This window comes from Canis lupus, chromosome 7 (assembly GCF_003254725.2).
Source record: "Canis lupus dingo isolate Sandy chromosome 7, ASM325472v2, whole genome shotgun sequence".
In the NCBI taxonomy this organism is placed as follows: Eukaryota; Metazoa; Chordata; class Mammalia; order Carnivora; family Canidae; genus Canis; species Canis lupus.
The window spans coordinates 56,663,171-56,807,349 of NC_064249.1; the positions used below are offsets into that span (position 1 = coordinate 56,663,171).

Genomic DNA, 144,179 nt, shown 5'->3' on the forward strand with positions numbered 1-144,179 from the left:
AATTCGGGCTCCTATGCCATGTGAAATCCATCCTGCTGAGTGCTCTTGACTAGTCACGTCCTTCCTGCCATTTTAAAAACAATAGTGGCAGAGATGCAAGCTGCTGATAGTGCTCAGCAGGACAGATCAAACACACAGATGCAATTTCTGTACGTTGAACAGTGAAGTAGGATAAAATTCAAATACTTACAATCGCTTAGTAGCTAGCATCTGATTGCTGCAAATTGAATCTTTCATAACGGGATTTATTGTAAATAGTGTCATATCATTTGTGAGTTCTGCAATAATTTCAGTCAAAGCCAGTGCAAGATATTGGAGGTGTGAGACTTACATGATATATATGCCAGTGCACACACAGATTATGAAGGGATGTTTTATCATCAATATTATTTTTAATTGCTTATGAAACAGCCATAATTGTAATTTTTTTTCTCTGAAATCTTAAACATTCTCAAATAGTGTACTTTAAAACCCAGAAGAAAGCAGCCTAGCCACTTCATTTCAACAGCTGTTTTAGAATTGCAAGACCACAGCCCTTCTCTTCCCCTTCCACTCTACTTGTTAAATAAGCATCAAAATTATAGATAGTTAAATTTTTGAAATGTGTCTTTCATATTGTTTGGGAGAAACAAAGATCCATGTCATCATAATTAGCAATCAATACATCCTATTAGTAAAAAAAAAAAAAGAAATAGAAATTCAAAATCAAGATATTTTGAGATCTCAAAACACGTCTTACTTCCTTTATGAGAACATGGAAAGATGGCAATAGTTTAAGTGATCGATACTCTTACTCATGTTTGGATTTATTTCCAAATACTTCATTGGAAGCTCATAAGAGCTGAACATCAAAAGCAGACAATACAAATTATACTTTCAATGTATGAGAATTTGGTGATACTGCACAGACATGATAGCTTTAATTGCTAATGCACAGAACCCCCCCAAAAGACACTGTATCACAATTACACAATCTTCCTGTCCAAGACCTAACTAAGGGAAATTCAAAAAAGGGAACATTCAAAACAAATAGTAGGGCCAGAAGATTTGAAGAATCTGTTCTCTTTCTTTTCCTTGCTCAAAACAAAACAAAAAATCCTTTTCTATTATTTTACCATATATTTGAGCTTTTTATTATAAATATGAAAGCTGAAATACAGCATCTCAACAAGATCTGAATAAAGTATCTTACTCTCAGATAACCTAGGACCTTGATAGAGAATTACCGTTGTGAGGAGTAAATGCTTCAGTTTGATCCTTCTTCATTTATTTAAGAGCAAATATCCCACATGCATGTTAATGTTTATTATTCTAAATGGGGAATTCCCTATTTCTAAACCAAAGAATTTTCAGTTTTCCCCCCTCTCTTAAGCAGGTGTCTTTCCATATCTCACAAATCAAAAGGGAAAGTGGGAAGACAGCCTTTTTCAGTGGTGCCCTGATGTGTATTTTAATAAGTTTACTAATCAGAGCATATATAAATTAGAATGAATCATATTCATATATTTGATAGCAAAGAAAACTCAGTTTAACTCATGTCCAGCTTTCTTTCATGCTCCTTCTATTCAAGGGCATGCCTTTTTTTTTTTTTTTTTTTTTTGCCTTTTTTTTTTTTTTTCTTTCTTCCTTTCTGGGACACCTCCAACCCCCATTGACAACCAAAATGCAGGGCTATAAATGTAAGGGCACAATATATCATGAGATAAGTCTAGAGAACATGTCCTCTACCAAAATGCACATGAATCTCTGGCACAGTGAAAATTCCAGAATCATTTTGGGGTTCATTTTGCATGTGAAGCAGGGCCAAAATGTGAGCTTTATGTGGTCATCCTTATGTATCAGATGAGGTCTAAAGTTTAAAGGTTACATCTGTGAAATTGCAGCTGGGTTTCCCAGCACTTGATTCTAGCTCCTGCAATTCAAAGACTCTTAACTGAAAGACAAATCTGACAATATGATAATCTTTCAATTAAAAACAAAATATGACTTCTGAACTCTTATCTGTTGAGGAGCTGACACAGAAGTTCAGAGATGGTTGTTTAACCAGACAAAATGATAGAGAAAATATGTTTTCCAACAAGATCATAAAGCTTGTATAGTGCAGGGAAACAAATAAAAAGCGAAGGGCTGTCTTCTATTCCATCTACCAGCTCTAATTCCCCCACCCCCAGTTTGTACACTCAGCCACTCACCTTTTAGGCAAGGACTAGTGTCTTCCAAATTAGACTCAAACCCCAGATACCGAGACACTAGAAAGTGGCATCTTGGCATACTTTGAGATCAGACGTTTTCTGCATTTCATGGGGGGGGGGGGGGAGCAGCATACCAGTGTAGTGAAATCTGGAAACAACAGCATATATACAGACACAAAAAAAAGTTTGCATATTGCACAGAGCGCTTGAAGATCATAAATCTATGCATGAGAAAGATGTAGTGGAAATTTTGGGGGGGATTAGAGTTTATTTTTGTCATCTCTGTGAGACAGCTACTCATTCATCCAGATCACAGCTAAGAAAAAAGCTGGTCACAGAAATTAGCAGTTTCAGCTCAGCAGCGAAGTCGCCAGCCTGTGAAGGCAGAGAGAAATTGACTAATTAGCAATGCGCACTAAAACTTGACGGTTCTTTATAGAGAGAGAGAAGAGAGAGGGAGAGAGAGGGAGAGGGAGGGAGGGGGGGCTCGCTTTTTCCCCTTCTTTCTTCCAAAGATGTTTGAAATCGCAGTCATTTACGCTCGACAATTTTTACAATAGCCTTGAGCCATAATTTTGCGAGTCTCTCCAGCATCCATCCCCCTGTATGGTCTCTCTCTACTGGCCAAGCACGACCGTTTCTCTCCCCAACCGTGGATTTCCTATTACTCTCGTTACGACTCACTGAGCCCCAGGCCCAAGGATAATGATGTGTTGTTTCTTGGTAGCATAATTTGTCACACGTACATTTTTTCTTCTTCTTCTCTTGCAGAAAGCTCTGCTCCCTCTCTCTCTCTCCCTCTCTCTCCCTCTCTCTCCCTCTCTCTTTCTCTCTTTTCTCCCTCTCCTACATTTTCTTGCTGTTGCTAATTCATGGTGATCAAATGATGTACGACAAAATAAATTGTAAAGAGTGACTGCCTGGAGTTGGGAACCAGAAGGTGTTTTCCCCCTCCCAAGGAGAGAGCAAACCTTTAAAAAGGAAGGACAATTGATTTTTGGGGGGGAGCTTAAGTGAGCCTTGACTTTGCAGCTGGTTGAAAGCAGGTAAGTTTCTGGCCTTGTGTCTGCCTTGTGTGTATTTTGTTCTGTCTTTTGGGTTGTTGGCGGGGGGAAGGGACAGGGAGGGAGTCTTTCCGTGGGGGGGGGGGGGCAGTTGTGTGGCAAACGCTCATAAAGAATAAAACTCCTATTGCAAGAAATAAGCAGATGAGGGGGAAAGGCAAAGGAGGAGAACAAGAAGGAAGGGGAACAGGAAAAGATGGGGGGGGGCGAGACAACGAAGCGGGGAGAGCAAGAGAGAGAGGTATGACCGGGTCCACTTAAAGGGAGAGACTCTGGGAGATGTTTCAGGAAAGGCAGAGCTTTGGGGGCCGCTGGGGGAGGGGGTCCTGCCGGGGGAGGGAGCTCGAGGGAGGTTAGGGTCCACCTGAAACGGGATGGTAAAGTGAGTCGAGAGGAGCCCAGTACGGTATAAATAGGAAGCCGGCGATCCAGGACCGGCGCCAGGCAGGGCAGAGTGAGCCGCAGTGGAAGGGGCAGGTCCGGCGGGATCCCTCGGAGCCGGGCGGCGGCGGCGGCGGCGGCGGCGGCGGCCCTCCCGGGCGGGCGGGCGGGCGGGCGCGCGGGCGGGATGTGGGCAGAGGGTCCCTTTCCGCTCGGCCCTGGAAGGTGCAATTACAGGTTAAGGACCTGGCGTATCGATTTCGCCTCGCCTCCCCCAACCTGCCGTCCTCCGCCTAGATGCGGGCGGTTCAGACTTTTTTTTTTTTTTTTTTTTAACAGAAGTAGTTCCAGGGCCAGGAGAGTGGGGGTGCCCGAGTGGGGGGCCGCTGGGGGCTGTACCGAGGGGCTCGGAAGGAAGCTGAGGCTTCGCGCGGCGACGCTGGGTGGGATGCGGAGACCCCGCACGGAACCCACCCCCCGGTTGGACAGCCCCCACCCCCTCCCCCAACACCTGCCAGTTAACTTGAACTTCTTACAGTTACTGGAGTTAAAGCCACTGTTCCTGGTGCCTGGGAGACACAACCTTTCACGTGAATCCCTCCGGGGCCTCCCGGTTCCTGCTCCAAATCCACCCCAGTACCCCCCACTTCCTCCGTCCCCGTCTTCCCCGGGGTCGCCCCGGGAGGGAAGGGGACATACACGTCTGAACTCCCGCGCTTTGAAATGCGGGGGGGGGGGGGGTAGGGGGCGGGAGAGAGGGGGCCACGGGTGGGGGTGGGGGTGGGGATGCGGTGGGGGGGCTGGAAGGCTTCTCCTGCCAGGTTTCAAGGCGTCTCTGGAAAATGAGGCAAACTGAGCGGTGACGGGGAAGCCAACAGTTTGCGAAGCAGGGAAGCAGGCAGGGCCGGGGTGAGAGAAACGAGCTAGAATTGATAAGGACGGCTCCCGCCTCTGCCGAGTCCCCGGAGCTGGTCCTCAGCGCGCTCCGCTGCACTTTCCCGGGAGAAGAAAGGGCTTTATCTGCGCCCTCGGACTATTAGCCTAGGAGTTTCTCGGGGCAGCACGGATAATCGAAGGGGTTCCCAGCTTTCGGAGGGCTAAGAATCGCCCACCCGCACGCTTGTCGGGTCCCCTGCCCACCCCACCCCACCCCACCCCACCCCACCCCCCTCCAAACTGGACCAACTGCGAAAAGCAAAGCTGCAGGCACAAGTTGACCTGGACCCTCCGCCGACGGCCGCCTCTGCGCTCTCCGGGGCCCCCGACTCCCCACTCCCCGGCCTTTCCCTCCCTCGGGCCCGGCATGGACACAAGCCCACGAGGTGTCTCGGCCTCCGCCGCCACTTTGCCGTCGCTGCTGCCACCACTGTCGCTGCCAAGAGCCGAGCCGGGGTGGTTTTAGGAAAGTGAGGGACGAAGTGTGTGGGCGGTGGCGAGAGGAGTAGCCGGGAGCTGAACCGGCGCCCCGACCCCAGACAGGGCCCTTCTGGTGGCGCTCACGGACTCGGCGCCTGCAGACCGTACTCCTGGGGTCGGGGTCCTGGGCGCGCCGGGCGGGAGCCAAGCTGAGCACTGATTGTTGTTCTTCGCCCTCCCCTCCCCTCCACACCCTTCCCCACCCCGACCACACCCCACCACCTCCACTACCCTGCTCCCCTCCCTCCCATCCCCCACCCCTGTCTGCCAGGTTGGAGGAGGGTTTAAAGCCAGGTGCGCCGAGTCAGCTCGCCATGTCCAGATCCGGGGACAGGACCTCCACCTTCGACCCCAGCCACAGCGACAACCTGCTGCACGGCCTCAACCTGCTGTGGAGGAAGCAGCTGTTTTGCGACGTGACCCTGACGGCCCAGGGCCAGCAGTTCCACTGCCACAAGGCCGTGCTGGCCTCCTGCTCGCAGTACTTCCGATCGCTCTTCTCCAGCCACCCCCCTCTCGGGGGAGGGGTCGGCGGCCAGGACGGCCTGGGGGCCCCCAAGGACCAGCAGCAGCAGCCGCCGCAGCAGCAGCCGCCACAGCAGCAGCAGCCACCGCCGCAGGAGGAGCCCGGGACTCCTTCCTCCTCCCCCGACGACAAGCTGCTGACCAGTCCGCGGGCCATCAACAACCTGGTGCTGCAGGGCTGCTCGTCCATCGGGCTGCGCCTGGTGCTCGAGTACCTCTACACGGCCAACGTGACCCTCTCCCTGGACACGGTGGAGGAGGTGCTGTCGGTCAGCAAGATCTTGCACATCCCCCAGGTCACCAAGCTCTGCGTGCAGTTCCTCAACGACCAGATCTCGGTACAGAACTACAAGCAGGTGTGCAAGATCGCCGCGCTGCACGGCCTGGAGGAGACCAAGAAGCTGGCCAACAAGTACCTGGTGGAGGATGTGCTGCTGCTCAACTTCGAGGAGATGCGCGCCCTGCTGGACTCGCTGCCGCCCCCCGTGGAGTCGGAGCTGGCGCTCTTCCAGATGTCCGTGCTGTGGCTGGAGCACGACCGCGAGACCCGCATGCAGTACGCGCCCGACCTCATGAAGCGCCTCCGTTTCGCGCTCATCCCGGCCCCGGAGCTGGTGGAGCGGGTCCAGTCAGTGGATTTCATGCGCACCGACCCGGTCTGCCAGAAGCTGCTGCTGGACGCCATGAACTACCACCTGATGCCCTTCAGGCAGCACTGCAGGCAGAGCCTGGCCAGCAGGTAGGAGACAACAAAGAGGAGGGCGGGCGGGGGGGGGGGGGGAGCAGGAAAGGCCGGAGGGAGGGGAGGGGGCAGAGAGGAGGGGGGAGAGGGGTGGGCTGCGCGGGAGGCTCTGGCGGGCTGAAAACACACGCAAACAAACAATTCAGACTGCGTGGGGAAAGTTGATTGCGGAGTCCCTGAAAGGTCATCGGGGAAGTGGCCTAACTGCATCCCCGAGCGCTAGAGAGCCCACGTTCTCACCGTCCCCAGGGCCAGAAATGTGGGACTTGTGGGCTGAAATTGACAGGCAGGTGGGGCCAAAGGCCAGGGCAGTTCGAAGCGCAGCTCTGGAACCCTCTCTAACCAGTCCTCCCTCCAAATCTCAAAATGAACTCGCTTAAGGAAAAGGATTCTGCAGTGACAAGTCCCCACCCCGCTCCACCTCTTTCCTGCCTTGGGCGGGCAGGAGCGCCCTGGCGATGCTCCATGAAGAGAGCTTTCATTCTTTCCGTCAGACACTCGAGGTTTTTGTTGTTGTTGTTGTTGTTGTTGTTGTCGTCGTTTTAGTGACTGGGGTCTGCTCCCTCTGGAAGTTAGAGCTCCCAAAGGTTTTTGTCTCTTAGGGTCACTATTGGAAATTCTGGCATCACATACCCAGGCAAACTTTTCTATCTTTTGTGGAAAACCTTTCTTTTGCACTTTTAAAGGAGAGCAAAGCAGGAGGTTTCAGGGTGTCAGAGGGAATCACGCCTAGTAGCTTTCATCTGTACCAGGAGCACCGAGAGCAGGGCTGAAAATTGGGAGGAGGGAAGTCATCTGGCTCCAGTTAGGTCCTTGTGCCTGCTCTGAAGTCACAAAGAAGTTGGGGACTTGTTGTTGCTCTTTGGAATGTGTCTCTGTGTGCTGCAAATAAGGTTTCATGTCAAAGGGGAGAGAGAAATGATGCCTTTTGAAAATGTTGCTGAGATTTGTTTTTAGCCGTAGGAATTGACAGTCGTGTTTTATTGGTTCCAATGTTAAGACCCCTTTTAATGAGTCCTAGCAGAGCGTTTCTTTCTTTCTTTTTTTTTTTTTCCCAAAAAAAGAGAAGCAGTGTCTTCTCAGTTTCTCATGATAAAACTATCATGATTTCAGATGCCAGGCTACCCACCCCAGCCTAATCCACCAAAGTGTTACATGGTTTAAGAATCCATCATGGTATTTTCCCATTCAGAAGGATATCTAAAGGTGGGCGGGGGGATGCATTTTGTGCAGCTTTATGGAATTAAATATTTAGTCGTGATGTTTCTACTAGACCCAACTAGAGATGTTTTAGAACAGGAAAATATTCTCTACAGCACTGGTATTCAGGTGAGGCCCACTGAGGTATGGGAAATCTGGGACTTAGCCACCTTCTAAGTTGCTTTTCTAATATTTGTGAGAGATGAATTAATGAATTGTGTCAAAAGAGGATATTAGGACAATAGCACAAGCAAGAATCCAAACCCTTAAAAAAAAAAAAAAAAAAAGAATCCAAACCCTTGTGTGCTTGAATAGTGAGCCCAGAAGTCCAGCTATGAATAAGAACATGGAGTGTACTTTTATTTTGTCAGAGCTTTTCATTTGTCTAAAGATTAAAACTTAGTGGGCAAATGTTAGCCCACTAATGGGCACTGGTGATTAATATTCTGTTATCTTAACTTGTATCACTTTTAAATGACCTACAAAGTATACTTCATTTAGTATATATTATACAGATTCAAGAATTCAAACAACACAGCTGTAGTCCTGACATCCATTTATTCATATTTTGAAAAACATGTAAAATCTAGTATAAACTCAGAAATCCAGAGGGATAATGAGATTAAGGCTTAACTTGTTTTAAGAGTGATTTCGGGATATTGGACATTACAAATTGGACCTTGTAAAGAATTTCTGAAGCCCTCAATGTACTTTTATCTAATAAGTATGTTCTAGGGCTCAGTGTTAGGACAGTTGACTCTCAAAATGCAAAGTCCATTTTCCACCTTAGTCTGGATTCAGCATAACAGCTGGGGCCTGCTGGTTCTGTCCTGGTGGATGGCTGAGATACCAGGCTGCCTGGCTCCGTGACGACACCTTCCAGCTTCACTGGGCCATATCATTTGAAGGATATGTAGTGGTGTCTGACCACTAAATGCTTACAAGTGTCATGGATGCTGCAAGAATCTGATACTTCTGCGGCAGGAAGAAAACTGTATTTTCCTTTAAAAGCAGAAGATACAGAGAAGAAAACAGTTCATGTGAACCTGTTGTTGCTCTCAAAGTACTATAATTCAGATTTGGTTCCATTATTGATAACGGTAGCATTTTAATTTGGGGGGACTAATTACATTATTCTAATTTTAATTTGCAAAAAAGATGTAAGACAAACCATCAAGATCTTAACTTTAATGTAGAGAAATGCTGTAAGTTGTAACCAATAGTATTATACTGGCCCATTTATTATAGCATCAGCGTAATATAAAAATGTTCTCTCAGATTTACATGTAGTTTAACAGAAGGATAAATGTGTTAAACAATTGCTTTTGCAAATGCATCACTTTTATTGAAGACAATTGAGTGGGGATGCATTATATTTATTACTTTTTATCCACCTATAGTTTTTAAAGTCTATGAAAGAATTCCTCAAATTTAGACAAGGAGTTGAAAAATTAAAATTGACTAATCTGTTGGAAAAAATACAAAATATGAGGAGCTAGAATCACTTCAAAAAGAATCTACTTGCTTAAGAATCACATTATCTATAGAAAGTAAGGCCATTAACATAATAACAATATTTTAAATATTTTTAAAGACTATTAAGTAATTTTGAATTTTTATTACATCTAGAAAAATAAAGCAACCCAAGCCTGAAGACTTTCTAAATACCCAAATTAATATTTAATTTTTGCTCTAGTGGCTTAGTCTTTCTGAGTATGCCATTTATGTTCAGATTCATGTTTTATTTTAGCAAATTAAGCATAGAATAATATGAAAAAGAATAATAAATTAAAAATAAAGGATTTATTATCTTATATTCAAATATATACATAACTAATTTAAGAGAAAAGGACTTGAGAAGACAAAAATTAAGACATTCAAAGTCTTATTTCTTATTCTCTTTGTTTTATTGCAAGAAATATAAACAAGAAATAAGTTCTGGAAAAAGTTTCTAGAAAAGACCTTTATAAAGGCTTCCAAAGTATGAAATTTAATTTAATAAGTGACATAACATGCAATGTTTATAGTACATTAGAAGGTAAATATCAGACAACATACAGTCTAAGTTTAGCTTAAGTAACCCCCAAAGTTTTTTTTTCATTTGTATTTTTTAAATTTTAGAGCATAATTTAGTAGTCATTCAAATAAGTCAATTTGGACTGGATTCAGGAACTTCTTTTTTACATTTTCATTGCATCTCACACAATGCAACAGTTAAATAAATGCTAACTGAAAGTTGAAAGAATTAAGATTATAAAATAAGAAAGCTTCAGTGTTGCACTTCACCAATATGCTCCCCAATCTATATTACTATTGCACATAAAAAGTCCATTGACCCTTCCACAGGAAAACACCTGTAAAGAAAATAATCATGTTTTTTTAAAACGTTTAACCACCAGCTACCACAGTCCCAAGTACAGTCCTATACTGAAGTGTAGTTTTCCAGAGATTCTATTTCACAGAAGACAGAGGGCCACCTTAGAAAGAGTCTCTAAAAAAGTCTATTTAAAGATTTCATATAAATTAATTTAAAAATCTACTTAAACTTGAAGGAGCACAATTATCTATTGGCTAAAATGACTTGTAATGATTAAAAAGCCATTAGATTTCCTAACATAGTTTTGTTTCCTGGCTTTGGTGCTTAAAGACTATTTCTTTAAATGTAGGACTATATTTTCTATCAGTTCTCTTTCTAAGGCCTGAATAACAACCTTAGCAAAGCGAACCAATCTCGTATCCATGTATTCTCTAAATTGTTACTTCCCTTTATATCAATTTGATACCCTCAGATTAGAAGTTGTTAGGTAGTTAGATTTTTGTATCAGAAGTTACTCAACCATTCAGAATACAATTTGTTTATTATGTGAAACAGGACCATTGATTACAAAATTATATCACAGGTATGGGAACCAAATAGTTATATCCTACAATCAAAAAGCAATTAGAGTAGATATTAATGTGTTGTATTGACTCAGAGGATTTACTGACAAAAGTGGACATGTTCACATTTTAAATTCATATCTTGTATTTTTTCCATATTTATGAAAATGGTGCACTTCACTCATTACCTTAGCCAATTTCCAAGATTCTCTATCTTCTTAACTTAAAAATACAGTAAAATACAGTAAAAAAAATATATCACGTTATTTACAACTACTTAATATCAGAAGATGTTCTAAGCATTTTACAGACATTAACTTATTTAATGCTCAAAACAGCACTAAGGTATGAGTACCACCATTAGCCTCATTCTATAGATGGAAAAACTGATACACAGAGAAGTTAAGTATTTTGCCCATTTTTGCACGGCTGGTAAGTCGTAGAACCAAAGTCTGGACCTGGCAGTGTGGCTTTTGGGTCTGTGTTCTCATCCACAGTGTTCTTTTTCATGCAAGGAACCTTTCCATTCTAGGATATGAGGCAGTGATTGGCCCTAGAGTTATATATAGACTTAACACTTTCCTTTTGGAAAACTTGTAAGGGTTAAATAATAATGTATCTGACCTGAAAAGAAGTTAAGGAAAAGTATTGTTCTAAACCTGGGGTTACAATTTTTTTTTTTTTCTGTAAAAGACCAAATACCAATTATTTTTGGCTTTGGGAGCCACACAATCTTTGTTAAAACTACTCCATTCTTCCCTTGTAGCACAAAAACAGCCCCACACAGTATGTAAATGAATGGGCATGGCTGTGTTATAATAGAACATCACTTATTGGGCACTGAAATTTTGTATAATTTTCACATGTTATGAAATATTCTTCTTCTTTTTGTTTTTTCCCCACCATTTAAAAATGTAAAATCCATTGGTCGGGGCATATATAAAAACAGGAGGCAGGCTGGATATGTTCTGTGAGTCATAGTTTGCTAACCCCTGTCCTAGGCACTTGGGATATATTAATCAACAAAATGGACGCAAAATTTTGTCCTCATTCTAGTGGAAAGAATCTCATTGATCATTCTCCCTCTGCTTGGAAAGAATACAAGTCTCAATAATTCTACTGATGCCAAATTAGAATTTCAACTTTCCATAATAAGGCTTAAGAATTTAAGTAGCAATCTCGGAAAGTAAAGACTAATTAATTTAAAAAATGAATGAGTTGCTCAATTTTTTCAAGCATACTATATAGAGAACCAGCTAACAGAAATTGGTCATTATTCAGAAGAGGTTTAAATATCATTTATATGATATTTTAATGATTTCCAGCAGGACATTAGTCAGGTACATTTAACACATTGCTAAGATTGACATGCAATATCCAGCAGACTAATCAAAACACATAAGTGAACATATGAACAATTATTTTTCTAAATACCATTCTATAACTCCAGCTGCTTTGATCAAAGGGTATGTGTTGTCAGGACTCCTGACTTCCAAGGGAATTAGCTAGATTGAGTACATCTATAATTTCCCCCTGCCTTCTCCAAAATGAGTAACCCCTGGAGGACACTCCTACTGTTGTAGGCTTGGTTTATGTGTCTATCTCCCTCAGTAGATCAAGTGCCTGACCTTGATCTACAAATGTGAGTTCAATTTGAATTGATATTGGTCTTAAGTATAATTGAGGTGGACACTTAGGTTAGTCAGTTAAGTGCGAATTGACAAAGCCAATGTTGAAATAAAAATGGAGGTTATTTGAAAGATGATCAACACACACACAATTTTGTCTACCAGGTGCAATAGTAACTATCACTGTTGAGTACCTACCATGAGTTTGCCATATTATTTGCTTACATTTTCTACTCCTTGTAACATTCTTCTCATCTTTTTAAATATTAGAAAATTGAGACTCAGAGAAGATGAATAATTTGTCTAATTATCTGTATACGATTGAATTGGGAGTCAGTCATCATCATCTGAAGAATACTCCCTTGTTGTGAGTGTATGTTATATATATATATATATATATATATATATATATATATATATATATGGCTTATACAGAAAACGAACTCTAATATACCTTCCATATCTTTGTTTTACTACATCACTGAAGAGATTAAAAGTTACAACTTCTCATGCTTCTTCAAATGACCCAAACAATGAAAAGGAGTGAGATAAATACTTTGGAAAACCAAAATTCTTTTCCATTGGTCTACCATATTTAATTATTAGTTCTGAGATTAAGGGGCCATGTAATAGGGTTGCTAAGATTTTTCACTCAGAAATTAACTTACTAAAAATACAATGAGCCAATATATTTTAAATAAATCAATAAAAATGAGAACATTCAATTTAACTATGAAAAATAATTGTGAAAATAAAACAAAACACAAAACAAAGCCTAGGAGCTTGAATTGAACCAAGAGGTTTTTCCCTAGATTTCTGTGCACTAGAGTATTAGAGGGGTATCAGCTTTGTTTCCGTGAGGACAATAGAAAGTTATTCATGTTGGTGATACTTACAGGTGATAAATACAACAGGTAGAAGCCAGAATTATAAAAATGTCTGTATACTCTAATAACACAAAATAAGATTACTCTAATTGGAAATTTATTGGGTTTATATCTTGTTTCAAGAAAATCATTTTAACAATTTTTATACCATAAATGTTTATACCTTCTGTCATTCACTTAGAAAATATATTCATTGTTATGTCCTTTCCATTAACTTCCAAGATAATTCATGATGCATGATGATTTCTTTAAAAACAACAACAACACAACACTATTATTATATTGGCAGGAGAATGAGTTAACCAGAGGAAGGACTCTCAGTTATAACATAGATGAAACAGTGAATATGTCTATTTCACTGTGAATATTAAAACGAGGCCTATCTAGCCACAAATAATATTAATGAAAATAGGGTTAGAACTGTTTGCAGCATTAGAATTAAAGCAGAAAGGCCTGGGCCCCGCGGGCCAGGCAGCTCCAGGCCTTGGCGGGGGGTGGGGGAGGGAAGAGGGAGAATAAAAAAAAAAAAGAATTAAAGCAGAAAGGTACTAGAGAAAGCCTACAATCCTGGGGAAATGAAAATAATTAATGTTTATGATGCAAAGAGAGAAAATAAATGATAAGGAAGTAAAAAAAAGAAGAAAAAGAAGCAGTAAGGGAAATACAAGGAAATATGGGAAATCGAAGAAATTATTAAAAGATAAACCATCTGAAAAAGAAAGAAAAAGAGGACTTAGTAGTACAAGAATATGGGCAAGGAAATTCTAGAGCCTGGAGAATAGTTGTTAAATATTTGTTGGACAAAGAAGTACAAATTTAGGAGCATTTAAGTCACTACATACCCAACTAATATAGTTTACAAGATCATTAATGGTCTTCCATTGAAAAGAGAAAAGTCAGTTCTTAAAGACACACACACAAAAAAATGTTTCCCCAAGGAACAGAGAAAGGTCAATCATGGTTATCTTCACTCCCATAATTCAATTCAGTTCAGTAATTATATATTTGCAATCTGAGTTAATCAAGATGTTTCACTAAAAACTGTTTCCTTCTTTTAGATAATGTGGTAATTTCAGAAGTGTCAGAGTTCAAAGGGGACAGTCTGTTATTCCAATAGGAGGATATGAAACTATAGGAGCATTCCTTGCAAAATCATCTTAATTTTCAGTGTAATTGGGACTGGCAGCAGACCTGAGATACAGGGGGACCTTCACAGCCCTGGATAGTTTTTCTAAACCCATGCCTATGACCATACCACCCCCACAGTGGGAACTTGGGATGATGTGTTGCAATTTACCACTAACAAGAAGTTCTGCTGTGAAAACTAGCCCCCAAGTTTGCATTGAATGTAAACACATCATGCACCAAGCTCTGAGCTAGATTCTGAGATTCAGAGTTAAACAAGACAGACTTTGTGCAGTTAACAGTGCTGACTTTGTGCAGTTACCAGTGTAAGGGGAAAAAAAAGAATTACCCAAATTAATCAGACCGGTAATACGTGCTGTAGATTAGGGATAACATATATATTATAGGATAGGGATAGATATATGTAGGGATAACATATCTACATATGTAGAGGTAACATATCTACATATGTAGACATGGGATAACATATAACAGAGTCCCACAACCTCACTGGAGAGACCAGGAGATTTAAGATGAGCCTTAAAAGATGAGATATCCAGAGTAATGGGTCTGGAGGAGGGCAAGGTGTGCACCCAGGGAAAACACAAGCTGGGAGAAGAGAATGCACATAAGCACCAGGCAGAGAAAAGTTTGGTACCTTCCAGGAACTGACAGAAAGTGTGTGTGGCTAGGCGCTTATGCAAGAAGGGTTGTCCAAATCATACAGGAAGTTGTAGGCTCTGCTAAGAACTATCCACTACTTGGCTGAATTCCATGGTGGAAAAATCGGCATTTAAAAAAAAATTTGAACTGATAAAATCAGCAATAATATGGTGGAAACACTGCCTTTGAAATCATCAATCTAAATAGATGTCCTAGCTGCACTTTAGCTGAGCCCCACGTCGGTAAAATGGGTTAGTAATTATAGTTCTACTTGCCAGGATTTTGGTAATGATATGCTGAAACCATGAAAAAAACATGTAAACAGAAAATGCTCTTTAAAATCAACTTATTAATTTTAAAAGATACAATAGACAAAATTTAACTGAATACATTTTTGCCCGTCAAGAAACGTCAGTGATTTCACTAGAGCCCCTCTGAATTAGTCAGAGACTTTTAAGACCAGAGTAATGAAGTTGAAGGAACCCAAAAGTGAACACAAGGGCATCAGAAGGAAGTGGGAAAATTAGACTTTCTGAGTGTTCACAGTAATTTATATATAATTCTTCAAAGGGAAAACGATGGCCTTTTTAGATGTAAAAGCCTTCCATTTCTTCCATTGATAGAGGAGCATTCCCTCTTCTTATTAATCTCCTAAACTCAAGCTTTGAGGCTTCGTTTTCTGCCATCCCCGAGCCCCTCACATGCATATGTCAGGTCCTGGGCTCCCGGTGCGCCTGTGAGCGGGTGGGTAAATTGCACCTGCACAGGGACCCTGAACTTCCTCAGAGCTCAGCTGGGCCACCGTATGGAGACTGGCTCACTGGAGGCTGCAGAGAAGTGAACTGAAGAATTACAGTCGGTTTCACTTCCCTGCCTTATGTGCCTTCAGGTGCCTCTGAAGACAGGCGAGGCCAGTGAAATGGAGAGGAGGAGGAAGAGAGACAGCACCAATGTTAGAGAAGAGACAGTTTTTGCAAATGGAGAGGCATTGTAGAAAATTGTGGATCGAAAGAAAAGAAAGAAGAAAGAAAGAAAGAAAGAAAGAAAGAAAGAAAGAAAGAAAGAAAGAAAGAAAGAAAGAAAGAAAATTGTGGATCGATGGATGTGTGTAGTGTCTGTGTGTGTATCCACTGACAAAATGCATATAGCTCGGTGCCAGCTTGAAGTTTTCTGTGCAATGATTTCTGACGTGTGTTTTTAGCACCTGCAGGTCTATCTTGTATGTGGGAAAGGGAGCGGGACAGTCAACAAATCACAGTCTGGCACTGAGTGAGGAATTATTGGGTTGGGAGGGTCAATTTTTCCCCCAAAAGAAAATAATGACATTTGTAAATCCCACTTACAACAGAGCAGCAGACCACTGCCTGGCTCTGATTTTTAGCCCCCCTTAAAACCAATCACACCAGAACATCCTGGGCAAATGGAAAAGATTAGAGGAGAGAATGAAAATCTGTGAGGCAGAGAGGGAAACTTTGAAGGAAAAACTTTAATGCTTTAATATGCACACTAGGATCTAGAACCTCATATGCATTAAACTGGGGTTCACTGATAACTCTGAAGGATCCCAGACAATATTGGTGTATTATATAGAGGCTGGAGCATGTGCCTTATAGCAAAGACCAATTGGGTGGATTGGTTACTATGACAACTGTACCTCTACTGTCAGTGGCAATCCCTGTAATCTCCCTGTTTTAAGGTTTTCACAAGTGTTCACTCCAAAATGACATTTGTAGGTAGGAAACAGTAAAGCTTGGAAACCTACATATATGGATAAGAGAAAGAATATGGCATAAGAGGATGTACAAATAAAATGGCCGTGTTACAATGCAAATATCTAAATAGTTCTATAGTGTAGTAATTAAGACCCAAAAGTCACACAGAGGTGGGTCAAATCCCACCTCGATGATTTACAAGCAGACTTTCTTTGAGTGACTTACTTAACTTCTTTTCAGCCTGCTTATCAATAAGGTGTACATAGTAATTAATACCCACTTCATTTGGGCAGTTCTGAATGTTGGAAGAATGTATATACAACACTTAATGTGGTGCCTGGCTATGAATACTTTATAATGGACAGCTTTTATTTTTATAAGAATACTTCTATTTATATCTAATTTGCTTTTCTGTTCATTTATTAGGATCCTTGATTCCATACAAGATGTTCTTTCTAGAGCTGGATTAACATAGCATAAATCTCAAGTGCTGCTCTGCTAGTGATAATATTTCTGCTGAAAGTGTCTATTTTTTACACCTTTGAATGAACAACAGAGCTTAGGCCAGCCTTGGAGTCTGTTCCATCCTCTTGATCTATCTATGTCAGCAATTGGAAAAATTAGAAAAATCATGGTGGATTCACATTAAATGGCTTTATTGGCATATAGTTTACATAGTATACAATTCCTTTTAAAGTGTAAAATCCAGTAACTTTAGTATATTCAGAGTTGTGCAGCCATCAGCACAATTAATTTTAGAATAATTTTATTAACCCCCCCCAAAGACCCTGTAATCTGGTAGCAATCAGCTCCTATTTTCCTCCATCATCCCCTCAGTCCCACTGAGGGCTGTCTCCAGAGACTCATAGTATTATTGTTCTGGACACTTCAGATAAAAGGAATCACATAATGTGTGGTGTTTTTTCTGACTCCTTTCATGTAGCATGATGTTTTCAAAGTTCATCTATGTTGAAGCATGTAATAGTACTTTATTCCTTTTCATGGCCAAAGAGTTTTCCATTGTATAGATATGCTGCATTTTCTTTATCCATCGAGTGATGGACATTTGAGTTATTTCCACTTTTTGCTATTATGGATAATGCTGCTATAAGCAATTTATATATAGGTTTGTGTTGGACTTGTGTTTATATTTCTTTGGGGGATATACCTGGGAGTGGAATTGCTGGGTCATATGATATTCAGTGAACAATGAACAAATGTTTCACTTTTTTGAGGAACTGTCAGATTGTTTTCCAAAGCAGCTGCACCACTTTGCATTCTCACCAGCAGTGTATGAAGGTTTCACTTTCTCCACATCCTCATCAACTCTCACTGTCCATCTTTCTGACCACAGTCATCATTATGGCTGTGAAGTGCTAGCTCATTGTGGTTTGATTTCCCTAATGATTAACAACATTGAGCATCTTTTCACGTGCTTATTGGTTATTTGTTTTGTTTTGAAAAATATCGATTCAGATCCTTTGGCCATTTCTTAGTTGGGCTATTTGTCTTTTTCTTATTGAGTTATGAGTCTTTAAAGGATTTTTAGTAGTGTTTCCTGTGACTCCTAGAGCACAGCCAGGGCCCATCTTCTGCAGGAATTGGTTGCTGTAGCTGACAAAGATGAAAAGAAAATGCATGCAGATATACAGTGGAGAACTCTCAAGATACTTTTGTATGACACATTATGTCTATTACTAAAAATACCAGTGCTGGGTGTGACAGAAGAAAATATCTGTGATCAATTTTGTTGTTTATCTTCTTCTCCATGTGATTATTCTGGCTTTACGTTGACTTAGGCATTATATTTCTCAACTAATAGTTTGGACTCACTTTAGCAAAACTTTTAATAAAAAAAAATCCATTACTTAATTTATTTAAATTTTCTTAGAGCTACATAGGAAATTTTAATTCAAAATATGTTTATACAATAATTATTTTAGGGAAATGAGGTGAAATTCTTTGGTTGCCAAGACAATAGAATGAGGTGAATTTTTTTGGTTGCCAAGACAATGATAACCCATAAGAGCCACTGCAGAAGAAATATGTAAAAAGAAAACAAACTGCAAAACAGATGCTCTCAATTGGAAAGGGATGCAAAAGTGTTCCTTATGGGGATCAGCAAGAAACAATACAGGCCAGGATTTTCGGTCGTGGCTATTTATGCTTCTGGATGGACAATTTGTATTTTGATTATGAATCTCTTTGAACAACCAAATAAGTTTTTGCTTTCCGTTAAGGTTTACATCTCTATTATATCACAAAGAAGGCTCCAGGCCACCATCAGAGTGCAAAGTGGTAGAATTTTAATGTGGATTTCTTTATCTAGATACTCAAGGAGACAAAGTATTATCAAAAGTATATGATAACTTTATAATTTCTAGTATGCACCACCAACAGATCCCAAAAAGCAGGTAACCTCTCTAAATTAGTCATTTGCGTAGTTTAAAAGGCAGGCATCTTCTTCCCTATGTGGAAGTCTTACATAAAGAAGGTACTACACAAAAAAAAAAAAAAAAAAAAAGAAAGTACTAATTCTAGGCAGTCACTTCAGTATCCCTAGAAGCTAACAAACTTCAGCTATCACTCAGACATTCTTATATTCAAAGTTCGGAAAGAGGGCAGCCCAGGTGGCTCAGCGGTTTAGTGCCACCTTCAGCTCCGGGCGTGATCCTGGAGACCCGGGATAGAGTCCCATGTCAGGCTCCCTGCATGGAGCCTGCGTCTCCCTCTGCCTGTGTCTCTGCCTCTCTCTCTCTGTGTGTGTGTGTCTCTCATGAATAAATAAATAAAATCTTAAAAAAAAAAAAACACAAAATTTGGAAAGAGAGAAAGCAGGCAAAGCTAAACTGAAATATGTAAACATCACTCTAATTCACTCAAAGAAATTCAAGGTTTGTGATTTCTCCAGACTTAGAAAGCAGCACACTAAACCAGCAGCAAGTAGTTTAAGTAAAACTGTCTTCCAAGGAAGGGGCACCCCCTGTACAGAAAGGAGCCCCTCCAGCCTTCCATCAGCCGAGTCAAACTGAGAGCCCAAGTTCCAGAAAACAACGGTCTCTCTGACCTAGAAAGAATAATTCTCAACTCAGAAAGATGTGTCTGGAAAATGCTTCACATTTTTTATGGCAAGGAAACTATAGAGTCTCAGAGCATAAAAAACATTTAAAATTTGTGAAAGCACAAAGAAATTCATGTCTATGGCTTTATAGACACTAATTAGTCTGCCACCAAAGCTGATGCGAATCACTTCTCTCCATTAGCTATATCTGTTATTATTCCTCCTAGTTGCCCTTCCTCCACTGGAACATTGTTATCCATTAACATTTACTACATATGTACAGCCCTTGAGCACAAGAGGAGTAGATAAGGAGCCTACCTCTCCGTATCCCAAATTCTCCATACAGAATGTAGATGGCAGGCTGTAACGAGGTATAGCTTTTGTGCGGTAAAATTAGGAAAACCCTTTCCCAAGGTATTTATGCAAGTTTGACTATAGAAAGTTCCTTCTTGAGCATCAGTTCCCAAAAGTGAGTGTGAGATTCATTGGTCTCTTTCTGCCCTGTGTTCCTGTTGGCTGGACAGTTAAAGGAAAGCTGTGTTAGTCTGCTTGAGCTGCCATAAGTAGAATAACACAGCCTGGATGGCTTAAATAACGGGAATTTGTTTCCTCACAGTTCTGCGAGGCTGGAAGTCCAAGGTCAAGTTGCCAGCAGGGTTGGTTTCTGTTGATGCCTCTTCCTGGCTTATAGAGAGCAGCCTTCTCTGTGTCCTCACATGGCCCTTCCTCTGTGTGCAGAGAGACAGAGATTTCTGGTGTCTCTTTCTCTTCTTATAAGGACACTGGTCCTATCAGATTACTGCCCCACCTGATGACCTCATTTAACCTTAATTACCTCCTAAAGGTAATCTTCAAGTACAGTCACACTGGATGTTAAGGCTTCAACATATGAATTTCGGGAAACATGATTCAGTTTACACCAAGAGCCAATAATAGGATACAGGAGTTAGAAAACAGGTTAGGGAAGCTAACTGAATTATTATTTTTCAACTAGGTCTATAGGGCAAAGTTATATAGGCAATTAAGCAATGATCCAAGTCAGCAATATATGAATAGCTTTTCCAGTAATACAAAGCTGGAAGAGAAAAATATCCTCTTTCCTCGGCCTCATAAAGTCTTGCCTAAATCAGTAGATCTCTTAAGAATCAACAATAGAGATTTTTTTTAATAAAATATGTCTTCCCTAGCCCTACCTCAGAGATTCTAAATAAATCTGGAATGTGGACCTAAGAACCTGCATATTTAGCAACATCCCAAGTGGTTTTGCTACTGGTGGTTTTTGGACCACGCTTTGAAAATCATTAAGACTAAAACAAAAAATTGCTTCTGCTTTCCAATTCACTTCAGATCTGCAGAAGATGGGAGAAAATGCTAAGAGTGATTTACTGAAAGATAAGGTTGAGGGGAAGGTGTTGCAGAATTAAAGGAAATCTGATAAACTGACATATGAAAGGGGGAAGTGAATCACAGAGTAAGTTATTGGAATTACCAGACTCCGAGGGATTTATTTCCTGATGGTGGAATTGAGGTACTTACTACACTCAAGTATTTTCAGAATAATGCAAGCCACATGTCAGAGTGTCCACAATTCAGCTTCAGAGAATGTGGTCAGCTTCCCCAGGATAATTTGCTTCCGCCTGGCAAAGAACTGATGATTGAAAAGGATACTGTTGTGGATTGGTTGTTTGGGAGGGTCTGGGACGCTTCCACACAGATGTCCTTTTCAGGGAGAATATCGGGAAGTCTCTTAGCCTCCCAAAGCCCTGGAGCTAGGGTTTACTTCAGCATTCGCCCCTCCAGGGTTGGTGAAGCAGCAAAGAACAGAAAGAACTGGCTCCCCACAGGGAGGGAGAGGAAAAGAGGAGAATAAGAGATTCCTATTTCACCCACAGCAGCAGGGTGTCCCTAAGCTGGATCCCACAAGCCACACCTCATTGTCTCCACAGCACACACACCCGGGGCCTGTCTCAGTCCCTTGCTGCTTATCTACCCAAAAGTAAGGGTAACCTTCTTCATTTATCTTAATCCCAGGATGATTTCACGGAATTATTCTGCCCCTAAAATCACATTCTGGGCCCATTTAGAAGGTATCAGCTGAAACTCTCTTTTCTTAAATTGAAGATGGACACATATTTATTGCCATGAATATTCCAAGAGAAGCCTAGAGTAATATATTCAGTTACTAACTAACTTTTCTCACTGTCTTCCTGCATGGCCACTCCTGCAGTGACTCTCCAACTGGAAACAGCCTGCTTGGTAGGAGGCTGGCTCCAGTTCCTCAGAACAAGCTTCCTAGCTTCCCCCACGAGAAATCTCTCCCTGGAGTTAGAGTAATGGATAAAATCAGGCTCTAGATCATGAGGTAGGATCTGGCCATGGTCTCCCTCAGCATCATCTGGAATGGCTGGACTTCCTTGTGAATGCTGATGTTGTTGATATACTCATTTTGACTGCTACATCCTAGATTCTCGGGGACAAGTAATTTTAGCCAGGTATATGATATCCTGAACTTGTGTTTTCAACATCATTCTGTGATCTTATGTCTTTCTGCACTTTTTCTTGTGCAGCAGATACCAGTTTCCTCAGGTCAGGAAGTCACTCTTATGTCTTCAAAAAGCCGGCCAGATGGGTGGGAGAGAGAAAGAGAGAGAGAGAAGTCTCAATAATGAGATTGTTCTCAGGGGGCAGCACAGTCTAATAATTGAGCTTTATTAGGAGTTTAAATGCAGGCATTACTTATGAGTCCATCACTAGCGTGAGAGTGATGCTTTATCTCCTTTTGTCACCAAGCTACACAGAGCTTGAATGGCTCCTTTGTGACAGGCTGCATGGAACCACTTCTCTCTTGAACGAGGAGGAGAGCTTTCTCCTATCACACAAACATTGGTTGTCCCTGCCAGCTCATTCGGCAGCAGGCATCTGTGCTAGTGAGCAGTGAGATCCCATGTCCCACTTGCAGGCATGGGGATTAGTCTAGGAGGTAATACTTGCCACTCAACTTCCTCACAGGGATGCGGGGAGGATTAATGAGATGCTATTTCCATTGCAATTTATGCTCTTCAGAAGAAAGGCACTAAGTACTAGGTATTAGAATTAGGGATTATATAGGTAATCAAGCAAAGAAGATATTCAACTGCTTCTAGTTACTAAAGGAAGCTTTAATCTGGGAGGTGTGGGAAGGAGGGGGGAAATACAGGAGTAAAAACTTGGCTGGAAGCCATGGTCCCTCATGAAGCAAAGGACCAAGGATGAAGTGTGAAGTGCTATGTACAATATAAACACGCACCTGTTCTGGCCCTTAAGGCTTATGATCTCAGGGAGGAGGCCTGCATTTCATGGAAGGCTTTTTTGTCACATCTACCTCTACCATCATTAGCCAGTCTACCAGTTTGGTCCCAGAAGAGAGTGGCAAAAGCATAAGCCAACTACCTCATCCATATACAGGAAGAATGGTCACATTCCTAATCCACCTGGAATTTATATGTGCCAGGGAGGAATTGTGGACAATGCCAGCATGCTACAGGGGCTCAGGCAAGGAATTGGGGGGTGGGGGTGGGAGTGGGGGGCAGGAAGACGGTTACTTACAATTGCAATGTGCAAAGCTAAAGTCCGTAAAGAGGTTGATCTTTTCACAGCCAAGTATATAAGCAGTGGCAGAGTTGGAATGTAACATGGTTTTCAGAGGTCCAGGCCTTAATGTCTTGGCTTCTTCCATTTATTATAGTGTACCCTCAACTATGTTTGCCTACGATCTGGTAGGATGCGAGATAACTTCAGATGGTACATGAAAAACCACTTTTAAATTTATTGTAATAATTAGGTTAGGTGTTACTACATTTGAGCATGTATAGAAATAAAGAACAATTAATCCATGAAGTCCATAATTCATAAATATGATTGCTTAGAGCCATAATTCTCAATATTGACTACACATTAGAATCACACAAAGAAAGCTTAAAACAAAACAGACAAAACAAAAACAAAAAAACAATGCTGAGTCCCACCCTCAGTCATTAAACCAGACTCTCTGAGAGCTTGCCCCCATCCTAGATACTTTGAGAAAGCTTTCCCCAGTGATTATCTAAAGAGTCACCAGCATTGGGAGCCACTAAATTAGAGTAGGATTAAATATTTTTTAAGTGAGCAGTTTTAAGTAAAATATTAAATAACATCATAGTGTGTGGATGTGGCAAATATCATGAAGTTTCTATATTGTGCTAATAACTGAAATGTGGTAAACTTTCTGTATCATGGGCAGCTCTCATTCTGTGAGACAATAATAATCCTAAAGAACAAAAAGAAAGACAGAGATAACCAAGAAAAACCATGAATGTGGTGGTGTGACAACAGCAAGACTGATTATTTAGACATGCTCAGGTAGGGATAAAAGACAAAGGGGTTTCAGGCAGTGCAGAGTAAAGGTGGCAAGTTAAATGTGGGTGTTTGTCAGTAAGACTGTTACCCAAAGTCTAACTCTTCCACCTTAGAGTTCAGAAATATGACTTTTCCTTTTCCCCTTTTGCCTTCTGACATCTTCACTATCACATTCCTGGACTGGACATTAAAAACAGATGAGAGGGAAGAAAAAGGATGAGATGATAATCAGTAATGATGTGTTTCTTGAAGGTGAGATTACCAGTGACTCTTTTCATCCATTCATTCTTTTATCATTTCTTCATTCATACAAGAAGCGTTTATTGACCACCTACTATACTGTAAGTCCTTTTTGCTTGTAAGTATGGTCAGAATTTTTCTCAGCGAGCATGAATTGTCTTTATGATATAATCAAACAAATTTTAAAGTTACTTCCATCTTAGAAAAAGTGAGTAATGTGTATGACTGACCATTCTCCAGTTACTACGCAGCCAGACTCGTGTGGTAGGAAGAAGGCAGCTCCAGGGTCAGAAGATGGGAAGCTAAAGCATTTTCAGTTATACCTGACCCTGAGAATCACAGAAGGGTGGTGTGAGAAAACGCTAGAGACATTTCCTCTGTGAGATAGAGGAAATAAAACCCATCCTGAGGCACTGGAAAAGATGCCCAAGCCCTTTTTCCTCTATTCTTTCATCTGTTAAATGGGGATAATGATACTTTGTGTTTACCTACCTCAGAGAGGCATTATCAGGTCTATTTAAAGGCTCTTCCGATGAAAGCTGCTGTGTAATTACCAAGAACAGCTATGATAAAGAAACCTAAATACAACAGCAAATCAGCTGGAACAAATTCTCAAGGGAGTTTACTTCTCTGGAAAAATTTAAGAAAAGGGTAGCAGCTCTCCTCTGGGGACTTTTGGGTACCATTCTAGATGGAAGTTTCGGGAAGTCTAGCTGATTTTCAAAGTCTCCTCCTGGCCAATCGCTCAGGATCTTCTTCGGCTTACTTTTCCCCATGGTCTAAGCAGTTTCCAACTGATATTCCTCTTTCAAGTTTTTTCAGACCTTAACTCAGAAACTCTTTTATCCCTAAAGAGAATCATAAACAAGGCATTCACCTGTGAGAGAGAAAGAGAGAGAGAAAGGGAAGTTATGATGTGGGGAAAATGCGCACCTTATAGATGATAGGTAATGGGGAATTCCTCAATAGTTTTTTTTTTTTTTTTAAAGGACTGAAGTCGTTGATGATCAACATCAGGCTTTGTTGAAATTCATTTGACAAAGTTATGACAGGTCAATTCAATGGGAGCAGGGACACCACTGCTCCATTGGCTCAGGAGAGAGCCAAACCCGGTTGATTCAGGCTAACTGCAGTTTGACTGGAATATGGAGATAGGCTGAAGAAACATCATGGCTCTAGAATCTCAGGACTTGGAAAATATAGAAAATAGCAAGAACATAGCAGAATAATCAAGACTATCAGAAAACTTGGTGACGTGGATATGGTTTGGTGAGATCGGTGACAGAGAGCAAGCTAGCAGACCAGAGAGTGAGCAAGTTGAATTTATTAGAGATCTGGGTCCACACCATTGTAGGAAACCCAATGGTTTTATATTTTTGTGAAACTCACTTATGCAGTAAAGATGCAGGCTATTTATAAATAGCGCAACCCATGATTTCTGAAAGGCTTCTAAGCAATATAAGAAAAAGCCAAATTCCAATGATTGATTTTTGCACGAGTGATTTATAAGGTTAATAATTATGCATCATAATAATAGTTATCATTTATCGATTGATTACTGTGAGAGCTACATATTTTCCATATGCAATCCAAATGTCAGTGGGTGGCTTCCCAGATCTGGTGAAACTGTTACAAACCCCACATATCTCATGGCCTATGGTAATCCCACACCCATCCTCACGTCTGTAAATCCCTGGGGGCTTGCATCTCCCTGCTTTTCCTGCCTCCCAGACCACCACTAGACATCCCCGCCAGACCACCAGATGTGAAATTGCCCATTCACTCACTGCGTGTTTGAAATACCAAGCCATCATAGGGTTAGTGAAGTCCATTAAAATTGCAAAGTAATGGGAATGAGTCATAACTTCCTCCAATCTTCTCCAGCCTCTCCCTACTGGATTGTGTCGGAGATAACAGTTTTTCTTTCCTTTCACGAGACAGAGACATTCATTTTCCAAGGCATCAGCAGCACAAAGTACTTCTCATTTGTTAAAGGGACTGGCTCTGAAAGGTGGTTTTATTCGCAAGTAGCAACCATTTATTTTCTCATTACCCTTAACCCTCGTGACAGTCCCACTTTACAGATGAAGCAACTAAGGCTCAGAGAGGTAGCATACCAGCCCAAGGATATAAATCTATGAAGTGGCAGAAAGAGAATTTAAATCCAGGTCTGGTTGACTCTGACATTAAAATTAACTTGGCCTTTAGAGGATGGGAAAATGATTACCTACTCCAGTTTACCATTTCAAAACTGCTTAGTTTTTCCATCAAATCACTATGTTTGAAAACAAAAAACAAAACAAAACCAAAACAAAAAAACAGCTACATACTCCTAAAAGACCGTAGATGAGAAAGTCTAGAGTAAAACCCCCAATGAGTTAGTATTGTTTCAAAGAGAACAGGTTAGGATAATTAAAATATCTAAACAATGGAAATACAGCACCACTATTTTTAAGTTCTAATACTAGGATGTAGGCCACTAGCTTGTCAAGCCTGCAAATTACAACAAAGAAATAGCTAACACTGATGATGGCAATGAGGAGGAGGAGGAACATGGTAATGATAGCATTTATCCAGTGCTATTATAAATGCTTTGCATGTATTATTTAATTTAATAAAAAAAACCCTATTCCTTAAGTCTGTTGTTATCCCTATTTCATAAATAAGGTTAAAAAGTGAGAAGAGTTTAGCCCAAGGTCATTCATCTCAAAAGAGCTAAAGCTGGGTGGCACCTGGGTGGCTCAGTCCGTTGAGTATTTGACTCTTGGTTTCAGCTCAGGTTGTGATCTCAGGGTCATGGGATTGAGCCCCACGTCAGACTCGACATTGAACGTGGAGCTTGCTTGGGATTCTCTCTCCCTCTCCCACTACCCCCTTTTACCCCCACTTACTCTTTCTTTCTCTAAAAAAATAATACAAATAAAAAAAGAACTAAAGCCAAGGATCTCACCCAAGTTGTAGGACTTATACCCCTTAACAACTTAACAAGCAGGATCCTTGCTTTGAGAATGTTTTCAATAGATGTCCGCACTAGGATGGAACTAAGTGCCATGAGAGAATTTAAAGAATTTATACCTCTTGTTCCCACCATTAGCTCTAGTGTTTAGAACAGTACCTGGAATATAGTAGGAACTCAATTAATAACTGCTAAATAATAAGTGAATTGAAACAAAACATCTAAATCAGTAGAGATTAAATAACATTTTAAAAATAGTCACACATTGATGTTTAAAATATTACCCAGAAGAAATATAGGACAGGAAAAACCTGGCTTGGAAACACTTGTTTTAAAAAAAAAAAAAATCTGTATTTGTAGTCCTCTGGAAGCTGAACAGGAACCCAACACAGCACTGGGACCTCTAAAAGACTACTGTAATTTTAGAAAGCCTTAAAATATAATATATAAAATATATTATAAAACTATAAAACACATCATGTCACATATCATATTGTTATATTGTATACAATTCTGACCACATCTTTAAAAAGGTACAGCAATAGTCTGGAGATACTCAAAAGAGGTGAATATGATGGGAGGAAACTTTCTCAGAAAGAATTGAGGATTTTCCACACAGAGAAGAGAAGACATATGGCAACTGTCTTGCAATATTTAAAGTGCTGCCATGACACAGGCACTTGCTCTTTTCCTTGTAGAAAACTTAGATTTTCAGATCAGAATAAGGAGAAAAAACATATTTAACAAAACTGTCCAACATCTTTCAACAATAAAGTGGATTTGAAAAACTAAGGTCCATTTTGTTATAAATTGCCAAATTGATAAGAATAATTACCTATGGAAAAAAACGATTAAAAAAGATTTCTATGTTATGGAGAGAAGGGGACAAGTCAGTGATCTCAAACCTGGCTGTATGTTAGTTGAAATCTACTGGAAGGCTGTGAAATATTATTGATTGCTAAGGCATCACCCCAATTGAATCATAATCTCTGGGAGTGAGGACCCGAGGATCAATATCAAGAATGTAAATTTTGTAACCCCTCAGATGAACCTGGTGCCTCCCAGGCTTGGGGATCACCAAACTAGATTACTTCAAAGTTCTCTTCTAACTCTTTGATGTAATGATTCTTAGAAGACTGCAGAATGTTTTCTTTAATAAATAAATGAGAAAGATTTGTAATCTGTAAAAGGAATTTAGTCTAAATGTACATAGGTAGCTCTAAAGTACCAGCAGACCACCTGATTTCTTCAACAGGTTAAAACTCTCCTTGCAATATAGTTAATGAAAACTTTTTCCATGTATCATGGAAAGGTAAACTTTATCTGGCCTGTTTCCCAATTATTTAAGTTCCAAATCACTGAAATATAAATAAATGAGACTTTACCGTACTTAGAACACCAGTATGATGAAAAATTTGTTTACACAAGGAGGTTTTAGGTCATCCTTCAATCATTCATCCCCAGAACCAGAATATGTGAGCGCGCAAGCACTCACGCATATGCACACACGCGCAAACACACACACACACACACACACACACACAAATATGACACATGGTAAATGTTGGGCAATTACTGAGATGGAACAAAGGAGACCTTCAAATTCCATCGCCTTTTTAACCTTATCTTTTTCTATGCAAGAATCTAGGAAGCCAAATCAAAGGCATCCAAATAATGTTATTAATCATGACATACTAAGCCCTTTATCTCTAATTCCTTGTCTTTTAAACACATTACTTTGGTCTAGGTGGTGCTAAGTCGAAGACTAAAAAGGGGTATTTTTAAAATATTAACAAATTTGAAGAGAAAATATTCATTTTGGCTAAATCGGTTCCCTATGTAAAGAGTTTCTAAAAAAGTGTACCAGGTGGCCATGTGAAGGAACTTTAATTATTGCAAAAGGCTACACCTGTAGATTTTTCCTAATCTAAAATTAAACCTGTAAGGCTCTGCTGGAATTATTTAGAAAAGAATAATTGAAACCCCCTTCAGCAAGTTAATTCAGGTTCTCCTAATTTTACTTTTCTGGTTCACAAGGTATCTTTTTTATCGTGGTGTTTTCAAATTGAAGTTCACACACATCAAATAAATAGCATGATAATCAGAGGTTTCAATATCCAATACACATTCATTATTATCTGTCATTATTGTCAGTGTCACTATTATAATTGCACACTGTAAAAAGAATGGAAGCTTTTCCACAGGAATTATTCACATGTATTACTTTCTAGGAGTAATTGAATAGTTGACATTGCATTTATATCAAAGTAAAATATGTGATGGTTTTTCTCATTTGTTTTATTCTTAAGAAACAAAAAAATGTAGAGTGATCTCTATTAGACCCCTTTATTTGGATCCAGAAAGATTCAGTTTCATGTAATGTTTAAATGTGTATTTTCTCATAATAAGGCTCAAAAGATATTCAATATGGTTAAAGTAATAATTTTCTAAGAACATATAACAACTAGGTAGTGAAGTCCTTTTAATTAGCTTGTATTTATATACATGAACTCAACAAGAAACTCAGTGACAAATGTTACTTTTCTTTTTTTAACTAATCAGGTTTGCTATGTTGAAATGAAGCCCACATTGTATTGCCGATATTTACAGATTAATAGTTTACCTTAGAGTTTACATAGAACTTTCACTTTATCATATTATATAATCCTCATGACAATCCCTGGAAGAGGTAAGTCAGATACTATTAATCTATTTAAAGATGAGAAAACAGAGACTCCAAAAAGCCAAGTAATTTACACAAAATTACTCTGTGGAATAGAAAATTTAGCCCTAAAGCATCTCCTGGGTGGCTCAGTCAGCTGAGCATCTGCCTTTGGCTCAGGTCGTGATCCTGGGTCCTGGGATTGAGCCCCACAGCAGGCTCTAATCAGTGGGGAGTTTCCTTCTCTTTCTGCCTCTGCTCCTCCTCCTGAGGGTATGCTCTCTCTCTTCCTCTCTCTCTCTCAAATAAATGAAATAATGAATGAATGAATGAATGAATGAATGAATGAATGAATAAATAAATAAATAAATAAATAAATAAAATCTTTTTTAAAAAAGGGAAAGAAAGAAAAGAAAATTAGCCCTAGAATCCTGGTCATCTGGGTCTTAATCAGAAGTTATGATAAGACAAAAATTTTAAAAATAAATTTGAAGTTTTCAAAGATCATAGGCCTGGGAACATTAGGAGGCCTGTGTTTAAACACTCTCCATGCCATTTAGTTTGACTATGAGAACTTTCTAACATCCCTGTAAATGGAGTTATTTCTGTAACATGAGGCTATTTCCATAGTCAATGGAGAAAATAGGTAGGAAACCATTCACATGAGTTCTGTGAGTCTCTGCATTTTTTCTTCTGCCTTCTGCTACTTCTCACATGCTTTTTCCTATTTTTGGCTTCTATTTAATTCACCTTCGCAAGGTAGAGCTTTAAACTTTATTTAGACTTAAATAATATTGATAGTGGGTTAGAAAATCAAGTGACACAAGCTTTAGAAACAAAATCATCTAAGTGAGATGCCGCAATAAGTCAAATGAATATATGAATATAGTAGTGCAAGTTTAAAATATGTCGTCACTCACTAAAAGGCCATACACAATGAACTTAAAACACTGGTCCTTCACAGGAAATGCACAACCAATGAGGGTCAGGTGGAATTGCCTTTCCTTCCATATAATCCTTCATCACATTCCATGAGAAGGCTGTATGGTTCTGAGACTTAGTTTATGTGGAAGTTTTCATTACTGCTATACTAGGTAGCCCTTTGAATCATGTCATTGTTGGCAGGGGTGAGGGTGGTTACCATTTTCCAATTGTTCAGTGGCTTAGGTATTGGTAATCTCAGGCCATTTCTTAGAGCACAGATGGCAGTGAGTGGCTCTTCGGGCAGAGAGAACAGAGACCCTAGATCCTCTCCTCACCTCCAGAGATGGTCCATCTAAATTGCTGTTGAAATCACTAATATGGATTTGCCCAGGGAAGCTGGCCTTACCAATCAATGAAACAACCCTGCAAACATAGTTAAGTCATTCATTTCTCACCATTTGTCATTCATGAAACACAAAGAAGTACCTTTATTTAAACATTAAAATAGAGATTTAGTTATATTGCTTTGGTCACACTACCACTTCACTGAGTCTTTCCTCTTCTGTCTGACCATAGATACTGGTCCTCCTGCCATCAGCCGTAGTCTGGCAGCAGGTAGATATATCATGTCATGACAGCCACAGAATGGTGCCTGCCAGTCGAACAGGAAATGTCTACACATAGTAACAGATGGCAGCAACCTAAAAAAGAGTATTTGCTCTCATCTTAACTTGTCTTACACTCACAGAGTGGTTGATTCTTTGGACTATAATGACAATAATCAAATAGTCTTATCTTAGTTCTATTAGCCATGCATTTAGGAGATTACATAGCACATCAGTTACACAGGTTCTCATTTCAGAATAAAAGAAAGCTACTTCCTTCACTGAGTTTTCCATCGCCCTCCCCTCCCACCCTAATCACTGAAATCCTCAAAGTTTGGAGCTCTCTGCTATGATATTCTGGTCTAACAGGCATATATGAGTACAGTCCCAAAGTACTGTAGAATTCAAAGAAGTGAGGGGACGTTTGGTTTGTGACAAAATTGATATTGCAAGCTGACATCACATTGGACATTCTTCTGCAAGTACGGCTCCCCCTATCCATGATTCCCTGATAGGAGTTTCTCCAGAAGGTATTATTCCTACCGAGGCATGTACAGCGCATTCAATGGCACCAGAGTTTCATTAAAGGAATTCTCCTGTTCCCTTCCTTCACATGGAAATGTCATTAACTGTATTAAGTTAACTCTCCGAATGTTAGGTTCTTAACCAACAAACAGTGCTTCTCCACAAGGGCATACTTTGCCAAGCGTCCTTGAATCAGAACGACAGGCTGAATATGTAATAACCGATTCAGAGCCACCACCGCGGGTTGTGATCATAGTTAAGAGGAACCCTTTTGTATTTATTGACTTTTTCCTTCAGTCATGGCTGTTCCGTTTCTTCCACCACCACCTTCAGCCTCTCAGGTAAATGAAAAGTTCAATTATATGTAAAGCGACCGTTAAATCAGCAGGCCCCTCGTGGGGGTCTGGGCCTCCCCTCCCTGCTCCAATCGCAAGTGTGCTCAATCCATTAGCCTTCCCAAGGATCGCACATCCATCAGGTCATGTGTGCTGGCCAGGATGCATCTTACAGCTTTTACTGCATATGAGACGTTGCAGGCCTGTTCTCAGGAACTGCCAGGCAGACTGGGAATCACAGTCACGGTTAATAGCAGCGAATTGCCAGCTCTTGATGGGTGGGTAGTCACTCCTTTCAGTGGTTGCCCCCTGGGGGAGAAGGTAGAAAAACAGAGGGAGGGAATTAGAGTGACTTTGCACAGTTGAGCAGGTTCATGCCGCTGGATCAGTGGCAAGCATTGGCAGGGCTCCACTCTGGGGAGGCTCAAAACAACCTCACAGTCTCATTTTTACCAATTGGTGCTGCTGTGTCGCCAGTGGTGCCCAGGGATGGGGCCCGGCGGAGGTGGGGGGGTGCATGGGAAGGGGAGGGGGAGCTGGGAAGGAGATGAAGGCAGAAGTCTCAGCTAAATTAAACAAAAAGTCTCCTTGATACTGGTTAACCTACCCCAGTTAGCCCTGTGCTACTAATTGTACCAAACTGGTACTCGAAGTTCCCTGGGTGATTAAAGAGTTGGCTCACAAACTCTCTGCATAACCTTAATTTTTTCAAGGTTCTTTGAGTGGAGAATGGCTTATAATAATGATTTTGACTAATACGATTTTTGACATGCAACTTTAATGCTTAACCTTAGTACAACTCCAGAGCATTTCATGTGTACTCAGCTGTAAAGAGTGATGATTTAAAGGGATAATATAAGAAAAAGGTCGTTCTAGAATGAACCTCTAACAAATTGCATAAAGGGAGCTTATTATTCCATGAGTATGGGGATATGCTGCTCTTCTGATCATTTTTCTGCTTGGTTCAAAAAAATTGTTGAGACATGAATGGGAGAAGAAACAGGAAAAAATGAAATAGAAATCTGCAAGCAAGGAACATTCTTTTGATGGTTATGATTTCGTCGCCACTAAAAAGGCTCTACAGTAATGTGGTTATTCATCTCCTCTTTTGTTTTGGGTGAAGAATTCGCTCTAACAAGAAAATGCTGTTATTGGTCGGAGGCTTGCCTCCTGGGCCGGACCGGCTCCCCAGCAACTTGGTTCAGTACTACGATGATGAAAAGAAGACGTGGAAAATACTCACAAGTGAGTGCCCTCCTTTATTTATTTACCCACCTATTTATTTCAGCTTAGAGCTGTCTCGATGAATTTGAAAACGTAGCTAATCAAATTAGACATTTTATTGATTTGTTAGCCTTTGGAGGTCTGTTTATGTATCACAGGGGATTTCGAGTAAAAGACTAAATTAACATTGCAGAGGTGGCCAATTTGGTAGCCGAATAGGCCTAAATTAATCTGGCCTAAAAGCACTGCATGAGTTTGTGTCTCTATGACAGAGAGAGGGTGGTCACAGAATGTCCCCAAAAAAATGCCTTGGTTCTTTTTTTTTTTTTTTTTTTGCATATCAAAAAGTAAAAGGTTGGTTAATAGACCTAGTGAATTTTCTCAAATCGTAAGGGGTGTTTGGTTCATTGTCTACACAACTAACATTCATTTTGCCTTTCAGGCATTTCTGCTCATTCACCTTTAGTCTGTGGAAGTGGGTCTTAGAGAAACATTCCCCTCTATTCTCTGCAGTCCTGATGGACAGATATCCATGGCCTATCCTGGCTGCATTAAATCGTGCTTGCAAACTTCGTCCCGAGATTCTCTTCCTCCCCTCCTTAAAGGGTGATTGTGTTTTACAGCAAACCTCTTGCCTTGGGCACTGAGATTTGGAACTTATTGTTATATCGGCTATGATTCCCAATCTGACTCAGTCATGGAATCAAAAATCATCATTTCTTGAGTGCAGCCGGCTGTGTGCCCCAGTCCCCTCGTGGGCACGGTGACTGCACTGGTCAATAAAACTAAATTTTAACTGTCAAAATTGCCCAGAGCTGTATAGATAAAATAATAAATGAGTAATTTTGATCCATAAATCAAAGCCATACATTTAAAACCGACAAAAGAGAAAGTTAGCTTTTCTTATAGCATGTGTCTTTTAAGCAGTTATGTATTTTATCGGATTTTTAAAAAATCATTTCCTTTCTTCTTACTAAGAGCCCTTTAAAATAATAGAAACGGGACAACAGTTTGCCCATAAGAGCAGAAGAGGAGCAAAGACATGTGAGGTGGTGCTTGAAATAATACATTTTGGAGCTGGCTTACCCCAGTGAAACCGCCAGTAGCATTGTCCAGGAACTGCAACGAGAAAGCTCCCTGGACACCTCTATACTACGGCTGTAGTAAAGAAGTGGGGGTGGGGGTGTCACAGCAGCAAGCCTAAGGAGAAGGAAGAAAGGAAAATATGTTAGAGACCCTTAAAGTGGTTTTCATTCTCTTTTTGACAAAAGTATTGTTAACAGTGATTTGAGCATTTAAATGAGTGATGAAGCCTAATTTTTAAAGTAACACCAAAGAATCAGTTATCTGACCCTGATCAATAGGGAATGCCTACACAGAGTAAGACACAGATACTAGGAGGAGGATAGAAGAAAAAGGAAAGACAAAGATTCTTGAAGAGAGATGACAGAGACGGAGGCCAAAGGAGTGACCCTCATTCACAAGTCCCTCTGCTTTCCCAGTTACACCAGGCAAAGTCTAATTGCTACTGGTTTAAAGTCCTTCGTTAAAGACAAAAAGATTAATTAAAGCATCATGAGTAATACCTAAGAAAAGTCTTATGTTCATTTTAAACCTTTTTTTGGAGACAGAGTGATCATCCAATTTATTCTCCAGACTGGGACACTTTCGAGCATGACATGTGGACCCATTGGTTATGCTAGGACAATAGTATAGCCTGAAACTTATGGTCAGCCTACTCAAATTTCTCACATTGCCTAATTTAACTCTTAGAAGGATGTAGTAAGAAGGCATGAATTTGAATCAGGCAGACCTGGGTTCAAATCCATGTCCATCACGTTGAGCAAGGCATATAAATGTCCCAAGTCATGGCTTCATTTTGTAAGCACCATTGGAGTATTTTTATTTTATTTATTTGTTTGAAAGAGAGAGAGAGTGAGAGAGCATAAGCAGAGGGAGTGGCAGAAGGAGAGGGAGAAGCAGGCTCGTGCTAAGCAAGGAACCTGATGTGGGGCTTGATCCCAGGACCCTGGGATCATGACCTGAGCCAAAGGCAGATGCTTATCTGACTGGGCCACCCAGGAGCCCCTGCCACTGAAATAATTTTTAAATAAAATTGTGTTTAGAAGTCATCCAGCACATAGCATGAGCTCAACAGATTGCAGGCGCTATGACCACTATTGTAACAATACTGCCAATATGAGCACAAGGACTGTGTAGACCTTTATACCTTCGAGGCATCAGTCAACTCAAGCTCTCTAGGCAGAGAGGAGACAAATTACACTGCAACAGATACAGCACTTTGACTCACTGTCCCAGAGCCAGGAACCTAATTTTCCTATGCTGGATGTGGTAATCTACAGTCTCAGAAGTAGAGATCAATTACTGTCAGTTGATTCCATTCACCAGGTTTGAAATGAAAGGAAATAAAGACATTAATGTGTAGAAAAGTTCTTATAGTGGGAGCATACTCGAAGATCTTGAACCTCTTTTCCATAGTCAGGCATGCTTAGAGCTTTGAAATAAATGTCTACTCCACTTATGCTCTTCATTTCACTGGGACTTGTACTTTAAAAAATAGAGTTTATTACCTGCTGGGCTGTGACTACATGGCCCCAAGTGAAGGCATATTTTTCAGGTTTGTTGGAGAGATATAGACAGTTTATCCGGATGATTTCTGCTGTTGGTTTGTATTTTTTAATTAAGACATCTTATTTGACTAATAAATAAGTCAGGCCACTGACAGATTTCCACACTATTTGGGCCACCAAAAGATAAAGGAAGACATGTAGATTATTCTCATTGGAATAGAAAAAAAAGTCCAAGTTCTCCCCAAATCCAACGAACCATTAGGGATTCCAGAGCTTCCCACTGCCATTCTTTTGACCCTGAAGGACTGTTGAACTTACTGGCAGAGAAATGAGGATGTGAGGATGCCAGTTAATGCTAGCAGACAGTGCCTGACTTGGGGTCTGCTGATCTATTAAACGACTGCCTCCAAACAGACTAACAAGCTAACTAGCAAAAAGCCAAAACCCGAGGTCAGCTAGGGCCTCTGAATCTTAGAATCTTTTGCCCACTTGGTTTGAGCAAACATTTCTCAGCCTGTCTCACAAACATGCTCCTTTCATTGGAGGATGCCTTCCACAGGAAGAGCACAGACACCCAGTGATGGGAGCCACATGGCTTACCCAAATCACAGACTAAAGAATAATGAAAAGAAAGACAGTCGTCACTTTCTTTAGATCTTACCTGATTAGGTTACATTTTAGAATCACAGCTGAAAGGCTGTGCAAATAATAAAGTGAAGGGAGGAGGGTGCGTAGAAGTGAGAAAGTGGATCCACATAACATAAAGAACACAAAATCCAACCACCAGCCAGCCAGCAGGCTGGTCTACCCACACAGCAAAGGGAACAATCATTTTCACGGAAAAGACCGTTTGGGTAACGTGCTGACACAGATTGCATTATTATCCGCCTCTTTGGAAAAATCATTTAATATAACATTATATAATTAATGTTGAGAATAGGGACAGAGCTCTGTGGTCTTTCTTAGGAAAAGTACTAAGAAATAACATGTAAAAATGACTGGAGAGTCTTCCTTTCCCTGTAAAACGTTAAGTAATAACAGTAAAATTGGCATTGTTTTTCTCTCGACTGTTAATAACAGAGGGGAAGTTGAGATGCACTTTCATTCATTTTTATTTTACAGTACTGCCTTTCCTGCACTTCTCACTCCTGCGCGCAGTCTCCCGTTTCATTCTTAACTTATTAGAAAGCAGTACAGGAGACATGAATACTAAAATGGCCAGTGCAAAAAAAACATGCCTCCTGCACTTTGCAGGCCCTAAATCCTTGGTGCAAAGATCAAGCGAAACAATTCCTGTGGCTGCTTTATACTTTTTTTTATAACCCCTCTCTGATATGTCAAAGTTTTTATGGGGTCCATTTGAAGAAGTCGTTTACCATCCCTGCCACTGGATAGCACTGAGGAGCCATCTCCTTTCTCCATGTTCTCCATTGGCCAAGTCCTTCCCTGGTGGGGAAAGGTGTTTCCTATGGGCAGACTTCCTTTCCCTGCATTTCAGATGAGACATTCTATTTCTTAGGTGCTGGTTATTGCTTTCTGTGAGCAATGAGAGGGAAAAGGATTTCAAAGTAAGAATCTGTCCTTCCATGTGCCCATGATGACTTCCCTTTAATAATATTAGGATGAAAACGAGAAGAACTAACATAGAAAGGCATGTTTCTTCTTCTGGCCACTTCAGTTCTCTTTGCCAGAAGTAGGGGGAGAAGCCTTTTTTTCCTTCTTCCTTTCAGTTGATTTGCAGCTCTGTCCTCTACCTGGTAGTGCAGGGATTTGGGGCCTGGTATTTTTCAGTCACAGGACATAAAAGAAACTATTGTGCAGAGGTTTCCTGGGCTATCTCCTCTGATCCCTGGGGAACGTTGAATTTGATCCCACCCATATGAGAGCAGTCCTAGGGCTGGGTGTCAGCAATTTCTTTTAGGATTCACAAAGATCAGAGGCTAGTGGACTCCTTCTTCTCCCTTCTTTTTAAGGGAGAGAGAGAATCACAAGCAAGTTTCATGCCCAGTGCAGAGCCCGATGTGGGGCTCAATCTCAAGACCCCAAGATCATTCCTGAGCTGAAATCAAGGGTCGGTCTCTGAACCAACTGAGCCACCCAGGCACCCTTTCATTCTTTTTTTTTTTTTTTTTTCAAATTTACTTTTCCATAAATGTTGAAGAATAGTACCAACAAAGCAAATCTTGTATAAGACAGTGTAACTTCAGTTCCAAAAGATGAATACAGATTTGATCATATATGATATCTAATAATTGCTGATCATTCAGGAAATATAAGCCTGCACACTGATACTGTCACCTAGACTTCTCTCCTTGACCCTTCTACATCTTGACTTCAGTTTATTTCTGTTGAGGATATGTTGGAGAGAAAGTCAAGTTAATCAAAAGCTAACAATCATTTCTTATGATTATTTATTTAGAAAGAAAGAAGTAGTCAACCCAATTGAAGGCTTTATACCTGCAGGTTTCCTTTATTTATATTATCTTTAGATTTAACTGCACTAATTATTTAATTTTATTTATTTTCATTTCATTTCTAGAAAGGAATGAAGAATCCATAGATAGTACATTTCTCATTGCTGGAGAACCTCAGAAAACAGTTAAATGCTTCCAGAATGACTCTGAAACTGCCTGGGAAGAATTTAGACTTATTTACAAACTTCATTCCTTCGTGTAACAAGCAATTATTGAATACGATGAGATTGTCTCTCCTCTTAAGAAGCTAAGAAGGCAATTACAACAGAGAGTGTAAGGAATAGAGAGAGAAGGCTTGGGGTATTATGGAAGCACAGAAAAAGGGCCCCTAATCTAAATATGAGAGGTTAGAGAAGCTTTCCTCAAAGTGACCTTCTATAAAGTTGAAAAAGTGGGTAGGAATTATCAAGGCAAGACAGAGTTGGTGCGTTCTAGAAACTGACATGAATTTGTGTATCTATAGGAGAATCTGAGTCTGGGAAAGTATGTGGTGGGGCTGGAGGATTAACTAAGAACCATATTATATGGGACTTTTTCAAGGAATTGTTAAGATCAGTTTAAGAAGAACTCTGTGGAGTGACTACATGACTCCATCGGTTAAGTGTCTGACTCTTGATTTTGGATCAAGTTATGATCTCAGGGTTGTGAGATCAAGCCCCATGTCTAGCCCCACATTGAGCCCTACACACTGGGCTCCACTGAGTGTGGAACCTGCTTAAGATTTTCTTTCTCCCTTTTCCTCTGCCTCTTCTCCCTTGCAAAAAAAAAAAAAAAAGTAAGAACTGAAATGTGTCTGTGAAAACATAGTGATCTAAAGACTTTATACTATAGCATGACAGTTGTTTTCTCTTGGCTTGTTGGAACTTTTTATTTCCATTTGTGGAGTGATTGTTTCCATGACTTTGGACAAAGAAAGAAAGAGAATTGTGTTTGGACTTTTTAAATATGTTAGCATCTAATTTTACCTTCAATGAGCTCAATTCTAATTTGAGATACATGGCTGCACATTGCTATATATCTTGAATTATTTGCTACTGTGTATTTATGCACCAGTGCATTAGTGGATTTTTCATAGATTTTTTTAAAAATATGTGTGGTGGTCACTTCCAAACTACTGTATTTCAAGGAAGTTGGGTACCTGGAAAAACTAGTTGACTTTGTTTCTGGTTTATACCTCCCTTGAATATAGCGATTGCTTTTTCTTCAGAGAACAGCACATGTACAAATAATGCTGACGCTTTCTTTACACACAAACTGTGGTACTTGCTACTGAGTCTGGTATAAAGAAGGTATGAGTCATATGAGATGTTTCATTCCTGTGTCATTCCTAGGCAAATTGCAAACTAAGTCTGGCAAGCCAGTGGATATGAATACTAAGAGATTAGATGATCTTTTTGCCCAGTCCTCTCATTTTACACATTAATTTCATTCAGTCAACAAATGTAATTGATATCTTCTATGCAGCCATTGTTCTCAATACAGAGAAAACAAGGCTGAGTCAAAGCAAATATTATCATGCCTTCACCAATCTTAGAGCCAGGAAGGGTGGGGAGAACCAACATTAATAAATAATCCCAGATAGCAATATATAATAACAAAATGTGATAGCGATCTGAAGGAGGAGCATAAAGGTATAAAAGGTATAGAAGATCTTGTAATGAAGAGACCTGATCTAGTTTAGCCTTCTTGGAGAATGTCACCAAAGAAAAGGCAGTTGCGCTGAGCTGAGAACCAAAGGATGAGCCAGAGTTAGCCAAGTAAAGATGTGAAAAGAAGAGTGCTCCAGGTTAGTTGATAGGAAGTATGAAGACCCTGTGGAAAGAAGATGCATGGCTGAAATCAAAGAGTGAGGGGGAGAAAGATGTGACATGTGGCTAAAGACATCAACAGAAACCAGACCATGTAGGCACTTCTACAACAGGTTCACAAATTTGGCTTTTACTTTAAGTGACTGAAAGAAAGAAAGTGTCATACCCAGAGTCACAGGATGATTCAGTGGCAGGATGAGGAATAGAACACTGGTCTCTGTTTTTCCATCGGAGAGTGCTGCCTCATGTAGCACACCAATCTGTCTCACCAACAATTGCCATTAGTCAAGAATCCAAGCAGATGAATGGGATTTAATCTCTGCTGACCCATTTCACTCTGGAAAATCTAAATGGATCCAAAGTACATGTCATAGTACCACATTCAGAGAATAAAACTAATATAGGTTAATTGAATGAATACCCTACTCCTAGAGATTAAGAATATTATCTTGGCTTATGGACTAAACTGCAAATTATGATATGTAAGTGATAAAACTTGCGTTTAATATTATTAACAAGCCATAGTTCAATGCAAATTTCCTGACATCTTAACTCTGCCTTTGAAGCAATGTCAAAAATGAAACAACAAAACACCCCTCCCCACACACAAACACACACACAACCACATCTTTCAGGATAGATAGGCTAAATTAAAATATACCCCTGGGCATTTGCTGACTGGGAGCCCTTTGTATGCTGCCTTCACTCTGATCCTTCTCATCTGCAAAGTGAATATTTTAATTCTACCTATCTCTTAGAGATATTGTGAGAATTAAATCAAATAATACAAATAAGGCTGTAGGCTCAGCATCTGGAAGATAGTTGTTCCTCAAAAAAAAAAATCTTATTCTATTTTAGTCTATTTTGCATACGGCCGAATAGAGAAAAGCAGAAGATTGAAAATTTCTTTCTGCTCTTGTCAGAAGGAGTTTGAGAGAGAAGACACACCTTCCATTTAGAGTGAAATTTCTATCTATTTCTAGCACGGAACCATGTGTATCAGTCAGGATGGGCTAGATTATGCTGTAGTAAGAAACAACTCCAAAATCTCAGAGGCTTAAGCCAACAAAAAATTTATTCCTCGCTCACACTAAGTGTCCAACACAGGTTGGCAGAGAGCATTTGCTCAACGGAGTCATTAGGAATCCAGGCACATGAGGCTGCATCTTAACAAGTATTTCTGTCATCCATGCAATGGAGGAAGAATGTGCTGTAGTGTCTTGAACTGGCAATTAAAAGCGACATTTAGCATTTATGCTCAGTCGCATTTTAAGGGGGCAGGGAAGCACAATCTTCCCCGGGTTCAGGAAGAAGAGAATCCAAGTATCTGGTGAAGAGTAACTGTGCCTACTGTAATCTGCCCTACTGGACATTAAATATTTCATGTATTCTCCTTGCCATGATCAAAGTCCACTTGCCCCTCCACATAAGGCAGATCACAAATCATCAAGCTTAGTGATGATCTCTGGGTGATGAACAACCCTCCCAGTATCAGGCTTATTTGTTCTTGATCTTGATCTGGAAACAAACTAAACAATCAAATTACCTGGTTTCCTCCCACATCGTGCACAGTGATAGATTAGGGACAGGATCAGCTCAATAAGCATTTTCATTTGGAAAAATCATAGCAATTCAGCAATCCCACCAAACAGGCATTTTGAAGGATGCCTATCCAAGGTTGTGTTTCTTGATTAGGGCCCTCCCTGGTTCTGCTCATTTTCCTTTGTTCTCCATGGCCCCTGGTTTCACCTTATGGGAGATTCTTCTTTTTCCATTATCTTCTTTGGACCTATCTGAAGTGAACCTGAGACTAGCTCTTCTCTTCCTGGAAGTGGAAGAGTTTTTAAGTACCTTTCATATCTGTAGACATTTAAGTCTCTAATTTTCACAGCCTCTTTTAATCCAGGCTGGTAGGTCTTTCGGCAATTAACTCCCTAGAAAACTTAGCTATCTTCTTATGTTTATATCCACTCCATGGCCAGTGACCATGTCCACAGTTCTTTTCTAATATACTTCGTAGATTGCTTTCTCCTTAGTTTTTTTTTTATTTACCATTTTCTCTCCTTTACGCACACATACACACACACGCACCCACCCACACACACATAAGCACATACACACACTCTAACACTCCATATATTTATCAGTCTTTAATGGGAAAGCTCCCTTTTTACTCTTTTTCCAGAGTTAGAAGAACACACTGGGTATCTCGTCCTTTATTGAAACTTTCTTCTAAGATACTCTAATGTGCTGAAATTACTGTGAAAACCATATCTTTAACTTTGTCTTTGCCAGCTGAGTTTTAATTTACCTTTATTGCTCAAAACATACTTAATTTCGGGTATGACACACAAAACCCAAATCTTCTACCAGATGAGATTTAAAAAAAAAAAAAAAAAACTCTTCCAATGCTGCACACTCCTAGATTTCTGGACCTCATTTCCTTTCACTCCTGCTTCTAAATGGGCCAGCTTTGTTTGTGAGATCATCTCTTTTCTGTAGATCTTGCCAAGTGCTACCAGCAGCAACCACTGCACATTGTCAACATTCTTTCTTCCAACCTTGGAGTGGAAGATTATTAAATAACCAATCCACTATCTATGTAAAAGCAAATAGTAGTTTTACCCAGTGGTGTTCCATGCCAAAACATGCATTTCCATCTTTCCACCCTCCAATCTGGGCTTCTTTGTCATCAGCCACTGTGGGCCTTCTTCATACCAAAGCCTCCATTAGTCAGATTAGGCGAGGTTAGGCTGAGGGGTCATAACAACAATTCCCAAATCTTATTGGCTTATTTCTTTTCGCGTCACCTGCCTAGGGTAGATTTGTTGTGATCTCTGTCCTACTTCTTCGTATTCTAGTTCTCAAGTTCATGACATCTCCACCATTTGACTTGTCACTGTTGCCTTGGCAAGGGAGAGGACAGTTTCAGTCTGACTCTTGAAGCTTCTGCTCTGAATTTAGCGCATCTTATTGGCAAAATAAGTCACTTGGCCACACCTGACTTCAAAGTGAGTGGAAAAGTGCAATCCTCCCAAGTTCTCAGAAGGATTATCAAAATATTTCTTTGATAAGCCTAATGATTACAAACCACATACCCTTAGATTCAACAAATAATTTGGTTCACTCTTCTGGTCACCTGCAAAATTATCCCTGCTTCTCCTATGAACAATTATGAGTTAGAAGAGATAGCTCACTTCTCCATGCATCTTCCTGTCCATTCTTGTCTCGATGTGACTTCCTTGTCAGGACTGATATTTATTCACAGAAGACTGGATGCCTCTATATTAAAGGAAATGTTTTAAAATACATTCCAAATATTATAATGCATTTGGGGAGGAACTTTTAAAATTTTGCATCCACTCAAACAGTTTAACTATGTCTGACTTTATTTGATTTTCACTATTTCTCCTGCTTATTATATATATGTAAACTAATACACGTCTACAATATAGATATACAAACATGCATATGGATAAAAAATTGGATAGATACACATAATTCCCATAGAACAGAATGGTTTTTATCATTTAAAGAAAACTCATTAAAAAAAGAATTGAAATGGCTTTCAAAATTACAACCCAAAAATGGAAAGATAATTGGGGTGAGTGATTATTATACGCAAATATCTCCATCAAAATAAAGGAGTAATTAAGGCAAAGTGCAAATAAGCAAACTGTTCCTTTTCAGATCCCAGAAATCATTTTGCACTGGAATTCAGAAGCAAATCTATATTTCATGACTATATGGCCAGATAGAAATTGGTTTTGTGTATCACACACAAAATGTTCTCACAGCTGGGGAATGATCACTCTCCTACCACACCTTGTATTTATTAATTACATTGTTTTTGATGGAGCAAGCAGTTGTATTTCATGGAGGATACCCTAAGACCCTGGCCACATTCAGCTGGCTTCAACAATGGTTTCATTGAAAGGGGATTGCTGAGCAGACACTTTCTTACCTCTGTGTCTGGATACTCCTTACAGCGTGTGCTAATTATTAATCCTACCGGCATGCCTTATTTGGTCATTAAGTCTTAATTTCTTTTCAAAAAAAAATTAAGACTGAACTCCAGTTATTTAGCTAGAACAATAATCATTGTGAATTTCAAAGACCAAAATCTCCCTACATTTTTATGTCGAGAACCGCAAAGTGCTTTCAGAAAACCCTACTGCTAAGGCAATGATGTATCGCTTTAGCTTTCATTATATGTTTTTAATCAGAGCATGACTTCACACTAGACAAAGCGATGCTTTATGCATGGTCTCACTTGTTTTTGCTAAAATCTTTTGACATGATTAATTTTACTTTAATGCTTTTGTCTTGTTGTAATGGTAAGGATGATGGGTATAAACCAAGCAAAAATACATGCTTTTCTATTATAATGCCTCTGAGCATTAAAAATATCTTAGATGAAAAGGGAAAAAAAAATCACAGGAGACTGGTCCGACTGGAATTAAATTTCTTGCTACCTGAACACAGAGTACATGAGATTAAAAAAAATGATTCAGTCATTGTTTTTAGTTTTATTTTTGCTATTTTTTATGGCAATTTATTCATCTGTATGATTAGATCTGAAGAGGAGGAAAGAGATTGTGGCTCACAGATTTTTTGATCTCATTTGTCGCCTTGTAGCACTTACTTCCTTCTCAGTATTAAGGGACCAAAATATTAACAAATTTTATACAAGATGTATCTCGACCAGATGAAGGCAAAGCAGGCCATACCTTTCCATGGTGATGCCTGCCATTGGATACAAACTAGTTTCAGCTATATTAATTTTCAGTCTAAAACAATTAATATAGTTTCCTTTGTCCAAATTATAGAAAAGCAGTGATAAAGATGATTTTATGAAGAAAACAGTAGACCATTCAGCACGTGAGACTTGCCTTGTGAGCAGCTGTCCAAGTATGGATTTTACCATCATATTAACTTTTTATTTTTTTTAACAAATTATGGAGTTGTTTATCCATATTACAAGAATATGACACTTTCCTTTTCTCAACACAACCTGTCTGCTTGTTTCACTTGCCCCCTAAATAAATCTTATTAACCACAAAAATATTGTTCAGCATTGTTCAATAGAATTTTACGCAATGATGGAAATGTTCTTTCAAACATCAAAGTCCAATACAGCAGCCACTAGGCACATGTGGCTATTGAGCACTTTAAATGTGGCTACAAGAGAGAAACAGAGCTTCCGATTTTATTTAATTTTAATAAATTTCCGCTTAAAATCACCTCCCGTGGTGAATGGCTTCTGTATCAGCAGCACAGCTCTAGATGACAGACAGCTTTGTGATGTTCATATTTACCCTGGAGAGCTGTCTGCCATTCAACCTTGCTGGCCCAAACCCAATCCCCTCTGTGCAAGGAAAAAAAAACCAAACAGGTGACCCTATGAAATGACCAAATTCAAAGAACACCCAAGTGAACCACATGCGAGCCCTCATCTAGGTCCTGAGCTTTCACCTTTTAATCTCTCATTCTCTTCCACAAGTCCCCACTTTCTCATCTTGGTTACTGGTATATTCATTTCTTGGAGCTGCCATAACAAAATCCCCAAAACTAGATGACTTAAAACAACAAAATGTATTGTCTCATGTTGCTGGAGGCTAGAAATCTAGTCAAAATGCCAGCGGAGCCCTGGGCCCTTCCAAAGCCTGGAGGGGACAATGCTTCTGTGCTTCTTCCTGGCTTCTCATGGCTCCTGGCCATCCTCAGTATTCCTGGGTTTGTAGCTTCATCACCTCCATCTCTGCCTGGTCTTCACATGGAATCCTTCCCTGTGACTCTTCTGGATCCAAATCTTTCTTTCCTCTGTTGTATAAAAACACCTGTCATTGGCTTTAGGGCCCACCCTAATCCACTCTGACCTCACCTTAACTTGATTACATTTGCAAAGACCCTACTTCCAAAGACGTTTATGTTCACAGGTCCTGGGGGGTTAGGACCTAAATATATGTTTTCGGGAGACACAGTTTACCTCACTACCCCTAGCAAATGACCCACATAAGGAAAAAAAAAAAAAACACAAAAAAACAGACACTATGTGGAAGGCACACATTCTAGTCACATCACTAGCATGTATTTACTTAATTCTTACAACACCGCTTTGGTATTAGGCACTACGATTATTTCTACTTGAGATGAAGAAATGGAAGCACAGAGATATCAAGTCATTTGCTCAAGGTCACACAGATGGTAAATGGCAGAACCAAATTGTGTACCCAAATAAAGTTCCAGAGCCTGCACTCTTCTGTTTCTCATTACTGGAGTGAAACGAGAGTGCATATTCTAAAAAGAGTTAAAGGTGAAGCAACACTGGACAGGCACTCCAGCATTTTATGCAGAATAAAATGGAATATTCTCTGCACAAACTGAATATGTTAATATCATAAATATACATATTTATTTGTTGAACTTTCCAGTATCCCCTTTTTTACTAATTAAAGAACAAAGGAAAAATATTGGATTGAGTTATTCCTGGGGAAAGTCATGCTAGAAAGAGATAGCCTTCCCTTCTTAGAGACTTGCAACTCCTGCCACGACTCTGTGTACCTCCCCACTTGCAGAAATAGTGATGGTAAGATCTGTGTGCCAGGATGTGATTTGCTAAAGAGGGAAAAGCTGCGCCGGTTCACTTTCTTGCTTGTCTTTTTCATTTTGTACTAATGACACAAAGGACCTCCTTCATCTGAAGTGTGTTGGTAAATCTCAGATCTTCGTTTCCTATCCAGTCATAAATTTGTTTGAAGTATTTCATGACTGTAATCACTAAGTTTACCAAATACCAGTAGCTGCTCTTGTGTGTTCATAAACATTTCGTAGGATTAGATTACTTCTTCCACTTTAGAGCTTTCATTTAAAAAAAAAAAAAAAGATAGAGCTTCCTTTTTTGTCTTTATCCTTGTCAAAAACCCAAGTCCTTTTGCCCACTCGAGTGATAATCAAAAGATCTATGTGCAGATGAATTAAGGAGAATTGCAATGGTTACGTGCCTTCAATCTTATTATTAAATTTGCAAGGTCTAATATCTTACATTGTGTTTGTCACAAATACAGATAAATGGATTTCTAGATCTAGTCAGAAATAACCCAGGATGGTCCCCCTATTCCATGTATGTGTCTCTCTAATGTCCAGTTCATTTGTTAATCTCACATTGGGCTTCCATTGCCATCTTGTCTCAGCCCTGAACTGAAAAGCTTAATAGCCATGAGTACATGGTGAAGCCAGAAGGGTAGCGCTAACCAAGCACTTTCACCGGACAGAACAACCTTTCATGACCTTTGGAAAATTGTTAAGTTTTCCATAAAATACACATCTTTTTAAGAAGCACCTTCTGTTCTTTTTACCAGGTTTAGTCACTTACAAATATGATGGCCAATGCCTGATTCTATCATGATCTGAGGAAACCCAAAGATCAGAGCTCAGTTCCCTTTACAGCTCTGCTGACTCCATATGGAGGGAATTCTTTTTCCAAGCCACAGGCTGCACCCTACAGCTTCATACAGGCACATGTGACCGTGGGTAATGCAAGCCCACTGAAAGAGAGGATGGAACGGCATGAATCCACTAATACTACTGGAAAATAACAGGACATTAATTCTGCTGAAAGTAGGTTCGTAGCATCATCCTCATGCACTTTGCTTCCTTGAGCAGAACTTATAGGGGCTGGGAGGGCACAAAGAAGTACCTTCTGAAGTCTTCTGAGTTTCACTTGTTTGCAGGGTCTAATATGTCACTTGACAGAATGCAAACACATGGATATAAACACATTTCCCAGAATAAATTATTTCTACAACAACTTTTCCTTTTGAGAAAAAATATGTTAGTAGTAGTTGTCTATCCAAGGGTCAGTGAGCTTTTTCAGTAAAGGGCCACATAGTAAATCTTTTGGAGTTTGCAGCCATAAGGTCTCTGTCACCACTACTCAACTCTGCCAGCATGAAAATAGCCATAGACAACAGGGAAACGAATATGCATGGCTCTGTTCCAGGAAAGCTTTATTTTATAAAAATAGGTGGAGAACTGGATTTGACCTACAACCTGTCATTTGCCAATCTTTGTACTCTAATCTAAGAACATAACTATGGTATTCATAAATCATGCCTCTTGGTAGTAAAACAATACTTACGGTCTCGTAACTAACATTTATTGGACTGACTAAGCCCTTTACCTGCATTAGCTCATTCAGTCCTCACAACAATCCATGGTGCAAGATCTCTTATTACTCCCATTTTATAGAGAAGGAACCAAGGCATTAAAAGGTAAAATAATTGTCCAGTGCCCTCCATAGGAAGCAAAGCCAAGGGAACCCTGGGTGGCACAGTCGGTTAGGCATCCAACTCTTGATTTTAGCTCAGGTCATGATCTCAGGGTCTTGAGATCAAACCCTGAGTTGGGCTCCACACTCCGTGTAGAGTCTGCTAAACTTTCTCCCTCTCTCTGCCCTTCCCCTCATTTGCTTCCCTTTCTCTCTCTCTAAAATAAATCTTTTATTAAAAAAAAAAAAAGAAGAAGAAGAAGAAGAAGAAGCAAAGCCAAGATTTAAACTCAGGTAGTCTCGCTCCAGAGATCACATTCTTAAATCACAAACCATACTGACTCCCAGGGAATATTTTGTGACCTTCATCTTTAACTTTGGAGATAGACTGTATTCTGAACATAAATGAAACACTTTCTCTGCCAGCACCATGAGAGCAGACATTATATCTACCTTGTTGACTCTCTCCACTTCCCTGCCTGGCTCACAGGACACAGCCCCCAGACAGTGGGCAAAGGTTGAATTGGGGGGATTAACTCTCACTCTTGCCAGCATCACAGGCCAGTTCCCAGAGTGGCTAAATATTGGCTCAACAGCCATGGGGTCCTCCAAGACGTCATCCACTGCTTGTGCTGAGACAATATCAATCTCTCAAAGATATGTATGTATGCAGTTGCATTTTTCTGCTTGTCTTAATTTGTCTTTGAATTTGCAAGTATCTGCTATGTAAACCAGCCTCTTTGCAGACTATATATGCAAAAGAGTAAAGGATAAAAAGATAAGGTAGGGAGTTTTAATTTCAGCAACACCAAAATGATAATGAACATTTTAATTGAGCATTTATTATGTGGCCAGCATTGTGTTGAACAGATTGTATGCATCTTATTTAGATTCTATATTAAGGTAGATGTAATCCTGATAAGGATTTAAAAACTAAGGTTTAGGAGGACTAAATAACTTGTTGAAAATTACAGTTAATATTCCAAGGCATAAATTTTTTCTTCCAAAACCTGGATGCTTAACCTCTGTATGACACTGTCTTCATTGAGATGCTCTCTCTCAACCTTTATGGCTTGAGGCTAAATAGATGGAGAACTTCTTTTGTAAGATATAGTGCTTCAAGCCTTACATGACTTATCTCATTAAATACTCAAAGTGACAATGTGAGGTCAAGATCATTATTTTCTCCATTTATTAATGAGGAAACCAAGGTTGAGGAGTATTTTCAAGATAGTTTCAGTGGAGCCAGAATATGAAATCAACCAGTTGTCTTCTGCATCTTAAACTCAACCTTGTACTGCTTTTATCTTGTCAGTATGCTTTTAAGAGTATACATGTAATGGGGGCTCTTCAGGATAACGAAACTTTACAAGTGTATTTATTGGATAAATTTTATCCTCATAACAACCCTGGGTAATAATGGTATCCAGTCCTCACATTTGGAAAGCACGTCCCAGTCTATCATTCATTGAGTCGCCCATAATAACCCTGTGAGATAAACAGGTCAGGCATTATTATCACTGTCTTGACATATGAGGAAACTAAAGTTCAAAGTGGCTAAGTGACTTGTCAAGGTCATGCAATAATTGATGAATTTGTGACTCAAACCCATGGCTTCTGACCTAATTTAGTTCAGCGTTCTTTCTATTAAGCCATGTTCTATGAAACCTTATTAGGAGTTCTTTGACCTGTAACTGACATCATTTGATCTCTTTCTAACATGAAATTTTTTTTCCAACTGGATTATTTAGAAAAGGATATATCCGAAGTGTTTAATTTACTTGAGCCATTTGGAATGGAAAATAATTAACTCCTGGAATGCCTGGGTGGCTCAGTGGTTGAGCATCTGCCTTTGGCTCAGGTCGTGATCCTGGAGTCCTGGGATCAAGTCCTGCATCCAAGTCCCCGCAGGGAGCCTGCTTCTTCTCCCTCTGCCTATGTCTCTGCCTCTCTCTATGTCTCTCATGAATAATTAAATAAAATATTTAAAAAAGAAAATAATTAACTCCTTAATGCAAATAATGCAGATATGAGAACTCACAAGGTGCCATATTAAAGCTGAAGCATACCTGATGAATAACATAGGATTCCAACAGGAAGCAGACATAGGGCTGCTTGGAGAGACATACTCAGAAGACGGAAACCAGGGATAATATATACCCTGACCTTTCCCTCTTCCTCCCCTCAGTCTTCTGAAACCGAATCCTGCCAGAAGCCAGAGGAAAGGGAGTCCCTAGATGTGGTTAGTGCCCTCAGCACCTGGAAGGAAGAATCAAGCAGGGAAAGACTGTCTACTGGAGATGGAGAGTGGATCTGCAGTGGTGATCAGAAGAGGCCTACCATTCAATATTCTTAAGCTGCCTTTTATTACAGACCAAACTCGATTGAAAATGTCAAAATACAGATACATTTTCAGTTCTTTGGAACTATAATATCTACTTTAGCTTCTCCAATCTCTTTAACACTTGAGCTAGCTGTTTTATATTTTTTACTGGGTCTAACTGGCTCTCTCACTACCAAATCAACAAATTGGGAGTGGAGGCAGGTAAGAAAGGGACAGTGACGTGATACCACCAAGCCTGTCCACCAGTAGCAGGTCAAGCCTATAGCCAGTATTATACCAGGGCCATCCCTCAAAGAAAGAATAACCAGAAATGTTTGTTTGACTTAAAAGATAAAATTACTTTTCTTCTTCTCTATGATTCTTGTTATGAATGGAAAACATTTTCCACCATACAGCATTGTTATCTGCATACCTTAATGTTACGAAGTAAAAATTAAAAAACACTATTGTTTGTAGTGAGAGTTGAGACCAATGTTGGGCTCTGTGAGCGTGGATCTCTGTTGGGCTCTCTGAGTTCCTTCTTCATAGAACACTGCTCTGCTCCTATCACTCCTCTCCATTTTCCCACGTTCCTCTTGGTTACATTTTTCTTTTTTGTCATTGTAGCTCCTATCATGTTAGACTTGAGGCTTTGTTTCTGATAAAGAAAAGGTACTATGTATCTGAGGGATGGCATAAGTTTGAGCTGGGACCTCCTTCCTGATTGTCACTAAATGTAGAAGGAAAAGCCACTACCCGGAGGGTCCTATGGGAGAATCATACTGTCTCTATTTCAAGGTCAGATGGGTAATTGCGGATTGAAATGGGTGAGTCAGGCAAGTGAGTTCACTGTGCTTGTGCTCTGAAAATGGAGACTATTAGAGGAGGCTTCTCCAAACTTGTGGGAGAATGAAGTGTTCCAACACTCTTCACCACATAAAGATTTTTAGATTGGTAACTGAGGAAGGCCAGCGATGTGAAAAAGAAGAGCTTGATTAATTAGCCATTTAAAACAAATATGTCAAGGTTGGGGGAGAGGAGGCCTTCCCTTGAGTGAACAAAAAAACAGGTAAAAATGTAAATTTTATGGGAATCAAGCCTGAACAAATGCTCAGTGAATGTAGATGTCAGTAACGAATCATTCTTAATGAGTATTATTAGCTTCAATAAAAATCTAGTTTGAAAGTCATTGTTTTCCTTTCTTTTATCCCTTAAATAGATGGTTCCCATTTGGAGGAGCTTACTTCTTACCCTTTACCTCTGCCCATTCTTGTGATGCATGGCACCAGGGCGTCAGAGTGGCAGACACCTGCTACACCCCCACGTCTCTCCAGGATTGCCCAGGGATGTGTGCCACTCTGCAGACTACCAAGGAATGCCCAAGTTTTCTGTCAGCAGGATTTTAAATATCTTCCACTTTTGTTGCCCCTGTCTACTAATGTTACCTAAGTGTCCAGAGGCATGGAATTCAGTGTATAACTGTTTGAGTGGCTTAAAAATCACCAGCTTCAGAGCCCTAGCACACTGGGCTAGGTGGGGGGAAAGAGCCTTCTCCTTAGAGAATGTACTTTGTTCTCTACAACTCTACTTTTCACCTTGCTACTGTGCCATCACCATCCTCCCACATTCCCATTTAATAAAACCAATGTGAAAATCATCTTAAAATATACATGTTTCCAAAGGAGAAGAAGAATACCTTGAGGAAGAGGAGAGAAATGACAATCTTTACACTGTTAATATGTAAGGAAGCCTGGTGGGCCTAGTAGTGAAATCATGAAGAACAAGGAGGGTTTTATTGGGCGATGAGTTCTGGTCCAGAGAGCATCCATTCTGCACTTCTAGCACTTCTAATATATCCTTCATCTCAATGAATGTCGTATCTATCTGGTTAAGTCATCTTCTTACTCTGAAAATGTGGCTTTGGGAAAAATGTACTTTCTCGGGTACCTTCTTGGATGCCTCTTTTCTAGTTACTGTTTACACACCGGTGTTTGGCAAAACATCATGCCAACCCTCTTCTCATCCCGAACACCCTTCCTGCATCTTACTATGAGGGCTGGGCCTCTCTCTTGAAACTGACTACTGTATTTCCAACTGCCTCCAGAACATCTCCACTTGGCCTTAGAATCTTTATCTTGCCTTCAAACCCATTGTCCTTGTTCTGTATTGCAGTAAATGACATCTTCAACTCCCCAACCTGAAAAGTTAAGTTTCATCCCCAACTTGTCATTCCACTCTGATTCCCTTCTTCATGCTACCAATAAGTGCCATCATTATTATCTTCTGTTTTAATTCATTTCTTCATCTCCACTCCCATTATCAGTCCCTAGTATAAAATCTTCCATGAATCGCCAGAGCATGCAAAATGAAATCCACCTGCTCAGCATGGCTTCTAAAGCCTGCCTCCCCAAATCCACTTGGGTTTTTTTCTCCCATACCACACTTTTTCCCCCAGCTTTTCCAGACAATATGCAGATCCCTAAAATGTCATCCTTCTAACCCCTAAGCCATTGCTCATGCCCTTTATTCTGTGTGGGCTGCTCTTCGTTTTTGTCTAATTCCACACATAGTTGTGCAACACTTGTTCTATTTCAAGCTTCATGCTCGGCTTTTGGGATACAAATAAGACATGGCCCACAGTATTAAGGTCTCCACAATTTTGACAAGTGAATCAGTCCTTTAAAATGGATGGATAGATAGATAGATAGATGATAAAATAAATACAAGTGAATCAGTTCTCTATAATATGATAGGTGAAGCTAAAGGTAGGTACAGGGTGTTAAGGGAGCACATAGAGTTGCAATACTTAGCCATGTACCTCCTGCCAGGGTCACTCCTGCCCCACCTCTAACAAATAGATGCTGCTTCCTCTGTTGTTGTGACAGAGCCCTTCCCAATTTACCTTAGAAAGCTTATTGTTTTGTCTGGTAGTTTTTTCAATCTCTGCCTTCCTAGACTGAAAGGAAGAATATTGTGCCTTATTTATTTTATAGCCACTGTGTCAAGCACGTGTAGTAATTATTGAAGAAATGGGTGAGTAGTGTCTGAACAACAATAGCAACTTAAGCAACCCTGGCAATCAATAAACTCACAGACATGAAAGCCACTTTGCCTTCACATCTTATTTATACAGTGACACGGAATGAGTGTTACATCAAATTGTTTGATGTATATATACACATGCAGATATATGTATATATATATACACAAATATACACATATACATGCATACATATGTATATAATGTTATACACAGACACATAATGTCATATAGTGAGGCCCAAAGTGCTTATACTTTTTAGTGATGAGAGAAATATCCAATTTATCAAGATATTTGAATAATGGGCTTAAGGGATATAGATATAGTTCAAATTCAAAAATTGTGGGCAAGCTTTGAAAATGTATTTTTTCCTATGGACTGTGTACTAAGTGCCTACCATAGTTGCACAAAACAAGTACTAGCTAAATATTTGTTGAAATAATGTGTTTCCATCAAATTGTGGCACAAAGTATTATAAAATTTGATGAAACCAGCAGGTGCTGTTTTTACGAAGTGTTCACGAAAGTAAACTGTAGCAATATTGTTGAGTATATCTATATCACTGTAAAAATACACAAAGATTAAAAATAGAGTGAAGCATGAGGCACTTGGATGGTTCAGTCAGTTAAGCGTCCAACTCTTGATTTCAGCTCAGGTCATGATCTGAGTCGTGAGATTAAGCCCCACATTGGGCTCTGTGCTGGACGTAGAGCATGCTTAAGATTCTCGCTCTCCCTTTCCTTCTGCCTATCCCTCATGTCTCTTTAAAAAAAAAAAAAGAGCTTATTACAGTGACTATAAAATACTGAATTTTTAAAACTCTAATTAGTGTAATAAATCCAATTTAAGAATTGGCTTTGTGTAAAAAAAAAAAAAAAAAAAGCTCTTGGATAAAATATATGACACCAAATACTGATGGGAACCTATATTCCAAGTTCATTTTATTCAATAAAAATGCTACACTTCAATCTAATCTGTTTTTTGGTGCTAGTGCCTACTGACATTTAGTATCTGGACTCTCTCGCTAATCGTAAGAGCCTCAATAAACCATTTATGTGTTCATAGCCTTGGTTCTTTCTGTTTTAAACTCTAGAAAATAATTCCTGCCACCTCACAGAAGATGCATGGGAAAGTCCCTTGTAAATTGGCAAATGACATGCAAACATGTTAAGTTCTTACTCCAGAGAGAGAGAACAACATGAACAAAAGCTGAATGTGACATTGCATTCTAAATTGAGGAAATTGCAAAAAGTTGGGAATTGCTGAAAGGTGGGTTGAGAACAAGTGTAAAGGGTCAAGTGAAAACCATTTAGATCTTATTCTACAGTCAGTGGGAAATCACCAAAAATCTTTGAGCAGGGAAATAACATAATTAAATTTGTATTTTAAAAGCCAATTTAGGATGAGTTGGAAAAGGAGAGATTGGTGACAAACTAACCTTTTATTGCATAACCAGGCAGGAGATAATAATAAGGGCCTGATTTACAGCAATGGCTATGAAAACAATGAAAGAATGGCAAAATTAGAACTCATTTTATAAATAGCATTAAACATCATTTGGTAATGCTGGGCAGTCGGAGATAAGAGACAGTATGGCTTGGTCAAATTGAGCTGATGCTTTTGCTTAGAAGAGGAAACCAAGAAGAAGAGGTAAGTTTAGAGGAGAATAGATTTAGTCTTAAACATCTGTGTTGCAGTGTCTCTATTCATCACATCCAGACTTGTGCATATTACATTGCAGGTGAATATTTGGTGAGCATAACAAGAAGAAAGGAAGAATTAAAGACTGGCAGATATTTAAGGGAAGGTATCCAGAGAGGACTGGAATTGGTCTATATGACAGAGGAGAAAATGCTAGAAATACAAATTCTGAAGTCAGCATTAAGCAAATAGCATCATTGACATCTGAAAGGGCAGAGATGGAGACAAAAGAGAACTAATGACCCAACTCTAAGAAAATAGGATTATGTATGACCAATGCCTGGTACAGAGTAGGATTCAATGAAGAGATATTTGTTGAATACATGAGTGGAGGAATGAATGAATACCAACTTTTCAGAAATAAAGCAAGACCAACTGAGAGTCTTCTAGTAGCCTTTTGTTTTGTCCAAAGTGTTTTGTCTGAATCACATAGACTAATTCTATAATTCATCATCTGGCTCCATGAGGAACCATGAATTATATAGCCTAGATTTCAGGCAACCATGAGGAGTTTCTTCCCTTTGTCCTTCTCACTTCCACGTTTTCTTTCCAATTACTTAAACCTATCATCAAACTGCAATTATAACAGATTATTCTTTCCTTAAGATGCCCATACAATAGTAACAGGAACTTCTCATAATACTTTTCATGCAGTAAAAGTGAGCCCAATAGAACCAAAATATCCAGTCTACTCACTTCATTAACTGTGATCCATATATACAACATGAGGCAGAAGAGGTTTTGAAGTTATTGTTCCAATACCTGACCATCATGGGGAAGGCCAATTTGGAGACAGAGGCCATTTCAATCTCAATCTGAGTTGATTTTGCTCTTATAGGGCTCAGCCTAGACTGTCAGATGAGAACAGCAGGATACATAATATGTAAATAATAAGTTAAACCTAAAGCCTTCAGGAGTTATAATGTAAAAGGCTCATATCTATGAAAGTAATATTTGAAAAAAATTAAAATACAAACTATATATAAAAAGATGTGTAAAAACAATTTCTAAATATTAATTATATGAAGTAAAAGACTAAAATTGTTAAACTCCAAGCAAACTAAAAACTTTATAATTTATAGAATTTTGACCTTATCGTCCTATTCTTTCACCACACACCCTGACCCAAAAATCAAATTCTTTTACGGCTGATACATGATCAATTTACTCAAAATTACCACTGTCCTTTGGCTTTACCCACTCTCTGAAGGATTAAGTAACCAAAGGACAGGCTGAAAGGAAGTAACAGAAGTAATAATAATACTGGAATAATATATGAATCAGACCACTGGTCATTGAATAATCATGAATTGACTATATTCCTAAAATATAGTCATCATTTATCATTATAGTCCAAGAAATCTCGTCTCTCAGCTAATAAAAAAATCTTCCTTAAAATTACTTCTAAATGTCAGATGAATGTAATTCAAAAAATGAGAACATAAAATTAGGTCTGTTTTCAGAAGCACCATTAAATCCTTTTAGTAATTTCACTGACTTTTTAGATTTTCCAACTGAAGATCCACCTATAGATGTTTTTTTTTTTTCATTTCATTATTGCATAGAGGAACTTTGAGCAGTCCTTGTCAGCTCTGAGGTCCTGTGGGTTTGAAGACTATTTTCCCCACAAAAAATGATCCTACCAATTTTCCATAGTCATCTTTGACTAATTAAGATTCAAAAAGTTAACTGCTACTTGGGATGAGGATCTATAATTCATATAGGACCCAGGTTAATATGACGAGAAAGAGTAGGAGATATTTTGAAACTACTTAATCATAAAAGGATCATCCATATTTTAAATGCATGTGCTATTTATAAAAATTGGAGAGAGTACTTTAAGGGGGGGACTTTTTTATTCTTTTTTTTAATGTTTCCAGTTTCTGTATAAATTCCAGTTAGCTAACATATAGTGTAATAATAGTTTCAGTAGAATTTAATGATTTTTACTTACATACAACACTCAGTGCCCATCACAGTAAGCGCCTTCCATAATGCCCATCCCCTATCTACCTCCCCTCCAGCAACCCTTAGTTTGTTTTCTTCACTAAAATGTTTGCTTCTTAACTGAAAGCAATTTACTATTTTTTAAAATTAATTCAATAAAGAGTAAAAGATATGTTGAGGCTACTTTAAAAGAAAAAAGTCATCCACAGCTAAATGCCTGTGTGTTTGTAAAAACCCAAGAGAGAACTTTAATGTAAGGAAAAGGATTTTATTCTTTCAAGTTCTCTAAAAAGTTTGCTTCTTAAAGCAATTTATCATTTTATAATGCTGTGTGAACTATTCCCTAAAAGGCAAAGAAAATCAAATCATTTTCTCAACCCTGTGTACACTATATATAGAAATACAAGTCTATATTGATGCATTGATCAAAGTTGCTTAGAGACAGAAGGGCAGCACTAAATTCTAATTCATTACATCTGTGCCACTAAACACCACAGAACTTATCTGCAGATCTTTCAATTATTGGAAAATCTGGCCTATTTTAAATATCTATCTTTAATAATATTAGCATAGGGTGGCACTCCTAAGTATTTGTCTATATGAATTTCTAAAAGGGAAAATAAACTATATTGCCTTCAGCACTGAGGTGTGAAGTTTAAATATAAGTTATTATGAATAGCAGAGAATCAAAGAGAGATTTTGGTCCATCTCAAATATTTGGAATTACTTGAGGGGCATCTGGGTGGCTCAGTGGTTGAGCATCTGCCTTCGGCCCAGGGCCTGATCTCAGGATCCTGTGATTGAGTCCCACATTGGGCTCCCTGCATGAAGCCTGCTTCTCCCTCTGCCTATGTCTCTGCCTCTCTCTCTGCGTCTCTCATGAATAAATAAATAAAATCTTTAAAAATATATATTTGGAATTACTTGAGAAAAGTGAAGAAAATAATACTGATCTTATTCTCCAGCTCAGAGTGATCTGCATCAAAAAAAAAAAATGAACACTAGAGTTTTTAAAAGATCCTATGAATTTTTGTCTTACTGTTGTACTTTTCTTTGTTTTTGCTGGCCTTACTTCGAGCCCCATCTCAGAGCATAGTTCTTGATGCTTTTTCTGGGGGGCAAGCAAAGAACAGTGTACACCATCTAGTGGCTCAGTTCAAAATTGCAGCAGTCCAAGGAAGGTGAGTTCGAGCAGGATGCAGCAATGGGTGTCTGCAGCCATGGCAATTAACAGGCAGCTCTTCCTTCAGCATTCCTCTGAATGCCTGAAGAACACTGAAGTGGTTGCCATGAATTCCAGAGGGAAGCCCTCTCTGCACATAAAAAGATTCAATCTAGGAAGTTAATTTAAATAGCCCACAGTTAAAATCCTACTTTATTCCGATATGTATCTATAATTACTCTGCTTTAATGAGAACTTTTTACTTGCCTGCTTAGTACCAGAATTAATATTTCTACTGTAACACTTTGTTATATCATGAAGTGAGCAACTTGGATTAAAGAGGAAATAGGTTCTATTTGTGATCATATGCTAAGTGAATTGGACATCTAAATCATCATCAACCAAAGCTGTGGACATCTAAATCATCATCAACCAAAGCTGTGGGCAGTGTGAACTCCTGGAGAGCCAGCGTCATTGCAAAGGGTCCTTGAATCCACCCTCAGAAGGCTCAATCTCTGTAAACTGAATCTGTGATATCTTCTACATACAATGGATTCAAAATTGCAATTCAAATGTAATTAGTAAAAGAGCATTACTAAATTATCAAGTTTATTTGTTACGTTATTTTCATCAATAAATATTAGTATATTACTCTCATCTAGGAATCTTGAAAAATGCTTATTTATATTTATATGTAAACTACATAAAAATATAAATTTCTAAGAAATATAATCGTCCTGGGATGCCTGGGTGACTCAATTGGTTAAGCATCTGACTCCTGATTTTGGTTCAGGTCAGGATCTCACAGTCCTGGAATTGAGCCTCACATCAGGCTCCACACTCAGTGTGGAGTCTGCTTGTCTCTCTCCCTTCTCTTCTGCTCCTCTCCCCGCCCATTGCTCACACACACTCTCTCTCTCAAATAAATAAAATCTTTAAAAAAAGATTCTCTCCCTCTCCCTCTTCCTCTGCCCCTTCCCCCCTCTAAAAAAAAGGATATAATGGTCCTGTTTACAGCAGCCCTACTTCTGGGAATTTTTTCTAAGGAGATAATCATATGTTCAAAGATATTCACTTCAATGTAACTTATCACAGCAATTAATTGGACTCAAGCTTGTGTTTGATACTTAGGGATTGCTGAATAAATTTTAGTTTAACCACACACAATAAATAGCTTATCATTATTAAAAACTAACACTAACAAAGATCTATTTTCATTGGAATGAAAATAGTTTACCATATATTCATAGATGGAAAAAAGCAGACTAGAAAAGCATATATATCACAATCCATTTTTATCTACTTGTATGTAGGCAAAGAAAAAGTCTAAAAGGATATCTTTAATCCCCAGAGGAAAAATGCTTTATTTTATCAAACATAATATGAGAGAAAGAAGCCAAAAATGGCCCCTCAGTTTTTTGCCCTGAACAAGTGGAAGAACAGAGTTGACATTGACTTAGTAGGAAAGGAAAGTATTTGAAGGGGGAAAGCTGAGGGTTGGTTTGGAGCACACTACATTGGAGAGCCCATTTGATACTCAAGTGGAGCTGTAAAGTCATGTGGCTGGAAGATGATCAATGCAATGAGTGGGTAGAGGTGAGAAGAGATTTAAAGGGCGTGTTCTTGGGGCATGCCAACATTTACAGATAGGAGATGGGAAGGAAGCAATAAGGACTGGGACCAAAGAACAGCTAATCAGGTAGAAGGAGAATCCAGAGAGAATGGTCACCCAGAAGGACACAGGTGGAGGAGGAGAGTGATCCACTATGTCAGGTGCTACAGATAGATCCTGTGCGACAAGCACAGAGAAATGACATCAGATCCAAATATGGATGTTAACATAATGACAGCTGTGTCAGTGGAACAATGAAGCTAAAAGCCTAACTGGAAAGGGTTTAAGTGGCATTGAAAGGGGAAAACTTGGAAAGTTTGAGGAAAGACAACTCTTGTACAGATTGTTTCTTTAAAGAGAAACAGTGAAATGAGATAGGGAGAAAGTGGAGGATATTAATCCAAGAAAAACTTTTTAAAGATTTGTTTGTTTGTTTATTTATTTATTTATTTATTTATTTATTTAATTATTTGGGAGGGAGAGGGAGAAGGAGAGAATCTCAAGCAGACTCCCTGCTGACCTCGGAGCCCATGTTAGGGTTTGATCTCATGGCCCTGAGATCATGACCTGAACCAAAATTGAGAGTCTTAACACTTAACCAACTGAGCCACCCAAGCACCATGATCCAAGAAACCTTTTTAAAGTGGCAACTTAACAGCATTTTTCTCTGCAGATAGGAGAGATCTGATACAGAGGGAAAAGATTGATGATGCCAGACATGATAAAATTGCTGGGAAAATGCCTTGAGTAATTGAGAGAGAATGGCACCTAGTTGCAAGTGGAGGGCTTGATTTTAGAAAGAAGCAGGCACTGCCCATCCATCCTTAATGAGAAAAGGAAGCAAAAGCAAAGGCAGCATATGGATATACTGGTGCAGGTAATTTGGTAGGTATGATGCTGGGAGCCGGTGGGAGTTCTTTTCCAATTGTTTCTATTTTCTTAGTGAAACAGAAAACAATGTTATCAGCTAAAAGTTAAGTCAAGGAGCAGATGTTAAGGAGTTGGAGAGAGAACAAGATGTGAAATCATCATTTAGGCCAGAGGGCAGAAAACTTGTCCTGTAAAGGGCAAAATAGTAAATATTTTGTCATTTGCAGGCCATTAGGTATCTGTGGCAACTATTCAACTCTGCCATTATAACGTGAAGGCAGCTAGTGACAATATATAAAATGATGGGTGTGACTGTGTTTCAATAAAACTTTATTTATAATAACCAGTGGTTGACCAGGTTTGGCCCATGGGCCACAGTTTGTTCACCCTTGATCTAGAAAAATGGAATAATGAGTGGTCTAGGGAAACATGCTAAGAATTTCAGCCAAGAATATCATGAGTTTAAAATGAGGCCTGTTCTAAACCAGGAGCAAAACCAACCACTTTCCTATCACACGGAGTGCCATTGGCCTGCCGGTCCTAAATCCACAGTCCAGCCACCCTCCTGCCCAAGTCAGTGTGCACTGCCTGCCACCTTCTCAACACCAAGTCACACGCCTTCACCTCAGATCAACAGGTACTCAAATTGAGACTCTCCCCTCTCAAATTGCAACCCCTGTACTCAAATTTGTGCACAAAAGTGGGCATAATTATAATGGCAGAATGAATCAATCCAAATGATGACACTAATTCTGTGGAATATGTAGCAGATAAAAAGAGTATGCTGGATTGGGAACAACTTCAACAACCACATCAAAGAGCAATACATACAGCATGATTCTGGTTACTAATAGAAACAAACCCAAACTTGGCCTTCTATTTACATAGATGTTTGAAAATGGATGGCAGGAGGGGCTGGTCAGGACATCTGCCTCTAGGGAAGGAGGTATAGGGGAAAGGTAAAGGAGGTCTTTCCTTTTACATACCCTTCCTGTATATCTTTTTAATTTTCTAAGACTAAAGGTAAATTGAGCAAACAAAAATTAATTAATAAATAAAATAAAATAAAATAAAATAAAATAAATAAAATAAAATAAGGCCTATTCACATGGTGGTATAATTGTCTCCGACCACATTCAGTTGTGTAGGTGCTGACATAGGGTTGGTATAACTAACATTTGGTTTCAAACTCCAAGTGTGAAAAATAGAGAAAGGAACAAGAAAGTTGAGTGTGTATGCCAGAAAATTATTATGGAGGTAAGCAATGAAATATAAGCTGATCCAGGGGGGAAATGAAGACCCAAGGGGTAGGGGTCTGAAGGACAGTGAGACGGGACAGGCTTTTAATTGATCTAGGCCTTTCTATTATCCTTTGATGCTCAGATACTCTTCCTGAAGAAAGAGGACAATTCATTAGCTATTTTCTTGAGCTAAATAATCACTTAAACTTTGTTGGCTCACAATGCATATAATAGTCACCATTCTGTGGGGTAGAGGTAGTATTACTCCCCATTTTATTACTATGAGGGGAAAGAGAAGCCAAATCCAATTTGGAAGTAGTGTTTAAAGGATAGTTTGCTTGCAATTATGTCTAGTTTCTTAGATATTAGGACTATTCCCTCTCTTCATCCCCTTTATTATATAAAAATTTTCTTGCCTATTCTCTCTCCACAAATAATGCATATACCTATTGTTATCATTTCATTAGTGGTCTTTTTTTTTTCTTTTGATGTCTCACTCTCCCATTTCCTTTGCCTCTTAGATTTTATGTGTGGTTATGTTTTACTTTTTCTGGGTGGACAATTGAAAGTGTTCATACTCTCCATGCTTTTTCTCTATAGAACTTTCTCTCTTTTGTTGGATTTATGAGTTTAAGATGACAGCTGCCTTTATTTTAGCAGAAACATATCCAGGTGAGGAAAGAATGATAGCAAGATCAAATGACAGGATCTATTCCCTATTCACAGACTTCATGCTTTACTGCCCTCTCTAAACCTTCCATTGTCTCTCTACTAAGAGCTGTAGACTCTTTGGTATTCCAGGGCCCTCATGACCTTGTTTCTACTTTTCCAACTTTACGTCCCATTGCTCCTCAAAGTTTACTTTATATTCCAGCCCCACGAAACTGCCTAACAGTTCCCCAGCCACCATGTCTCTATACACACAGATGGCATTGACTGGAATTCCCTGAGCCCCTCTGCATTGGATCATTTCCCACTTCCTTCCCAGACCCAATACACATACATCTACCTGTAACTATTATGTGCCAGAACAACTAAAAAATTTACTATTCATTTGCCTTGTCTTTCACTGAACTTTGGACCTCCATCGTATCATTAGCTATATAGTCTGCTTTGCATTAAATGTACCTATGCATGTACATTTTTCTTTTATCAAGGAAAATTTGTGTTCTTTTCTGTTTCATACACAGCACATAGTAGTAGTAGTTGTGTGATATATGTTATCACAAATGAAATCTCTTATCCTCATGCAGTGTGTATTTTTAGGAAGTGAATTTAAACCACTTTAAGCACCACCAATATAACACATGAAATTGTGGGGACATGTGCCACTTCATCCTATCCACATACCCAGATATGACCTTTTGGGAACCACACATTCCAACTCCAATACATCAAAATTGTATGTTAAGACAGTTCTATATCAAATCCATGCTTTAACAGTTTCATGCTTTTCTTAAGTAGCTAATATCACAAGTAATAGAACTTTGCTTATCTGGAATTTTTTGTCTTCTGTAAAATTAAACAATGTAAAAATATTTGGTGGAAGAACTAAGGAAAGGAGACAAAAAAGAACTAACTTTTATAGCTTGTCTATAATGAGCCTGGTGCTTTACGTAAGCTATCCAACTTAATTGAATCCTCACAATAGCCCTGTGAGGTAGATATTATAATCCACATCTTACTGATGAAGAAAATAGAGATACCTAAACTCACACAGTAAAATGATATAAAACCTAGATCTGTGTAACACTGTACCATCTTCCATTTTAGAAGGTAAATTGCATGAGTCTCCAATACTGAACCAACTAGCTGAGGTCCCATGCTTATTGAATTACTATTTCATCTTAGCCAAATTGCTTTACTTTCTCCATCCAAAATGTAGAAGTGTTGGTTGTGAGTTACAAAAATCCAATTCAGCATAACTGAAACTATTCTGTCATTAACAAATATTTATTGGCTATATTCTATGCCAAGACATTGTTCTAGGGACTAGAGATTTGGTGGTAGGCATGACAGTCATGCAACTATGCAGCTAGCGTATTAGTAGATTGCCTACTTGTTAATATGGAAACAGTTTATAAACGAACAAAAACCCTATATAATGATAAGCATTATCAAGTGCTGTCAGGAACATTAAAGCAGGTAAACAAGTGGTGAATGACAAGGGAGGCCTTTTGTAATCAGATTGTCAGAGAAGGTCTCTCTTTCTAGTAGACACTTGAATGAAGTGATAGAGTGAGCCATGAGAATACACAAAGGAAGAACTCTTGAGGCAGAGAGAATAGCAAGTGCCAATTACCTCAAACAGGAATTCGTTTGTGGTGTTGGGGAGATCCCAGGGAAGCCAGTATGGCCAATATGGCTGAAGCACCATTGTTGAGGGGAGAGGGGTAGAAAAGAAACTTGGGAAGGTGACACAGTGAGACTCTATGGTCCTTATAGGCCATTCTGAAAGCTCGAACCTTTATTCTAAGGGTGATGAGAAGTAAGGAAAAGACTGAGAAGTGAATGTCATCATCCAATTTGACTCAGAAGAAGGATCATTGTGACTGTTCTCTGAAGACTAAGCCAAAAAGGAACAAAGACAAAAGCAGAGAGGCAGGGGGATATTGGAAAGGTCCAGGGGAGAAAGAGAACTCATGAGACCACATCAGCAGGAGGGCAGGGCAGCACTGGCCTTGCACATGACTCAGAAACAAAATTTTGAAATCCTATTAGAATTCTTTCTCTTTAAGTCTCTTTTCTCACTACACAAGCTCCTTTGTTCAGACCTTCTTCTCCTTTGTCACAAGCAGCCCCAGGATCTGTGGTCAGGAAGAAAATGTGTCTTCTTGTCATTTCCAGTATGAAAAACCCTCTGAAGGGACTGACTGGGTCATGGGACCATCTCTAGAGTAATTGCTGTATCCAGCACTGTGAGTGTGAGCCCAACTCTGTGGCCTAGGGACTGGGGTGCCCTAAGGATAGCTGGAAGGACCAACAAGATGAAAGAAGTTTACATTTTCTAGTTTTTTTGAAGATAAGGCAAGACACCCTGTGAAGATGCAGAAGGATGTGATGGCTGGAGAGAGAGATGGAAGGTAGCACATCACTACCTAAGCCAAGGACCAGGGACTTCTTCCTTCTTTAGATTTCTCTGGTACAATGCTCCTACAACACTGCATTACTTCTTCCAAGTGCTCTCAAATATGTCAATTTAGTGTTTCAACTGGACTGTAAATTTTCTGCGGAAATTAAAAGGGACCATAGTGTTAACTTCTCTGACAAATCCTCTGGCACCTCTGACAGGATAGAGTTGGCCACTAGTGGGTTCTCAAGAGAGATCTACACATTGATTCCAGCCAGAGGAAATCTGGAACCCATGCCTCTCCAGCTAAAAGGGTTCCTCAGGAGTCCAGAAGCAGTCTTGTCATAAGCACATGCGTCCATACTCAGTTTCTTGAAAGAGTGTCTCATGTATAGGGCCAACTAAAAACAACTTGATTTTGTCCAACCACTGATTTTTCAAAACCTCTCTGTGGGATGTCGCATCTCTCCCTGGGGCTATACTTTAGGACATTCTTAAAACAGTCTCAGTTATACTGGAATGTTAAATCAAAACCTCAGTTTCCCCATGCACATGACGATTCTCTGTCTTCTATTGTGCCAGAGATTTCCAAGACCACCCTTAGGATCAGTGATTCACTTGAAGAACTAATAGGATCAATGCATAGTTGTGCTCACAGCTATGATCTATTTCAGTGAAGCATATAAAACAAAATCAGCAAAGGGAAAAGGTATATGACGCAAAGTCTGGAAAAACACAGGGTGGGCTTCCAAGAGTCCTCTCCAGTGGAGTCCCACAGGACACACTTACTTCCTCCAGCCCTGAATTATAGCAACACCTGTGAAATGTCAACTACTGAAGCTCATTAGAGACTCAGTGCCCAAAAGTTTTACTGAGGCCTTCTCAGGTAGGCATCCAAAATTCCAACTCTCAGAAGGAAGGCAAGTGTTGGGCATAAACCATATTGTTTTTCAACTTGGGCACAAATAGCCACTCTTGGCTAAGGTAGCAGGATCAGTCCTGAAATCCAAATTCCCTGGCTTCAGGAAATCTTTCTAAGCAAGGCCAGGCCTTTCTATGGATAACAGCCTCAGTGTAGCCTTTTCCTGCACTGATGTTGACATGAGATTGAGAAAGGCTGATTCACCCTGGTGGAAAGTCAGCCATCCTGAGTAATCTGGTTGTACCAGATCTGGAGAGGAAGACACAGAGAGAAGAGCTCTTATGTATCTAGTGTTTTTAGAAATTGGCTTTCAAGAGACAAATGCCATAAAGCTGACTGTTTTTGATGAACTCTCTTTATGGGTTCTATTATAAATCTCTTTTTAAAGACTTCACATTATACCATATACCGTGTCCACCACATAGCTTCCATCACGGTCACTTTGACCTGGCGATTAATATTGTTGGGTGGAGGATCTTTTTGTGGCAGTTCTAGCCAAGCAAGCCACCCAAGTGCCAACTCAGCACACAGGAATGTACTAGGTATCCTTGCCTCACCAAATCCAGAAATGCAGGCCACTGTGCCCCAGCTCTTTTCTTCCACATTCCCATCACAGATGGCTCCCACCAGTGTCTTGCCTTCAGACTTCTCCTTGTTCTTGTCAGGCCCCAAGAGACACAGAAACATCTGGCCCAAGAATCTTCTACCAGCCTTCATCTTTGTCTTTGGGGTGAAGGTGGGAGGAGTGTTCTGTTCTCCTGCAGATTGAAAATGCCCAAAGCTCCACCAAATTCCTACAACAATCTCTTCAAGAAAATTCCCCCCTGATAGTCTTCTGTGTCATTGTATATACAGGTGAAATAGGGATGTGCATGTGTGCATGTGTGTACATACACAACCAGACAGAACAAGTGTAGGGGCCACTTATAGCTAGTCCTGCATAGATGACTGGGCATGTACCTTTAGATTAGCTTAAGCCTTAGGGTCTCAGTCTAAATTCTAAGACAGGAAAAGTGCCAAATATTCATGCACATTCATAAATATATTTATAAGTAAATATCACTTAGCATTCAATGACTGTCTAGTTTTGCCAGTAAAAAAAAATGGTGCCAAAAAAACAAGAAAAGGCAACTTCAGTATTTATCATATTTCCCTACATGTTTCTCTCTTTCGATCTGCACAGTTACAATTCTCCACTCTTTTCCAGGAATACAGATTTCAGAACTTTCTCAAGATGGCCCTAGATGCCTTTCCATGGCAAATACCACCCAACATGGGCTCATCTCCAAAGATTATGGGCTGCACTTTAATTTCCTTTGTGTGTTATAAGCTATCGACAGTATAATTATCACTGCTTGGCTCAACTGCTCTAGTATTTCCCAGATTTGACACACACACAACTTTATGTGAGTGTACCCAGACACATAACATGAAATGGTCATGGAAGGAATGTACAACAAATCCTTCTGAATCTTTGCAGTGAAATATCCTTTGAAGTCAAATAAATACCATAGCATAATAACACAGGGAAGCAACAAGAGCAAATGCGATGAGGGATGGCCTAAAAGGAACAAAAGTATCGCTCACAGTTCTGATAATCCTACCAACTGCTTCTAGAAATATCAGGTGACTCCAAATGTTGGGAGAGATTTAATTAGAGTAGAGGCCATTACTGCTGGATTATCTAAGGAGAGAGTGCTCCAGAGGGAATCTGAGTTGGGCAATAGGACAGCTGCCTAAAAAGACGGTATACATAATAGTCCGTCCCTTTTCTTTGTTCTCACATTCACCAAACACATTTCCTCTGGCCCCAACAAAACAACTGATACTGAAGAAATATGATCCCAATATTAATATTTTGGAAATTAATTTTAATAATCAATTTTTATAAAGTAATCTAAATACTATCACTAATGGCTAGTCCAAGTTCTGGCACATAGTAGGAGCTCAAAAAATATTTATAGGATCCACGTTCCCTTTGCTGCTGATGATTTTTGCTGCTGTGATATCCTGGAAAATGGCTTTTTAGCCTTATGATTTAGCTTAAACCTTTCTTTGTCCCTAAAGCTTTAGTCCTTTCCTCCCTGGCGCTTCTACTGCTCTTCTCCTAGAGCACTGTGTATCCTATTTCACCCTGTTTATGTTCTCTTTCACTGTGAGATCTGGAATACAAGAATGATATCCCAGACTTTAGCATGGTAACTACTAGTTCCTCAATACATATTTGGGAACAAAATAAATGAACGAATAAATTGATAGACAAGTAATCCTTAAACACACCTTTTGACATCTGATGGGTTTTCACGTGAACCACTAGTGTTCACTGTCCAACACCGAGTTGATGGGATCTATATCAAAAAACTCTTTGTAAATCCTCATTATATAGACCACACGCATTTCCTTCTTCTTGCCCTCAATAATTTGGGACAACTAGAAGGCCATCGTCTAAGAGACTTTAAACCATTTAGCGAACATATTTGCTACCCTTTTGCCAGCCCATGCACGGTTTAAATAACCCTGGCTCCCTTGAACTTTATCAAGGGCCTTATTTTCACAGCTTTAAATAATATGTGCTAGTTTAATCCATTTAAAGAGTTTACTATTTTTTTTTCAGTGAGTCTTTTTAGGTGTAGAATGAAAGGTGCAATTTCTTACTCCTCCAGAAAGACAAGGTCAGGAAGCTAACAAGGAAAGGACCTGTAGGAAAGGAAAAACATCAAAGCACTAGCACGTTTCATCAATCTGTCCCTGAAAACACAATGCTTTATAAGACCGAAAAACAAACAAACTGAGAACTAATTATTGGAAGAGGTCGTAGCTTTTATTCCCAAAGATGTTTTTACTTTCCAAAAGTGAAAATCAAACTATATTCTAACATGCCGGGAAGTATTCAAAATTAAATAGTTGATATTATAATATAGTCATAGGAACATTTTAGTGAAAATATTCTAATTAAAATAAAAATAAGACTTTGAAAGTGAGTCTTGCTTAAGTAGATAATAGAAAATAATAGAAGTCCTATTAAAAGTCCCCTTGGCTTTGCTGGTTGTTAGTGCTTCCCCAAGTGAAGTGCTCAGAGCTGAAACGGTAAATCAACAAGGATTTATTGAAAGCCTGTGACCTTGGCACAATTAGGTCTATAATAGTTCCTAGAGAACTGTGTCACAGTTTTTGAGGAACTTGCAAACCTCTTTCATTTAAAACATATGTATTGCTTACAGGGTGACATCTCTCCTAAAAGTCACAGAATCTGATCTAAGGCACAGCTTCTTCCCTTTCTTCCTTCAATCCCTCCCCTCTTCCCGTCTTCTGGGACCCATCCTAGTTTGCATACCTTCCAAAGAAGTAAATACCGCAATCTCTCTTAGCTAGCATTCACTCATTCACGCTACTAACGTTTATTGATTCACTAATGTTTCTTTTCTTTTCTTTTCTTTTGTTAGATTTTATGTATTTATTTGAGAGAGAGAAAGAGAGAACCCACATGGGGGAAGGGGGAGGGGGAGAGAGGGAGAGAGAGAGAGAGAGAGAGAGAGAGAGAGAGAGAGAATCAGCTTCCCTGCTGAGCAGAGAGCCCACCACCACTACCATGGGGCTCGATCCCAGGAACCTGAGATCATGACCTGAGCCAAAGGCAGATGCTTAACTGACTGAGCCACCCAGGTGCCCCTTTTCACTAGTGTAACTAATTAATTTATTAGGTGTAAAAGCTCAAACTAATGCCTGAGTCTGACCCAGCACTATGTATTGGGCACCAGGGTAGGCATAAAGCTATACCGATGACACAGTTTGGCTCCAAGGAGCTCACAGATCCTTTAGTAACAAACATAAGAGAGGCAATTTTAATATACTGTCATGATTTGGCAAGTGTACAATAAAGGCATGAATTTGGCAAGTGCACAAAAGTTTTGAAGCAATACTCATTGTCAGGAAAATTCTCCCTTATATACAATTTTGAACCATAAGAAAGAAACAAGCTCTCTTGGTTCATGCACAGCATCCAAACCCTAATACATATGCACTTTTTTCAGATTTATGTATCATGAACTCACTTCAACTATTTTGTCTCCAGTGGGACTATGGGATCCTGGCTCGGTGCGTGCAGAACACGTTGGGGAGAAAATGTTGGTAACCTTCGGGTTAATTCAGAATTTCAACCAACTCACCACTGGATTCAGGCCATGTAAATTTCTTACAGGGCTTAATTTTCCAGATTAATTGTCCATAGTGATCAAGTAATCCTGAAATATACAAACAACTATTGGTGATTTGCAGAAATAGTACAACCCAATATGACAGAAAAAAAAGTAACAGAGCCTTTTCTGTGGATTATTTATTGTATAGCATCTACCAAGCCCCTGCTTCATGTAAAATGTTTTATAATGTGTCTGTTTCTATCTCCAAGGAATCATTGGCCAAGTTGGTCTTTGCAGAAAGACTAGAGGGTAGGATTAAACTAACTTGTAAATTTTAAATTATTTATGTTTCTCAATTACACTTACTATAAAGTTGAAGAAATTGTTTTTTAAAATTCCTCTGTGATTCTATGGTAAGGAATACTCATTCAATATTATTATTATTATTAAAATGGAGCATCTTTCTTTCAGGTTATATTTGTTTTCAACAACATGTAATTGCTATTTGAATTTGTTTCAGTGAGTAAATATTTCACAAATATACATTCTAGCAACATCATGCTTCCAAAATATCATTTATTTTGCCAGTCTAGACAAATCTATAGAAAAGAATACTTCAAAAACAGAAATCACATAATTATAGGTAACATAAATTCTGATATCATGAAATTGAAAACCCAACCAAGAAAAATACATGAAAGACAGATTTTGAGGTGCCTGGCTGGCTCAGTTGGTAAAGCATTAGCCTCTTGGTCTCAGGGTTGTAAGTTCAAGCCCCACGTTGGTTGTAGAAATTAATTAAAAAGAAAATCGTTTAAAAAAAGAGAAAGAATTCAAATTTATGAAAAGATGCTCAACCTCTAGCATAATTAAATATGTGCACATTTACAATTTAACTTGATACCAATTGTTCACCAACCATATTGGCAAAGATACAAATGTTAAAAGGGGTAAAATGTAACGATAGCCCACAAAATCTAAAATGCAGCCATCTTTTGGGCCAGAAATTTCCCTTGAAGGAATTAGTCCTCCAGATGAACTCCCAAGTGTGCGCAACTCCGTTGTGTGCCTACAAGGACACAGCAGAGCACTCTTGGTAGCAACACCTTTCAACACATGCCCCTTCTGTCCATCCCTAGCATTGCTTCCTAATCAGGCATCTGTCATCTCCCACCCAGATCACAGGAGGAGTGCTCTCTCTCCCTCTGTCCCCTTTCTCCCTCCCACATCTACAGGAGCCAAAGTAATGTTTTTAAAACATATATCAGATTGCATCATTCAGCTGGTTAAAACCCCTCCAGTTCCTTTCCATCATGCTAAGAATGAAATCCACTCCACTTAGCTTGACCTATGAAGACCTATCTACCCAGCCTCTGCCTGCCTTCTGACTTCATCCCATGATTCTTTGGCCTTACCTTCAGGGTTCCAGACACACAGGCCTCTCTTGACTTCTTAGGCACCTCCAGTTCATTGTGCTTTGGGGTCTATCTGCATGGACTCCTTGCCCATGTTTTATAACGGTGCCTCCCTTTAACCCTTCAAACTCTATCTTAAATCCATTCCCTGACCACCCAGCTAGAGCAATAACCATGCCATCACGCCGTAACACATCATCCCATTTTCTTTCTCCTTACATCATCTATTTTCATTTGGCCATGTTCCTGCTCATTATGTGTTTACATACTTCTTTCCTCTGTAATGTAAGCTCTATGAGAGCTTAGTTTCCTGCTGCATTATCAGCAACCAGAAAAGTGTCTGCACATAATTAATGTTGAATAAATACTTGTTGAATGAATTAAGAATGGAATACATTATAGGATCCCCATCAAACAGAACACTATGCAGCCATTAAAAAAAAAAAAAAAAAAAGCCATGGTGGACAATCCAAGTGTTGTCTTCGGACCAAGACCACACCCTCACACCTGCCCTGACCTTGGTCTCCCACCTAGACCTCATCTCAGATCTCTCTGTTCTGGTCTTCTTGCCAGATTCATTCCACGACTGGATCCCAAGGCCTTTGTGCTTATTATTCCTGCACCTGGTTTCCTGGCTCACTAAGTCATCTTGGCTTGAGGTGACTCAAAAGTGTACTCACAAAGGCCTTCCCTAAACACTATCCACATCCCCCAGCCTGTCATTCTGTCTCTTCTGACACTGCTTTACTTGTCTTCATTGTACCTATCATTTGAAACAAAAGTGCCTATTTCCTTGTGTATATGTTTACTGTGTGCTTCCCCCTGACTAGAACGTTTCTTGATGCCATTTTCTGCCATGACCTCCTCAGCAGGTAGAACAGGGCCTGGCATAGAGTAGCAGATGAACAAATATTTGACTGGTGGAGAAAGAGTAAGTGAATGCATTCTTGAGTGCAAAGAAAGCAAGGTACTAAACAGTATGCCCAGATTGTGTGGCAGCCATTTGTATTATAGAGAAATGACTCATATATATACAACTCTCTGAAAGGAAAATCCAAGAACATGGTAACAGTGATAGCCTCTCTGGTAGGAACTGAAACACTGAGGCATAGAGATAGGAGGAAAATTTAGTGGTCCTGCATAATCTTTACTTTTTATAAGATTGCATTTTTACCATGGGCATTAATTTTTTAAAAAAAAATTAGGAAGTATGTCGCATTTGACAGTTTTGCAAGGTTATGTATTTGAAGCCAATAGAAAATCAAGGTCCTCATAAACATTACAGCAAAATGATAAGCATTCAACAACCATTTATTTAGCAATCCTATAAACTTAGCATTGCCCTCCCTTCTTTGGAAATCAGTCTCTTTGGACGTTCATGAAAATGTGTGGTTAGGAAGGATACTTATACTTTCTCCTGGAAAAGATATATATATTCCTTAGACATAAGTGGGAGGAAACAGAGTAGTGAGGATCTCTAACAGAAAAAGGCCTACATAACACAACAAGCCCCCTGCAAATTTTGTATGTCAGGAAAAGTGCCTCTGTGCCCAAGATACTTTGAATCTGCTTAACAAGGTCAAATACGACCTCACTTTTTTTTTTTTTTAAATCTCTGCCAATAGATTTGTTAAGTGTTTTTATGAACACTGGCTTTGTAAAACAATCATGCCTTACTTTAAGAAAACCAACTATTTGAATATCTGGATTTAAAAAAATATGTAGGAGTGTCCACTTGCTCTAATTAAGGATTCCTTTCAATAAGAAAGTAATAAACTTTTAAAATATGATTCAATACAAAAAATTACACAGAAATTTCAAGAGCACCATCATTGAGCACACAGGTACTCAGTAATTACTTCCTGGTTGGATGAACATACCTATTGAAAATCAGTAGAGTGAAATGGACAAGAGCGTGGGTTGGGATCCAGCTATTCCTGTGTTCAGATTCTCTCTCTGCCATTCATTAGCTAGGTATGACCTTCAACGAGTGACTTAACCTCTCAAGGCCTCAGTATTCCTAATAGAGAAAAAACAAGCAAGTAATGCTTCCCTTGAAGTTAGTTGTATTAAAGGAAAGATATTAAAGGTAAATAAAACATTGACATATTTTATCACATATTGCATTTTATCATGTATTTTAATATCAGGTCCGATTTCATTTACTTATTTCTGCTTGCCTGAACGAAAGCAAATGAATGGCAAGAACAAAACACAAGTGTCATTATATCTTCAGAGATATAGGTAACTATACATGAATGCAATTACATATTTCTTTTTTTAAAAAGAGATTTATTTATTTATGTATTCATGAGAGACACAGAGAGAGAGGCAGAGACATAGGCTGAGGGAGAAGGAGGCTCCCTGTGGGGAGCCAGATGCAGGACTCGATCCAAGGACCCCGGGATCACAACTTGACCTGAAGGCAGCTGCTCAACCACTGAGCCACACAGGTGCTCCACATATTCAATTTCTATATCTATATCTATAGCACCGGAACAGTGTCTGGTACATGGTACATGTTTGGTAAATGGTGGTTAGTATTATGAAAAGTAACACAAAATACTCTGAGATTTTGACTCCCAATTTTCATATCCACAAACCAATTTTGTGCATAACACTCTAGGACACTTTATTGCAGTGGTACAGGGTAAAAGACTTTGTGTAACTGAGATTTTTTCTTATGGCCTTAAAATTATGAGAATACAATTAATAGGTATAGAAGTAAACTGTGGCAGCTTGTAACAATTGCTAACATCTACTGAGTGTGTGATGATTAGTCATTCTGCAGAGTAAATACTGTGACTTAATATCCTGTCCAAGTTTATTTGATAGTGTCACTTGCTTCCCACTTTCTTAATTAAAAATGCTAAATGTAAATGTTTTATTTAATTTCCCAGACCAGAATTGAATATCAGGTGTTTGGAACTGGAAAGGTAAACATGGTACAAATACTTCCAATCCAGAAACTAAATGAATGTGTTCTTTCAAGTGACCAAAGGTTTCTTCTATTACAATTTTCTGGCCTTTTCTCACCCCCTTTACCTCCTGGCACTTCTAGTTTGTTTAATAAAGTTCAGAATTCTCACAAAGAGCCTTATAAACACGTGTTATGAGATTTTAAATCTGATTCGAAAGTGCCTCTCTCCTACTCCCTCTGAGTAAAGTGACCTTTTTAAATGGAGGGAAGTGGGTTTAGATGACAGTCATGATAAATGCGGTCATGTTCACTCAATAAAATAAGGCCCAGTGCATTTGAGGATAAATCAGTGAAATGTACAGCCCCACCTGTCTGTCTCCATCATTCATTTCCACTGTCACTTTCACAGTAGCTGATGGATCACAGTTGCTGTAAAATTAGACAGCCTTTAATCTCATTTCATCCTGATTAGCTTCTCTTTACCCTTTCCCTCTAACTCACTGACTGACACGCTAAAAACTCGCACTGGGCTATAGATGAACATGAGCACAAACTTCTCCTCCAATACCTGCCTGTGAGGGCAAGGCCAGTGTCCACCTCTCGAGAAATCTGGAAAGGGTCAGGCATGTATACCTTGTTATTTAAAAGATAATCAATACATGCAGTACCTGCCATTTGAAACAGATGTTTGCTATCGCTCACTGCCCTATTTATTTTGATTTGCTTCAGGTTTAATCAGAAGTCAAATTAGGTCTTTTGCAAAACTCGAACATTGATTTAATATAGATTTTTTTAAATAAATTTGGAACGTTTCGCGTTCAGAATAATTTCAAAGAGTTATTTGTGTGTATTTATAGCCTCTCGATTCATGGTAATAATTTAGAAAAGACGATACTTCAGGAATGAGAATACTAAAATACCCAGCCAAGAAATATAGCATACAAGGTTTAAAAACAAGAGTAAAAAAAAAATGGGAATGCCTTCAAGTAGCCTTTATATTAGGACTTCAAAGACCTTCTCTCTTATTTTGAAGGTTTCCGTAGTTTAGTGCAATAGTTTCATTTGTTTGCATAAAGCATAACAATAGGGGTAATCAAATGAAAAAGAGGCTTAAGAATAAATCATGTATTATTTCCTTCACTTAATTTCTGCTTGCCTGAATGGGAGCAAATAAATGGCAAGAACAAAACACAAGTGTTATATTTTCAGAGATGGCACTTTATTATCAAACAGGACTTTTAGTTAAAAAAGATGATAATACAGTTTTTCATTATTTATAAGGTTTGGGCATGGAGCTGACCAAAAATTTAAATATTGAAAGAACAGCAGTCATAACGTAAGTTGGTTATAGTCAATGGGCTCTATTCTCATTCTCGGGTCCCATGTGAATAGATGCATGCAGATGACAATCAATGCTGTGACTTTACACTGCCCAGATGACATGATGATGAACTGGAGTAGCGCCAGGCTGTTCACAATATACACAATATACATCACCTATGAGGAGCATAGTTTTCTGCTTGCTATTTTGGAACTAGCATCCTAATCTAAACAATAATGGTTAATTTTTTTTAATGTTCAAAACATATTTCATCTTAGTTGATCAGTGAACTCAACATATATCCTGCCCCAATGGATTCTGAGAAACTATGTGGTATCCCTGCAGAGCCATCTGTTTAAAATCATTTTCCAAAGAGATAACTGAGGGTTGAGGCGCAGAAGGACATCCCCAACATGACTCCCTAAGTCAATGACCTAATTAATGGGCCACACAAATCCGTGGCACATCCACTTTCTATATTATCACCGAAATCTGGGGTTTTCGTATCAATGCCTTCTGGCGTTGTAAGTTCAAAAACAATGAATATTCATAGTAAAAAAAATAACTAAAAAAATAACTCAAACTCCTAAAATCCTTTAGTAAGAAGCTTAAATGATCTGATTTGCTCTTTCAGAAGCTGGGTTACAGATTTCAAGGCTATGCCTGGTTCCTTATGAATTTTATTTACCTATCTTAGCCAGCATTAAGTGCATTCTGAAAAAAATAAAAGACAGGAAAAGCAAAATGAAATGAGAGATATAGATCATCCAAAATACATTGGATGTAAGATAGGCTCTCTCTCTCTCTCTCTCTCTCTCTCTCTCTCTCAGCATTGGCAAAAGAGCACAAAGTAGGAGCTGGCCCTGAGTCATATTGATTTCCCACCGCACTGGTTTCTTAAGTGCTCTGCTGATCCGTGTCAAGCAATAAGTTCCCCGCCTGAACATGCACATCACCTCCCCATTTGTCCTCACCTAGATTTAAGGTGCCCATATGATGAGCTGAACAAGGACATCATTTTTCCTACTGGTGTCACTGGGTCCAAACCACCACATGTGATACGATAACTAATTCTGTGTAAGTATACATGTGCCATATGATATTATAATAGAGCCCGGCCCTGCGCTGCACATGGGGTGACAGGGCTGTCCTAGTCTCACTGTGCGTGTCCCCAAAAGAGAATGTAAATGAGAACAAACAAATACAGAGAAACCAGGCTTTGGTGGGTTTCTGAAGAATACGCCCTCCTCGCATCCACCATGCAAGTTGGGGCAGGGGAGGGGGGAGGGTGAGACCAAGGGAACGGATATTTGTGATGTTCCTGACAGTTTTTATCTTTGTTCCAGAAGAGCTCCTAAGCAGATAGATAGAAAATGTGTGATTGTGCTGCTAATGACATTGTACAGGAGATTAAGCGTATACATTTGGAGAAGGCATTAAATCAGCAGGACCTTAATTTAAAAACTTAAAACTGTATGGAAATTCAGCTTGCTCATTGCTGTGGAATAGAAAGCTCCCAAGCACCCTGAGTCTGTTTATGGAAAGATTGCCAGCAAACCAAGTTTGGGCAGAGCATCTCCATGGCTCCAAGTGTACGTGGGGTTAGTTCTTCCAAGAAGCAACCCCCAGCCCTGACCATTTGGGAGTATCCGTCATTGCTTTAGAATGCGATCCCCATCGCCGGGCAGGTGAGGAGAACTCAAGAATCGAAAGCAGCATGACAGGTTGTTCTTGACTAATTTGCGGAATAACATTATGCAAAATTCATCAAAAGGGGTTGGGTTTGAAATTGCTGTGAACACACGGCTGAGCCACCGTGGATTGGCGGGCGCCCTGCTCTGCTGCTTGTGCTCTCTTCTTCCTTCCCACTCACTCGCACATTTCATGCCCTGTGGTGGAAGCAAGTAACTGGTGAGCCAAGGTGCTGAGTCCTAAGGTGGAGACTTTCATGCATCTTTTTTCTCCCCCCCCCCCATTCCAGTTATGCCGTACAACAGTGCCCACCACTGCGTCGTGGAGGTAGAAAACTTCTTGTTTGTGCTGGGTGGAGAGGACCAGTGGAACCCCAATGGTAACTATTGAACTCAACAAGGATGTGTGTTGCGGAAGGCGCTGGTGGCAGCCCGTTTTGTAATTACTGTGGAAAATACATTTCTGTGAACAGGGACAAATGAAGCAGTCGGTAAATTGGGCTGACAATTGGAGGGAGGGTCAACCATTGAGCTTGCAGAGGACGCACGCAGCGGAGCATTCGCTCATGGGCCGCCTGGGGATTTGGCTTCGCAGTGCCGCCCCAGCCCCTCTCCTTATCCGTCCCCTGAGGAACGCCACGAGCATCAGCACAGACTCCCCAGAGGCAGGTAGCAAGCTGCAGCTATTAAGAATTCTCACCACCTTCTCCACCACTTTTCTCCCGCTCTATCAGTATAAGGATGCAGTTTCCATAAATAAGCTTTATCTGCGGTCATAGCGCACAGCCCCAGTTGAAGATCTTTCGCAGCCTTGGTTGCCTGAGACCCATTCTGGTGGCTGCACCTTGTGCAAGGCTCCCCACCATCCTCCCTGTTGCTGTGATTACTCCATAAACTGATCGCAAAGAGAAATTGCACGTTTTAACCCGCTTCCCCACCCAGCCAACACGGGAGAACGCGGTGCCTCGCAGAATACGCAAAATTATCAAGATATTTTTGGAACGCCTGCACAGGAGGGAGGAGTCGCAGTTGTAGCCTTCTGTGTAACAGAGATCTTTATGACCGAGAAACCATAAAACAGCTTGCAGGTACACATTTTTACTTTAAAACCCCAGAACATCCAAGTGAAATTACATATACTGCGTATATTTTATTGTGAATGCTCTCTTTCAGCATCTGCACCAAGGCAAATTATAGAAAATTGTTACATCTGTTCACTCTAGAAAATCTTAAAGGAAAACGACCCAGGCCACCCTTCCAAGAACATTTCTTTGAAGAGAGCAGGACGTTCTTTCTCAAAACCTGCAGCTTTTTCGGTTCCCATCCTTCAGCGTTCCAAAGGGGACAGTTCCTGAGCTTCGTGAGAAACAGGTTCAGAACAGGAACAAAAGTGATATTTAATATCTCTCCGCTAACTTATCTTTGCAATGACACACTTGACGTGTTCCCCAAAAACGCTGGCATATGTACAATCCACTGTAAGTCCCCCATTTACTGTGTAACCTGTTGTCCCTCTGAAGTGGTTTGAACTGAATAGAGCCTTTGTAAGTACATAGTGCACAGCGATTGGGTTTATCTAAGCAAAGAATCTGCACAACGGTCTTTTTGAAGGCCAGATTAAAACTAACACATGACAAGAGAAGGCTGCAGAGTCCTGATTCTGGGGACAATGCTCTGTTAGCCCACCTCCCTCCCCAGGTGGAGCAGGCCTCTGTAAAATATGCGTCTTGGTGTGACCACTTGGTGTTCGCAGAACTTCCCATTCCTCTGAGACACACTTTTTCAGCAACACAGGAAACCTGCTCCCTGGATTATGCACCCTCCACCCCCTCAAAATAACCTCTATCTGCTTCCTGTTCAGTGTCTATCACACACAGCTGACAGATTGGTGAGGGGAGGGTGGATAGGGAAGAGCATTATGGACGCATTTCTTCCTCTGGTCTATAGAGTCATGGTTTATCTCTGGACTAATTCAGATTCCCATAAAACTGTGCCATTGGACCTCACTGATTTGCCTCCCCCCACCCCTGAGAGGAACAGGAATTCAGTTGAAAGCCCTCAATGAATATGCTGCAACAAAAGACTATAGAAAACACAGTGTTGCATTTACTGCAGGGATACCTGTCACTGTCACCACTCAGCGTGCCCCATGTGAAGACTCATGTGACAAATTCTTGCCAGACTGCAGTACTAAGGCATTGTGTGCTTTTGAAAATTGCCACTAATGCATTTGTGTGATTTAACATGTCTCTCCTTTTTTTGCTTTGGCCACTAGGAGGCTCAGAATTGAATTATAGAAAAACTCTAATAACTATTTTAACTTTACAATAACTCTCAGTAAGGGCCTGGCAGCTAACTCTTTTAGAGTTATGGGAGTCTCACCTGCAAAGCTGAGTCACTCTGTCCCTGAAGGGGTATTTGGTACAACAAGTCATTTGTACAGATCTGGGCAGATGCTGATGAGTCACTGAGTTGGCTCTCCTAAACAGAGGAGAATCAATCACCTCAGGAGGCAAGCAGGCCAGTCTTCTGTGCCCCTGGGTCAATCACTCAGTCATTGGCTGAGGCCTTCCCCAGGTCAGGGGAAGGATAAGCAGGGATGTATGGCCTGTATGGCTGAGAATAATTCCCCAGGGAGGGAGCTGCTATGACAATGAGCAACCTGGGAGTGCAGGTACCAGTCTGGTAAAGGTATCTGGGCTAGGTACCAATCACACAGCCACCACAATCCTTTAAACATTTTTCATGTAGCTTTGTATTCCAACCATCTGGTCAACCATAGCTGACCACCTTTTATTTTTTTTATTTTTTTTTTACATTAAATACTACATTAACAAGTAGTATTTATTGAGTACTAATTATTTCCCAGGAATTGGCTAAGCACTCACCTGCATCATTTTACTTAATCCTCACACCCATCCTGGGAGGCCTGTTCCATGATTGTTCTAGTTTTACTATGGGAATCTAAGCCTGAAGAGGTGAAAGAACTTGCCAGTTCACAGAGCTTGCGCGAAGATGGACTGATTCCTACCTAGGTCTGTCTGCTTTAGTCTTTAAGGCTTGTATAACATTTCCTCCTCACACAAACATATATATTTTGCTAGATACTAAATAATAATCATGTTTTTGCCTTGATTTTGTGAAATTAAGTCAGTATTCTATCATAGTGGAAAGTGGTTCTGATTCTCAGGGAACTCTTCATTTCTCATTTAGAAAACTGTGCAGGGACTCAGTCATCTCAAAAATATGGGATTTTCATGTTATAATACCTTATACAATTAAAAAGTAAGCAGTTAATACCAAAACTTATCAAGAATAGCAATCCTATGATAATATAGAACTTTAATTTCACTGCTACCAGGGAGGAAAAATTTAAAATCCGTGAATTCGAATGCTTTGGATATGTCAGTTCCAAAGACAAAATCTTAAGTTAAACTTTACTTCTTGTGAAAATGATGCCTGAGATGCATGTCTTGGAATGAAATAGAAAATTGTGAATTTGAATACATTCTCATAAAACATATATTTACTCGTAAAATATGAATATAATTTCATTTCTCTATTATCTTGATTACAAGACCAGAATTTGAAATCATAAAACATATTAGTTACTGGAAATTTAAACAGGATACATACACTGTTTTTCTAGTCAGCTATAGATATTAAATCTTATTGACTCCCTTCATGTCATTAATGACAGGAATGCATTATAATATTCTAATACATATGCATATGTTCCGTCAGTGTCCCAGATTACAGGAAAATGACTTATATTTGTCACTTACTAATGATTCACTCCCCAAAACACTGCCTATGGCAGTCTTCCTTTCCTTCCCCCTTCTTCCCTTTGACCACTGGCTGGAAACTGCCACCCCATGCTCCATTTTACCTGTCACCTAAAGGGTAGTCAACAATGGTGTCTGGTGACAGGGCATCATCACAAAAAGAGAAGAAATTGGGGAAGATTTAAGAAAAAAATAGAAAAGATGAGAAGAGACTAAAGCATTATGTTTAACTAAAGCATTATTCCATTATGTGGAATAATCCAAAATTCCATTGCACGTGGCTACCACTCTCAAGCTACTGATAGAGTCCTAAGAGAAGCCATGAGGAAGGAACAAATAACTCTTCTAGCTCACCTTCCTCACTCCACCATACTCGTTTCTTCTGAGATTCATTATCCCCTCTACACATGCTTTGCCAACTCCAGAATGTCTGCCTTTTCTCTCCCCAGTCCTCCACCCTCACCCCTCTTTCACACCATTGAAGCTGCCCCTGGAAATTCTTTCTTCATCTTAAATCCATATCACACCAGTCCCTACTTAACCTTTTCCATGAGTGAAGACCACTACCGATACAACCAAAGAAAACATTGCTAATTTCTACCAGAAGGCACTCTGCCCCTTTCCTGAAAGGAGACAGATGTCTTCCTTTAAATGGAAATTCTAAACCAAGTTTTATAGAGAAACTTTCTTATCTATGGCAGGTATGCTCTACATTCCTATGAACGACATTCATCTTCAGGTTCTCTTGGGAATTAACCTTGGAGCCTATCAAGAATATTTTTTTCCAAGAGTGAAATGATTACAAATTCTACAAAACTCTCTTATAAACCTACTCTAGATGTAATCCTTCCATGAGTTGGAGCCTCTCTGTGTTATTTGTCTTTTGGGTCATTCCCACCTCTGGACTCTTAACTGTTTCTGTATACTCCCAAATAAAATTTAATTTACCAACCAATCACACCATCCGGACCCTTTCACAAGATGCTTAGAACTCATATCACGTCCACAAAATCCCAAGAATCCTTAAACTCTCCTCTGAATGATTACTTCCATCCTTTTCTAATCAAAGGCTGGCAATCCTCTGAGAGTACTGTTTTCCCAGCCACCCTCTATACTGGGAACTGGTGTCTGCTCCCCCACCTGATCCAGAACTTCATATTATTGAAGGCAGGTAGCTTTCTACTACCTCTTTACTGTCACTCCCACAACCTTAAAACCCACCACTTTAAAGGATGTCTCTAGTCTTTATCACCTGCTGCCCCTTTATGTGGCAGCTGTCTACTGTTATCCTGGATGTGCCACCTCCTTCACTCTACCCTACTATTTTCTCACTGTCTGTCATCATATGATGTCCTTACTTCCCTCCTTACTGGACTTATGTTGCCCATCCCTGTAATCACATTCGCGCATATACCGGCAGTCCTTGCGTCCATCTCTCCTTCCATTATACTTGCCTGGTAAAGCCCTGGCTCTGGTTAAGCCCAACACTCTTCCACCTCGTCCCTGTACTTGAGTGACTAAATCTGCGTTGTAGAAAACTGCACAATCACACTGGCTACTGGTAAACCATATTGGCTACTAGTCAACCCCACTAAATTTCCCTGGTCGGTATACTATCCTACCCTCCAGGTTAGCTATCTCACACTTTCTCTCTCAAATGCCTCCTTCTCCAAAACCTCCCTCCTCACTGTCCACTGATGGCCTTTCTTCGTAGTTCATTGAGAATAGAAGCAATCAGAAGATAAAATCTTCATCTTGCCACTACCAATTCTAGTGCCACTTACCTCCAAGTCTACCCATATATTTTATCTTCCCTCCTATTATTGTTTCTGCTCCGATCTAAGGCCTATTTCTCATTCCCTCTTGCATGCCCAAGCTCTTGCCTGTATTTCTGGACATAAAAATACAACCAAACTACCAAACAAAACCTTCTCTTGATGCTGCATCCTTTAGCTATCTTTTTTTTTTTTTTTTAATGACAAAAGTGCTAAGAAGCACTGCCTTCCTCTTGCATCTGTTTTCTTAGATTTTAGTCTCTCTTGAGGAATCCCCTACCTGTTCCCTGAATCAACACTTGTCAAGGCCACCGCCAGCCTCCATGTTGCCAAATCCTATGGTCAATTTTCAGTTATCCATCGGTCTTTTTTAAGCACTATTTGCCATGGCTTCCAAAATATCATATCTTTCCTCCTATCTCTGACAATTCCTTTCCTTGCTGGTTTTTCTTTTTGTATTCTAGGGCTCAATCCCAAGACCCCTTATCTTCCACGCCCATACCTTCTGTCTAAAGGGTTTCATTTAGTTCTAGGATTTTAAATATCTCTAGACTAATAACTCTAAAATTTGCATCTGCAGCCTCATTTAGCCAGTAGCCTATCACACACTTCCACTTTGAAATTCTGTAGGCCTCTCAAAGTTAAATCCAAAACAGAACTAATGGTTTCTCTTCTCGACCCCCAAACTGCTCTTGCCTGGTCTTCCCTACTTCAGCAAATTTCATGACCTTCCATCTACTTACTCAGACTAAAAATCTGGCAGTCATCCTTAATTATTTACTTTTTCACATACCAATATTCAGTCTATCTGAAAATTTTATTGGCTGTGCCCATACAATAGATCCCAAACTTGGCCATATCTTAATGCTTCCACCTTCATCCAAGCCTCCATCAACTCTTGCCTTGACTGTTATAATGGCTTCCTGACAGCTCCCCTGCTTCCAGAGTGCTCCTCTATAGGAGCATTATATTCTTCATATAATAGCCAGAGTGATCTTTGTAAGATGTAAATTAGGCCATGCTCCTCATTTGCTCAAAACCTCCAATGGCTTCTTACTATTCTTATAACAGAAGGCATAACCCTATACCAGTCCATAAGGCACACTATGTTCTGGATTTTGTTATGCCTCTGACTTCTGTTCAAGTCACCCCAGCATTTTGCCCATTTTGAACTCTTGGCCAACCTCTGAGACTTTCTACTCACCTGACCCACTGTGTGAGAGGCTCATTCTGCAGATATTTGCATGGTTTGCAGAAGACATCTGTAGGCAGGAAACCATTCTACTTAAACTAGTCTCCTCCCTATCAATCCCTGCTTTATTTTTCTTTATAGCATTCATCTCTACTTGAAAATATAGTATATATTTCTTTATTCATTTACAAAAATGGGGACTTTTCCTTTTTGTTCACAAATATATTCTCAGAACCTAGAACACATAAGACATACAATAAATGCTTGAAGTATATTTATCCAATTAACGATTGTGTGGAATATACATGCCTGTGCGAGCAGGTACACACACATACACACACACACACTCACTCCTATCCTTTTATTCCTGTGGTGAAGTTTGGTACCTGTATTTCAATTTTTACTTACAAATGTAAACAAAAACAGACTTTCAGAGTTAAAACTTCTAGTTTTAACAGACTTTTCAGAGTTAAAACTTCAGATGACTGTCATCTCAGATGCTACAAAGAAAATTGGAATGTACTCTTTTGCTTCCATTTCTTGCTTTGGTGTCAATCTATATGTAAAATAAAATCCATTATAATGCTTTGGAGGCATTACTGTGCTTCCTAGGCCCAACAGAGGGGACAAGCTGGTTGACCAGCTCTTAGGACTCCTGTTCCCATTTCATCACGTGTACCTGCAACTGTGCGTCCCCCAAATACATGCACAGAACTTACATGACATACATAGGCTAAACCTGATTTCCTAAAGCAAACTCTTACTATAGTGATCACTGTTATTTCCATGGGGAGAGAGCTGACTCAACCACTGCTAGGTTCTTGGATCATTATAAAAAGGGCTCTAACCAGAGATACCACACAAGGTAGTCTCCAGAACTGTTTATTTATAGACCATAACTTCATTCTTAAAACACAAAAATACCAAAACCCAGAAATGTGTCCCCTAACTTTGTGGTAAAACTGTTTTGATAAACATACTTGCTTTTTTTCTTATGGTTGATTTAGTTTTACTCTGACTCATTCCAAAAAAGAAAAAAGAAAAGATGGAGGGGAAGAGAAGAAAAAGAAAAATAATTGAGGTGGCACATTTACCACTGATTTACTGCTTCTCAGACTATGTTAGATAGTCCCTGTTCTTAATTCATCTGTGTGTCAAACTCAAGAACAAAGACATCTTATAAACACTATTAAATGTGCAAAACAGCAAAGGAATTTAAGTTTTAAATGTCTCAAATATATTTTTCCAGGAAAACACAGTACAAATTTTGTCAGCCGATATGATCCTCGATTTAATAGCTGGATACAACTTCCACCCATGCAAGAAAGGTAAGTGTTTATTTCTTATGTCTGAACATTTGTGGCTGCTTTACAGGAAGCATGGATGCTGAATGGTTTTCTGTGGTAAATTATGCTAAATGGAGCCAATGAAAGACACATGAGTCAAGATGCAAAATTTGACCTGGCCAATTTAGAATAACTACTTTATTAACTCAATGGAGAAAAATAATCAAATAAGTCAATTATTGGTCTTAAAGGAAGAAGAAAAAAAAAGTGTATGACTTGTCTTCTCTTACCACGTTGCTTTGGTTTTTTTGGCAAGTGGACCTAAAACCTCACCGCCTATCCCTCTTTTTTCAGTGATAGTATATTTTAATCCTATCACTGAAATATAAAACACCATTCTTACGATAATATCCATTTTGATGTAGAAATTACAGTATTAAGTGCTCCAAGTCTCACTAACTCAAATACTTTACATTTGCCCTCTCAACTATCCTCCCATCATACATTGAAGAACAGATCATTTGTTCGCTTTAAAAAAAATAGTTTTGCAAGGTGTCATCTTATCTTTTATGTATTTGGTGTTTATCTCAAAGTCTCCTAGCGGCCAAGGGACAAGTGGCTACTACATTTATACATATTTTGCTGCTCCTGCTCTTACCCATGTGAGGCCACATCTTAACAAGCATGTGCGAATTCCTATGCTGAATTTTGAGCACTCAATTCTTTTTGAATAATACTTTAGGGTGGCTCAGTCGGTTGAGCATTTGCCTTCAGCTCAGGTCATGATTCCAGGTCCTGATAGGGAGCCCTGCAAGGGGTGGGGAGCCTGCTTCTCCCTCCGCCTCTCCCCCTGCTTATGCTCTCTCACACTCTCTCTGTCAAATAAATAAATAAAATCTTTAAAAAAATAATAATAGTACTTCAACACCCTCTTGAGGAAAGTACCCACCATGATAACAATAAGCTGCAACCTATTTCTTCTTCTCAACTGAATTATTTAAGAAATAATTTTCTTTCCTGTTTCCCTCAGGACTCTTCACTTTAACGTCTCTTTTATAAACATTCACTAAGATTACACTGGGATCAACTTAGATCCTTAATCATAAATTCCAAGTTAAAGGGAAGTTTTCAGATACTATCCTTGATTCAAAAATGTGCGTTGCTGCAGCAAGACAGTTTGAATCAATGTTAGGAGAAAACTCCATATCCAACGCTCTGTTCCCTCTAAATAAATTAAAACTCTCTTTCAAGAGCCTAAAAGCTATACATTGGAAATGATGAGACACAGTATAAGAACCACAGACACTTTTAGGAAAAGGTGTAGTTCAAAAATACCTCGGGAAATTATTCTAGTTAATGTCCTGACCAACTTCTCTGTCCCTGTCGTGTGCCTACATGTGTGCATGGGAGCCTCGCAAAGCCTTCCTCCAGTGGGCCTGGTGTCTCTCGCTCGGGGGTTATTTCTTGGATCCTCTTATTGTGGCTGCATCACTTTACCGTTTAATCAAAACCATTCCAAAAAGTTTTATTTAAAAAAATATTTTTCAAATAAATATCAGTAATATGTTTGAAATGACAGCATCTCATCACCATGGTCCCCTTTGCTGGGGGCTGCACACCACGATAATTAACCTTCACGCCTTCGGTTTGGGAAGCATAACTCACGTCGCGGTCAATTATCTCACTGTAGAGCCCCTAAGGATGAGAAGTATTGCTGCAAAACCTAATTAGTAATTTTTTTAAATGTGTATTGTTTACTTGATATTCTATAATGACTTCCTCTGAGGCACTATGGCCTATCATGGCAGGGTCCTACTTAGACAATTTTTAGCAGCTCATTGACCTGATAAAAAGACCTGCCATGGTCTGTCGGCGCCCGGCAGCCACCGTTGACAGGATGGACTGTTTAACGTTTCTTTCTAAGTCATTATGGTATATCATGTCAGGTCCCTAGTAAGAGAAGTTTTTTTTTAGATTTAGAACAATCAACTCGATAGACCAAATAAAGAGCTCCTTACAGAGCTGAGTGGGAAAAGGCAGATCTCACAAATGCCCAGTCAATCTTCTAGCTCCAGATCTCCTATGGGTTGGTTGACCCAGGCAGCAATCCATAACTTAAAGTGAAATTTTTCTGTCATTGCCAAGCCTCCATTCTAAGTAGCATTCTAAGTTACTGGCGTGGCTTAATTGGTGATTAAACAAAGAAGAAAAAAAAGTAAAAGAAAATATTGAGACATCCTTCAGATCTGAAAAGAAGTTTCTTGAAACATTTAAATGAGTTAATTTTGCATTGCATACACCATGAATTAGACTCACCAGAAGTTCCCCAACCTCCCTCCTTCCACGAGTTGCTACCAAACTGCTAAGAAGTGATTATGCTGAGAAATTACCAAACTGAGAATAATAGAAACATGTTGAAAACCACCTCTGGGGTAACCCACTCCTAGAGCTGGCTGAACAGACTCCTAACATCTTTTACCTCATCAGAGCTTCCAAAGGAGTGCTCTAATATAAATGCAGGATACTCCCTGCAACACACACGCACACACACAGCTCAACAGGGGAATGGATACACTACTCCTAGGTTTACTCAGCTAACTCATGGATTACATCCCTGCTACCTATGAAATGGTTGCAGGAAAACATACATTTAAATGTAATGCTACTGAGTTGTTTTGGTCTCAGATGTAGGATTTGATTCTTCAGTGAAACAAAGAGGTTAAAAAATTGAAACTAGGATCAATAGAAATGATTTGATAACTTTACACTTTTTTCCAGTAAAAATAGATATTTTAGGTATTGTTCATATGGAGATCTTACCTCCTAGCTAGTCGAGAGAAAAAAAAAAGATGAAAAAGAAAAAGCAGTTTGGAGAGCACCAATAACAAAGTTCATATTTCACAGAGTAAGAGAAATGCTAGAAGCAAATACATTAAAAAAATTGTTTCCAAATCTAAATATTTTGTTTCTAGAAGCCTTACACGAGACAATGTAAGCCATGTAAGACGTAAGACAATATTCTGTTTGAAAAAAATCTGTTACCATTTTTAACCTGAGGTTGAAAGTCAAGAATTCAAGCTGATCTAAGGCTATAGTAATTAAATCTCATGCTTTAGGATATAAACTGACCATCTTAAGGGTCAGAAAGAACTAGTAAAGACCTGTACAATACGCAGAGTTCAAAGTATGTTTGTAGAAGTTGCTGGTAGTCTCTTTAAACTTACTGCAATGCATTGACTATTGCCTCTGGCTTTGGGGGAGGAGGGGCTGGAGGAGGGATGGATGAACAATTTGAAATAGAAATAGCGCAATCCCACTTAAAAATCTTCTGTAATCTTGAACTTACTTTTCAAACAAAACCAAACAAAACAAAAAAACCCAAACAGCCTAATCCTGTGTGTTCTTCATGTGGGGAGGAGGGGCTGGGAGCACTCCCAGGAGAGACCTGGTATGGTAAAATTCAGCCTGGAGCAAATATTCACAGATGCTGACAGACCATTAACTATCCATTGTTCCTACGATGCATTTCATGAATTCTTACTTTGGGCTAGCAAGGGAATAAGTCATAGGCTCAGAATCTTCACTATTGGAATTTCTACATAAAAATGCACTTTTAGTCAGGATATGAAACCTGCTGATTTTTTTCCCCCATTTAGATCCTAACAGTGACACTGTGTGGATAAAGCTAGGAGTACACATGAAGCATCAAATTAAGAAAATATTGGCTAAAACAAGAGCAAATTCTGATAGGCTCACTTAAGGTCAGGAAGAAAGGAAGGAGCCAGGACAGAAAAAGTGGGAGAACTGAAATTTAGTCTAGATGAAAGGAGTTCACACTATGGTGAGGAGATCTTGCTCTTATTCGCCATTATCTAAACTTATTTAATGGAGGGTTTTCGCACTTGTCATGACTAACAGGCATTTTCTCTTCTAGACCAGTATATAGCGCAGAGAACTCAACACCTTACAGCCCACATTGTTCAAATTCTTTAAAGATGGCCCAGTAGTAAAATTATTTCAGAGGTTCTATGACTTGTTATGGACTCATCGTATAGAAAAAGGGTACTGATGTACTCTTGTGTCCACGGTGCAAAGAAACATCTGTTACTTCAATCTATTCTTGTAGACAGATCAGTCTTTTCAATAAAACATTTTAACTGGGCAGCCCAGGAGGCTCAGCGGTTTAGCACCACCTTCAGCCCAGGGTGTGATCCTGGAGACCTGGGATCGGGTCCCACGTCGGGCTCTGCATGGAGCCTGCTTCTGTCTCTGCCATTCTCTCTCTCGGTCTCTCTCTCTCTCTCTCTCTGTCTCTCATGGATAAATAAATAAATTCTTTTTAAAAATATTTTAACTGAGAGGGTAAAAATCCTTGTAAGACAACCGTGACCTATCACATTCAATGAGAGAACAACTGAAATCTGGTTAGAGAAATAGAAGGAAGTTATGGACATCTGTGGGCATTTAATTTTGCGACTGTTTTTAACCTAATAGTATATTTAAATGAGTTTTTACTTCTCTGTAACAGAAAATCTCAAAATTTTTTAGATTAATTACTGCTCTGATAATCTGATTAAAAGCTTCTTCCAAATACTTTCTCCAAACCTATTTTCTCCAAAAAATGCACAGGTGCAAAACCTATATATGCAACTTTTTATGGCAATTTTATTACAATGTCAGAGTTTCCTGAACCCCTCAGAAGACCCAGAGGGCCCAGGTTAATAGGCCTTATTTTAGGATATCTGCCACTCCTGCTTTTTATTTTCCTTCCTCCTTTCTCCATCATTGTGTTCTTTACCATCCTTCTGAATTTCCCACAGCACATATTTCTTTCAAAAGCATCAAGAAAATACAGAAAAAACAAAGACATCCAACATTTTGCTCTAAAATTATCAATGATGCTAACAGTTTCAGGAATACTCAAAAAAACCTGAACCATACAATATCCAAAGAGAAAGAAATCAGTATCCTCAAGGGATATCTGTACTCCCACGTTCACTGCAGCATTATTCACAATAGCCAAAATATAGAAACAATCTGCCTACCAACAGATGAATAGATAAAGAAAATGTGGTATATATGTACAATGGAATCTTATTTACGGCTAAATCCTGCCATTTGTGACAACATGGATGAAATTGAAGGCTATTTTGCAAAGTAACAGATGCCAAACAGAGAAAGACAGATACTGCATGGTATCACTTATATGTGGGATCTAAAAAAAAAAAAAAAAATGAAGAAGCAAAAAAAGAAGTTAAACTTACAGAAACAAAATGAATGGTGGTTGCTAGGCGCTAGAGGATGAAGGAAATGAGAGGTTGGTGAAAACACAGACACGTTCAGTTACACAATGAAAAAGTTCTGAATATCTAATGTATTAACATGGTGACTATAGTTGATCTATCGTTAACATTATAGCATACTTGAAATTTGCTAGGAAAGTAGATCTTGTGTTGTCACCAAAAAAAAAAAAAAAAAAAGAAAAAGGTAGCTATGTGAAGTGATGGATGTGTTAATTCACTTGATTATGCAAATCCTTCCACAATGCATGTATGTATCAAATCATCACAGTGTAACTTTACATATATTACAATTTTATTTGTCAATTATCCCTCAATAAACCTGGGAAAAATAAAGCAAAACTGAATACATCATCATCTATAACATAGACCATTATCTATATGGTAATAAATCACCTAAACCAACATTAAAGAATTTAACTGTCATTTAAAGTATTACTAGGAAAAGTTTCCTTGCAAACACCCTGATGGCTGATTTTTAAAAACTTTTTTGTCTGGATAATGTTAACTGAAGATTCCAAAGCATGAACACAAACGGGGACACTATGACGGCACTTTACATATGTATTTGCAAATAATCCTCTAAGGAAGGTACCATTAACATCTCCCTGTTACAGATGAGCAATCCAGGCTGAGAGGGGTTAAGTAACATGTCAAAGGTCACGCATCCAATAAATCTTGTAGCCAGGCAATCTATCCCAGAGACTAAACTGACAATCAAGATGCTGAATACTGCTTCCCAGAGGTTTTGGCACTTTGTAAACAGAGCTTCAAAAATCTCCTGATAAAAACCTCTAGGACTGGATCTTGCTACTCACATGGCCCAAGAGTCTTGGCACTAAATTTTATGAGAACTATCCATTCGTCAAACAAATTATACTCTCTGAGGGGCTTGGCACTTAACAATTGTACTTATTCAGTATTGGACCGCATGTTATCCTCAAAATATATGTGATTCCAGTAGCATCAATGAGAAAAAAGAAGCAAAAGGTCAAGGACTTGCTCAGCATATCAACCTAGTCATCCTAACTCCAAATTTTTGAGTCACCTTTGAACATGTGTTCTCCCTCAGCTCTCATGTCTTGCTGGCTCCCAGGTCTTATGTCTTGCTCTAAAACATCTTTTGCATCTGCCCTTGTATGTCTTCCATAAAACTCTAATTCAGGCCCTCGATATCTCACTCCTGTTTTATGGTGTACCTCAGAATCGGTCTCCCTGTCTCCAGGCCTTTCAACACAGCTGGTGTCTTTGGCCTTTGAAGGCGTACTGGGAAAATTGAATAAAGTGCCTCTCTTGAATAGAGACTGAAAAATATCCTGTAGCTTTGTAAGAAGCAACACCAAAAGCCATATCAATGAAATTCCTACAATAGGTTATGTAAGAGCAAAACTTCAACACTAAATTCAGTTCACAAAAGTTTCTCTATTTGCAGTAGTACTGGGAATGAAAAAAATGATAATTGAAGAAAAAATTTGATGATGTAGTTCTCTTATAAATTGGGAACAATGACCCTTGAAGGACCATGAAAAAAGTGAATGTCAAGATAATTTATTATTGTTACATTATCTACCTCATTTTTCACTTTGTCTTACTGAGCTGTGATATCCTTACAAGGTACCAAATATCCCAAACATTAGTGAACACTTTACCAATGTATAAGAAAGCAAGAGAAAAGGAGCTGCATCAGAGTTGGTGAAATTTCTCCTCTACTGTTACTTTAATATCAAAATGTTAGCCAGAGTGGGCAATGCATATGATTACTGTAAAGGTCTCGGATTCAGAAGGGGACTGTGTGTAATTTCCAAATTTCTGCTAGCCTTTTCTAAAGCAGGATGTACCTCCTTTGCCTGACTGAGCTCCTTTTGTGATTTACGGTGGGTTGTTGTTTTCATTGTAGAAGAGCCAGTTTCTATGCATGTCGGTTGGACAAACATTTATACGTTATTGGTGGAAGGAACGAAACCGGCTATTTGTCCAGCGTGGAGTGCTATAACCTAGAAACAAATGAATGGCGTTATGTGTCCTCTTTGCCACAGCCCCTGGCAGCTCATGCAGGAGCAGTGCACAATGGGAAAATATACATTTCAGGCAAGTCATTCCTCCACTTTCTGTTACAAAGTTCAGTTCCAAGGCACTTTCTTGACTTGTATGTATATGTTTAATTCACAGGGGGTGTACACAATGGAGAATATGTCCCATGGCTATATTGCTATGACCCTGTAATGGATGTCTGGGCTCGAAAACAAGATATGAACACAAAACGTGCCATCCACACTTTGGCTGTAATGAATGATCGCTTGTATGCAATTGGAGGAAATCATTTGAAAGGTCTTTTTTTTTTTAATCACAATATCATTTGCATCTCCTGTTTCTTTGCTAAGGGGGTTTCTTGTTAGATAATCATAGTTAACCAAGTAAAAAACATGTTGACCAAATAAAATCTACTCTGTGTAAATTAGCTGTACCCTTGGGCAGGCATTTATTTTGGCTCCTCTGCAGAGAGGATTATTTTTAAGTTACCACACACATTAAAGAAATGAATAATGATGTCAACAGAAAGTAAGAAACGAGAGCATTAATAACGGAAAAGCACAAACAATTTGTTGTAACAATGAATTCAGTAAAATAAATTATTCCTTATCACCAAAGTTATAGTAATAAATTTTTTCCGGAAAATTGTTTTTCGTGGTAATCATAAAGAACTTCAGTCATAGCTGCATAAAGAAGCTCATACGTGATTTTTCTTAACAAAAACATTTCATGGAATTTCATATCTAAATTGAGAATAAATTCTTCTGCGAGTTGAGTATCAAACCTTCTGTGATTCTCAACTTCCTTCCATTTGCTTTACTAATAACAAACATTTAAAACAAGGTATTTTTAGGGTTTTGTTTGGGCTCCTTTCCTTCTCCATATACATCTATGACTACAACTTTCTGCAATTTATGCACACGTGTGTAACCAGGATATGCATGTATGTCATACTGAATGTGACAGGGAAACAGAGATCTCTGGTGCTGAGAGGAGTCCCAAACTGCTTTGGGCCTCAGTGTCCTCACCTGAAAATGACAAAACTGGTCGAGCTGATCTCTAAAATCTCCTCCAGCTCTGACCTGTCACAATCCTTGAAATTGAACCCCATGAGAAGCAGGCCATCCATGTGTGGTAGCTAAGGCCCATCTGTGCATTTACTTTTCCACAATATACCCATCTAAACACTGGGTTAGGTGTAGACATTCCTTTCTGGGCTTTCTCATACATGTGTCCCCCTAACATACTAAAGACCACACAGGTGTCATCATTAAATGTAAATATTTCCAAGTTCATATTTAGTCAGAAAGGTCAGTATCCTCATCTGTGCTGCTCACCTTTGTGCTCTCTTCAGTGGGAGGTTATCTTTGCTGCTGTCACTCTTTTTTTTCTTCTCCTTCTTTCTCACTGGTGTTCCTTCATCTCAATCCATACACCCTGCCTTTACAGCAAAATATTTGTATAAAGTATTAACTTTGTAGCTTTCCTCATTCAAATGTGATTTCCTTTGCATATAATGACTAAACATTCTAGAAACTTCTAATGTTTGAGGTTACACTTGAACAGAAAGACTTGGGGAATGACAACCTAAATGAGAAATAACAGTGAGGTTGGTTCAGGGAGACATCATGGCTTAGAGGGAAAGTATGGGTCTGGATCCCAGTTATGCACTTGTGTGGTCTTACCAAGACTCTCAACCTCATGTCTATAAAAGAGGGATAGTTATCCTTTCCTTGGTAATTTTTGTGAGGCTTACAGTCAACATATATATGAACTGGGCACAGAGAAGGCATGCATATCCTCCTATGATGCCACTATAGGGCTTCAGAACTAGGAATTTGCTCCAATCCTCAAGTATGTATATTATCATCAATAACCTTAATGGGAAAAGGAATATACCATAGAATTCCAGTAAGCCCTTTGCTCTACTGTCCTCAAAGCTATAGGATTTATTTTATGTAAGAAGTTAGTGGCCTGAAATAATTCATCTACCTCTTCCAGAATGAAAATTATTCTACTTTTTGGTCTATCTTCTCAATTACCTTGAAGAGTCCAGTAGGTTAAAAAAAAAAAAAAAAGAGTCCAGTAGGTTGATTAATTTAGTGTATGCATTGTAAGTGTCAGCTAGCAAATATCCATTGCATGCATTTAAATAGAAGAAAAATATTACTAAGGATTTGGTCTGATCGGTGACCATGAAGCTCTCCCCCTATGGATTTTTGACTTCCTGAATTAAAAGCAGAGCCCCAGTGGAGTCCTTGAACTTAAGTTGTTCTCTGCAACCTACTTACTGCCCCAGCCACTGATAAACTTCATCAGAAGTGGGAGGAGCAACCCTTAGCAGAAGTTAGCCCTCTACTCTACCTCGATCCTTAGTGGCTATTGGAAATCATGCACATTGTGGCTTATAAATATAAGCTGCTAAAAAGGTAAAATATGCTAAACACCACATTTTTAGTTAACTAAAACATTTTGACAGAGTTAAATATTCACTTAGGAAAAGCAATACAGTTTAGTCTGTAAGAATATGAGCTCCAAAGCCTGTTTGCCTGAGTTTAAACCTCAGCCTGTATACTAGCTGGCTGTGTGACTTATTCAAGTCACTACTTTTCTCTGCAACTCAGTTGTTTCATCTGTAAAATGAACATAATGGCATAACTATCCCATAGTGTGGTTGAGGGGAATTAAGTGAATTCATCTACAGAAAGCACTTGGAAGACAACTAGCTTATTGTAAGCATTCTATAAAATGCTTGCTTTTAATTATTATAAACCTTTTTAATAAGGTTTTGATAAACACTTTTAAATAAGATCTACCCCCATATAATCAATGTTTACCAATGACTTGAGTCAGACATTCTTGCTTCGAATTAATTGGAAATATCCAGAATTTGTTTGTTTGTTTGTTTGTTTGTTTGTTTGTTTTAGGTCTCTGTAACATGTCTCCCAATTTCACTAGTAAATTTATACTTTTGTCTCTTTAAAGACACAATTATCTGTTTCTTGGCTCTAGAGCGTTTTTAAAACGAAGCCCAAACCTTGAATCAGGACCCCAAGAGTTTATCCTTGTGTGGTTCCATCTTGCTGTGTCATTTAGGTTTCTCCCACCTTGATGTAATGCTTGTGGAATGCTATGACCCAAAAGGTGACCAGTGGAATATTCTCCAAACTCCCATTTTGGAGGGTCGAAGTGGTCCTGGTTGTGCAGCACTTGATGACAGCATCTACCTTGTGGGAGGCTACAGCTGGAGTATGGTATGTGTCCACGTTTACCTTCCCCTCCTGCTTCCTGATTTGTTCTTACTATGCATTACCATCCATACATAAACCTTTTAAGAATATCATGTTTGTATGCAAGCAGTAAGTTACTTTCGGTAATAAGAAAGAATCAGTATGGTTCCTGTCGAGCTGGCTTCCTATCTGATCAACTGTGTCCCAAAATATGGTCTATCTCTTCTCTCTTATCCCCATACTTTTGTGATTCTGCTTTTCCAACTAAAAGTGAGACTAAAGGGGTTTTACAAATGTTCTGTTGAAATTGTTTGCTTAGTTTGTTGAATTGTTTGAATCGTCTGAAATGTTTCTGACCCGTAAGGCATGAAAACAAAAAATTGTTGAATATCCACAGATTCTCTTTAGAATATATAATTTGCCATTGCTTTTCACTTTGCCCAAATTTTATCGTGAAAATTTCCAAGCTCACACAAAAAGAGTACAGGGGACTCTTGTTAACCCAGCCGCCAGCTTCAAAATCCATCAGGATTTTACCATACTTCATCTGTCCACCTTTTTAAAAATTTTGGCTGAAGCAATTTGAAGCAAATTCTAGACATCATATCATCACCCTAAGTGCTTCAGTATTTATCTTTAAAAAATTATTTGTGTATGTAAACATACTATCATCATATCCAACAAAATTAACAATAACTCCTTCATATCTAATCTATATTCAGATTTTTTTCCTATTGAAATGTATATTTCAAGTTGATATGTTCAAGGCAGGATCCAGTAGTCTCACTTGTATTTGGCTATTACATCTCATCCATCTCTTGCAATCTGGAAAATTACCCCACTCCACTTCTTCTTCCATTAACTTGTAGAAAAGACAAAACAAAAATAAAACAGGGTCAATTATCATACAGAATAGCTGGCATTCTGGAATTGGTTAATAATTTCTTTGCAATGTCATTTAAAATAGTCTCTGTATTTCCTATAAAATGGAAAATTGGACTTAAGAACTTAATAATTAAGCTCAGCTTTTTTCTTTTTAAAATTTCTTTTCTTCTTTATTTTTTTCTCTTTCATCAAGAACATCTGAGGAGGTGGCTGTGTAGTTCAAATTACATCACATTAGGACACATGTAGGGCCTCATGGTCTGCATAATTCATTTTATATATGATGACTGTTTTATATTTTTTTATTTATGTGTTGGTTTTATAAGATTTATGTGGGGTTTATTTCTTTTGCATCAAACAAGGTTATTGTGTAAATTTGGGGGGGGGAGTTTTTTTTATATATAAATTTATTTTTTATTCGTGTTCAATTTGCCAACATATAGAATAACACTCAGTGCTCATCCCATCAAGTGCCCCTCTAGGTGCCCATCACCCAGTCACCCCCACCCCCGCCCACCTCCCCTTCCACCACCCCTAGTTCGTTTCCCAGAGTTAGGAGTCTCTCCTGTTCTGTCTCCCTTTCTGATATTTCCCACTCATTTTTTCTCCTTTCCCCTTTATTCTGGAGGGGAGTTTTAAAAGGGTATTAGTTATATGGAGACAAATATATACTGATATATATAACTAGACATATATAACTTGGCATGTGCTTGTTCGCTGGTACATATGACTAGCTGCAAAAGTGTACACATTTGGAACCAGACATGAGGAGTACACTTTCAAAATAGGATGATTAGGTTGGTTGGAATTTTTGGGTTTTGCCTATGATAAAAACCAAACTGCTTTGGTTTTGGAAGGGAAACTAGAGAAGCACTACCTCCAGATGTTGACAAAGGAAACAAGATTAAAGACATTTTTTTATTTCTAATGTGGCCACTTGAAAATCAACCAATCAATCAATGTGCAAAGAAGTTGGCAAGCCCTTTTTTTCCAGTTTATTTTAAGCTAGTTTTTAATCCCAGCTCTGATTCTCTACAGTAGTAAAATAAAAATAAGAAAGTGAGGCAACAATCTCAAATCCAATCTCTTGAAATTATTTGAAAATTTAAGATGAATTTTTTTAGTTTAAACCAGCTGGGCAATTTTGGGCAATTATTTTAAGGGATTTGCTGATCATCTAGGTGTTGTAGGCATTTGACTTTTATTTATTTTTTTTAAGATTTTATTTATTCATTCATGACAGACACAGAGAGAGAGAGAGAGAGAGACATAGGCAGAGGGAGAAGCAGGCTCCATGCAGGGAGCCCAATGCGGGACTTGATCCTGGGACTCCAGGATCATGCTCTGAGTTGGAGGCAGACACTTAACCACTGAGCCACTCAGGCATCCCAACTTTTATTATTAATCATACACACACACACACACACACACACACACACTATACACACACATGCAGCAGAAGTTGAAATCTTCTGAATCTCAAATTTTCCCTTAGGATAAAACAGTTTAAAGTCCACTGTTTCATTTGGAACTTTTTAGCAAAAGCAGAGAATTAATATTTTCTTTCCAACGTAAATGTAATCAATAAGATTGTCATTGCACTTCTCTGGACATCCTTCCCTAAATGCCCCCTACTCTGCCATTACAGGGGGCCTACAAGTCATCTACGATATGCTATTGTCCGGAAAAAGGCACCTGGACAGAACTGGAAGGAGATGTAGCAGAACCACTGGCAGGCCCAGCCTGTGCAACAGTTATCCTGCCTGCCTGTGTACCTTATAATAAATAACACCAGGAAACCCTGGAATGAACAGTATCACATTCTAGGAGACAATGACAGGTGACATCACTATTATACTATGAACAGTGCATCCTAATGGTACAACTGCCGAAACCCACCCTTGGTTTCTAATGATTTACAAGTAACTACACAAGAAAAAGACCTGTTCTTGAACAGATAACTGTGTCTGTAATCGGATCACACCAAACTTCCTGTGGTGACAGACTCTTCCATTTCAGACTGGTTTTAACTTGTCCCAGCTTTACAAAAACTCCTCACGTGGATCTTAACTTTCGAAAGGAGAAAGATAAAATACAGAAGAGTGCCCCCAGAGAGACCTAAGATCAGTATTGTGCATTGTAGTCTACCTGCATGTGATCTATGTTGAAGTTTTGGGGATATTGTGTTAATGGATGATTCAGAATTTGACCCCACTAAAATACTTCCTGCATTACCGAAATTGCCACTTGATTCTATATTCCTAACCTGTGGCTACTTCACAGACTCCATAGGCAACACAGTTCTAGAAAATCACAGAAGATTAAAGAGGAACATATTTGTTTCTGGATACCTCCATTTCATTTACCTTCTGCCCCTCACAGCACCTCCTGGGATCAGAGAAGAGAAAGATGTTGGCTCTCGTAGCAATTGCTTTCTGCCCTGTAGGTTGTAGGCTAGCCAGTTGTAATCTGTGTCCTCAATTTTATACGAAAGATTAAAACAAAATGTATTATGTCACTCTTCACTCCACAGAGGCTCATGTTTTCTCATTTTTTACAGTATATAAAAAAGTAGTGAACACACCTGTCATTTCCTTCAAAAGGTAAGACTGACAAAGTCACTCGTACACTATTGAAGAGATGCTGTTGGATCACACATCTGACCCGAACGTAACCCGTACTGAAACTGGGAGATTGCTTTCAGGAATTCAGGGATGAAAAGAAAGAATCGTTTCTTTTAAGTACAATCCCAGTTGTCTCTCTGTCCCTAAAACATACCACTTAAAGGAGCCACAGGAGTGAATTATAGCTCTTAACAAATATTTTGCCCTCTTCCTCACCCTTGGCTCTGGGAATGCTCTAGATTTGGCTCTAGAAAAGCACACGACTTACCCCTGATTGTTCTCCAACTCACCATATTTGTCTGTTATCGCCAAAGATGCCTGAGCTCAGTTAGGTGAGCAATTGCTAGCTGTCTTTAGGAGCATGAGGAATTTAGGAGAAGGTCAGGACAGCATGAGATAGTTTTCAGTGCGGCCAGTCAAAAAAGCAAAACTGGAAGGAACATGAATTTTATTTTCAAGCCCTTCAGAGCTGAAACAGCAGCAGTTAGGAGTAAATACTAGCCTAAAATATTTTTTGATCACCCAGAGGTGTTGTTGAACCCCTCAACAAACGTGTCATTCCAAACAACAACCTGGGGAAGGCACAGATTAAAAATGCCTTGGTGATACGCTTTCACTGCGGAGCATGTCCAGATAGATGGGTGTGTACTGGAATCTAACGCCGTTTCTACAGTAAAGTGCAATCTTTGTTGTTTTTGTATTTATTTGTATGTTCAGATCCAAAGGATCCGTTGTAAAAATATATATATAAATATATATATATATATATCTCTATCTATCTCCAGTGCAATCAACTTTCATTTCTTTTTCCTTGAAAACATAGCGATATAGAGAAGGAAAGAAAAGTGACAGCACTTTGCGGGGAAAATCCTAGCTGGCATCATGAAGAGAACAAGGTCAGCTTCAGAACCTTTGATCGTCAACTGCTACCATTTCTTCTGAAAATCACAGTTTATATGAGGATATTCGCTTTCCTTAGACTTGTTCTTTGTTTATTTTTTATTTCTAGCCAAAATAAATAAGAGCATTTATGATAACTATAAGTAAAGCTTTCTGTATTTCAGAAAAGCACACACTATTAGAAGTGAAAAGTGAGTACATAAGTCACAGAGATTGTAAATTTTGTACAGTATTAGAATGTGTAAATGAAGCTTGCTTGGAAGGGGAAAACTTTAAATAAAAACTTTATGTACTAATTCAATTGCCTCATATTCCTACTTATAAGGCATATGTATGAATCTCTACGGTGGATTGTTCAAAGGTTTATAATATGTAAGTGCCTAACTATTGTTATTCTGCTGATATGTTTTTCAAGTTCATTTAGCTTCCTGGCAATATGTTAACATATATGGTATGGACAATGCAGAGAAATTATGGAATGCTTCTGAAAAAATAGTGAGTTAAAAATTATCAGTCAGGGGGTGCCTCAGTCAGTGCAGTGTGCGACTATTGATCTTGGGGTAGTGAGTTTAAGCCCCAAGTTGGGTGTAAAGCTGACTTAAAAAAATTATTTTTTTTAAAGTCATGAGGAGAATCTAATTTGTCCACTGCAAGAGTGCTGTAATGAGGTATACATTATCTAAGATCTAGTAACTAAATATTTATGCAGATTATCAGAGGCACCATAGGTGTTAAACAGTACTCACATACTTGCTAAAGAATAAGTCAATCACCCACTTAACTGGATCAATCATCTTAAAACATAGTATTTAACTGTATTTTTTTCTTAAAAATCTGAAAAGGAAGTGCAGGGTGAGGAAAGAGGCTGTGGGAGATAGTAGAAGAAAATGAAGCATGTAGCTGAAGGTAGAAGTCAGGCAACCTTCTAGGCAAAGAGCTGTGAAGGGCTGGAAGCTATTTCCTAAAGCCTGAAAGCTGGAAATAATTTACTTTATTTCTTCCCAGCAAGTGTGCCTTCATTGATGATTAAACTCATGATGAAAGGATCATATGATCCCTCCGAATATTCCATGAAAACAAGAGTAATGGAGTTTCTGTGTTCTTCTACTGGATGTCCTGCTTTCCATGCTTGCTCTCTGTGGTAGCCTGTTACCATCTTCTGCTGAGTCAATCGGCTAGTTGTTGCAGGGCTTCTTCCAAATGCCCTGAGTCTCCAAAATCTCTAGTACTGACCAGATATGGGCAGTCAAGCAAAAACTTGTCTTTTTCCTAATCCCAAGGAACCGCCTACTTTAAGTCCATAACTAGACTGGCAAAAACCAGGAGCGTGAGCATAGGAACCAGATTTTTTAGTCAGTGAAGCTGTGTTTCTAGGCTTGAAATTAGTACCTGTATTTGTGCTCCCCTATTAGGGCCAAATGCATATTTTCCCAGCTGCTTGATATTTACATCACCTAACAAATTGTCATCATTATCGACATTATAAGTAACGAGTATTTATTGAACACATCCCAGAAGGCATCACTATAAATGTCAGAGTTCTTATTAAATTCAGTTCTCTAGGTCAAAGTATTTTTTAAATGAAATAGCAAGTGAGCTAAAATAAGGTTGGTGAAACATCCCAAAGCCAATTAATACACATTGGTGGGTATCTTGATAGACTGAGGTCACATATATGAAGTACCAGGAAGATCATGACTGATCAAGCCTGACTTCCTAGAGGCATCTGATCTAGAGAATGTTGAAACTGTGATAGAAAATGAAATGGCAGGGCATCTGGGTCGTTCAGTCGGTCAAGTGTCTGACTCTTGGTTTCAGCTTAGGTCATGATCTTAGGGTCATGAGAGCAAGCCTTGTGTAGGGTTCCATGCTCAGTGTGGATTCTGCTTAAGGTTCCCTCCCTCTGCCTCTCCCTCCACTCATACTCACTCTCTCTCTAAAATAAATAAATCTTTTTAAAAAATGAAAAGAAAATGGCAATGAAAAGAAGCAGAAAGGTCAACATAAAAAGAAACTAAGTAGTATGTTTTCTTTGTGTAGATGTATCCATACAGTTCTGCTCTGGTTGGTACAATAAATACAGGCCAAGGATTGGATGGGGCTCTTGATGGAGGCATTCTACATTTGTTGAGTTTACAGGCTTGGTGTAATGACAAAAGGTTCATTTTTACAGATGAATAAGAAAAATATGCTTTAAAAATGCAACACAATGGTATCAGAATAAGAAAGAAGTCTTCTACAAATTGAAGTTTAAGTGGCTCATTTTATTCTAGGTTATTGTCTGGCATATATTAAGGACACAGTAAATGCCAATTCTTAACATTAGTATTACCTTAGTGCTTTTAGTTCACTAATGATCCTAAAAACAAGATGACTGGAGTGAGTTAACATGTAGAACTGTCCACTCCTCAAGCTAAAAAGAATTATATAACTTCAGGTAAAGTGGTCCTTGATTCTGACCTCCCCTTTTGTTTTTCATTTATTAGGCTGACTCTTCCTCTGAGGCCTTTCAAATCCCCTATGTACGACAAAATGACACTGGAGTTAGGTGGTGGGGGTAAGGGGTAGTGAGGTAAACATTCGGCTGTGGAATGAAGTCATCCTACATTTAGAGAGATGGTGGCTTCTTGCTCCCAATCAAGTCACTCAAATCCAGGATATTTGGGGGGAGGTGGATCTGGGTAGCTCAGTTGGTTAAGCAGCTGCCTTTGGTTCAAGTTATGATTTCATGGGTCATGGGATGGAGCCCCGTATAGAGCAGCCTGCTTCTCCCTTTCCCTCTGCCTGTCCCCTCCCCACTTTGTGCTCTCTCACTCTCTCTCTCTCTCTCAAACAAATAAAATCTTTTTAAAAAAATCAGGGACATTTGGAAACTGATTGAACTAAATTAGGAAAAAAGGAACAAAAGAAATAATATTTGTTTATTAATCAAAGTTATGTCAACAATATTATAACACCATAACACTCCCACTAATTTAACGCTTGTAATGAATCAGGTATTATGCCGGCATTTTATACATGTTTTCTCATTTACTCTTCTGAACAATTCCATGAGGTAAATATTTGTTCATATATTAAAGGTCAGGACACTTAAGCTCAGAAAGAGTACACTATTTGATAAGGTCAGACAGCTGATAGGTAATGGAGCTAGGAGTCAAACCAAGGCTTTAAGATTAAGTCATCCTCTAACCACCATCTTCTCCTGCCAACAAAGAAACTTCTTAAGTCAACCATTTGAAGTCATGTAGGAACTCTTGGTGAATTGTCTGTCTACATTTGCCATCTATGAAGATGTTGTGCTGGAGGGGACAGTGAACAATGAATGATGATGCATCATGGCAAATGCTGTCTTGTTGGTGTAAATTAACTACAGGGATGTGAAGAGTGGGCAAAAGGAACTTGTTCTGTGATCTTCGGAGGTCATGGAGCTTCTCCAACTTGAGTTTCATCATCTGTATATGGAGTGATAATCTCTTATTCAAAACATCATGAAAATCATATGTAAAGAATGTGAAAACACTTTGCATCTTGTGAACTTCAAAGTGAAATATGCAGATCAGCTACCTGGATGCAACGACAAAGTCCAACTTTTCCCTTGGCAGGAAAGTATACCTTAAAATCTGGCCTCAGCCTCACTTCTAGGTGACATTTTTCTTTCCTTCTGTGTTCATTGAGCAATGTGAATCCTTGCTTTTCCACAAACACAGCTATGCTTTTCCATCTTTGCCCTTTTGCTTGTGCATTTTCTCCACAGAGAATGCCATTTCATGCTCAACACTATCTATTAAAATCATGTCCTTCAAGGTCTTGTTCAAACTCCACTGCTTTCATTAAGCCTTCATGATCACAACAGTCTTGTGTGATATTTTTCATCTGACTTACTATGGCTTTCTTACTTTATCTATCTCATACTATCTGTGAGATTTTTATGTCTTACCCTTTTACTAGATTCAGGGTTCCTTGAAGGTAGAGAGAATATATGATGTGCCTTTGAAAAAAAAAAAACAAAAACAACAACATAATGCCATAAAATATTTATTGAATAAAGGCACTATTTTTTAATTATCAACATGATATAACCAAATTATGGACACTCTGGGAAATACAAGAGGAAAGAGAAAAATACCTTTAGTCCACCATATAGTATAATAACTTTTATCTTTGGGGTCTGAACTCTTATCCATCTTTTTCATTTGACATTTTGCATTTTATGCAACTGAATTTATATCTTGATATCTTAAATTTTTACCATTTCACAAGCATGTTTCCATGTGACTAGGTGGTCTTTATAGTAATTTTTAATAATTTCATAGTGTGCCGAAGGAACATTCAAGCATTGGCAAATTTTGATTTAGGTACTGGTGTCATAGAGTCATCAAACAGCATTCTTATGTGTTCTTTCTGACTCCCTCCCACCAATTGCACTCTACAGTTCATGTTCCACCCACTGCTAATATTGCTTCACTGTAACAAACACTTTGAAATACATAAAAGCTGTCTCCAGAGATATTGCTTATTCGGTTCATCTCCAGTCCCTTTTCCTCACTTAACATTTCTAATGAGAAATGCTGCAGCTCCCCTCACCTCCAGGGTCTTCCAGAATAGTTGTGGTAACTTGTAGTTTCCTTGTGAATGGACTTAGACCACCAACATCCCACTTCAGGCCAGATGGCATTTATACAGTTTGGCAGGAAGTTCTCTACTTGTCCTACAATTTTTTCTTAAAAGCAATTTAGACTATTAAAACCAGCTGGGATAGGATGCCATATTAAATGTATTTATTTATTTTCCAACACCATTGGCCACATTAAGCCGATTCATAGGAAGAAAAAAAAGAAAAGAAGGAAAAGCAAGGCCCTTGACGTTACATGTCTGATGAGAAAATATAATTCAAATACCTAGTATGGTCATCATCTCCTTTAAATCCTTAAAATATTTACTACCTGTAAGGTTTATATAGCATCAATCATATATTTTATTATATTGATGGCATTATATGACATACTTATGCCTTATTTTAACTAATCCCCTTGGTGTAGAATGGATAATGCCTAAAATGTTTTTTTCCCCACAGTGCTTTGCCTATAGTTGTGCTCAATAAATGGGAAGAGTTTGATCTTTGAGTTATTAGAATCTGTGAAGTAGCAAAGTTATTTCTGACTCAGAAATTTTATGCTCATAATCTTGAAAATGTAAGTTGTACATGGATTTCCTCAAAGACAATTCTGACTGCTATCAATATGACAAACTCTACAATAGCCTCTGCCTGTGAGTATGGGCAAGATAATTGTCTTTGTCACATTAACCATGTTTCCTCTATTTAATGACTGTGAAAGCCAAACTTTAATGCAAAAACCCTTGTTCAGTTGTAATAAAACCTTACCATTTTGAAAATCTGCCCCAGTACACAAATGAAATAGTACTGGTATAATTCTGGCCTCTAGCCCAAAAAAACATTCACAGACATTGAATCCATTGAATCTTAGGGGATCTCTTCACAAATGATGAGGATGAATAGTTAATAACTCTTTTGGTATCCCAGAAAGTATCTCCAGTATAATGCTGTCAGTTTTTGCTCATTTATTCCTTTCACTATGGACAAAGCACTATGATGTGCCCTATAAAGAATATAAATATAAGTAACTATAATGCAGGGTATATGTGCAATAGAGATATATAAATAAGGTGATGTGGAGTTTCTGAAAGGAAGAGTTTATGTCCAACCAGGGGCATCAGTGAAGGCTACAGCAGAGGGAGTATATAAAATCAGTCCTAGAGATAAGTAGAAAATAAATAGAATTTTTGTTCTTCAATTAATGTTTATCAGGTAATTCTTAAAAATACAGTAAATAACAACTAGCTTAGTTTCATATGGATAACTTCTAGATAAAAATATTATAATCATCTTCAGAGCAAAGTACTGAACAATGGTATACAAATGATAAAGAAAATGAGAAGTGTGAGGACAAGAACTTTTCATATTTAGATAGGATGAAGTAAAACACAGCAGGCCAAGATGTTCTCTGTGGCAACTGACAAAAAGTGAATAAGTTAATATTTTAAAATATTTTGCAAGGCATCAGAGAGCACTAAAAGCAATTAAGAGTAAGTAAACTAAACTTCCAAAGAAGGGAACAGTGTTCTGAAGTAAGCCGGCAATGGCCAGTAATTTTTTTCTCTGGGGACATCTTTAAGTCCTGGCCACAAGTTGATCAAACTTGGCTCAATCAGAGAGTCTGTGATGTGGGAAAGAGAAACCAGCAAACTTAGCTGTAATATAGAACCGGAGTGACAAAATAAAAACTTGAGGAAACCTAAACACAACCAGTTTTTCCTGAAGGGAAATGTTTGGAATTCTGGTGTTGTTTAGGAGAAATGTTATTCAGGCCAAAAACTTCTAGAAGGCAGGAGAAAGTTCCCAAAATCTCACAGTGCTTAGGAATTAAAAAATTTGCCAGGTAAAGAAAACTGCTTCAAATATATGACTCCATTTCCTTAAGACATTTGTGAATTTTAAAGTTATACACATTAGGAAGATAAAAAATTAAGCTGAAAGCCACTGGAGGGAAGAGCTGAATCTTCTTCAGACTTCAGGCTGAGGATACAAAGACCAGACTCTCAGCCAAGAGTCTGGGAGAGACTGCCGTGGAATAGGAACAAACTAAGGGTAGAAGAAGAAATCCTGAAATGAGATCCAGCTAAACTCAGTCCCTGAATGAATTGAGATAATCACCTCCTCATTCTATCTGCATAACAGAGTTAAGAGGAAACTTTCCCTAATGGAAGATAAAATTATGTTGAGCCACTACAGTTCTTTTATACATAAAACCATTAATTCAGTCAAAAATTATTAGACAGGAGAAAAAAACACAAGACCATATGATCTAAATCAACAGAACAAAAAGAGATAATAAATAAACCCACTACTGATCTAGATTTTTGAGTCAGCAAATAAATAACTATGATCAATATATTAAATAAAATGTAGGAAAAGTAGAGAAAATGAATGAAAGGATGGAAAATTCACCAAAGAATTAGAATCTGGATTTTAAAATAACCAACTAGATATTCTAAAACTAAAAAGAAAAAAATAAAGTATCTTAAATTAACTCAGTGAATGGAGTGAACAGCAAATTAGATACAACAGAACAAAGATTGGTAAACTGAAAGAAAGATTAACAGAAAATATCCAAATGAAGCACAGAGAGAAAAAAGAATGCAAAAGGTATATATATATGAAAGGACAAATATGTAGGTAACTATAAATGAATATTGACCATACAAAACAATTGCAAATTCTTGTGAAATTTAAAATAAATAGATAACTAAATTCTATAACAAGAATAATTCAAAGGACAGGGAATGGTAAATAGAATTCAAATATTCTAAGTTTCTAGCAGTATTAGGGAAGAGGTAAAATAATAATTTGTATTAAGTCAAGAAGACATGTTGTGGTCTCTAGGTTAACTATCAAAAGAATAATAAAAATTGTAAAACTAACAAATAAGAGAAAATGGTATGACAAAAGTATTCAATTAATTTAAGAAAATGCAAGAAAAGAGAGAGAAGATACAAAGCAGACTAAAGAAAAAGCAAATAATAAGATGGGAGATATAAAACCAAATATATCAGTAATTTCATTAAAGATGAATGGATTAAATACTCAAAGTGAAAGAATAAGATTGTTAGGCTGGTTTTTAAAAACTCATTAGATGATGTTTACAGGAAACAAAATTTAAATGTAAGAAAAAACCAAAAGAAAGCTGCTATAGCTGTAATATCACCAGGTATAATATAAACATAAGCAGAATTTTAAAAGTTCATCAAAATGGGCAAACCTAGCACCTTTGGGTTGGTGGTATTTAGCATATTAGACGCTGTTTTACATACTATAAATCAGTTGTAACTACTCTGTTTTAAGAAACGATTTTGTACAAAACATCATCTAATATGAAAGAAAAAAGGAAAGAAAGAAAAAAGATAAAGGATAAATAAACAGGGAAAGAGAGAGTAAGATGATCTTGGATATTTATTTATTTATTCATTTATTTATTTGATCTTGGATATTTAATATAAGCTCTCCCAGAATTTATACCTGTGGCTTAAATTTCTCACATGATTCTTAGATCTTTGGACCATCCCCACAGCATTTTCTTTAGACATGGTTCCTAGTCTCCAGGAAGTCTGCACTGCATGTCCCCTAATATCTACCCACACACAAACACAGCCCTCTCAGTAACGTTTAGGAGAAAAAAGGTATTATGTCCTCCCCCAAATCCTAAGACTAGGGATGAAGATGAAGGGCATAAAGTAATGATGGAGGCAGGATGACCTGAGAATTTTTTTATTCCGAGAATAAAAAGAATCTTGTTCTGTAGAAAAGAAATATATAAGGAAGTATTATTCATCCCAAAATTAAAAGAAAACCCAAAAATCTCTGTCTGGGGGTAAAAAGTCATGGAATATGTTCAGTATATATTTCTTCAGCTACCAGTTAGACTCTCAGATTCAGGTTTGATTCCAAAACGCCAGGAGAGACAGAGCAAATGAATTGTGTGAGAAGTGAGTAGCTAATGGGAGAGGCAGATAGTGTTAATGAATTCCAAAGGGCTTGTTCCATCAAGAAAGATTCCATTAATCTGCAGAAGCCTAACTCCTAGGACCTCATAAGACACATTCTGTTAGTGTCAGTGTTCCACACCAATTACAGATTTCTGAAGGGCCATCAGAGCAAAACTATGCCCTTAATATGTAAGCCGGCACTGCTGTAACTAAGATTGCAATTGGACTGGGACAAATCTCTATGATCTTGATATATGAAAATCCAAATAGATGGTTTCCACAGAAATGAATAAAAACATTTCCAAATTACTTATTCAGAATTAATCCACTGCAGCTCTGCAAAGCAAATACATTTGATGAGGCTCAGTAAAGCAGCCAATGAAAAATAAACTAAAATCGCCCAATAAGGTAGTGCTGTTCACTAACACAAAATCCATGCACAGTTAAAATATGAATTTAGACAAGGTGTTATCTTTTAATTTCAAGTATATAAATCCGTAAAGTTAATAATTGGAAACACCTTAAAGATCATTGGATGCAGTTTTAAATAGATAAAAAGAGCAAAAGCTATAACCACTGACCCTCCTATCCAAATCTTGATTCTGTTGTTTCCTAGCTAGGTTAACTTGGGCAAGCTAAATTCTTCTCCCTCAGCCTTAGATTTATCATCTGCAAAATGGGAGTAATAATACTTTTTTCTTGGGTGTGATGAACTAATTTTACCTTTTCAGATGAAGGAAGCATAATACAGAGAGACAAAGAGTTGTATTCAAGACCATCATTGGTAAGAGAAAGAGATAAATTTAGGAGCCACATAACTGGCCTCAGAGTCCCAAAGCAATCCTCTTCTACTTCTGTTCTGTTTCCATTTCGACAAGTAAACTGATCTAGAAACATGGGAAAATATCTCAGAAATCTATACTAAAATGATTTTTCTTCAAATATTCTGTGGATCCAAATCTACCTCTCCTTTCCCCAAAAAAGTTTGAGTTTCAGATATCTGGCATTAAATCAAATATTCTAAAATTTGAACCCATGGCAAATATAGGTGGATATTAAGTGGATTTTTTTCTGTTGTTTCAAATGAAAATTTTGGCTAAGTCCTCAAAACTGAAGACAGTAGGTATTAAGTAGGTGGTAGTTAAGGTTCTCTAAGAAGCAAACACCAAAACAAGTGTAGATGTGAAAGAGATGTATTGAAGAAATTGCCCAACAGGGAAAAGGGGAGGGCACCAATGGAGACAGGAACCCTGACTATGCAATTCAGGTCCGACCCCAATGGAAGGAGAGAGGAAAGAAAAAAAGGTTGGGCACAAAGATTCTCAGCCTGCAGCAAAAGCCTAAGGTTTGAAGAAGGCCAAGGGGAAGTCCTGGAGGCAAAAATCACTCTTAAGAGAAGTTCTCCACTTGGTAGGAACAAGCCTGTCTTTAGCATCCCTGACACGCTCCATCATTTGCTGGAAGCAATCTGTGGGAAGTGTGGCTCTGGCATAAAGACAGCAATAGGTTCAGAACACAGCAGCTGGGACTGTGAGTCCAATATGCTCCCTACAGTAGAGGATCTGAGTGGCTCATTGTTACGGCTGCCTCACCACATTTTCTATATGTGAGCGTCATATCCCCAGAGGACTTGCTCAGAAGGAGGCTTACTGATCCAGTGACTATAACCTTCCAAAAGCAAAGACTGTAAATTAAAATATTTAAAAAATTGTTGTTGCTTCTGTAAATTAATTAGGGGGATATCTTCAAAGAGAATTTATAGGCAAAAGAGTGCTGAGACATTTCATCTCCCCTCAGACATTCACGGAAATTGAAGTCATCTGATTGAGTAGAAGCTGAGATCCCTCACTGCCTACCCCAAGCTACCATGCTTGCTATAAAACATGACTTCCACACCAGAACAGAAAGCCAGACCATCCCTGGGATAACCTGATACATGCCACCATTGAGTTAGGGGCCACAGAGAGCAATGTTTACCTTCCCTTAACCTGGGGAAGACTGAAGGTGAGATTCTGGTTGGAGAGCCACTAGCATATGTGAATTAGGCACACGCTCTTCACATCAGAGCTCTCTATTATTTGAGAGACAGATTTATACAGCCTCAGAAAGGGCAAAGGCAATGCAATGCCACTGTTCATTGCCTTGTCACTTATTTGTGATTTGAAATACATTATTTTAACTCCTGATCTTCAATTTTTTCATCTATGAATAAGAATAGTAATTCCTAAAAAAAAATAAAATAAATTTTAAAAAAGAATAGTAATTCCTACTCCAAAAGTTTGTCATCAGAATTAAATGAAATGTACCTAACAGCTTGAGAAATCTCAACAAATAGTAACTTTGTTCCCAAGTAGTTAGTGCTCTATAATCCTTGCCTATCATACAGATGGAGAAAACACAGATTTTGTCATTTAAATAGCACCTTTCAAAATAAATAAATAAATAAATAAATAAATAAATAAATAAATAGCACCTTTCAAGAACTTGCTGCCCAAAAAGGAATTTATTGAAGACCTTTGGACTCAGTGGTACTTAGGACAGCTAATGAACTTTTTCACTACTCTTACCATTTAAGGACAATACTTTAATAAGTCCCAATGTTTCATTATTTAATAGCTATAAATCACTTTACAGATTTCTTGGAGTTAATGACGTGACAGGGTGACTGACCATCCCAATTGCCCTGGTATCTTCACAGTTTTACCACTGTCAAGTGTCAAAAAACCAAGACATTGCGTCAGCTACATGTTAAGCTCTCAGAACATTGCCTAGAATATTTCAGGCATTCGATGAGCGTTAAGTTTTATTGTTATTTTTGTTTATAGAAATTTTATCTTTACAGGTCAAATTATGCATAATAACCTAGTACTAGAAATAGCCAAAAAGTCTCACAGGAGGTAACATTAAATAAACTGTAGTACATCCCTGACATGGAATCAATAAAAAGAAATGAAGTACTCATACATGTGACAATCTGGATAAATCACTGGTTTAGGCTGAGGTAATAAAGTCATCCCAAATGATCACCTACTATGTGAATTTGTATAGTATTCTTAAAATGACAAAATTAAATAATAGAGAATAGATGAGCAGTTGTCAAGGGTTAAGGAAGAGGTGGGGGCAGGAGGGAAGAGGACAACATGAGAGGTCCTTGTGGTGATGAAATGTTCTGTACCCTGACTAGATCATTGTCAGTATTCTGGTTGTGACATTCTATCATACTTTTTGCTAGATGTTACCATTGGCAGAAAACTAGGTAAAGGGCACACAGGATCTCTCTGCATCATTTCCTACAACTCCATGTAAGCCTACAATTATCTCACCATAAGACACTTAATTGACAAAAATCTGAAAGTATAAGAAAACCAGAGGGCAAAGTCTACCTGGAGTCGATTAGATTGCTTTTTTTATCATCTGATACAATAAAAAGTGGAAAGTTTCAGATGAGTTGTTGCAAAAGTCAATTAAAGTTTTAAAAAAAGAACGAAAAATACAAAAATACCTTAAAGATTTTATTGTAACTCAAGCCCTGGTAGAGCTCTGTGTGTGGCTGTGAGCACCCAGACACCACTATCCACCATCTACAGGTCGCTTCTTTAAAGCAAAGAAAGCTTAAGGAATTTGGGACACGACCCAAGTACTCCACTTCTAGGTTTTTCATAGTTTTTTTGTTTTGTTTTGTTTCTCCTTTTTAAGGTATTTTCTAGTTCTCTCCCACACACATCTAATTCAACACATTTTCAAAGCAACTCTCTGGTTCTCTCCAAAGGAACCATAAAAATGAAATTACCATACTAGCAATCCCTCCACTGGGATAACTACTCTTAATATGTGGTACAAATCCTTCACTGCAGATCTAATTCCAATGTATTTTTAACTGAGGTGAATTTTTAGGTGCGCTTATTTGTACTTCTTTTCTATAGGGTATGTGCTACTTTTGTAATAACAAATTAAGTGTTGAAAAATAAATGTTCCTATAATTTAAAAAATTAGATAAATAAGTTTTGTAATAAAAAAAATAAGTTATCAATGTTTCCATAGTCCTCCTTAGTACCCTTCCCACCACCACAAAAAGAGAAATGTCTGTCTGAGGCAAATTGTTTATCCATTTCATTTTTCCATTGCACTCACTAGAATCCTAGACCACTTTCTTCCCATTTCAGGCAGCATTTGTGTTCAGGAAAATATAAACTAATTTGTACACCAACAAAAATAAAGTATAACTAAAATGGGAAATATGCATTATAGGTTTTACAAAATAAGTACCCTTTTATAGTCCATTCTAAACCCAAATGTAAGTTGTCTGAGAGAATTGTTGGCTCTGTTATCTTGATGCATATTAAGCTAATAGAATTCATTAATGAAACAACTAATCTGCAACGATGAAGACATATAAGGTATTCTCATTTGAGGAGTTAACCCAATAGTTGAATAATTGCTGTCAATCCTGTTTAATATAGTAAGTGGGTTGCCCATGTTTTGAAAATAGTGTTTATGATCACCTGGGAACTTCTGTCCTTTCCTGCCTCATTCAATCAAGCCCCTGTACAGAGAGGCCTGGTAACAGAATTGTGTGTGTGTGTATGTGTTTGTGTTTGTATAAAAAACTCAGGAAGGTAAACATGTGTATACCCCGAAGTAATGGAATATGTGCATTTGTATATAAAAGATTGTTGTCTGTGTGTGGGTGCATACTTGCACCTGTGGAGAAGCCTAAAGCTTTTGACTAAATTCCAAACCAAGTATACATTATAAACCACATGATGTACTGGGAAGAGCATAGGAGGAGAATTTGGGAGACCACTCACAAGCCCCATTGTTGACAGTCCAATTTCTACAATCGACTTTGACTTCCTGCTTAGAGAGCCAATGGCCTTGCTTACAAACTACCTGAAGACAGTGATTTCTCAGAGGACACTGAACAGGAAAGAGGAGAAATCTAGTGAAAGAGAAACAAGTGCACTCAGGATGAACCTCACAAGGGAAAACTGAATCTCAATGTTTAGAATTTAATTTTTCTGGTAATGGTGTAATTCTTCTCTCGAGTGAATCACTCTTTACTCCACTTATTTTGCACATATTATCTTGAAGTCACAATTTTTAATCTCTAATTATCTTACCACATAATTTAGACCTCTGTATATAGCAGTAAGATATGTGTTATGTAAACTAGCCTGGTGCTAAACTGTTCAGCTAGCGTAGGTCTTGGCATATCCATTTTTAAAATATATCTCTGTTCACAGCCCAACTTGGTGAAGCAATGCAATGGTATAACCTGTATGACAATGGTCATGAAAAATACTAAAACAAGATCCTAAAAAGCTGCTAAGTCAAAGGGTGGGAAAGGGCTCTCAGAAAGCATGCTTCTTTCTGCCAAGAGAAATTTAAAACTTCTCATCCCATTTTCCCCAAGAAGTTAACAGGTAGAGAGAGCATGAAAGTGGATGTCAGGCAGAGCTGCATCAGGAGGAAGAAGGAAGGGGGAAAGGGCAGGAGAGAAACAAGAAGGAGTACTAACTGCAGAAAAGAGACAGAACCTGGAAGAAGAAAGAGAAAGCAGATTCAGGACAAAGACCATTCTTTTAGCCATCGTACTATGAGGTAAAATCAATTTCTTCACCATTTTGGTAATCTTAACATTGACTTCCACTGTTACCAGCAGAACATAGCATTCTGCTTACTCACATGACGTGCAAGAAAGAAAGAAAGAAAGAAAGAAAGAAAGAAAGAAAGAAAGAAAAAGAAAGAAAGAAAAAGAAGAAAGCTTTATTTAATGGTCAATCTTATCTGTGTTTGATGGGACAGGAGCTCTTCTACAGGAAAGAACATTAACAATCTCCTATCCTTTTCTGGGCCTCCAAACAAAAATACCCCAGAAAGACTCACTCCTCTTACTCTTTGTAAATTACATAATAAACAGAATCTCATTGGAAACTTTTGTCCTTGTTCAGGGTCAGCCTCTCATCTTAGTCATCCAGTCTACTGATAATATAGTTGAACTTGAAATTTTATTAATCTGCTCTACTTAGTATGTGAATTACTTTGGGAAAGAAAATTGACAGTAGATTCTAAGCAATAAACAGATCCAAATCTGTAAGTTTTGATCCAACCTTCTTCTACCATCCAAAAGGGCCTAACATTGAAATTCCAGCTGAATTATATCTTTTTAAGATTTTATTTACTTATTTGAGAGAGAGACAGCATGAGAAGCGGGAGGAACAGACTACCCACTGAACAGAGAGCACAATGTGGGGCTCAATTCCAGGACCCTGAGATCATGACCTGAGCCAAAGGCAGCTGCTTAACCAACTAAGCCATCAAGGTGCCCCTGCAGTGAATTGTATTAACACATATTTTACTTAATGCAAACTGTAAGGTCTAGCAATGTAATGGAAACATTCCCTTTCAAAAGAAAAATAAGGAGGTTGCTGGGTGGCTCAGCCAATTAAGCATCTGACTTGATTTTGGCTGGGGTCATGATCTCAGGTGGTGAGATCAAGCCCCAAGATGGCCTCCCCACTCAACAGAGAGTCTGCTGGAGATTCTCTTTCCCTCTCCCTCTCCCTCTCACCCTCACCATCTCTCTGTCCCTCTGTCTCTCAAATAAATAAATAAATAAATCTTTTTAAAAAATAAAACATCTGGTACATGTATTCGCATGTAAAATATATACTTGACACCTGGTAGATACTCAAAACACATCATCATCATCATAGCACCTAGTGTTTCACATTTATTTATATATTTATTTATTCATGCGAGACACAGAGAGAGAGAGGCAGAGACACAGGCAGAGAGAGAGGCAGACTCCCTGTATGGAGCCCATGTGGGACTCGATCCCAGGAACCCCAGGATGACGCCCTGAGCTGAAAGGCAGCCGCTCAACTGCTGAGCCACCCAGGTGCCCCCCACATTTATTTATTTAGCGATCTCTTTCACAAGACTTTGAGATGCCATCCTCCTGCCCCATTCTTATTTGAGGACACATCCTACTCCAGGTCACTGTGCTGCCACCCAGCTCTGACGAGCCTTGACCACTGATCTAGACTTGAGTGTCTCATAGCCTCTGCCTTCCAGTGGTTCCAGTAGCCCACTCCTTCACTGCCTCAAAATTTCTGTATATTGACTTTCTACCATAGTTGTGCTTAAACTGTTTCAGTATACGTAAGTACTAAGCCTTCTAGAAACGCGCACACACATACACACACACATTAGTAAAAAGGTTTCATTTGCAATGAATATCGATACCAGGACATTACAACAGATAAATTAAGAAAGCAAATGTTCAAGAATGATAGCCCTCAACATCCATGTACGTTTCTCATGTACTTTCTCCTCCTTCTTATTCCAGATAATCTTTTCTCCTACCTCTCATTCTAGGTTATCTTACCTCCAACATCCCACGTAACTGTCACCACAGTGTGGATGGTTCCATGTCAAATTGTATTTTTCCAACAGCTTCACATGTTTATTTCCCACTAATTACAGAAAGCCCATTCACTTATTCAGATAACTGAAATGATTCCATCATCAGGAATGATAATTTAGATTTATATCATCGTTAATATATATATGCTGTCCTCTACCTATATCATCTCATTTAATCAGCAATATTGCATTTTAAAGTTCCTCTCAAAATCTATATTAAAATCAGTGTATCACATGGAAAATAACCAGCACCAACTCTAGTTTAATAATAGAATAACATAAATTAGTACATTGTTATTATGTACATTTGTGCGTGCTTATTAACATTCCTTCTGAAAACAAGTTGCATTGAAATACTCTGTACATCTGGTTTTCCCAAAAATAACTCCTGGCTTCTCTGGGTGTCACAGTGTCTTCTCCCTGTAGGGTAAAATCTCTGATCTTCTCATCAGTGTCAGCCATGAATAATTTTACAACCTCCCAGCAGGTTATGTGCTTTGGAATTTTTCATTGGCCTGTGAAACATTTATTATATTCTGAGAACTTATTAAGCATGGTATAAAACATGGAAAAGATATAGTCCCTATCCAGTACCCTCTTCATCTAAATAGCACAAGCAACCAAATAAAAATAGTGTGTCGCGAAGATTGGTTTCAATTTCCTTCATTTCTTTTTAGGATTATGATGTCATTTTTCAAAGACCATGTCCGGGAGCTTCGGTCTAAGGAGAGCCTGTGGTCATATGAGATTAGAGGCTGGTTCACCAAAGAAATGAGTTTTGAACAAGACCCACTGAAGCAGAATTTGGGCCATACATCAGAAGAAACGCTGAAATGGAGCTTAGCATAAAAGAACTGAAACACCAGCTTTTTTTTTTTCTTTTGCAGAAGCATCTACTAGATAAAATTCTGAATTTGGAGTTAAAGAAATGTTTGAATGCCAGTCCTTGCTCTTAGCAATGATGAAGCCCATGACCTTAGGCAAACGATTTTACCTCTTTCTACTTCTCTTTTCCCAGATGTGAAAAGGGGATAGTGTTTGGTCCTGTGCTGCTTGCAGAGATGAAGAATAGATACGCAGTGCTTGTAGAATAGATACACAGTGAGCATTTGCAATCTTGGTTGTAGGGGCCTGAGCACTTTGGTTGCTAACACTGGTTTCTCTCCTCCCATTAAGATTAACAGAACAGCTAGAGTCTTGCACAGGCCCAATCTCAAGCTTGTGTGCAAGACCTGGAGGAGAACAATACTCCCTTTGCTTCTCACCTAGATCTTCTCCCTAGCACAGGGAGAGGGCTAACATCCCTGCAATCATTGCACTGCCCCTCCCCAAGACAGGCTGAGGTCCAGGACGCCAGCAGGTAGGGGAGCCACTCCCTATCTGGAACCATCTGTACGAGATGGTCACGTGCTGAGGGACTTGCCATTTGTCCCACTCCAAAGCATGTCAATTAGCATTTACACAGAGCTTAATCACTAATCAACACTGTTGTATTTCACTGGGCTATCACAAGAACCCCAAGAGCTATCATCCAAGAGCTGCATAGCACCAGGGGACCAGACAAGTAGTCCTAGGTTAGAATTCCAGCTTAACCCGTCACCCAGTGTGTGCAAAGTATACAGCATCTCTAAGCCCCAAACCTCTGTCTACAACATAAGGATCACAAAAAGGATCTAATAGGGCTCTGTGAGTAGAAGGTATGGATTCAAGTAAAGCATTTAGTGTAATGCCTGGTTCATTGCGAGCATTTCATAAATGCTGGCTATGTTTGTTTGTTTGTTTTTATTAGAATTTTATTTTTTAGAGAATTTTTAGATTCACAGGAAAATTCAGGGGAAGACACATAAATTTCCCATATATCCCCAGCCCTCACCAGCCCCCAGCAAATACACAGAGCCTCCTCCAATATCAACACCCCTCACCAGAGTGGTACATTTGTTACAACTGATGAACTCACACTGACATATCACAGTCACTCAAAAGTCCATAGTTTATATTATGGTCCCCTCTTAGTGTTGTGTAGTCTGTGAGTTTGGGCAAATGACAGGTACCCATCATGGCATCATACACAGTATTTTAATTGCCCTAAAAATCCTTTCTGTTCATCCCTTGCCCCCACCTCAACCTTAACAACCAACAGATCTTTTTACTGTCTCCATAGTTTTGCCTTCTCCACGATGTCATATAGTTGGAATCATACGTAGCCTTCCCAGATTGGCTTCTTTCACTTAGTAATATGCATTCAAGTTTCCTCCATGTTTTTTTTTCATGGATTGGTAGCTCACTTCTTTTTAGTGTTGAAGAATATTCCATAGCCTGGTGTGCCGCCTGGTTATATTTTTAATGCACCTGTTGTAATGTGCGCATTCTTATACAGCCAGTAAGCAATAAATCAGGACTTTAACCCATGATTCCATCATCAGTACTCCTGCAGTCCAGGCTCAGATGAGCCCATGCAGCTGGCAAACACACTTAGACATGAAAACTGTAGCCCCACTCAGGGAATGGTCAGTAGACTGTACACTTCTGCTGTTAGAGAGAAATTCTTATTCCTCTTGCATAGATAGACAACCATTACTGGGTAGAACACAGAGAGTGCTCACAGAGGTGTCCACTCTTTCTCTCAGCCAGTCTACTAAAGCAGGGCTGCCCAGACTCATACTCAAATACAGTAGCTCTGTATCTCCAACAAAATTTGTCCTTCTCAACAAAATTCCCAGTGGTGCTATTCTGCTGATCCACTGAGCAGACTTTGAGAAGGAAGAGAACAGCCTAGCATGCTCTCTAAAAGAGAAAATGTCAATGATTCAATAATTCATACCTGACAATTCTTTATGAGTGTCTGTTCAATGCTAAATACTAGAAATACAATGAAGAAGAAGCAGAAACCTGATACCTTGGACATTCTATAGGAGAGGACAATTAAACAAACACATTCAATAATAACAAATGCTACAAAGGAAAAAAAGATTAAAAACAGGGCAGACAAAAAAAAAATTAAAAAGACAGACAGTGAAATGAAGATGTTCTTTAGCCTGGTCGGAGAAGACCTCCCTAAGAGAGTGTCGTTTAAGCTGAGATTTGAAGGATGAGAAGCTAGCTCTGCAAAAAAGCAGAAGAGGAACATCCTGGGCTAAAGAAGCACTGGTAATGTCCCTGAAATGGCAAGAGAGGAGAAGAGAAATTCTGAATTTCATCTTAATGCATTCATGCTATCTGCTGGGTGAAGAATGGGCTGTAGGGAAGCAAAAATGGCAGCAAGAAAACTGGCGAGAGGCCACTGCAGGGGTTCGGGAAAGAAATGATGGAATTCCAGGCATGTGGTGCTGAAATAAATCATCAAAGATGGCCTGGCAGAAGGAGAGGGTTAAACGAGGGCAAACAACCCAGACTCTTCCATCTTTGTGCCCAGCTTCAAGTCAGTCTATCACAAAGACAACAACAAAGGGACTACAAAGAGAGAAAATATACACTATACAGAAGAGCTGGCCTCCTGGAGAGAAGGAAACACACCCCTCTGGCAGGAAGACTCTCCAGGTAGCAGCAACAATGCTGAAATTAGGGCAATGCCCCAAAGCTCTAAGGCTGCACTGTCCCCAGTGGTAGCCACTAGTCACATGTGGCTATTTAAATTTAAATCAGTGAGGGCAGCCCCGGTGGCCCAGCGGTTTAGCGCCGCCTTCAGCCAGGGGTGTGATCCTGGAGAGCTGGGATGAAGTCCCACGTGGGGCTCCCCGCATGGAGCCTGCCTCTCCCTCTGCCTGCCTGTCTCTCTCATTATCTCTCTCTCTGTCATGAATAAATAAATAAAATCTTAAAAAAAACTATAAATTTAAATCAATGAAAATGTAATAAGGTTAAAGTTCAGTTTCTCAGGCTCACTAGTAACCTTTTAAAGGCTCCACAGCACATGTGGCTTGTAACTACCATTTTGAACGGTAGAGATTCACAGAACATTTCAATCACCGTAGAAAGTTCTAGAAGACAGGGCTGCTCTGGATGGCAAGGATGTGAGTTAAAATAAAGGAATGATGACAGCTCATAAGATATTCCCTGAAGGAATATTTGTTATTTTCTGCCACAAAGACTGTACTTAGGTAATGTGGCCTAGGGTATATTTGCTATGCAAGTAAACAGGAGAAAAATGTGTAGTGGGGCTTCCACAGGACGAAGATTGGAAAAGCAGTTACCACATAAAGACAGGTGGATAGGGAATTAAGTAGGCTGATACAAGAATCACTTCATTGCCCAATCCAAGCGCCCTAAGCCAGGCAGGAACTTAACTAAAGCCAAAATGAAAACAGATTATGAGAACTGAGTATGTTAAAGGGATATGAGCTCTGGATGTTGGTCAGTAATGAATTCAGTCAGTGAATGGAGCGGGAGAAGGGAAGGTGGAAAGTGAGACCAGATAAGGAAAGGTCATGGTCTGAGATCTCGAGGGAGAAATAGTCCGAATCCAACACGTGGCTTTGCCCAGGGTAGCTGAAGTAGAGAAAGAGATCATATTCAGGAACCGTAAAACCACAAGTTGGGAAGGGTCATGAACATGGATTATTTTAACTCTTTCTTATGCAAAATCTCAAGCTGACATAAAAGTAGAAAAATGGTATAAAAAGCTCCAATATACCCTTAACCTAGCGTCAACAATTAGTAACCCATGACCAGTCTGGTGGACATGGATTTTAGCGTCACCAAGACATTGGGAGGTCTTGGTGTAGAGAAAGGAAAGCGGGAGCAGGTGGCAAAAACAGAAATAGGATGGGAAGTCCTCCTCCCCATGGGCAACTGCGGCAACTAAACAGAAAAGATGAAATTCAAAACAAGAATGGTGCTAATGCAGGAACAACGGGAAGCAGGCAACATAACATCTGGCACATAGTAGAGACTCGATAAATACGAAGGCAGAAAGGAAAAGACAAGTGGAGTGCAAGGAGTATCCTATTCCCAACTCCCCGTATCTGGGGGGGGGGGGGGGGAATTTACTCAGCAGGAGACTGACACGGTGAAAGCACAAACCCTACGGAAAAGACTTCAAACTTGAGAAAATCTAGGTTGCAGTAATAGATACAGCCCCCATAGGTTATAATAATCTGGCCAAGCCACATCAGATCCATAAAATGTTGAGCCAAAACAACACGGCAGAGAAGTTGGCTCCCTGTTGATATTCGAAAATCAAATATCAAGCATCAAAGATGGGTCTCCATTAATGGGACCCCAGTCAGCTCTCCATCACCCTCTGCTCCACCCGGATGACGATCAGTGTCACCTCCACAATTCATCTGCAGTTAAGCACACAAAGTCTTCTTGAGCCAGGGAGTTACTGCTTCAGGGTAAGTGCGATGGACATGGCTGCTGGCACACGGGCCTACAGCACTTCAAAAACCTCCAACCATTTTCTGTATTACTCTCAATTTTAACAGAATTTGGGAGCGACAGAAGTCCATAATCACACCCAAAGCTTCCTCCAGAGTTTGCCTCTTAGAACATTCACAGTCCTAAAAATCTAAATGCAACAAGCAAAAGCATGGATGATAGTGTTCCTATGTGCTTAAAGCAAGACTCCAAATTTGTCTTCCTCGTCCTAGAGGAAAACCTGCCACGGTCTCCTGACCCCACAGGAGTTCACCACTTGGTTTTCTAAGACACTGTCCCGGTTCAGTTTCGGTCTGGAAGTGTACCGAGCTGGTAGGGAGGGTACCCCCAAGACATGTGGTTTACATTAATGCTATTCATGATGTTCATCCGGACTCCACAAGAAGCAGCTCACCATATGGTAGACATGTTTGTGTGTTGCTAAAATACATGCAGAATTCCCATTTTAAAAGAAGAATTCATCAGTGGCAACGTAAATAAAACACATGCCTCTGCATTTGTTATTGCAAAGGCCCTTTCTCCATCAGAGCAGAAATCCTGCAACAATACACTGAGAATCACACGTCAAGATCATGCGTTGACCCAAGCCTGCATCCTGACTTGGGGCTCAGCTGATACCTACAAAACAAAGGAGATGCTTAGAAAGGGGAATTTCAAGTGAGTAAGAGTTCGGTGGCTTCCAGGAGGAGAGCAAGCAATTCAGTGCAAAAAGGGTAAATTTCCTCAGCACCTTCCTAACTGAGGACATTGTGCTCATCTCAGGCGGGTACTAACTGGTGCAGTAAAGCAGCAAATTAGAAGAATGTAAATTCTTTAGTAGGAATTGCACGCAGGGGAAAAATGCCTCCTAATGCTCATATTTGTTTTCATGTAAATAATGTACACTCTTCCTAAAATCAGACTGGCACTGGCCAAAGTAAGATGTCAAAATCGCCAAAAGATAATGTGCTGGGCTTCAAAATGGCAGAGAAGCCATTATCTACCTTCTCGGGTGCAATTCTTGCTGGCAAATGAGAGAGACCCCCCAACATTGCAATCCAGCAGTTTCGGTCTTTTGCTTCCTCTCTCATTCTTGGTAGGCACATGTGTTCTTGCTCTCATTCTCTCTCTTGCTCCCTCTCTCCAATTTCTTATTACACTAAATTGTATGCTAATTGGTTGAGTGATCCCAGCTGATATCATTTCTATTTTAATTGGTGTAACTGCTATTGTCATTCCTCCCTCATCCCTCTGTCGCCCTTGCACAGATCTGCCCAGGCCCAGGACCCTCTCTGAGGTCAGTCGGAGACCCACAGTCTTACAGAGGCTGGTCCCCAGGAGCCCAGTGGATGAATCACTTAGACTTAGGACAGGGGCTCAGATCCCATCTCTAAAATGTCTTTCATTGGCTTTCTATCAGCCTCACCTTCATTTTTCCATCCTGAACTGCTCATGGCACTCACAGACTATCTCAACATGTAGCAATGAATGTAATGTGCCTTGTGTGGTCCACTGGGGACACTATTCTCTCGTAGGTTAACCTTATCACCCTCCCAAGGAAACTTCTCAAGGACAGGTGTTGCCAACCACATAGCGCTGTCTTTTGCCTTCTGCTCCGTCCTATCAGTTAAGAAGGTCCAACTCCGGGGGCACCTGGGTGACTCAGTGGTTGAGCATCTGCCTTCAGCTCAGGTCATGATCCTGGGGTCCTGGGTTTGAGTCCCACATCCGGCTCCCTGGAGGGAGCCTGCTTCTCCCTCTGCCTATGTCTCTGCCTTTCTCTGTGTGTCTCTCATGATTAAATAAATAAAATCTTAATAAAAAAAAGAAGGTCCAGCCCCAGATTTTGGGGCGCTCATGAGGTAGGGGCCCAGACAAAGTTAACAGAGGATTTACAAAGCCAGTTAACAGAGCATGTTAGGAAGCCCTAGGAGGAGACCTGGTATATCTGCGGAGTCCAGATCTCCCTGTATAGGATGATATCTCCGATAGGATTACCAGGATGACTAGCAATTAACCAGGAAAGGATTGAGACAGAACCGTCTCAGGGGGAGAGCAAAGGTCAGTGTCTACAGCAAGATGCAGATGGAGCATTCAAGGATCACAGCAAAAATGGAGCAAAAAAACAAGGACATAGCAGAGTGTACCTAGAGACACTCAAGGACGAATCACATGAGATTACCAACCTTCAACCAGAAATCTCTGACCTAACAATACATCATTCTCATACATAATGAAATTTGCACTATTATCTTTCTTTGTATTTCCCAGGCTTGCTACCTGTGATTTACTTTTACTTTAAAACACTTTCCCATAAACAGGGTTTATTAGGTGGTCTCTATCTACCTGCAAGGAGAGAGGCCAGTACCCTAATTGAGAAAACTCATTCTAGGGGTGGTCGGAATTTGAAAGACTATAATGGAAACTTTACCTTCCACATGAGGCTCTAGGCCGATCAGCTCCAGAGACTTTCTTTGTTAGAGTAATGGATGCGAGAAATGATTTCTCATTGGTGAAATGAGTGGTGATCAAGATGTGTGTATCGACCGAAATATTGTACAGGCATTCCCACCCATGCGTGAACAGGGCGTGAGAATCCAGCGAGCCCAATAGCCTATGCAATTAGGAGCGGCGCCTGAGGCTTGATTCGGAAATTGTCCTGGGTCCAGCTGCTGACTCAGAGGATTCTCCTTGTCTGAATCTGGCTGGAATGTTAGCTGAATCCTGCTGCTAAATTACTGCCTCTTTGCCTCTAGTGAACCATCCATGCAAGGAGCTGTTGCAGCACTCAAAGGGGCCTAGAGCTGGGACTTTATCAAGCTCATAGTACAGGTTATATGACTCCTTTTGTGTCTCCTGGCTAAAAAAAAAAAAAAAAAAGTTTGTTTATGCAGCAGAATTTGATCTGAGCCCTGCTGCCATTAAAACCTGAAGTCATGATTGTCCCAATCTAAGAGATCCTAACCCTCCCAACTTTCAGCTATCAGAGGCTGTCAATATCGTCCCAAAAAAGCTTACTGTGGGTGATGATATTGGCAAAAATCAGCTCACAACACCCCTCTAGTGCAGTGCCCAGCACAACAACAGGCATGCAGTGGGTAGACTGTCAAACCATTAATTAAATTAAGGTTTTGACCCAAGGTGAGATAAAGGGTTATAGTTGCATATGGGCTAATAAGAGGAAGTTAGAGATTTTTGGAGGAAGGTACTTCCGTTTCCTCAAACATGAGATAGAACGGCTACTTTCTTCTCCAAGAAGTTCTTGGAGATATGAGGAGAATGAATCCTGGCCCCCAACCAGATGTGGCACAATGGAATTATATTCTGGCCTCCACATCTTCATGAATGCCTTCATTTCAGGAAGAATATTTCATTAATGTATCAGCGGGTACTTGTAATGGCAATGTCTCCATAAAGAGGATGACGCTTCCAACCCTCTCAGTTAATAGAGAAGCAGAGGCCTCACAGTCTCACTGATATCCCATGACAACCGGCACTACAATCCAGGTTGTTTGACTTTTAGTAAGGTGTCCGTTTCACCAGATGGTGGCCTTCAAAGTTGTGCATGCATTATCACAATCCCCTGAATGGTTTATTAAAACACAAATCGGAGGCACGTTGGTGACTCAGTCCGTTAAGCAATTGACTCTTGATTTCAGCTAAGGTCATGATCTCAGGGTCATGAGATTGAGTCCCGTGTCAGGCTCAATGCTGGATGTGGAGCCTGCTTAAGATTCTTTCTCCAAAAAAAAAAAAAGAAAGAAAAAAAAGATTCGTTCTCTCTCTCCCTCTGCCCCCCCCTTAAAAATATAATAAAATAAAAATTAAAAATAAAAGAATAAAAAACCTAGGTGCACCCCCAGAATGCCTGATTCAGTAGGTCTGGGATAGGGCCTGAGAATCTGCATTTCTAACAACTTTCCAGGTGATGCTGACATTGCTGGTCCAAGACACTTTGAGAACCCTAGCACTACCCCAGACTCCTTTCTTGCTTTTTAACCATCCCACACTTCCCCCTGCCTCATCCAAATGTTTCTGTACAATCTGTGTTGGCTCCACTTAAATCACCTCCATGAGCAAGCTGAACCAAACACATTCAAAATAGCACCCCATCTTCCCACGCTACTCAGAAGAAGCCCTGCGTTCTTATCACAGGTTTAGCAAATGATCCACCTTCAGGGAACTACAAGGATATGTCTTGTTTTCTTTTCTGAAACATAGGATGTCGGAGAGGAAGAAATGTAAATTGAGCTTGGAAAAGCTTCTTGGGGCCAGATCACACTGGGTCTGGAATATCAGGTTCATAGGGTGATCAACTTGGCCCAGTTTTAGCACTAAGAGTTCCACATCCTGAGAAAGCCCTTAGCGCTGGGCACACCAGGATAGTTGCTCATTTTATAAAGTATGGAGTTTGATCTGCAACCGTAAACAATAGAACCCAGCCATTCCTTCACCATACGTGTGTTACCATGCTTCGTTCTCAGCACTATTCAGGCCCAGAGAGACAAAACAATACACCACTCCAGATCCTCATGGTCTATTGAAGGAGAAAGATAGGCAGACAACAAATGATCTTATTTTACGCTTTGTACTTTAATGGTGTTTCTGCACCAGAGTTAGATAGAAGGACCTGTGCTTTAGAAGTATTAGGAATCCAATCCAAGGGTGGGAAACTGAGAGAAAGAGAAACATGTCCATTTCAAGACAATGTGTTGTTGTTGTTTATAATAGGGTACGCTAAAGTTGCTCACAGGCAATAAGGTAGAGAATAAACGCAAACCATAGAGAATGGTTCATATTGGGGAGGAGAGAATGAAACAGGGACAGTAGAATCATCTAGAGAAATTTTGGTTTTGTTTTAATGACACACCCCATGCTCCTCACTGACCCTCCATGTGAGCTGGGTTGAGGACCACTGTGTACAGCAGGAGAGACTGAGGCGGATAAGAGAGAGGGAATATTCGATAGAGATGGTCCCAGGAGAGGCAGGAGGAAGGAGAATCAATGGCACAACCATAAGGGTTAGCTTTGGACAAGTGCAGCACTTCCTATTCCTTGGAGATCCAGCTGGGAGTGTCTCTGTGATGTCCCTGATCCCCTCGTTCAAAGCCCTTTAGCTGCAGGTGCCCAGTGCTCTTTCTCTTCAAATCCCAGATGCGTCCCATCCCTGCGAAGTAAACCTGAGGAAATCACCTAAATTTCCTGAGTCGCAGTTTGCTATTTATAAAACAGAGATAGTAACGCCTCCCTCAGGAAGACTCGCAGGAGTCAAGTGGGAGAAGGTAAGTCTCCAAGACAGTGTCTAATTACATTATCTGTTCATTGAATAACTTTCTTTCTTTCATCCGTGACTTTTTCCCCTACCTCATACGAAATCCTATTTGTAGGAACACCTGGGTGGCTCAGTGGTTGGGCGTCTACCTTCGGCTAAGGTCATGATCCCGGAATTGAGTCCCGAACCAGGCTCCCCAAAAGGAGCCTGCTTCTCCCTCTGCCTATGTCTCTGACTCTCTCTCTGTGACTCTCATGAATAAATAAATAAATAACTCTTTAAAAAAAGAAACATAAATAAAATCCTATTTGTAGATCCTTCTTTCCCTTACCTGTGAATATGTAACACCCTTTGAGCTGAAAACCCGTCTCCAGAAAGTGCTCATCAATTTTGCATTACAATTTCAGGGGACTGACTGACCACTTTGAGCCCATCCATGGAATTTCCCAGCTTCAGAGCTAGGAATCTATGAAGCTGGATTATTTCATTTTAAAATGTATAATTTGCACACATTTATGTTTTCATTGTCATTCTTGTATTAGCATAATATATATAATGTTGGTATGTAACCTATAGTATAGTTAGTATCTGTACATATACTATATAGCATGTGTATGTTTTAAGGCAAAGACATATTTTGGGGTCTTCTCCAAATCACTTAAAGGCACCCTAAAATTACAACCCCCTCAGAAGAAATTCATATTTTAAGTAAGTAGGGTTTAAATAATAAAAGAAAGTACTAGAATTTCACGGTGACCAGTACCTGGGGAACACTGGCAGACAGGAGGCATTTTAGGGCTTCCTGGAGGTCTTTGTAGTACCCTTGAAATCACCCGCATTGGGCAGCTGTCTGCTTTTTCACTGCCTAGGCAGAGCCCCGAGGGGAAGGAGGAAGAGAATGATTAGTATTATCCTAGCCCACAAAGACAAAGAGACAGGAGTTATGGCTGCTCAACAATTCAGACCTCCATAGCCTGCCATCATCCATCCCCCCTTAAACAAATGCTGGTTGTCATCGAAATGATGATTATTACTATGCAGGCCAGATCCTCTGATGAATCAAAGCTGATGAAACACTCCTCTCAAGTAAAGAGACTAAACTATTCCCAGGTGGCCTGATTTATTCCCTGGAAGTTGTGGTTTTCCAAGTGGAACCCTGATCGCTGAAAAGCATTCCCTCATTGCATTAGGATGGAAAGTTAACCCCGAACGTGTCTCTGGAGCAGGAATGCAGGGATGGATACAGGTGCCCATGTGGGTGACCAGGCAAGAACGCAGCAGCTCCCCCATGAGCATCTTGCAGCAGTGTCCACAGACCTGAAAGTGCATGAGAATCTAGGAGGGCCTGTGAGAACTTTCCTGCACCCCATCCCCAGAGATCTGGATACCACAGGCAGGGGTAGGCCCTGTGGATTTGCATCTCTAACAAGCTCCCAGGGATGGCTGTGCTGCTGGGGCGGCCATCCCTGGTCAGAGACCCCTGACCTAGGTCACATTAATTCTCTCCCCCCTGGTCTCTCTCCCTCTGTGCTCCCTGCGTCAGCTTTTTTACTCTGCTGCCTGCTAGAACGATCTGTCTAAAATCAGAGTATATCGTTCCCTTATTCAAAATAATGTTGGCTTCAAACCCCAGTGAACTCTACAGCAGAATTCAAATGGCTTAACATGGCACAAGAAAGTATATAGTACAGCAGGCCAAATTTGTTTGGTTTTGTTTTGTTTTATGTTTTGTCTTGTTTTGTTTTCCGCCCCCAATTGCACCAACGCAGGCATGTGCACATCTTCACTCCAGGCCTTCGATTTCGACCTTTCAGAGGAAACGTGAAGATGCTCCAGGCCACACCAGGTCATACCAGGAGCTGAGAAGTGACCCTCCCAACCACACTCTGTCTCCTGGGTTCACCTTCCATAAGACCCCCACTCACAGCTCACACCGCTGCCTTGCTCCACCATGCTGGCCCCTCTACTGAAAATCCAAAAACCACAATTTTCAGGGAAATTCTTCAATTCTTAAGTTTTAGCATTTTTATTTCAAGTAAAAATTGTGAATATATTTTCCTTAAAGGATAGATTGATCTGAATATCTTTGAAACCTAAGCTTATTGCAGGATTTATTTAAGTGCTTGTTACATATGGAGACTGGCCCCTCTCTCTATATGTATATTAATGTATACAGGTATATAGAAACACATGCACAGACAACATTCTTGAAACCTAATTCACTTGCTCTGTTAACAGCCTCATTGGTACTCTCTTATCTTTCAAGAATGGTATGGTTGGCTGCCTTTATGGCCTCATTTAGCATCTCAAAATGGGCACTTCTTTTTTGAGAAGGGTTACACTATGACTCAGCCACTTAGTTAATCTGACTAATTAGCATCCTGTCACCCATTAACAGCATTAAAAACAACAACCAGAGCTCTAAATACTTCGCAGATTTCCAAACAGACCTTTTCAGTGTCAAGGACATTTGTTGCTCCCTGACCTTGGAGAACTTCTGGCCTAGTTAATACCCCAGAAGAAGCCCTCCTACTCTCCTTAATAGAGAAGGCATCATTCTAAATGGCCTCCTAAATTGTCAGCCTCCTAAATTGTACCACCCTTTCAGAAATACAATTCCAAATTAAAATTCTGCGTCAGGAGGAAAACATTAACCAAATTGCAACCGTTCTTATGAGCCTCATTTAACTCAGGTGCGTAAAGTTGAGAAAGCAAATTTACATAAAGCTTGTTTTGAGTTTTGATGTTTCTTTTGGGGGGCGGACATGGAGGGAATTTATATATTCATAACTGTGAACGGGCTAAAGCTAAAATTTAGATATAAAGTTACAAAATTAAAATTCAGCATTTGCTCCAGGGCAGTGGGGAGAAAGAAAGGGAAAGCTAGCTAAATATTGAGGAAGCATAACAGTGTGTGGATTGCATGCCATGCAAATTTATCAGGTTTTCCCTTACTCAAAGGGGGAAACTTAAAACAGCACCTTCACCGAATAAAAGCAGATTCAAATTACCCAAGAATCAAAGCAGTTTTTAGTATTCTTAAATCCTCATTTGTTTTATGTACACCTTTTCTGTAAAATGTGAGGGGGGAAATGAGTCACTGAGTCATCTCAGAAAAACGCTGATACTCATTCAATAAATATGCTCGTGCGGTTTCTCCGGCTTCTATGTTGAGGATAAAAAGATAGACATGATCTCTGATGTTGAAGAGCTCTCATCAAATGGAAGACAATCACAGGAGGAGCACCATAATGGAAATAGGCAGACAGGACCAGAGAAAATTAGAGACCCACCTGCAGGCAAGGAGGCTGGTCAGGGAATGTGTTCCAGATGACTCAGAAAGTGAATCTTGAGTTTTCTTCTCTGCTTCCTTTCTAGTGTTTTCTTTTCGTCTCATCTAGGTTATTTATTTAGTAGTTACTGGGTCCCAAGTATTATACTAAACAAGTTATATATATTTATATTTTTTATATTTTTATATTTTATTTATATATGTATATATAAATATATATTTATTATATATTTTAATATTTTTTTTCAATTCTTCTCCCCAAAATCGTAGGCAGTAGGTTTTAATATTATTCTCTTTGTTATGAGCTGAATTGTACCTCCCAATCATTTATTGAAGCCCCAAACCCCTGTACCTCAGAACATGACTATATTTAAAGATAGGGCCTTTAAAGAGGCAGTTCAGGGGTGCCTAGGTGGCTCAGTCTGTTAAGTGTCTGCCTTTGGCTCAGGTCATGGTCCCAGGGTCCTGGGATTGAAACCCACATTAGGGTCCCTGCTCAGCAGGGAGTCTGCTTCTCTCTTCCTCTCCCTCTGCCTGCCACTCTCCCTGCTTGTATGCACTCTCTCTCTGTCAAATTAACAAATAAAGGTCTTTAAAAAATAAATAAAGAGGCAGTTAAGTTAAAATTTGGTCATTAGGGTGGGCTCTAATCCAATAGGACTTCTCCAATCTAAGAAGTGTTAAGTAGAACACAAGCAACACAGAAGGATGGACGCAGCAAGAAGGCAGTCATCTGAAAGCAAAAGAGAGACCTCAGAAGAAACCAGCCCTCCAGATCTCAGAAAAAATAAATTCCTGTTACTTACGGCCACTCAGTGTGTGGTATTTTGTTATGGCAGCCCTAGTAAACCAACACACCTGGTTTCTGGACTCTAGATACATATCCAACTGCCACAAAAACAAACTCAGCCATTCCCCCAAATCTATTCTTTCTCAATTCCCACTCTTGGTGAACTGTGTCCAGTCATCCAAGCCAGAAGCATAGGTTATATCAGTTTAACTTCAGGATTCCAGCTACAGAAATCACAGAGATCATTATCATTATTTACATTCAAGTTTCATCATCCCGTACTTAAGCTCTTTGAGCTTCAATGTCTTCAACCATAGAAATGAAAAAAAAATCATAATATCTGCCTGAAGAGGTTTTTGTGAGGGTGCAATTTAAGAGCCCCCCAAGACCACCATCAGGTTCAAGAGTTGACTAAAACTCACAGAATTCAGAAAAGCCAGCATAATGACAATTACAGTTTGTTACAGTGAAAGACACAGACTAAAATAAACAAAAGGAAAAGGTACATAGGGCAGAGTCTAGGAAAGACCAGGCATGGAGCTTTTAGCTGTCTTCTCCCAGTAGAGCCACACAGACAGTATAACTTCTTTCTTTTCTTTTTGAAAATTGTTATTTTGGGACACTTGGGTGGCTCAGTAGGCTAAGCATCTGGTTCTTGGTTCCAGCTCAGGTCATGATCTCAGAGTTGTGGGACTGAGCCTTAGTCAGGCTCCACACTCAGTGCTGAGTCTACATGGAATTCTCTCCCTATCACCCTGCCCCTCCTCCTGCTTACACCTGTGTACACGTGCACACAGACTCTCTCTAAAACTATTAAATAGATAAAATCTTTTTTAAAAAGCTGCTCTAAAAAACATTTTTATTTTTAAGTAATCTCTATACCCAATGTGGGGCTCAAGACTAAAAACACTGAGATTCAGAGTCACATGCTCTACCAACTGAGTTAGCCAGCTGCCCCTACCTTCTTTCTTTTCCTAACTATCTTCTTTTTCATATCACTGCCTTTATACAGAGTAGAGGAAACTATAATAATGAAATGATAGGAAAATACATAAAAAGAACAGGTCCTTTGAAAAAAGAGCCAATAATACTTATCAAAAAAGTAGTCTTTGGAATTACAAATCCAATGGATATCATAAACATCAGATTAGACACAGAGAAAGAAAGATTCCATTTTTAATTACATCCTAAATTTGTGCACATTTTATAAGGAAACATGCAAAAGGATCCATTGCAACCCTGCTTGAAATAGTGAAAAACTACAATCAATAGTAAATGTCTGAAATATAATAGTGTATTTTTACAGTGGAATACTATTCAGAAGTTAAAATACATGAACCACATTTACATGTATAAATTTGTATGAATGTTTAATACATTATAGTAGTGAAAAACAGAAGTTACAAAAAAGATAAAGTATTATGCCATTTATGTAAATTTTTAAAACCCCAAATATGATGCTCAGCAGTTTGTTCATTTGCATATATTGAAAATATGTACACATGGATCAGAATGGTATGCACCAGCTGTAGAATGTTCCTTACCCTATGAGAGGAGGGGTAGGGAATTAGAGGGTGAAGAATGGGATTGTAAGAGCTTCAACTGTATCAACAATGCTATATCTAAAATAAAATGCTTTGGGGCCCCTGGGTGGTTCAGTGATTGAGCATCTGCCTTTGGCTCAGGGCATGATCCCAGGGTCCTGGGATCAAGTCCTGCATTGGACTCCCCACAGGGAGCTTGTTTCTCCCTCTGCCTATGTCTCTGCCTCTCTCTGTGTGTCCCTCATGAATAAATAAATAAAATGTTTAAAAAAATTAAAAAATTAAAAATAAAACAAAATGTTTTAACTGGAGCAAATACAGCACACAAATGCCATAGATTACATTTAAATCTGCAAATGTAAAAAATAATAATAATAATAATTATAATAATAATAATAAAATAAAATAAATCTGCAAATGTGTCAGTTTCCTTCTTTGACCCAGCAATTTCATTCCTAGGCATATACCCAAAGGAATTGAAAGCAGGGAGTCAAGCAGATAGTTGTATGCCAATGTGCATTGCAGCATCATACACAACAGCTAGATTGGAACAATCTGTGTCCATCACCAGATGACTAGACAAACAAAGCAGGTTGTATCCAAACAATGGAATATTATTCAGCCATGAAAGGGAATGAAGTACTGATATGTACTACAACACGGATGAACTTTGAAAATTTATGCTAAGTGAAATAAGCCAGACACAAAAGGACAAATATTGTATGATTCCACTTAGATGAGATATCTAGAATAGGCAAATTCACAGACAGAAAGTAGACAGGGTGGTACCAGGAGTTGGAGGAGAGGAGAATGAGAAGTTTTTGCTTAACGATTAGAGTTTCTGTTGGCAGTGATGAAAAAGCTTCGGAAATAGACAGTGATGATGGGTGCACAGCATTGTAAATGCAGTTAATGTCACTGAATCATACATTTAAAAATTATTAAAACAGCAAATTTTGTCATGTATTTTACACAGTTTTAAAAATTATTAAAAATTAACAATATAATAAAAACCATTGAATTATACATTTTAAATATGTAAATTATTTGGCATGTGAATTATATCTCAATAAAGCTGGGGGGGTGGTTAAGAAACTTATTGAAGGCATTGGTGTGTGCATTTGTGGAGGCTGATTAGGCAAGTTTGCAAAGGGGTACAGGCCTTCCAGAAGGGTAGGCTGGAACTCTCTGCCAGGGGCTGATGGCACTATCCACAGAAGTTCCTTCTTTCTCGGGGAAGCCTGTTCTTAAAGGTTTTCACTTTATTAGATCAGGGCCACCCAGATTATATAAAATAATCCTCCTTACTTGAAGTTACATGGTTTTGGATTTTAGTCACATCCTCAAAATACTGTTCACACCAACACCAGATTAGTGTTTGAGTTGAATAACTGGCTGAGGCCTAGCTAAGTTGACACATAATATTGACCATCATATCGTGGTTCTTGTTATGGGTACCTCCCCTTCCTGGCCTTGATGCTGACGTGTGCTCAAATCACAAGAAATTCAATAGGGTTCAACAGAACTTAAAAGTACTATGGAAGCATTTTGAAAAATATAAATGATTTCTAATGTGTGATATGAGAATTATTAGTATAATTACCCAGTGGTTTTTTTTAATATCCCCTGACAAAAGATGTGAATTAATGTATTTTAAAGGGTCCACCATAAATTCTGCATTTATCTATAAGAAAAAAGTCTTTGGGGGCCCCTGGATGGCTCAGTCAGTTAGGCATCCGACTTTTGATTTCGGCTCAGATCATGATCTCAGGGTCATATGATGGAGCCCCAGGTCAGGCTCCTTACTGACCATGGAGCCTGCTTAAGATTCTCTCTCTCCTTCTCCCCTCTGCCCCTCCCTACTACTCTCTCTCTCAAAAAAAAAAAAATTCTATAAGCTTTGAACTTATATTGAGGATATTAAAATTAATAAAGCACAACGCTTGGCCTCAAAGAGTTTACTCCTATTTATGTAACAATAAAACACGATATTTCCTCAGGCACCAGGGGCTGGACTCCAGTGACTGCGTCTGCTCTCCAGTCCTCCGGGTTCAGAGGTCTGTGAGGTGGCCTCTACTCCTCGGTTTCAGTACCTCAGGCATCAGCATGTGCCAGTTGGAAAACTCAACAGTAAGAAATGGAAACATCTCCTACTCTTTCAGAAGGATGGCAGCCATTTCTTTCTGGTATAATTCTCCTGAGGAAAAGCTTCCTAAGGCAGAACTCCCTCAAAGAAGCAGAAGCTAGACATCTGTTTCTAATTGAGAAAACAATGGTCCTGACACCTGAAGTGACTGATGACACCTACCTATTTATTTCCTCAGCAGCTTTTCACCCCTTCCCCTAGGTTCTTCTTTTCCTCCCCTCTTTTCCTTTTCTCCTGCTTTTTCACACCCTGGGGGCCCTCATCTTTCTGCGGCCATTGTGAAGCCCCTAGTCACACTGCTTATGAGAGAGAATTCCAAAATCCTTCTCTAATCTGAAGGGTAGAGGGGTGGGGGGAAAAAAAAGCAAAGCAAAGCAAAACTCAGTTCAAGGTGACCTGGTAAGACACCGGAAGCCCCCAAATTCAGTTTCTTTTTGGTTCATTTGATGGTGTCAGTTTTTAGTGACGTTCAGTAATTATTCAAGTTGACTGCAATAACAAACCACCAATGTCTTCATTCTTTTAAGAAACTTCATGAAAAGACAACCACTACTCTAATGTTGCCGCATATTCTTTTTTAAAGCTTAGTTCTTTCTCTCCATTTTTGCTGCCTTTAATTATTGAAAGTCTTTGGGAAAAAAATCAATAATTTGCAAACTGAAACTGTACCATCTCCACCCTTACTGAGCATCAGGCAGCATGCAATCATGCGTGTAAACTTAATTGTGAACAAATAATTCAGAATTCTATTAAAATTAATTTAATTATGCTCTCAATGTTCTTCTATTGATGGAATGTGCGTATTAAGTCCTTTCGGATAATAACAGGAGTTATGAAACCTGTCATAGGAGCAAAGAGTTCTTCGTTGTTGTTTAAATCATTTAATTTTTGATCCCTGTCAGAAACCATGTTGTCCAAGTGAGCAATTTCATTGCCATCTGAGAGGATAAACTGAGGCAAACAGACTATTCAGCCAGGAGCTCTGTACCAAACATTACAACATGTTCCCGTATCATTTGCCTTCTGAGCATCGAAGTATCAGTGCAATGTTGTATGCTGTTAGGCACTGCAGAACCCCAGCACTGCATATTCCCTGACATTTTAGTTGAACAAATACCCACAGGACCCTCCCAGGTGGATGTAACTTGGCTCTGGGCAATTAGTGTCCAAAGCCACATTAATGTTGTCTTCCTGAATCTGCAACTTGACAGTCTGATAAACAATAGCGCTGAGAGAGGTGTGAACTTCCACTATTTATCTCAATGGGCTGTTAACTTTGAAACCTAATTATGATCACTTAAATGCCAACACTGTTAATCATTTCACTCCTGATCACTGTACCAGAAACATCCAGCCACAGTAATGTGCTTCTTCCCAGGGCTGCTGGACTCAATTGCCACGTCCTGATGTGCTTTTTCTGAGCATCCTCTTGTTAGTAGTGTCAACCTTCGACTGTTTAAATGGGTATATTCAGGGCTTGAGCCCCTGGGTAAGGAAAGCACCTATCACACGCACTTTGTTTCTTTTAAAACGAAGAAAATAAATGTATATTTGCTGTCCTTTCATTTTGTCTGTTGGTTCTTAAACCTTGGGATTGATGAGTTTTCCTTATGGTAATCTCTTAAATCCCATGAATATTGGACATCACTGGGGATAATGTAAAATGGGAACAGAGAGGGTGATTTTCCAAAAGTCATGGAGGCAAATCCACAGTATAATTGAATTTGAGGAATTTCCAATATCACAGACTCCAACCTCCCATCTAAAGTGAGAATCATTTGAGTAGTTTCTGGGTGAGGTGGCTCACTGCCTCACATGGAAACCCATTACACTGCTTGCCTAGGTTTGCTTCTTAGAAGGTTCTTCCTTGTATTCAGTGTAATTCCCCTTTGTATAATATGTAGTCTTTGGCCCTAATTCACTTATTGCAAAGAAAATACTACTCCTCTCATCCATCTTCAAATATTTTTGACAATGGTTCTTCCAAGTCTCCCATCCTAAATGTCAGGAGTTCATTTGTAACAGCCTCCTTTATTGCATACCTATTATGAGCCATGCTCTTTACATGTATTAACTCATTTAATTATCAAAACCCTATGAAGTAGTCATTTTATTATGGTTTTACAGATTAGGAAATTAAAACTCAGCAAGATTAAGCAAACACAGTCCACCCGTGTGGGACTCATATGCAGCCACGTTCCCCTACGAGGCCCAACATAGACATAACAGGATGGCATTCTTCCCCACCGAGCATAGATATAGTCAAGATTCATCTCAACCTAGGACTCTAGGCAGCCACTGTATACCTATCAATTGGCCAAAAGAATAAACACAGTTTGTCTTTCTAGTGACCAACAATGGTCACTAATCTATTTCTATTAATAATATTCTAAAATGCATATGATAAATCTCAAATGTGATGAATACAGTTAATGTGGGATGAATACACTGGAAAGGATCTAAAAAAGAAAAAAATGGCAACAGCCAAATGAAAGACCATTATTATATGAAAAGCAAGCACTTACTAAAAGTTTAAGTCCAGGTGAGGTTGATGCAGGCAGACTGGGTCTAAGGACCCAGAGAGGGGGATCCCAGAGGACCATCTGAGAGGGTCCTTGGCTTCATGCAGGATGGAAATCAAATGTGAGCTAGCAATTTATTGAAGATGTAGAAAGAGATACAGATGAAGTGTGTGGGAGGCTTGGAAAGGCCAAGAGGGAGTCTCCTCTTCGTTCAGGGCCTGGGGGTTTTTAGACCACTGAGGTCTGGTGCACATGCCCTGTGAAGCATCCAGGAACTGGTCAGAATGAGGACAAGGTCTAATCACTTATTACTCAACAGCAGGGGTCTTGGTACCCCCATGTCTAGCACTGGTAGTCTGGAATATGCCTATGAGAGCTTCATCCGGTCATTCTTACATGGTCCTTCCTTAGATGTTATCTATTCTAGAGAAATCATTAGCACCTTGTCTCTTATAAGGACATACACTATTTGCATTCTGAGGTTTGTGTAGAATGGAACGGGGGTGCAGGTCCTAGCAAGAATAGAAACCAGATAAGAAAAAAGGGAAAAAAAAAAAAAAACAGCTTTTTCTCTCATGGAGTCTCTACAGTGTCCCTGTCTCAGGGTATTAGCCTTAAAGGTTATGCAATTTGTTGATGTACAACACTCAGAAATTCAATAGGTAAAATCTAAGAGCAAAAGGAAACTCACTCCCTCCCACTCTGGAAGGGGTTTAATGGTCATTTGTTGCAGTTTAGGAGAGGGCTGCATAATATGCATTATTTTGTCCGGAAAAATCACCTAAAAATTAGAGGATGTTGCTTCACATTAGAAGGAAAAAAACAGATGCAAGAAAAACAGAAAGGAAGGGAGAAGGGGCTGCACCTGAGTTCACTACAGGCTAAGACAGGACTTCATTTTAACTTATGGAAAATTGGAATACAATAGAAAACAAAAATCAGTACGAAGTGGAAGGAGGGTCCTCTGGGAAGCAAAAGTTCTTATCTTCCCTAAGGTAAATGTGGAAAATAGCCTAAATATTTACCTTTCTAACAACCTCTCCCTCCCAGACCAGAGGCTCTGTTTAATCTCATAGAACAGACCAATGCAGTGGATCTTGAAGCCTGGTCCTCAGACCAGCAGGATCAGTGTTATTTGGAAACTTCTTAGAAATGCAGATTCTCAGCCCCACCCCAGACCAAATGAATCTGACACTGTCTGGGTGGCTCCTGAGATTAAAAGAACAAGCCCTTCAGGGGGTTCAGATGTTCACCAAAGTCTGAGGACCACTGGTCTATTGAAGTCTAGAGTCAATGCACCAGGACTGGCCCAGCTGCAGCCAATATTGTTCCTATTTGAAACCAACTATCGTTCTCTGGATCTGTTACCATTAATCCAATTGCAAAATTAAAAAGAAGGAAATCCATGCACCCATATTTGAAATCTGTGCTCTGATGCGCCACTGACCAAACCCTGCCTGGGAGCCTGCATATTTTGGCTACTTTTTCACACAGTGTCCTGAGTAAGCCCCGTGCCTGAGCTGCTAAGCAGAAAATTTAGGGAGAGATGAGATATGTGCCTGAAATTTTAAATAGCTTGAATAAAACCTCTGGGTTCAAACTTTCAAGTATATGCCTCTTGCATGCAATTTAGGTAAACATTCCTAAAATCTCCTTCTGGAAAACCCAAATTCTTTCTCCCCAAAATCTGAAAATGCATAGTAATCAGGATCATTTTATTTAAGTAAAATTATTGTCATTTGTACATTCTCCAATAATCCCTTTTTCTGAATAAACTAAGAGCATAGTTTCTTCAATAAACTGCTACAATTTTCCCAAATAAGTGTCATTTATTCCAGAATAGCTCTTCTTCTAAAATCCTGTACCTCTTGACACTTGGTAGGTTCTTCTGTTGAAAGATGTATGTCAAGTTCTAAAATAACAGCAAACCCAGATGGAGTGATCTTCCCCTGTGTTTATTTTATCCATTAAAATGAGTTCACATCCCTTAAGGGCACCAACCAAGGCAACCCAGCAAAGTGTCTTTCTATTTTGCAAACTTAAATTGGAAGCCCTGCTTCAGGATGTTCTTAATCAGAACTACGTTACATTTCTAGCCTGTGTAGAAGAGTCAAATTCTCGTTTACACATTTTATTTGCTGTCTAACAGAAATACACCACATCTTCTAAGACTATTCATTATATAAACTTCTTGAAAAGATAATTCAGAACAAAGCAGTCAGTTGCTCTGCTCACAAGACAAATTCAAGAGATTCCCTGGAGGATTCTCTCCCAACAATGAGAGACTCAGGCAATGGAAAAGACCATCTTCCTGGGTTCAAACCACAGCTCTTAGGTACATTACTTAACTTTTCCATCTATTTCTTTTTTTTTTAAGATTTTATTTATTCATTCATAAGACATACAGAGGGAGAGGCAGAGACATAGGCAGAGGGAGAAGCTGGCTCCCTACAGAGAGCCCGATGTGGGACTGGATCCCAGAACTCCAGGATCACGCCCAGAGCCAAAGGCAGATGCTCAACCGCTGAGCCACCCAGGCATCCCTCCACCTGTTTCTTAATCCATAAAATGGAGGTAATTATAGGAAGCATTTCAGGAGATTGTTGGGCAAAATAAGTGAGATAATACCTAATACATGTAAAGCATTTTATACGACGTCTGATTCAGAATAAGCATTTAAATGTTATTATTACCTTTCTGTTATTACCATAGCCAGGAGTATTAAAAGGAATATTCTCAGCTGTCACAGAATTCCCCATTAGAGTAGGCCCCTAAAATTTCCAAACCCTAAAAAAAAAAAATGCAACTATAGAAAAAAATTATAGAACATGATACATGATACTACATGAATTATGAAAAACTAAATTTCTTGGGGTACCTGGGTGGCTCAGTCAGTTAACCATCCACTCTTGATTTTGGCTCAAGTCATGATCTCAGGGTCATGAGCTCGAGCCCAGCCTCGAGCTCCACACTGAGCATAGAGCCAGCTTGGGATTCTTTTTCCCTCTCCCTCTGCCCCCTCCCCCCCTCTCAGATAAATAAAATCTTTTTTAAAAAACACATTTCTATTTATTGTAACATTTAAGGGTCATATATAATATATTTCGTATCAAAAAGGCACCACAAACAAATAAGTCCCATCTTGTGGGAAAATCAAACCCTATCACATCAGACTATCCTCTTTCTCCTTCTTTGCCACCACATCAATACCACCCTAGTCTCAATAAGACTGAGAGAAGCTCACATAGTGTATTTGAATTTCAGCCAAATATTTAAGGGCCCTGTCCTGGGGCCCTTATGGACAAAATGTAGAAATCTTGTCTAAGAGCTAGAAGTAAAGGCAGGTTGGTAGATTTGCAAGTAAAGAACTTTAAGTAATTAGAAGAATTTGATTCCTGCTGGAGTTACACAGATATAGAGTCAAAAACCAAGTCCAGCACTTGCTAGCTGGGTTACCATTATTAAAAGTTAAATGTGGCAAAACATGCAAAGAATCATTTTAATGGCAGGTACCTGGTCGATGTTCCTTCTGTTCCCCCTGTTAAGTGATCCATGTCAACCCACAGGAAATTCTTTAAGGCTCAAGAGCTTGTCTTCAACCCCGTCTTCTCCACATTTCCAATCAATTACGTGGATGAAGGTGTCAGTGGCACAAAGCTGGGAGAAAAAGCTAATATACTGGATGGTTTAAAATAGTATTCCAGAACTCTGGACAGCTTTAGAAATATGGCCTATTTCAAAATCACAAGATAACATTAAATAGAGATAAATATAAAGTCCTCTACTTGGTTCCAGTTTCCAAAAGCTTAACTTTACAAATTACAGGATAGATAAACTCAGACCTGCGTTCAAAAAGAGGGGAGTTTAGAATATGATTCAGAGTTGAATATGATTCAGTGTTTTTGCAAAAAGTAAATTGTAAAGGTCTTTAAATATCAAGCTATGGGGCTGTGACAGTCCAATCTGTTTTCCAGATTCCAACTTGACTTAAATCCTAGATTTTTGTGTGCAGAGGAACCATATCTAATACTATTGGATTGCTGCCTATTTTAATACACTTTACATTTCCAGAGTGGCATTTGGCATGTAGTCCCATTGCATTCAGATGAGGGAACTTGAAACAGAAGGCCTTTCAAAGGGACTCCACTGGCATCAACCACTTACTCTGGAGAGATGGAAGGCACCTTCCTTACCCTCTGAAGCTGAGCGCTCCCTCTTGCTCTCATCATCCTCCCCTGCTGCTGCTGCTCAAAAGCTATTCTTACATTCTCCAATTATTAAACAATTTCATTAAAGAAATTAAATTACATTTAAATTATTGACATTTAAAAAGACTTCATGTTAATAATATCAAATAGGAGAGAGAGAAAAGGACATACTTAAAAACCAATTATCTCGACTGAATTCAATCTTGCAATTTCCCTGTAATTCATAAAATGATTCCAGCTGTGTTTCTTTTGGTTTTTGATGCTAGGAGTATTTTAGTGAACAGTCCCATGTCTTTCTTGATTCCCCTTAGGAATCTTTGTAGCAAAATCTCCAGTTTTTCCTCTCTGAAACTTCAGAGTGATCACGTGATAAATTCAAAAGACTATAGTGCTATTGTTAGAAATACAAAAGGCAATGGGCCTGAATCTCCCCTCTGAGTTTAGGAAGTGCTGACTTCAGATTCCAGAGCCTGGAGGCAAGAGGAGCTGCCTTGCATCCCTTCCCCAACTATAAATTTTCCCTTCTGGGTATGCTCTCCCTGATTCCCTGATCCCCCACATCTTGCCTGCTGTATCATTGAGCTCTCTTGCCTGGTAATTACTGGTTCAGATATGCCCTGGACTCTGGAGACAACCTTATCTTCTTCCTGGGGTTTTGGGGCATTTTATGGCCATCCTGAAATTCTTCAGCATCAATGCAGCCTAACTCCTAGTCTTCCCAGAGCCTATTGCCCCAGTCACTCGGCTTCTGATTCCAAAAATCCCAAACTCTGCTAGAGTCTGTTTGGTTCCCCTGTGTCTGAATCCCTTTCCCCACAGCATGACCACCTCCTTGGTCCCTCTTGACTAGGACTGTCTTTTATTCGATGAGCTCAGCTCTCACCTGCTCCCCAAAAGCCACTGCTCTTCTACTTTGAACTCATGAAAGTCATGAGAGGTATAGGGAGGGCTATAATTTGCTTGCTGCTGTCCTTGGAGTTTATCACGCCACCCAGTGGTTCCGTCCTTTGTTTTCTCCTAAGGTAACCAGTGACTTCCTAATTACCAAACTCAATAGAAAGTCCTTAGTTCTCATTTCCCTCCATTCTTTTCCAGTATCTCGCACTAACATTGTTGAACACCTCTCTTTCACGATTCTCTTTCCTACCAAAGATAAATTCACTGTCTTTCCTGCTCCCAAATATATACTTCATTTTGCAATTATAGTGACACCATCTTCTTCGGCACCCATTAAAAATCTGAGTCTTCCAAAAATTCTTTCCATCCACTCCATTCCCATATTAACCTGTTACAAATCCCATTGATTTTACCTCCTAAGGGCCTGCCCCTTCTCTTGATCATCTCTGTCATTGCCTTAATCCAATTCTCTATGGCTCCTACCAGCCTCTTCCTTCCCCTCCATCCTATCCTCTATCTCATTGCCAGGGTCATAAGTCATAGGTCATGCCAGGAGAAAATCCAGGCTTTTGTGAAGGCTGAAGATTATCCAATTTAGAGCTCCCTCCATAAAATAATTTCTTTTTCAAACATGGCAAAAACAACTGGGCTTGGGCACATTGCTCAGGATCTTCCCATTGTCTTGGAAAGTTCCATGCAGATGAGGAGCTCTGAAAAGTTAACATTATTACTTTCATGGTAAATGAATCTCCAGCAAATGCCAATCCTATGATAAAAACATTCAGTGGCCCCCCACCAGCTGAGGGATGGTATCCAAAGTATTTTGTAAACACCTATCTGGTTATCACTATAAGTTGTATTATCTTTTCACTTTCCCTAAGATAGCTGCGTTCCAATCCCCTAAAAGTGTTACCATTTTCTAAATACAAGATAACTTTTTATCCTTCAATATTTTTTTTACAAGCTGTTCCTGTCTCTGTAATGCTTTGCCTTCTTCTTAAGCTGAAGAAGCTTTCAAAAAGCTTTCAAAGAATAGGCAACTTTTACCTCATTTACCTTACTTGTTATGCCTTCCCAAGATGATTTAGTCATTTTTCCCTGCTGGATTCATAAAACCTTTTCTTTTCCTATATTCTAATATAACTCATTGTATTGTAATTGTTTAAATTTTTTGCTTCCATCACTGGATTGTGAGGAAGAGGCCAGTTCTATTCATTTATATTCATAACACATAGTATAGTGTTGTCCCATAAAAGGCACTTAATTAATGTTTAATGAATGAGTAAATAAATGATTCTAGGTCTGATGCCTCCTGTTTCAA

The 144,179-nt window shown here is 39.3% G+C and overlaps 1 protein-coding gene and 1 long non-coding RNA gene across 4 annotated transcripts; one reads left to right on the forward strand and one right to left on the reverse strand.

The window, feature by feature from the left end:
* Positions 1–785: 785 nt before the first annotated feature.
* Positions 786–3,788, reverse strand: LOC112647900 (uncharacterized). Its single transcript, XR_003128558.3, has 2 exons — positions 3,621–3,788; positions 786–2,567 (listed from the first exon to the last, which is right to left on the reverse strand). It is a non-coding gene; the product is annotated as an uncharacterized LOC112647900 (long non-coding RNA).
* On the forward strand, positions 2,936–119,049 carry KLHL14 (kelch like family member 14). Of its 3 annotated transcripts, none has more exons than XM_025429211.3 (9): positions 2,936–3,238; positions 5,325–6,317; positions 33,221–33,342; positions 78,125–78,214; positions 85,836–85,914; positions 93,070–93,260; positions 93,342–93,500; positions 96,300–96,457; positions 117,510–119,049. In XM_025429211.3, the coding sequence occupies exons 2-9, from the start codon at positions 5,368–5,370 to the stop codon at positions 117,555–117,557; spliced, it is 1,797 nt and encodes a 598-aa protein (XP_025284996.1). In that variant the 5' UTR covers positions 2,936–3,238; positions 5,325–5,367; the 3' UTR covers positions 117,558–119,049. The 3 variants fall into 3 exon arrangements, with proteins under 3 accessions (XP_025284996.1, XP_048968761.1, XP_025284995.1); XM_025429210.3 differs by lacking the exon at positions 117,510–119,049 and adding an exon at positions 98,967–101,138 and having other exon boundaries at positions 2,941–3,238; XM_049112804.1 differs by lacking the exons at positions 78,125–78,214; positions 117,510–119,049 and adding an exon at positions 98,967–101,138 and having other exon boundaries at positions 2,938–3,238.
* The last annotated feature ends 25,130 nt before the right edge of the window (positions 119,050–144,179 follow it).

Excerpts from the sequence above, each read along its gene's own strand:
- KLHL14 (XM_025429210.3), top strand. The coding sequence starts at position 5,368 with ATGTCCAGATCCGGGGACAGGACCTCCACCTTCGACCCCAGCCACAGC. Across the intron at positions 33,343-78,124 it reads GACGTGGAAAATACTCACAA|TTATGCCGTACAACAGTGCC; the intron begins GTGAGTGCCCTC and ends CCCCCATTCCAG. Across the intron at positions 78,215-85,835 it reads GGACCAGTGGAACCCCAATG|GAAAACACAGTACAAATTTT; the intron begins GTAACTATTGAA and ends ATATTTTTCCAG.